This window comes from Caloenas nicobarica, chromosome 27 (genome assembly GCF_036013445.1).
Source record: "Caloenas nicobarica isolate bCalNic1 chromosome 27, bCalNic1.hap1, whole genome shotgun sequence".
NCBI lineage: Eukaryota > Metazoa > Chordata > Aves > Columbiformes > Columbidae > Caloenas > Caloenas nicobarica.
In genome coordinates this window covers 5245384-5381001 of record NC_088271.1, presented here as the reverse complement: position 1 = coordinate 5381001, position 135618 = coordinate 5245384, and the positions used below count along the sequence as shown (strand labels likewise).

The following is a 135618-nucleotide window of genomic DNA, read 5'->3' as shown; positions in this document are numbered from 1 at the left end:
CAGGATCCCTGTGCGTTCACCGGTATTAAACCCAACAAAGAGACTTCCTCACTTTTGGGACTCTGTGAGCCGCTGTCTCCTGCAGCACGTCCTGCAGAGCATGTCTAAGGTGATGTGAACTCACACTTCACTGCAAAGTGAGGAGTTGGGTCAGTAACTGTGTCAGCAGCTCCGTTCTGGGCTTTGAGGACCCTGCTGGGCTCAGCGGGGCCCATTCCCGGTGTTCCAGCGAAGCTGCCGCAAGCTCTGTGCCACAGGCCGTTGGTGCGTTCATCTGGCTCTTTGGCCAAGCGTCAGGTATTGGGATAGTCTGTGTGCTTCTGATATCAAGGACAAGAAATATGTTTGAGGCAGCTCTGACCTTGTGTGCAGCACAGCGAGTGCTCACCTGAGCATCTGCAGCGCTACAGGGCTTTCACTGCCTGGAGAACGTACGGCATTCGTATGTTCCCATTTGTACGGCACGAATGAGAACAGGTTAATTGCTGGAGTGATGAGACCTGCTGCCTGGATTTTAATGAAGGTACTAATTGCTGGCATGAAGGAGCACAGAGCTCATTGTTCCTGGAAGAATTTCCTGTCTTAAGTTCTGCAGTAGAATCACAGAATGTCCTGAGCTGGAATGACCCACCAGGATCAAGGAGTCCAACTCCTGTCCCTGCACAGGACACCCCACAGTTCACACCGTGTGTCTGAGGATGTTGTCCAGTCTCTTCTTGAACACTGTCAGGTTGGGGCCGTGACACCTCCTTGGGGAGCCTGTTCCAGTGTCCAGCACCTCTGGGTGAAGAACCTTTTCCTCATGTCCAACTGAGCCTCCCCTGGCACATCTTGCTGCCATTCCCTGGGTTCTGTCACTGTCCCAGAGAGAAGAGCTCAGCCCTGCCCCTCCTGCTCCCCTGCTGAAGCTGCAGCCCCATGAGCTCTGCCCTCAGTCTCCTCTTCTCCAGGCTGGGTCTTTTTAGCTTTGAGAAGAGGAGACTGAGGGGTGACCTCATTAATCTTTATAAATATATAAAGGGTGGGTGTCAGGAGGATGGAGCCAGGCTCTTCTCGGTGACAGCCAACAGTAAGACAAGGGGTAATGGGTTCAAGCTGGAACACAAGAGGTTCCACTTAAATTCGAGGAGAAACTTCTTCTCAGTGAGGGTGATGGGACATTGGACCAGGCTGCCCAGGGAGGTTGTGGAGTCTCCTTCTCTGCAGACATTCCAACCCGCCTGGACACCTTCCTGTGTAACCTCAGCTGGGTGTTCCTGCTCTGGCAGGGGGATTGGACTAGATGATCTTTTGAGGTCCCTTCCAATCCCTAACATTCTGTGATTCTGAACAAACCCTGGCCAGGGACTTCAGCCGCTCCTCATACAGCTTCCCCTCCAACCCCTTCACCAACTTCGTGTCCCTCCTCTGGACACTCTTCAGTAGCTTTATCTCCTTTCACCCTGTGTCCCCAGCCCTGCACACAGTGAATGCTCCAGGTGAGGCCGCCCCAGCGCAGAGCAGAGTGGGACAATCCCCTCCCTGCCCGGCTGGCCCTGCTGTGATTAGTAGCTAAAATGCTCATGTTATCTGTCATCGGTTTAGGTGTCTGCATTCAAGTTTTTGATCCCAGTAGTGCTCTAGTGCCTTTGCAGACCTGGGAACAAGGTGAAGGTATCCTGGGCCTCTTGCCCCGTCCTGAAGACACATATTCCTTGCTGATGTTCCTGTTTCAGGTTCTCCTCAGATTGGTAGAGATCTTCCTTCTTAGCAAACATCTCGCAGTGAAAGACTTAATAGCACCATGTTGTAGCATTCTGGGGCATCTTTTTTGCAATAATAATTTTTATTTTAAACCTTTTGGGATCTTGTGCACCTTTCTGAGAAGGTGATATTCATGGTCAGTGCAACATTTCTGCAAAAAGTCCTTTGGAGAGCTTTTCAGTCCAGTCCTGAGAATGCAGACCTGACTGTTGGTGAATGAACAGTCTTTGAAGCAGGTAGTAAAGTCTTGGACTATATGAATTTGAGCATCTCCAGAATTAAGGAAGATTAGGGCAAAGTACATCTGGTTTCTCTTGGTTATTTGATGCATCCTTGACCTTATAAGCTTGAGGGCCTCTTACACAAGGAAGAAGAAGGCTGCCTTTTAAAACAAACTGTTGCAGGGTTTGGTTGATTTTTAAAAAATTCTCATTTTAGGAACTGCTGTGCAATGGAACTTAGTCTTAAAATGTCTTTTTTGGAGGGGCCCACAGAGTCGAAGACCTGTTTTGGAAAGGCCGTGCGGTATGTAGCCAGTATCACTGCAGGCAGCCCTTCCCACACAGGGCTCCTGTCCGTTCCTGCTGAGAATTCAAGTGTGTTCAGACTTCTGATTTATGTCAATGTGTATTGATAAACTTCAGTTAATGAAGTGACAGATTCAAGTTAGTTTCTAGGCCTGGTTCTCATGTCTGGGATATTTACTGATACAACTTGATTGTTCCCTCTTTGGTAAAGAAAGATCCAGAGATTCCTTCAATATATTTCAGTGACAGCAGAGTGAAAAACTTGTTTCCTTATGTAGCATTTCTCATTTCATTCATACTGACTGTGTTATACCACCTTTTCTTTTTGGAGTTCTACTCAGTATGCAAAGGTTAGCAGCTCTTCAGGGGCTAGTTTGGTTTTCAGTGGCAGGAGAACTTCAGCACCAGCAGATGAAGCGGTTTCCTACTGACTTCCAGGCTGGCCAGAAGTGGTGGTGGTGCAGTAGGTCGTGTAAGTGCCTGGTGGAAGATCAGGAAGAAAGGAGCATCTTCCTTATCAGCACTCTGCTCCTTTTCCTCTCCCCCACTATGCCTTTATCGCTCTGCATGCTTTCTTCTGCTATCCTGTAACAATGTTTACCCGGCCTTTATGCCAGGGCTTCCTCTAATTTTTTTTCCTAATGGCAGAAGAAAAGCAGATGGCAGGTTTCCTTCACAGCTCTAATTGCTTCTGAATCAACAGTGCCCCAGGCACAACCTGTTTATCACGAGGAGATCGAGATGGTAAGTGTTGCAGACAGTGAGATTAGAGGCTGTGGTATGATCATTTAAAGTTCAGAGCCACTTGCCAAACTCCTGTCAATTTTGCTTAATGCCAGATCTAAGTTGGTACCTTGCCATCGTGGTGTGCGGCGGAGTTTGCTGTGCTTGCTATCCAGCTGTAGTGCCTCCTTTTTAGGCAGCAGATACACCTTGGAGGATAAAAGAAAACAGACTTCTTAATTTTAAGGCTTTGAGTTTGGAATGCATTAAAATATATAGCAACTTCTTAAACTTGGCAGGTGGAAAATCTTGGCAGCAGGAAGGTTTTGGATCATACCTTAGGCAAATTTGGTTAAAGTGAAGGAAATTTGAACTTCTGTCTTGTAAAGCTGGAAAAATCTCAATGTTTCTTCCTTTGCTGACTAAATACTCTAATTGTACTGTACAACTTCCAGCTCATCAACATATTGGTGTGTTGTGCTTGTAGGGCTTGAATTTTATACAGGATGAAGGCAAGCACGGCCACCTTCCAGTAAAACAGTTTTGAAAACGTGACTCGTGGTTTTATAGCTCAGATATGTTGAACAAAGCAGGTTCAGCTGGTTGAGTATCGTTTAGCAGAACAGGAAACTTTTCTGTGGTTGTGCTTGGGCAGTTCTGACAGGGCTGGAAGGGAACGTGTATTTAATGACATAATTTCACAGGACGACTTGAACAACCTGGCAGCTTAAAATCATCTGATGAGGGAACGTCCTCCCCGCTCCTGGCTGTGCGGTTTCTCCTCTGGTGCTTATCCTGCTGCAAGGAAAGCAGCTTAAAACTGCTGACACAACAGAAAGTGCTTCCCTCCCGGCGGTGTTTTCTGTGCTTTCCTGGTACACATGGGTTCTCCCGGGGGCAGAAGGTGCTGGGATTGCTGCTGCTGCTGCCTGAGACACAGAAATGGGGCAGAGGAGGATAATCAGTGGGTGAGGGGAGCAGGACCTCTCCTGTGAGCTGCCAGCCGCTAATGCTTCAACACGTTAAAAAAAGATTCCGTTTGAATCTCTACTGTGCTAAATCTCAACGTAAGTCTAGTCATGGTTTATTCTAAAATGGTGTAAGCTGTTATTGCCATTGAAAAAACTCTGACCTTCACAAGAAGAAAGTGGGAAATAAATGCCAAATGCGACTTAACAATCGCTCCTGTGGAGGGACTTTCCGCCCCTCCCTGCAGGCAGCATTCCCTTTGTGGACTTAGGGTTTCCAATTGCTATTGCTGACTTATTCCATTATTCCCTGGCAATGCTGATTCTTTATAGATGCTGCTCTGTAAAACAAACCCGAGTCCCATTGCTGCTCAGGCCCTGGGCCCAGAGGGGTCTGTAGTTGGATGGAAACCTGTGAGCTGATGCTACAGAGTTATCTTGTGGTGCTGTAACTTTAAGTTGTAACTTAAAATCGCCTTATTTGAGAAGCATGTGTGGTCCTGTGAATGCTTCTGACCTATCCCAGTGCAAAAATCCATTGAAATGCAGCCAGTGTGACCGTGTGGCACTGGAGGCTTGCTGGCTCGCTGCGTGGGTAGAGCTGGAAGCTTTTGCATCCTCTGAACGTCTGACCTGATGTTTTACTGGTGGCTGAGAAGCAATAATATCTTAAAATGTTCTAATTCAGCTCAGATTGATCATCCCCTCAGGCAAGACCAGCCCCGTGCCAGTGCTACCTGCTCCAGCTCATGTGCTCAGCTCTCCAGTGAACTGCAACCGCTGGAATTTCAATGGTCGTTGCTCATGTACAACATGCTGTGTTATTCTTTTGGCCAAATGAGCGCGTTGGCCAAAAGTTCTAGTGAAGTAAACACAAAGTTCATATTTGAGCCTGTGGTAATTAATTATTCTGTGGTGGCGCCGAGAGATTCGATGAGAAGTGGGTTTCATGTTGAACCTGGAAGGTTTACATGGGCTTTCAGAAGGGAGTTAGAGTTGCAAGTCTGCTGCTCAATTTCCAGTGCTTGAGTTTTTCATGAGCCTGCTCTCCTGCAGCAGGTGACACAGTCATGGACCTTTATTGGGGAAATACAGTGGGTGAATCTGAACTTACAGAGTTGGTAAACGGAGTATAGCAAGGACAGATGATTAGCTAAGCAAGCATTGCTGATTTATGCAGCCGACCTTCTGATGGTGTTCCTGTAGTGAGAACTCTGGATTAAAGAAAACACGTGATCCTCTCAGATTAGCCTTAAATTCATCCAAAAATAAGTGTTTGGTCCTATGCCCCTTCCTGGTGGAGTCTGAACTGGAGGCACATTCATGCTTAAACATGACTGCAGTTGTTGTTTTGGAGCCAGAGATGTTTCACTCTCTTGGACTGAGAGGATGAACAAATCTGCAGCAGCAAACTCGAGAATCAGAATCTGGAACCATCTGAGGAATGAGCTTCCCGATGGTGTTTCCAGCCAGAACGCCAGTCTGTGCTCCCAGAACCCCCTGGACACCATGATTCTCTTGTTGCAGGAGCAGCATTTGGATATCCTGATTTTTGACTATTTCAAAGTGGTTGTAAAAGCAATTTAAAATCTGCTATTCCGGGCACGGAGGAGGAGCAGCGGGAGCTGATGTCCCTGCGGATGGTTCACTAAGGCAAAGTATCTTCAGGGGATGCAATTTCTGGGTGTTTTCTCAAGGCTTTCTTTAAAAAGATGCAAAAATAGAAACTGTATCAAACACTCAATAAGCACCAAAGTGAGTGTTCCAGTACAGATTAATCTGTTACATATATGCAATTAAGCACTCACCCAAAGGCAACCGTGTCACAGTAACAGGGCCTTAAGGTGCAGGATAAGCTATGTGTAAAGGAGAAAACAGTTAAAAATACACAGTCCCCGGTCAAAATACTGAACTGGCTCTAGTCGATCTGGCTGCTGCTCTTCTAAGAGCTCTGGGCATGAGGTTGGAACGAAGGTTGAGGTGGCAGTTTTGGTTCTGGCTGCTCCAGTGCTTGGACATGGGGAACCTGATCTTTTATTTGGCTGCTGCGAATACCTTAGTGTTTACAGGAATGTGTACAAAACCTGTCTGATGCTTTTTATTAATGTCAAAAGAAACCCCTGAAATGTTCTTGAATGGTACATAGTTTCGTAAAATGCCGTGCTTGTTAGTTTGAAGGAATGAATTGTCCTGGATTTTCAGTAAGTAATGTTTTGGTTTGTGAGTGGAAAAAATGTGAAGTTGAAACAGTAGCTTGTTCTCAGTTTTTAAAAATAAACATTCAAACTTATTTCAGGTGGAAAAAGGTTCGCCTTGTTGAAATGCAGAGATGTAGAACTTATTTGGGATTTTTCTCTTTGCAGATATAATATAAAATGTCTAATGGTTATGAAGATCACATGGCTGAAGACTGCAGGGATGATATCGGTAGAACAAATTTAATTGTGAACTACCTCCCTCAGAACATGACGCAAGATGAGTTACGGAGTCTATTTAGCAGTATTGGCGAAGTCGAATCTGCAAAACTTATTCGGGACAAAGTTGCAGGTATATTCTAATGTATAAGAAATGTTTTGCTTTGTGGTAGACTGTTCAAGCAAATACTTAATTCAATGCAATTTAACATAGAAATATTAAGTATTTGTGCGTGTGTCATCAACCTGTTAATAAATATGCATCTAACTGTAGCAATGGTAAGACTAGATGTTGTGCATAAGGAAGATGAAATACTTAAGGCTGAATTAATGACTGATTTATATATGGTTAAGAAATCCAAGAAGTACAGTTCCTAAATGTGAACGTCAATAGACAGGTCTGAAACTGTCTTGAATTTGGTCCCCAGCTTATTTATTCTGCCTACAGTCTGAGCAGTTTTGACTCTACCAGAGCTCTGAATATGCCAACAGACCTTTTGATCTGATCTTGATCCATAAAATACGGGTGTGGCCTGTGTCTGGAACACTTGTAGGCCTTATTGCTCTGCAGGAGTTCTTTACTTAAGTTCTTTAAATAAGATTATGAATAGTAGCTTTAAAAATGAGAAGAATGAATTGTTAGAATTTGTGAATATCAATGTTTCCTTGAAAACAAACACATGCTGGTAGAGCAACTGGTTCCATAAGCCATATCTATTTAATTGCAGAAGCTTTTTATTTGCTGTGTGAAGATGTTTTAATCCTTGCAGTGTTAAAAATCTGCATTTACAAATTCTGGTGATTTTTGTTCAGAATTTGGAATGTTGGGTTTAGTGGCAAACGTGCTTGTTGCTGGTGCTGTTAACCAGTGGTGCCTGTTTGTGCTCAGCCTGCACACGATGCCTTGTGGAATTTTCTGCTGCATGTGCTCAATCTTGTATTTCAGATTCTAGCAATACTGACTTAGATCATTATCTAATCCATAACAGAACAGGTCTGAAACTACTTAACTGGATGTAAGAAACTGTATGAATGCTGATGAAACATGTGAGAATTCTTCATCTGTTGTCTTAACTGACTTTAGTATTTTATTTTATATGCTCAAGAATAGACATGAGAACTGAATAATTGAAGACTTTATAATTTACTTTCAGAATGGCTTCTGTGATTTCCACGGCTTTAGTTTTCCTGATTTCTTTCAGATGAAGCTTCATGTGATGACTGTCTACCTCAATCTGTACTTATGGAATATATATGTAAAATCATCGTGAAATAGTTCCATAAAATACTGATTCCTCTGAATATTTTGGTAGCTGAGCATTCAGCCTCGACGCTGTCATGCAGTTTGAGATGCTTAGAAGTAGAACCTTGCTCTGGAGGCCACTTGTTTAATGAGAGCAAGACATTCATCAAACGTCATGGCTGATCCACACCTTAGACCTGCAAATAAGCACCAAAAGGTCTGTGTGGGAGGGAAGAATGTTTTAAATGGGGAGCAAGACACCTCGGGACCTCGAGAGTCGACTTCACACTTCCCTGTAGCACCGAATGGTGAGGTCTGGGTAACTTGAACTTGGAACTGGACAGTGCTGGGTAGTTTAATGTCCAAAACATGTGCTTGTGTGCTTCAGGTTTTCTTAACAACCCTCCAAAGAATCTGAAGTAAAGCTCCTGTCAGTGTTGCAGAGTCCTTGAGTTCCTGTGGACAAAGCGCTTGCTTTTCTTTAGAGTGATGACAGGTGTTTAATTCTGCATGGTGGTGGTGGTCAGACCACTTCATTTTGTTACTACCTAATTTTTCATTCACTTGCATCCCCATTAGGAGCAATTTCCAGCCTTCTCCATGCTCACTAATTCAGAATACCAGTAACTAAGAATTGGCTGGTTCGGGAACCTTCTAAAAGTACTACCTTTTTTTGTTCCTTTTACTTTTCTTTCCACCCCTGAACGTTTGCATTAAGGTTCCTGTGCTGTAAAACTCCCCTCTACGCAGATCCCATGTTTGGCCACCCCTGCGGAACAGTCTTGTGGCAAAGTTCTGCTTCCCTTGTGCCACCACTTGTGTTTTTCTGACCCCATGGCAGACTGGGAGGAAACCAGAGCTGCCAAAACAACCTGTTTAGCTCCCTGACCTTGGTTTCTGTGAGCTCAGATATGTCATAATATCGGCATGTAAGATGTGGTGGAGTTGAGTGGCCTGAACCAGGTAACCTCTCCTTTTGGTGGAATTAGGCTTTTTAGATCAGTTGAGTTATTTTCAATGAAATCACAGCTTTGGTGCCCCCATGACATTCTATTAAATCCAAGCATTTTGTCTTTGGAGTGGCCTTTATTGACTGTAGTTGCAGAGTTAATATTTGATAATGCTTACTTTTCATAAAACAATGACATGGGGTTTTTTTTTTTCTCAATTAGTTCTCTATTAATGAAACATGTAGGGCAGGAATGTGCTCTGTCTGGAGTGCAGTTTTTAATGACTTATCGAACTGGCCTTCACTTGCTGGAGACTGATTACTTTGATTCAAGAATCAGTCTGGAAGCCAAAGTTTTGTGTTGTTTGAGCAAAGCATTTCATTAGGATCAAAATATACATGTTGAGTTTTCTTTCAAATACAGCATGGTACTGAACAACTTTGTGTTCCATGTACTAGATTGTGTTTATAAAATTTAGAGAAGCTCTTTGAAGCCACTAGGGCACTTATCCTTTATTCTGTTATTGATGAACACTATGGGGAGCTGAAAGTAGGAACAAACCGTAGTGTGGGTTCCTTACTGGGAATATTCTGCTTTGTGTACACATGGATTGTAGCACTTGGTAAAAGTGTGACTCTGCATTTGTTTTGCTGTCTGTGATGTGATAACTTTTTTCTGTGTTTTTTTTTGTTATTGTTGTGTTTTGTTTTGTGTTTTTTCCCCAGTAAGTGTAAAGAGAAGCTTGTGCAGGGCTCCTGCAGCTCCTGCCCACACTGCGAGGCCGTGCTGCTGCTCTCTCCATTCTCCACTTCGTGCTTTGCATTCCTAAGCACTTCCAGACTTGACTTCGCTCAACTTGTGATGAGCTCAGGGTCAGTGGGTGAATGTTGGGTTGTTGCTCTCTTGCTCACTGCACTTGTATTTATGGTGAGCATGACTTGGACATCCAGGATTTTCATAAGAGAACTGCAGAACTCATATTGGATATTGTTCTTTCTGTCTGATCTTAAAACCAACACCAATCTCACCTCGGGGCTGTGAGCTCTGGGGATACATCACAAGGTTGCTTCTCAATATCGTGTGGCACAGTGTCAAGTCTGAGATGTAACTTTTTGCTCTTGCATCTCCTGGCCTTTTGCGGTAATTGTTGAGGCTTGTGAGTAGCCACTGTCCCAGTTCAGTTGATGAAATCCTCTCTTCTGTGGCTCTGGCTGAGAGGAAGGAAAAGTCCTGGGCTTTGTGCGATGAGCCTGCACCGGTTACACCGCAGCCTGTGCCACTGACTTCAGCCATGACAGCGCCAAACTTCTGCTCTGTGCTGGTTTCCTACCCAGCAATGTGTCCAGTGTTATATGTTCTCTTTCTTGGATCTGCCACCTCCTGCCGTAGATGATTCAACAGAAGAAATATGTCCTGTACCATATTTTGCATTGGGGGTGCTTGTCTTTGCTGGGACATCCAGATTCCAGCCAATCTGCTGTGCTGGGCTCCTCTTACATGTGAATGTTTTTAAAGCGTTTTTCTTCCTTCAGTCTGTGGTACTGCAGAAATCCAGCCCTTTGTGGTACGCTGGTCTTGCCGGGTTCCTTGCAGCACAGGTGTGGGTGGCTTGTTGTGTCAGGACATCTGATGGTGCACAATGTGGATGCTTCTAATCAATAGCTGGAAGTTTTCTGAGAGAACCTGCTATCTTTAATCTGCTGTTTGTGCAGGTGTACACAGGCTTTTGGTCCTTCTGGACCAAATGTTAAAGCTGAACGTTAGTCTGCCATGAGTGGCAGTTGGATTTAGTTTCTCTGTCTTCCTCTTACTCTGCTCAAGTGTTGGTACTTCCAAACCTGACTGTTCTAGAGCTCTGAAAAGGTTGCGTTAAACTTCCCTGCATGTTTAGGGTCTCGGACTGCTGAGGGATCTGTGTATTGCTCATGATACTGACAGCCCTGCTCTGAGTACCTGCTGACAGGTTTGCTGGGTGCGTCTCTCTGTAAAAATGTTCTGTCTGATGGCGGTTGATTTTTGTTAGGGAGGCATCCAACTTCTTGATGGTTCTTGTTCCTTCCCTCACACCTTCTGTACTGCTCGAGCAGGGAATAAGGTATCCCTGCGATACTCATGGCTTTCTTCTCTAGGAAATCTAGGATATGATCCTTCAGCCTGTGCCAAAGGCTCCATCTGTCCCTGCCAGCTTCCAAAATACAACCAGCTCTGTGCATACCCTGGAGGGAGACAGTGGCTTCCTCGCCACTGTCTGCATTTGTTGAGGTGAGTCTGAGCTCTGGAGCTTGCTGTGGTTGAACTCCTTGGTCAGCAGCTGTCAGGGACAAAGATCTCGCTCTGCTGTTGCTGACTAATGTGAAGCAGAATCGACATTTTATCATAGAATCATTTTGGTTGGAAAAGACCCTTTAGATCATCAGGTCCAACCATAACCCAGCCCTGGCACTGCCCCATGTCCTGAGAACCTCATCTCCGTCTGTCCAACCCCTCCAGGGATGGTGACGCCACCACTGCCCCCACCACTGCCCTGGCAGCCTGTTCCAATGCCCGACAGCCCTTTGGGGAAGAAATTGTTCCCCAGATCCAACCTCAACCTCCCCTGGCGCAACTTGAGGCCATTTCTTCTGGTCCTGGTGCTTGTTCCTGGGGAGCAGAGCCCGACCCCCCCTGGCTCCAAGCTCCTTTCAGGCAGTTCAGAGATCAGGTCTCCCTTCAGCTCCTGTTCTCCAGGCTGAACTCCCCAGCTCCCTCAGCTGCTCCCATCACACTTGTGCTCCAGCCCCTTCCCCAGCTCTGTTCCCTTCTCTCAAGTCGCTCCAGCACCTCAAGGCCTTTCTTGGCATGAGGGGCCCAGGATTCGAGGTTTGGCCTCCCCGGTGCGCAGCACAGGACGGTCGCTGCCCTGGGCCTGCTGGCCACACCAGTGCTGGTACCAGCCAGGATGCTGGTGGCCTCTTGGCCACCCGGAGTTTTGTGGCGACTTGTAAGGTGGCGTGCAGAAATGTGAGGTCTATCTCAAAAAATACTGCTGTTATGGCTCACTCGCACTGCAAGTGTGCATGTGGCATGTCGCTTACAGGACCATAAAGAAATCACTTCTATGTACTGGGAATTCTTCAGGAACTGATCTTGTGGCAGATGTGCTTCCACTGGCCCCAGAGCACCAGAAACTTCTCAGTGATGGGCCGCTCTGGTCATATACCCACCCCTCGGCTGACAGACAGCGCCCCCGAACAATGAACCTTCCTGGACCAGTCCCAGAAATGGCCACAGCTCAGATGAACTGGGGTATAAATGGAGTCACCGAGCTCATTGCCTGTCTAATGTGACCTTTGGGTGCCTCTGTGACAGCTGCGGATCTTCACCTGTTCCCTGTCTTTTCCTTCCTGTGGTGTCTTCTCTGGAACGCTCTTTCACAGAAATTATGCAGCTGGAAAAGGAATCAATGGCTGTGTCCTTGTAAGCTTTGGAAGCAAAAAGGGGAGGAAGATTTCGTTGCACTGTTTTCAGATGCTGAAAGGTGATCAGTAGCTCTCTAGCTCACATGACAGGGTAACTCTCATTAGCGCAGTGGACTTCAGTCTAGAAACAGAATTCTTAAGTGTTCTTGTTTTGTGAAAAGTATTTAAGTATTCTCTTTAGCTGAAATTGTTTCCTTTTGCGTGGAAAACAACCATGAAATTGCTTATGCAGTTTTGCTGTTAACTGTGTAATTGGAATGCATCATTACCCCTGGATTTTTTTCCTGCCTCTTTAATCACATTTGATGGTATGCAATTTCTTTAGATGTGCATTCAAGAATGCCCAGCGACAATGGTTAACTTAATGAAAAGTGCAAATGGCTTGCAGACAAATTGGTCAAATACTGAAAATGTTAACACCCTTCTAGCTTTGCCAGCTTCACTTACTTTCCTTTATCATGGGCTTGGCCATATAAACTGCCTCAGAGGTTAAGAACTAAGCTCTAGCAAGGGAATGGGAATACAATTAATGCCAAGGTTGCTTGGATCCTTTAGGTGGGTTCAGAGCATGGCTTGCAGAAGCAGGAGCTGGTGCAGCAGTTCTGGGCTCTGCTGCTGAATGTTCTGGGAGCTCTGGGGATTGTCAACGGGCTTCTGGGAGCCTTTGGGGAATGGAGGTGTTGCTGCTGCTGGGAAAGGAGACCTGGACTTATAGCAAGGAGCTCTGAGCTCGGTCAGCTGTACTAGACCAACAAAAGGTTGGAGCTTTTGTTCCAGTTGATCCCTGGTTAGGGAACAGCAAGCACCTTTTTAACTGTTGCTTAGGACAGGCCTATGTACCAGTCAGGCCTAGAGCAGAGCTCGGAGCGCTGCAAACAGCTGTAGCAGTGCAGGTAGGGCCATGGGCTGTGTCGCCATCAGCCTGGGTGCTCTCGGAGCGGTGGTGACACGCGGCACGGTCTGCAGCTGTCCCTGTGACAGCAGGGGCCTTGACTGAAAGAGAGGGTGCAGCTGTGCAGGGCTGGGGCTGCAGGGAGGGCCTGGGCCTTTCCCTTGGGCTGGGCAGAGAGACCCGTTCCTATCGCTGCCGGAGGAGCCGGGGCACCCAGTGAAGGACCTGGTGTGGGTGGGCAGCCGGTCTCTGAGGTTGGTGAGCAGCAGCACAGAGTCCAGCTGAAGGCCAGTCACTAGTGAAGTACCCAAAGGTTTGATATCAGGGCCAGTTCTGTTTAAAATGTTTGTTAATGACCTGAATGCTGGGGTAGATGGCACCCTCAAGGCGTTTGCAGCTGATACCAGCTGGGAGGAGTGGCTGGTGCACCGGGGATTGTGCTGAGAGCAGGGCTGGTGGAAAGGAGGGTGACTGCTACTGCTTTAGGGTTGTGAGTATCCTTTTATTCTATCTGGAGACATTGAAAGGATTAAATATATTCATGGTTCATATCCTTCCTTATGATACATAGGCACATAAAGTCAAAATGGCCAACGCAGTTGGGTCAGCAATTGAATGAAGTGCTCTGCTTTACAAAAGCTGACATCTTCACTTTGTTTGCTTTTTCCCTCAGCAAGCCATAAAAATGAGCCATATAGCAAAATCTTCAGTTGTACTCTAATACTTCTGAACATGTTTTCAGTGGGAGTTATTGTTCCATGTCTTCCTAGAATACTTCCATTCTCTTCCAACAGGGAGGCAGTTTGTTTCTGCAGAATAGCAATTTGATCATAGAATGTCCTGAGTTGGAAGGACCCACCAGGATCATGGAGTCCAACTCCTGTCTCTGCACAGGACACCCCACAGGTCACACCGTGTGTCTGAGGACGTTGTCCAGTCTCTTCTTGAACACTGTCAGGTTGGGGCCGTGACACCTCCCTGGGGAGCCTGTTCCAGTGTCCAGCACCTCTGGGTGAAGAACCTTTTCCTCATGTCCAACTGAGCCTCCCCTGGCACATCTTCCTGCCATTCCCTGGGTTCTGTCACTGTCCCGGAGAGAAGAGCTCAGCCCTGCCCCTCCTGCTCCCCTGCTGAAGCTGCAGCCCCATGAGCTCTGCCCTCAGTCTCCTCTGCTCCAGCTAAACAAACCCAGGGACTTCAGCCGCTCCTCATATGGCTTCCCCTCCAACCCCTTCACCAACTTCGTGTCCCTCCTCTGGACACTCTCCAGCAGCTTTATCTCCTTTTCTCTTGTGTCCCTAGCCCTGCACACAGCGAATGCTCCAGGTGAGGCCGGCCCAGCGCAGAGCAGAGCAGGACAATCCCCTCCCTGCCCGGCTGGCCCTGCTGTGCTGGATGCACCAGGACACGGTTGTTCGTCTTAAGCTGTGATCGTGTTGACTCTCAACACTTGCGTTGTTGTGTCCGCAGCTAAAAAAGTCTCATTATTTGAAAGCCGAAGTGTCTTCCCAAGGGGATGGAGGGAGTGGATTTTTCAGCCTTCAGTATCTTGGATAGTCAGGTTTCTGTTCCAGCCATAGATCAATAAAATCTGTTTTAAAGTTTAAAGGAATGAAATTTTGCAGTATGTGGGCAAGGCATTTTCCTCCCAAAGACTTCCTCAAGGAATCAGCCTGTGGTGTTCATGCACAGTTTTGGGCCTGGCATTTTCTGTGTTCACTTCACAAATTCTTTTCACTTCACAAATCATTTTCACTTCACAGCATCTAGGATGCTGGAAATTTATCTGGAAAAAGAACTCTGAAGTGAATTAAATTTCAATAGAAAAGTGTTCTGGAAATCAGAGAAAGGAAAAAATTCAAAGAGAACATACAGAAATTGTAAGTATGCAGAAGGGCTTCATTAAATCATAGAGCATGATAGGACAGTTTGTGTTGAAGGGACCGTCCCAGCTCCCCCAGTGCCATGCCTGCCGTGAGCAGGGACATCTGCACCAGCTCAGGTTGCTCAGAGCCCCGTCCAGCCTGGCCTGGGATGTCTCCAGGGATGGTTCAGCCACCACCTCTCTGGCCAACCTGGGCCAGGCTCTCACCACCCTCAGGACCAACAATTTCTTCCTCGTGTCCAGCCTGCATCTCCTCTCCTTTAGTTTAAAACCATCACCCCTTGTCCTGTCACAACAGGCCCTGCTCAAAAGTCTGTCCCCATCTTTCTTATTGGCCTCTTTTAAGCACAAAAAGGCCGCACTAAGGTCTCTGCAGCTGAACCCCCCAGCTCTCTCAGCCTGTCCTCCCAGCAGAGCTGTTCCAGCCTCGGGTCATTTCTGGGGCTCCTCTGGCCCCTCTCCAGCAGGTCCATGTGTGTCCTGTGCTGAGGACCCAGAGCTGGACCAGCGCCACAGGGGGGTCTCACCAGAGCGGGGCAGAGGGGCAGGATCCCCCCAAACCTGCTGCCCACGGGGCTGGGGATGCAGCCCAGGGCACCATTGGCTGCTGGGCTGCAAGGGCACATGGCGGCTCACGGCCGATCTCTCACCCACCAGCACCCCCAAGTCATTTTCTGCAGGGCTGCTCTCCATCCCTCCATCCCCAGCCTGGATTGATACTGGGGGTTGTCCCAACCCAGGTGCAGGACCTTGCACTTGGCCTTGTTGAACCTCATGAGGTTCACATCGCCCCACTTCTTGAGCTTATCCAGGTCCCTCTAGATGGATCCTGTCCCTCAGATGTGTCAACTGCACCTCTCAGCTTGGTCTCATCTGCAACCTTGCTGAGGGTGCACTCAATCCCACTGTCTGTGTAATTGATGAAGATATTAAATAGTACTGGTCCCAGTGCGGATACCGCTTGTCACTGGTGTCTCTCCAGACATTGAGCCATTGACCACTACCCTGTGGATGCGACTCATCCACCAAACAGTCCACCCGTCAAATCCATCTCTCTCCAGTTTAGAGAGAAGGATGTTGTGGGGGACCCTGTCAAGGCCTTACACGATTCCAGACAGATGACATCCGTAGCCTTTCCCTTGTCATCCCGTCCCTGTCCTCCCTGTTCTCAGCACAGCTCCCAGAGGCTCTGTTCCGTTGTCTCCCCAGGCAGAGATGAGGCTGACAGGTCGGTAGTTCCTGGGCTCTTCCGTTCTACTCTTTTTTTTTTTACAAAAGGTGCGATGTTTCCCGTTTTCCTGTCACGGGGTCTGTACCTGACTGCCAGGACTTCTCAGATATCGTGGACTATGGTTGGCAACTACATCAGCCAGTTCCCTCGAGACTCTGGGATGCATCTCATCGATCCTTTTGTTTTCAGGATTCAGAGCTGTCACTCTTACTGCATGTGGTTGAATTTTTTAAATATTGTGGGGATAGTGAGCTCCCTGGAAGCTGTCTCCTTGAGCTGGGGTAAAGCACAGACTTATGTCGAGGTAGCTTTGCAGCTTTTGATTTTTTTCTGAAGAAGCGTCTGTTTAAATTACTTGTAGTCATTTTTGTTTCAAGGCAAATGTCGTTTATTTTGCAAATAGAGGAGAGGCTACTTTAATGTGTAATGGTTTCCGGAGTTGTCTGAAGGTCAGGCTTTCCAAACCTGGTAAATGTGATTTTTTGCACTTAAACTTCCATAAATGAGACCATTCATCGTTTGGCCATGGAACAGAAAGTGGCTTGTGTCCTGGTTTATAGAGCCAAATGGAGCAGTGGGGACACACTCTATTTGAAAATCATTATCAGTAAAACTAGATATCATTTTCTTTGTTTCCTTTCTACTGCCGTTCTGTTGCAATCAAACGTCTTTTCAATAAGACATTCTGGTTTTAAGTCTCAAGCAGGAATTGGCTCAGATGGCAACCTGTGCCTTGGTCATAGAAACTGTAATAAAGCTGAATTCAGTTACTATGGAAGAAAGTTCTGAGCATTGACACTGAGCACAGAGGAGTTTAAAGGACAAATATTGTGGAAATGCTTAGATATTAAGCTAGGCTTTGGGTTCTGTACTCCAAAGGCTGTACTTAAAGTGTCCGTGGAGCAGGTGTGGTGGTTCCTGGTGATGTTGATGGACTAAGCCAGCCCTACAGCCAGTGCTACAGGTGTCAGCCTGGCTTAGGCACAGAGCCAGACTATCCAGGTAGGCCAAGCTTTACCCCCAACCTGCCCAACGTGATAATGTTGGATTCCTGCAGTGCTCGCTTGGTGTTTGCATGACTCATGATAGTTTTGGGCAGTGTTTATGGCTAAACTGGAGATGAAGCAGAACTGTAAAAAGTCATTCAGAATGATTAATTGTAGCTTGAGGAAGTTATTCAGGAAAAACAAAACGAAAACAACACACCTTGCTTCCATTTTCCAAAATCCGTATAAAAGACTGTAGAGTATTTGTATTGGGCAAAGTGGTGTTGAAGATTAGTGTGCTGCTTCAGTACCTGTACTATTGCTACTGTACTTAGTCCCATCTCAAGCTGCATGTTTTCTAGTTTTCTGGGACTCGCTGTGCAAAGCAACTTGCTGTTATTTTTTTATTATTTTTTGTTTGTTCGCATTCCATTCAAGTCTCAGCTGCAGTTGAGCTCTGGCTTTCCTGAGCCCGAGTGGCCCATATTTCTGAGTTCCTCCTCCTGCAGCTGCCTGTTTGCCCTGAGCTCAGCCCAGCAGCTCCGCTGACACGGCCGCTTGTGTTCCTGGTGTCAGGATGTTCAGAAACAAAGAAGCTGGATGTATAACGTTAACTTGTCTCCGGGGGTTAGAACATCAGCTCCTCACCGCCCGCTCTGCCGGTCCCGCCTTGCTGCACCTCTGCATTGGCGTAAGCCTTTTGTTGGCCGTTTGAGCAAAACTGCAAGTTCTCTTTCATCAGAGTTCTGTGATTGTGTATCCCCAGCGATACAATAGTGTCACTAAAGAAATCCCACAGAAGGCACATCCGAGCACTTCTAATCTGTTCTTATCCCTTGGAACTACAGAGTTACTGGTTCGAATTCTGCTTTTTCAGCACATTGATGGCTGATATTTGGACATGGTACTTCTTGATGCCTTCATACGTATTGGAGCTATTTGCTTATCACTCACAGCACAATTTTTAAAGCCAAACAAACAAAGCCCAAACCCAACTATCTTTCCAAGATGCTGCATCTTCCCCCGAGTGACATTTGGGGAGATAAGTTCCATCCTTTTGTGTTATTTACATGTACTTTTAAATTTCATCTCAAAATATTGTTTCCCAGTTTGTAAAACAAATTCTAAACTAAACCACCTTTGTACTGAGGCGCTCTGACGCAACAGGAGCCAGGTTGAAATGTAGGTTTTCTTGAGAAGGAGCAGGTTGGAGAGAATCTGCATTAGCTGCTGTCCGAGGGCTCTGGAGTGAAGTGGAAAATCAGCACGAGCTCCTGTGGAGCTCCCCAGTGCAACTGGAGGTGTCTGGCGGTGCTGGGGAGGAATAAAACCGGAGCCAGGAGCCGGAGCAGCGTGTCTGAGGAGCTGGGAAAGGAAACGAGGACATGGCCAGAAACCCAAGTGATGCACAGAAAGAAAACCAGTGCCCTCTTTCCTGAATGGGCTTTTTATCACGGAAACAAAACCAGATTCTTTCTGCTGAAGGCGTGTGGCCGTTTGCTTAAAACTAGGTTTTATGGTCACTTTGTTAATTCTTCATCCAGATAAGGACCTGCTTGTTTAGGTTTTTTAATCTTTTGAATAGCTTTGTGTTTATGTATATGCAAACTTTTAAAAAGGTTTTTAATATCTAATAAAATAGTTCAAAAACTATTACAGTACTGCCTTGTCTTGCACAACAGGTTTCTAGCAGGCTCTTAATATGCTAAAGCAAATAGCTTGTCTCCCTGCCTGGGATAAACACTTGACGTAAATCACAATGCTGTGTAAGTGCTGATTCCTTATATATTTCCTGGTGTGCCCTAAAGGAAGGTAGTTTGTGGTGTTTAGGAGGAGGGAATATGGAGTAAAATTGTGCAGCAGAGGGTGTTCCTGAGGAGTGATCCTTCAGTGACAGGACTCGTGTGTTGGATATCCCAGCTGTTCAGAGATAGAACCAGTAACCGAACGGCAGGAGATGGCTGGGACTGATAGTATTAAGTATTTAGAGCAAGGTAAGTTAATACGTGTTGTCAATTTTGTGTAAGTTGCCTTTTTTCGGACACTGAAGGACTGTAAAGTCATGTTACGCTGATACAATTTGAAGGTGGTAAGTACAGCCTGAGAGGGAAGGTCTCTATTCTAGCTTTTGTAGAGAAAGAGAGGTAATTGATATTTTCTTACTTAGTGTCAGGTAAAAGTTAACAGGACTATAATTTCTGGGTTTTAGTACGAGTGTACTGTCGAATGCCTGCAGCAAATATGAGAAAATCTGCAAACTGTTGTAATCCTCCCACTGTGCAGACCCTTGTGTTTTCAGTCTGTGTTTCTTTCTGTAAACCCCATTACATCCCTGCTCGCTCTTTTCCCAGGGCATTCAAACCCTTTTTAAGGATTAGTTGTTGAGCGACCTGTATAAAATTAGCGATGGCAAAGGTGCAGAATTTTGCACAGGTTCAAACAGTGGAAAGGCCAAGGGGCCGTGGCCATTGCTGGGTGTGCTGGGAACAGCTGCTTGCAGGGACGGTATTTGCACAAGAACAGGTAGATACCAAGTATGAAGACCTGTGTTTAGAAAGGAGGGGGTTGTTAATCATGCTTTCAGTCAGAGCGCCTGGGACAAAAATCCAACTATTTTTAAGGTGAAGCTTGCTTAGCTTTTAGGGAAAGGGAATTTGGACTTACAGGGACTGGACCTGGATCATGTGGTTCCTTTTGGTCCTGCGTGTCCATGAGTGCTGTTACTTATATACAGGATAAAACCAGAACAAAGTAGTTTCATCTTCCTTGTCTCTGATCCCAAACAGTCCATCAACACGTAACCTGGGTGATGCTTTGGCTGAGCAGCGCCTGCTGTGTCCTGGGGAACTCGCTGGCGGAACGTCGAGAGGGACACTCGCTCTGGTCCCAGGCGAGCCCTGAGCTCCGTGACTCACAGCACTGACGACAGTTCAACAAATGGACGCGCTGTGGAATCGAAAACGTCGTCGTCCCCTCCTCAGCAGCGCCTGCCCTGCCCGCCGGGCTCGGCCTTCAGACTTGGAGGGTTTATCTTGTCGAAATCTGTTTCCCTGCTCTTTAAGGGCCTTTTTCCGGAAACTTTATCGGGACTTGGTTCTGTTCAGTAGTTTGCTGGAATATTCATGTTTGTGTGGCTTTTGGGACAGGCTGAAAATATCCGTAAAGCAGTGGGTACTCTGAGCCGTCGCTGCTGTTTGCTGTACCTGGGAGGGGTCGGACTCTCCCACCCCTTAGGAGGGACACAGTAATTCCCCGGCTGTGTCATATTTATTCCCTCTTAAACTTGGCTTTGTTTTCTTGGTCGGATTCTGGGGAAATAAGCCCAGGTCCAGGTGCTTAACAGTTTTCTAATTGTTAAATCGTTAATTTTCTTTATCAGGGGGAGAGAATCTCAGTGACTGTGGACTAACCAGATTTCATCTAAATGATTGACCATCTCTGACTGATACATGTTATGAATCAACAAAAACCATGCTGTAGTTACACATAAATATGTCTGCAAAATCCTGTTCCATGTTATCTGTAGATCTTTAAAGGATAAGGGCACAGAAGCTGATGTCTCAGATCTTTTGCTGCATTGATTTGTTCCTGCGCAGCATTAAATCCTGTTTGGCTGTCAAAGAGCCATTTGCCATCCAGCATCTGCTGTCCTGGGAGTTTGGTCTGTGCTCGTGGGGACGTTTTAATGCTGGGTCTGTAGAACGGTGTGTTTGTCCTGTACCAGATCCGGCTGCTTCAAGAGCTTTAGCAGACAGTGCAAATTAACTGGGGCTGTTTATACAAGGAGCGTATTAGGAAACGGGCACTGACATGATTTGGGTTCCGATGAGTTACTGCTCTCTAAGGTTTCACAACAGCGCGGGCGAAGGCGGAGGAGCCGCCAGGGGCTGGCGCTCTGCGGTTGTTCTGCAGTGACCTGTCGGGTGTGTGGTTGGCAGGAACACTCACAGGGTTGTTTGGAGCTTCTTTCCATCCTCCTGCCTTTACACTCATCTCTATTCCCTCCCTCCCTGATTCTTTTTTCAGTAGATGGGGTTAATGTACAGTGTCTCTTACAGCCCTTTTCTGCAGTTCCTTTGACATTTTGTGCTGGGATAATCCCCATCTGACTCCTTTGGGAGGGGGTGGTGGTACATTGGGTGTTCTCAAATGGCTGGAAAATGTAAAACTCCCTTGCCAGGCAGGACTATTGCGGAACCATACGGGGTTATTAGAAAAGGGAGAGACTCCTCCGCTGTAGTGATTAGCTCTGTCTTGTAGCATTCTCAAACCTAACAACGGAGCTTAATAATAACTTAAAAATACTATATTACTAAAGTACAATAGCATGTTCTCCTGTCTTTAGAAAATCCCATAGATGTGGATGAGACCAAGAGAAGCTGTGTGAAGGAGGTTTATCTTTTATTGAACGGGAGATGCTTTATTGCACTGAGTCTTGAAGGTATTTTAATTATTTTTAGGTCTACAGTGATAAGCGCCTCTAATTGTTGGGAAATTGCAACCCAAAATGATCTTAATATGCGATGTTATAAATGATAGTAGCATTTGTGGAGGTTGGAGGTAGAAGCAGAACAGATAAGTATCCAAATAAACGTATTTTGCCTTAAAGGTTTTAAAGACTTGGTATTATTCTCAAGTTCTTTTTGTAAGAGTTAACAGTAAACTTACACAAAGTAATAATACATGAATTGTCTGCACTAAAGATAATTTTTTGCTCTTTAGTGTCATCCTGTGTTTGGGAGCCTTACTGCTCGTTAGCGACATGGATGTGTGAACAACTGAAAACTTTTTTCTCCTCTTATCCCCATGAGTGATGGTTGGAGCAGCAACACAGAAATGAGTCTCCTGATTTCTTACCTCCAGTTCATTTGTTGACACTTTCTCACTTTCTGCTCTTTACCTACAAGAGTTTGTACTTAGGAACTTTGTTAAATTCTCGCCTTTCTTCCACACCCATTAAGTTCACAAGACAGTTCAGAGTTGGTATTTTAGTCTTGAATTTCTTACTGTGGAAGGAACGTCTCCGGCTGCCTAATACTCACTGGCCTTGAAGACAGAGGAATGTCCAGAGCGGCAAATAAGAGTTTGGAGTTACTTCGTACGATGTATGTCAGCCTTGAGAAACTTCTTTGGCTTATTTAAACACTTGCTGTGTGGATTATGTTTGTGTCGCGTTCACTTTTTCTTATTTGTATTTCCTTTAATTTGGATGGTGAGAACTTCCTCTTGTTAGGATTAATTTAAAAAACCTGTTTTTCCCTGTAGGACACAGCTTAGGCTACGGCTTTGTGAACTACGTTACTGCAAAAGATGCTGAAAGAGCAATAAACACACTGAACGGCCTCAGACTCCAGTCAAAAACTATCAAGGTAGGATGTTGGGATTTTTTCCATCTTCTGTGAAAAGGGCAATTCTGGTCAAGTTCATTTGGTGATAAAACTCGTGCGCTCTCCAGCTGCAAGAACAGTAGAGTCTGGGGAGGAGCAGCGAAGTGTCCTGTGTTTTGTAACAGCTTTGGATTTCAAGATGCCCTGTTTTCCATTCCCACATCGTTCCAAATTGTTGCTGGGCTTTTGAACTCACGTGCAGCTCAGACACCTGAGCTCTCGTTTAAACCATGTTAATATGCGTGCACTCCTTTTGAAAAATAACAACTAATACATGTAGGAAATCACAACTCATATTTGTAACTTTCTCTAAGAGCAGAAATTAAGATAGAAAACTGCACTTGAGCTGGTAAAATCTTTTAATGAGGCTTTAAAAGATCCAGTGACAGTGCAGGTTCTTGGTGTGCCCTGTGGTTACTGTCAGGTCCAGTGTCCGAGTCAGAACGTCAGATGCGGCTTCTCCAACGCAGCAAATCTGTTTGTTGGGAGCACTGCTATTAGTCTGCTGCCCCTATATTCTTTTTCTCTTGTGTAAGCCCCAGATGAATGGAGTTCTACGGAGGGATGACTTTTCTCTTCTTGTCCTGGCAGTTTTCCCACCTTCTCCCTGTTCCACTTCCTTGAACTCCAATTAAAAATGCCCATGTTGTTTAGTGGGCAGTAAATCCAAGTGACTCGTGACAAAAGAAATTACTCTTTCCTATTTACACTCTGAACATACCTTTTTTTTTTCTTTTCAAAGGTTTCCTATGCTCGTCCAAGTTCTGAAGTTATCAAGGATGCTAATTTATATATTAGTGGACTGCCAAGGTCAATGACACAAAAAGACGTAGAAGATATGTTTTCACGTTTTGGACGCATCATCAACTCGCGTGTGCTCGTGGATCAAACCACAGGTGAGTTCGGACACGCAAGCCTTATAAAACCGTAGTGTAGAGCATGGTCGACAGTTTTCAGAGGCTGGTAGATCCTAAACGAAATCAGACTTTCACAAACTAACCATGACATCCAGTGTCAACCACTGATAGCGTTTGAATGGGATTTTTTTCCTATTTTATTTTTAAAAGCAGAATGACTGACACTGCCTCCTTTGCTGGCTCACAGTCTAAACCTTGTATCAGATTTTATTCCCTTATTGTCAGTTTTCCTGGGCTGAGCTGTTGGTCTGCCCAGTCTGCTCTCTGTGACACCTGATAGTACCATAGCGCAGTGTTTGTAACCTGCTGACATTACCTGTACACAAATGCAGTTGTTATCCACAGGTCAATTCCAGGCCATAATTGTATATTAAAAAGCAAAACAATAATGTGTTTTGTCTTTTATACCAGCTTGGAACTCACACAATTTTCTCATCTTGTAAAACATTTGAGGTATCTTACAGTCCTCTGTGCTTGCTGCCAACCAAAAGAATGAACTTAATGCACTTAGTACTGCCCTCTTGAATGTTCTGAATGTATTTTGTTTATTTAAAAAGAAAAAGAGAAAAAAGAGAGAAAGAAAAGGGAGAAGTTGCTTAGTTAAGCACTCAGGAGAGACCAAAGTTAAGCTTTTCCTTTATAATGTTAATTCTCACTCCGCAATACAATGTGTTTTCACAGAGTTTTAATTCCGTACCTAATTATATCAAGCTGTATAACTGAGGAGTGTGGCTTATCCTCTAACCTCGGACGTTCTGTATTTCACTAGTAGCCCATCTGTCATGTATGAATTTGGAGAGAACTTTCAGAAAGACCCTTTCTCATTGATTATGCATGTGCTATATTAGCACAGAAGATAATATAATTCTAGCAGTTCCACATTTAATATTTCTATCTGGTAGCATGTACATTTCTACACAAGTAGTTAAGCAGCAACTTTCATGCTCTGAGGAATCAACTGTAATTTAGAACAGGCCATCAGCAGCTTTTGGTGGGATTAATCTGACTAAATGCTCCAGTCTCCAACATTTAGTGTCTCCATCTTCTGTAGGCAGCTGATTTTAAGTGTTTTGCTTTGGTGAAAGTGCCCTGTAAACACGATTGTGCATAAGAGAAATCAGAGGGGACTGGACGAGACCTGGACACTGAGATCTGGAGACACTGACACGTGTCCAGATCTGGACACCCTGACCCTGAGTGAGGAAAATCCTCCCTGGGGAGAAGGGGAGAGGAGCTCGACTGAGCTGTAAAATGAGATGACAGGAGCCAAGCAACTAAAATCTCTCGGAATAACTCGGTTTTCGTTGAGTGTGCTGAGCTGTGATGCTGTAATTCAGAGTCAGCTCAGAATACACTGCTCGCCTTCAAATAACCTCACTAATATATTGTTTGAAGAACGTGTTCTGTTTCCATGATAAAGTTCACTGCCGGAGGGGCTGGATTCCCTTTGCCACACACCCAGGGGTTGTCGGGCTGCGTTTCCTCCTGTGAAACACAGGAAATAACGTCCAGTTGTTATGAACAACTTGGTGATTTATGAGAAGCTTCAACAACTTTTGCAACTGTCTTTGAATCTTGGCCTAAGTGGCTGGGTCTGGAACTAGAAAGAAGAGGTGGAAATGTTGAACAGCGGTGTTATTGTTTCAGTACAGTTACTAAGAGGTAATTCTTCATCAGTTTTTAGTGAATTAGAACTAAGGTGTGTGACAGCTAGAAATAATGGCTGCGGTGCAGATGAAATTGTGATCTCTTCCTTACCAAAGGTTAAACCACTTTATTACATTAGACCTTCCTGCCCTCATCTACCAACCTGGGTGTGTTTTCACTGTGGAAAACTGAAAGCACTTGGGAAAACTGGTGTCAATTTTATGTTTGATTTTAGTGATCAAGTCATCAAAGCTAAGGGGGTTTGGTTTTTAACTGCCTGGATATTGTGTGTGTGTGTAATTAATTTAAAATGTTGGGAGGTTGTTTTTTCTTACGGAAATGTCTCTTGGTGATGGATTTCATGGGATTGTACCACACTGGATTTTTTTTTTTTTATTAAGCATTTTAGTCACCGTGGTTGTTATAGCTGAAATGAATGTGTTATTTTGTCTTTTGTTTCTTAATTTTGTACTTTATCCTCTAGCTGATGAAGAAACATTAGTAAATGTAGAAAACTTGAAAGCTGTGACCATAGAAATATTTAACTTTTTGTTTTTTGCTTTCTAAGTTATTTTAAGTTTATCCTGAACTTCAATTTTTTTTTTTTTTTTATTGGTTTGGTTAAAAGGTTTGTCCAGAGGGGTCGCATTTATCCGGTTTGACAAAAGGTCAGAAGCAGAAGAGGCAATTACAAATTTCAATGGTCACAAACCCCCAGGTTCCTCCGAACCCATTACAGTGAAGTTTGCAGCCAACCCCAACCAGAACAAAAACGTGGCCCTGTTATCGCAGCTGTGTCACTCACCCGCTAGACGGTTCGGAGGGCCCGTGCACCACCAGGCGCAGAGATTCAGGTAGGTTAGGAAGAAAAAAATGCATTTAAGGCTGTGCTGTCCCCGGGTCCCTCTGCGAAACTGTGCAGTAATATCTCCCTTGCAGCGTGTGTCCATGAACGCCCAGTGCGCTCTGTGTCCGCCAGCGTTGTGTAAATAAACTGTTGAATTAAAATGCGCTGAAAGTAAAATCTTACTTGTAAAATCGATATCGAAGTCAATGATGTGAAGGTGCATCCAGTGCGGTGTCTGTGCCGTGGAGTGTGCAGGGAGGGGATGGACAGAACCAGGTCCCGCTGCACATCGGTAGGTGCCCGTCTCAACAGATCCCCAGTCTGGAGTCCAGAGATCTGAATGCAGGTGTAATTTAGCAACTTAATTAAAGCTCTGAACCATTGGTTCCAGCAGGGAGGTGTCATAGTAAATAGAAAAGCCTTATTTCTGATTAAGAGACTCTCTGGGATTCCTGCCTGTGTCTCGAGCTGTGCAGTGTCCTGTCTTTCCAATAATCCTCACAAATTCAGATTATTGAGGTATTGCAACGTATTATCTGCTTGCAGACCTGTGGAAGATGGGAGCAATGTCTTAGTGGCTTTGAATATCAATTGCTTGAATTTGAATTGCCTTGGTTGCTTAACGGAGAGTGGTGATAGTTGGACTGTGCTCTGAAAATGCGTTATATTTACTGTCTTGCAGATAAGTAGTTGGCTTTGTGAGATGTTTTCATGGGAGTTTCTGAGAGTAGTGCTTCCCTGTTGAGAATTTACTTTTTTTTAATTTTCTTTTTCTCCTCAGAGGTATCCAATTAGCTCAGCAAAATTGGACTAAAAACTCAAATAGTTGAGCACTTTAGGAACAGCCAGGTGTAATGTGTCTCCAGTGGGAATTAGTACTTTAGAGTCTTCTGTTGGTTCATGTTGAGGGAGGTTGAACAGGTTGCCCAGACACTCAAGTGTCCACCCTTGGAGATGCTCAAACCCGGCTCTGGTGTCCCTGTGTTAAACCAGGAGGTTTTTCTGGGGGATATTTTCCAACCTCGGCCCTTCTCCGATTCTCCTCAGCTGGAGCTCAGGCCAGTTTAGTGCAGGCAGCTCCTCAGACAAGGTTTCCTTTCCCTGAAGCATCATCCGGATCTCCGTGCCCAAAGCTCCTAAGCCAACCAAGGAATGAAATTCTACATTGGCTGTTAGGTGAATGATTAAAACACTTACGCTTCATCAGCCAGGGCTGATGTGTAGAAAATCTTGAGGCTTACCTCTCATGTTTTTGTTCTTAATGTAATTGGACATTTTCATTGTCATTCTTCCCCTTAAAATTTCCAACAGAATTAAGATGCACCAGAATAAGCAGTGCAAATAATATTCACATCCGTAATTAAGATACCAAATAACTTTAATTCTGTCCTGTAAGAATCACTCAGTAATAGTAAAAATGATTGATTCATTGATGATAATAGTTGCAGGTGAAACTAAACGTTAATGACCTGTTAATTGTTCTTCTGTTGCATCATTAAGAGCAGCATTAATGTTATTTGTGTGCATTTTCTGTTTCTACAGACATGGGTTTCACAAGTGGGCATAAGATAAAAGAAAATGTTCTGTATTCCTGCCTCTGGTGACTCTGTCTGTGCCCAGCGCTCACTGATCAGCACGTTTTGGCCAAATTCTGCCCCTAGTTCTAGGCTTGGAGAAAGAGCTGAAGATTTTTAGGTGCTACAGGTTGGCAGAGGTAGTAACAGAGCAGGTCCGGGTTAAACCGTGTGGTTGGGAACATTCTATGGAGACAAGATTCACCAGCTGACTTGAAGACAAGAACTGTCCGTCTCACTTGTGCTTTGTCACAAACTTGCAAGAACTTGAACACTTATCAAACTTCATTCCATTCCCTCAGCCACAGCTGCACGTGTGCACCGCGCACACCGGCCCCCAGCCCTTCTTCATTCCCTTTGTTAATTCCCACCTTTGGTGTTCGCTGCAAGTTTTTCTAGTGAGTCTTCCTTAAATGAGTTGTCATTATTCATCCTGTGGCAAAGCCTTGGACCCTTCGCTTGGCCTGACTCTTGTTTTGCGTAGTGAACAGAATCTGATGACAGGATAAGCTGCTTCCAAAGAGCTCCCAGTCTGTATAAATTACAGCTGTGGTCACTGCTGCGCAGAAGCTGAATACTTAAACTGACATTTTGATTACACTTCATTTAATTCCATCATATCCCTGTAAATCCAGGATTAAGCCTTTAGTATCTCTAATTTGTAGTTATTATTTTCCTACCGATATTGCTCAGACCCCTTGTGTTTAATGTTCCGTTAATCCCGTGCAGTTCCTGTGGCGTCTGTGGCTCCCATCAGGACCTGGGCCCGGTGCCGTGTCCCCGGGCGCTGGGCTGATTCTGAGCTGTGGTCCCATCCAGGAGCGACCCTGCAGCAGAGGGTTGTGTTGGGAGGACACATAAAACATCTGGGGCGAGGGGTTCAGGTGTAAGGTTTGTTTACTTAGAACAGCAAATCTTTAGGCATTGAACTGATAAAATTAAGGAGTTTAGCTCCTGAAGGTTGAAGGCTGGCCAGAGTCCTGAGGAGTCCTGGGCTTTTACGGTTCACCAGAGCTTCGTGCTAGAACAGTGTTCTTTCAGACCTCAAAAGTATTCCCAGTTCAGCTGGTTTTGCTTTCAGACTTGTGCAGGGTTGGAGCCAGTTCCCACCTATTTTAATGGACATAGTTCTGTTGATATCAGAGTCCATGAGGTGGGTCCAAAATGCCTGAAGGGGAGTTGTTGTTTCTTGATAATTCTTTGATCGAGGGGAGATGCAAGACGACTCCAGAGTGCTGAACCCTGTCACTGACGTTAGTGCTCGGACAGTGTTTTGTTCCGCTCCAGTGAAGCTGTTTATCGCAGGCAGGTTCAGAGCTACCCTGACTGCTGGAACCAACAGCTGCAGTTCTGAGCTTAGTGATTTTCTGCTCCCTGTCCATGTGAGCAGGAACCCAAGACTGGTGATCTGTTGAGATGAAAACTTTCCAGTTATTAAGATAAATATATCCTACCAGATCATTACTCAAATGGAAAGAAGCTACAGAGCTGAAGGTGTCTGTCAGAAGAAGTAAGTGTGTAAAGTTTGGAAACACAGGAACATGTTTATATAAAAGCAAAATAAATAGTAGATATGTCACACAATCACCAGCTCACACAGATTAGTGTGTCTCATTCGCATTCTGATACTCCAACTGCTTTTTCAGTTTTATATAGCACAAGGATTCCCACACGCGGGTTTGCTCGGGGCTGGCCACAGCGGTAGCGAGTGTGAGCAGCAGGAGCTCGGGCTCCAGGGACAGCAGCCAGGAGGGGACGCGCTCGCTGCCACCAGGTCCCCCTGCCCTGGGCACAGGAGGCTCCCGTAGCTCAGGTGTGGCAGGCGCTGAGCTCTGAGCACCGCGCAGACGGTGACCCAGCGGTTCCCTTGCCCGAGCGCACAGACCGAGGTGCCCCGCTGAACGGGAGCTGATGTCCCCGCGTGTCCCCGTGTGCTGCTGCAGCTCCGTCCTTCCCACGCGTGTCGCCTCCAGCCGTCCCCTCTGCGCAGAGCAGCAGCAGCTCCGCTCCTCGTGCAGGGCAGGAACAGAACAGGTCGGTGGGGAAGCGTTTGGCTCTTACTGCAGCGTTCGCTGCCCAGGCGTCCGGTCCCTGTTTCCTCCAGCTCAGCAGAGAATCAGGAGCTGCCAGCGCCGTGTTCTTGGCACAGAGCAGCACGTGTGGTTTGCACGGCACCAGGGGTACCCCACAGGTTGGGAACCCCTGGAATAGTTTCCTTATATTTCTACAATCTCGTGACCTTGCATTTTTAAATAATCCGTAAGCACAAGGGATCAAATTGAGTTTTTTACCTTAACTTCCACATTTCCTCACCTTTGAGTGCTCAGCTGTGCAACCGTATTATTGCATTAAAATATTCTGAAGCTTCGGATTTCTAGGGTGGAGACCAGACATAGAACAAAGGGGGATTAGAGATGTGAGTTCTAGGAGGAAAAAAAAATAATACCAAGCAAGACATAAAAAGGAGAGGTTGTTTTGCTTTTCATTATGCATAAATACTACTGGGGTACTATGCAGGAGGTTTAAGAAGAGTGGGTAAGTGATTCAAAAAATCCAGTTCAGTAAAGTCAGATAAGTTTTCCTGGTATGAAGTTGATGTAAAACTAATAATACGAAAACCATCCACGTGTACTGGAATTGTCAACCTGTGTACTGAAATGTGGTTTGCTATTTTGATGTTTGAAAGCTACTGCAGTTAAAATATCTGCATAACTGGTATTAAGGAATAAAATCCTGAGATCTACATTCTGTAGCTGGAATGTGGAGCATCGCAGATACTGAGAACTGATTGAGAAAGTGCTAATGTTTCCTTAGCTGCTTAATTGCCACGAGCATGTGTGACGGTGGCTTGTTCAGTAGCCTGTAGGTGTTGGGAGGGTTTGCCTGCACATGCTGCCTTATCCTGGAAAAGAGATTAGGTTTTGTTCTTTTCCACAAAAAGAGAAATTGAAATGAATGGACACAATCTCTCCTCCTTAAACCAAAACACGCCCAGCAAAAACCAGAGGAACCCTTTGAGTCCCCAACTTGCTATTTTAGAGGCAAGAAAAGGTGGATGAGCAAAATGAGTGGGAGGTACCTGGGGTTGGCTCGACACAGGCTGGGTTTGGGGGGGCTGCTGTCGCCTGTCCCAGCAGCTCCGCACTGATGCCACCGAGCATCTCGACGGCCAAAGGGTTTAACGGTTCCAAAGGTCAGTCCGGGTGCCCTGCGAAGGTGATCATGGAATCTTGCCTGTTTCTAAGGAGAGCTCCCTATTGATAAAGTACTTGGAACACTTCACTTTTTTCTCCCCCCGCAGCTGTCAGTTTGATTGTCAATTTGAATGGGGAAACGTTTCTTTCTGGTGGTTTTGATGTCCATGTAGAAAATATTCATTCTCAGTTGCTTCCCATTCAAGTGAATTTGCTGAATTGAATTGAACTTTTACATGAAATATTGTGCTTTTTATTTGCTAGGTTCTCTCCTATGGGTGTAGATCACATGAGTGGGCTTTCTGGTGTAAATGTTCCAGGAAACGCATCTTCTGGCTGGTGTATCTTCATCTACAACCTTGGTCAAGATGCTGATGAGGGAATCCTCTGGCAGATGTTTGGCCCCTTTGGTGCGGTTACCAATGTGAAAGTTATTCGAGATTTCAACACCAACAAGTGCAAAGGTTTTGGTTTTGTGACCATGACAAACTATGAAGAAGCTGCAATGGCCATAGCAAGTCTTAATGGCTACCGCCTGGGGGACAAAATCTTACAGGTTTCCTTCAAAACCAACAAGTCCCACAAATAACTTGCTCGTGCTTTTTGTATGGAATAGATAATGGAGTGACAGAAGTTGAAACATTTTTGTTAGTGTAAAACTCATTTTGCGCCAATTTTCACAAGTGTTTGTCTTAGTCTAAATGAGAAGTGAAAAAGGTTTTATATTCTGGGATGCAACTGACATGTTCAAATGTTTGAAATCCCACAATGTTAGACCAATTTTAAGTTCCTTTAAGTTATTTCATTTAGAAACATGTTAAAAATCCCCTGAAATCTTAAGTAGATTGCATTAACTAGACCCTCTGGATGGTGGTAAAATTGAAGCATGCTTTCACTTATGAGACTAACATTTGCTCCATTGAATGTTGTCTGCAAAAACTGGAATTTTCTGAAAAATATCAGGCTGAATTCATTAGTTTTCTTGTTTTTTTATGTTGCTGTTTTTCCCACCTATTCCCCTGACCTTTTCTCCCCCCAACTCGGTAGTGTGGAAGAAAAGTTGAGAAATGCTCATGTTTTAGTTGACAGTAAATCGTTTGATCAATTAATATTCATTGCTACGTATGGAGTTGAGGATGAGCCTGTTGAAAGTCAAGGTCTTGTAAGTAGTAGCATGCCAGCATAACTTTAACACCATTAGGAGGTAAGTTGCACACGGAGCAGTGGCCGAGCTGTCAAATTCAAAGGTTTTAGAAACATGAGACTTTTAAAGCCCATTTTCTAATAGGAATGGACCAAAGAGTTTCAAAGAAACTCCGGGAAGATTTCAGAGTCAAAATGAAACTCCAAAAAAGAGAGTGTGAATATATGTCGCTACTTTATCAAACTGAATCTCTTCTGTCCAAATATTTAATGCATGGTGCACTACTTACTGGTACATTATAATGCAGCAAGATACTTACTCATTTTCAAAGATCATTGTAGTTTGAATTCCTTTGGTAGTTCTGTTTTGTAAAGAAAAAACAATTATAAACATTTGAGCATTGTATTTCTCGCATCCCTTCTAATGAGTGCTAGATTTTTCTATTTTAATAGGATTTTGTTTTGACAACTAGCTTTACTTATTGAACACTCAGCAGAAAAGTACTTACTACTTGCAAGTTAGGTATTAACAAAAAAACCCTTTGATTTGTAGATTTAAAGATTAATTCCCCAAGTTTTCTGCAGACTGCCTTGAAACTTTGAGTTGTTCTGTTTCTGTTAATTTTCTTTTGCTTTTTTGTGTTTTTTGTTTGTTTTTACTTTTGCATTTAAGAACATTAAATTTGATTTTGTTTTGCTCAAATTTTGTTTTGTTTTTTATTTTCTGTTATTTTTTTGCTGAGTATTGCACAACAGTGTCCAGCTTCCCAAGAGTGTTGTTTTAAAGAACTGTAGTTCGTCTTTCAGAGTTTTAAGCTACTCCCTTGACAGATGAGTGGAAGAAGGAGGGTTGTGAAACACGAGCACTGCGATGAATCTGTCACATAGAGACGAGGTGCCACAGCCCGACACCACCTGCAGCTTTTTGGTAGGAAACCTCAGGAGGGTTTACTCATCAGGTAGTGGCTTCGTAGGGACACTACAGCCTTGCCCTGGGCACCGTTCAGCTCTAGCGCTTCCCTTCGCTTGCCAGGAGGTGCAGAGCAAACGTACCAACGGGGTCAGTGGCAGTTTTGTTGCAGTGTCTCCTGTTTTGTGTGTGAACCTCTACCAGTCCCAGAGTTGATTTGCAGATTCCAGAGGCCGTTCCATGCTGCCTGCTGCTGTCGCTCCATCCCCCCGACCTTGCCTCGCGTTCCCAATTGTTTCTCCTCCCCTTGCGCTGGGATCCGACTCTTGCACAGCCCGAAGGAGTCGGCTGAACGAGCTGCCCATCTCCACTGATTACCTTCAGCACCAGCAAACGTTGTTGCTGATATTTCTGGCTAGGCCTTGGCACGGTGAGCAGCCTCCCGCTGGTTTTGAGCTTGTGTGCAGAGTTTAGCGGGATTTTTGCTATTAGTACATCCAGCCCTACCTGCCCTGCCCATCCTTTGGGATGGGCAGTAAAACGGTGCCTGTGACAAAGCAACCAACCAACTCCCACCCCACAAAGTGTCCTTTCTAGCCGTCTCGTCCAGATGTTTCCACCAATTTCTCGTCATTCATTTATCACTTCAACAAATGCTTCTTTTCTGTGTTCAGAAGCATTTGAGGGATTTCTCCCAGGTGTAGCACGGAGACTCGTCACCTCTTAACCTCAGCACTGCCTGGTCCATGGGAGCAGCTCTGCAATAGTTTCAAATTTCCTGTCATTCTCTCTGACCTTATTTCCTATAAGATTAATTTCCAAACCAAAGAGGGGTTGCTGTTTTATCACAGGATTTAGGTGGGGGTTCAGACTTCCAACAAACGACACCCCACGTAGGACTTTGCACCAGGAACGGTTACAAACGTGCTGCCCATTGTACAACACCCGCTGCTCTGAGCTCACCAGAAAATCTTCTCTTGGAGGCTTTTTGGCATCACTGTCATCTGACTGCTTCCCTATCTTTCCATTTCTCATTCTTTGCTAGCAAAGAAGGAAATGCGGGATATTGCAGCAGAAGTGGTATAAAAACATCTCTTGTAGGAATCGTCTGATCCCACCCTCCCTTGATCATTGCTCTGACAGTAGTTTCCAGGTGGTTTATCTGAGCGAAGCGCTGCTGCTTCAGTCAGGAAAAGAAATCCTGCCGGAATATCAAGAGCTGATACCAGAAGAAGTGTATGGTCAGCATCATTCTGACAGTCCAATGCTTGGCATAAATAGCTGAAGTCAGGACAAAAATGTGTGTGTGTTCTTGGTGATTTTGGTCCTAAACAATGTCCCCTGCATCCTACTGGTAAAGACCAAAAGGAAACTTATGGAAATGAAATTCTGGAAACTAAATTCTAACAACGAGTAATCTGTTTTTCTGCCTAATAGGTGTGAGCAGCTGGTTTCCCTCCCAGGTCACCCAGCACACCCTCCTTTGGAGCTCTCCCTTGAACACAGCTGTCTCAGGAGACGCTTTGGCCTCTTAATTTTCAGGGAGTTTACAAAACCTATGGATACGTTCTGCTTTCTCATCCAAAAGTGTAGGTGTTGCTTTCAAGTGACACTTCTGTCTCCGTCAGGGCTCACAAGATCTTTGAAAACCAAAGGTCTCAACCCAGAGGTCTCTTACGTGGCTCATGAGGCGCAGGAGGCTCAGTAGGGTACAGAACACGAGAAGGTCTTGGTTGCTGGATGAGCTGACGATCAGGTTTTGACGACCTGGATTTGATGGTCCGTACTGGAGATGGGAACAGCTGCGGTGGGAATGTCCTGGGGTCCTTCACAGGACACCCCAGGTACCCGTTTCTGAAGGATCAGGTATAATTCCTGATGAAAACACACAGTTTTGGCCATGCTGCCATTGCAGGGTTTGGGGCGTAGCTGGCGAAGAGAATGACGGTGTCTCGGGGGACAGCGCGTGGGTTTGGTGCCAGCAGTTCTGAAGGGATCAATCTGCCTTGCATTCCCCTTTTATGCTCACTTGATCAGACAGACAAATATGGTGCAAAATGGGTTGTTCATCTGCCCGGGTTTAAAAAGAAAAGGGGAGAGATGGCTTTTCCATTGAGGTCAGGGTAGCAAACCTCAGATCTGCCGGTTGGGAATACAAAGGGGAGGAGCAGCGATCCTATTGCCGGGCTTCAGCCGGGCTCTGTTTCCAATGGACCGGTTTACGCTGTGTCCAAAACTCACTTTTACAAAGAGAACTTGAGCGTCAGTGCTGAGCCCTTGAGCAGGAGCCCATTCCAGCCGGGAGTCGCTGGGGTTTTCCCTCTGGTGACACCGTCACCGTTGCTGCCGTGGCAATAAAACGGCTCCTTGGCGAGGGCAGGATCCGCGTCGGGACTTGATCAGCCTGCGGGGCTCGGGTTGTGAAGCCGGTCATCTTTGTTCAGGAAACTTTACCAGCTGTTGAATGTCTGGTGTTACTTCAGTCACTTTGATCTTAGTATTTCTTTTGCAAGGGAAGCTCTGCTGCCCATACCTGTCCTTTTCTCCACCTTTTTCCAATTCTTGTTGCATCTGGCACTTCAGGAAGACTCTTGGCAGGCTAAGGCATGGCTGCTAAACACGATGGTGATGGGGCTGCTTCCAAACCTGAGTCTTCATTCTTTGCAAGACCGTAGAGTTTCACTCTCAAATGAGACAATGCTACAAGTAAAACTGGCCTGAGTGTGGTTGGAGGTCACCTCCAAACCTCGCTGAAGATGTTCTGGGCTTTAGTTGTGTTGTACAGAATTAAAAAAATAAAGAAATCAGGTTTTCTTAGTATGTAAAAAACCTTGACTTTTGTCAAAATTAAAATTGTGTGAAGGCTTTATTCAGACCTGGCCTTTCCCAGTCTGTTGATTTATTTCTGAGTTTTTATTCCTGCTCAGTAACTTACAGTTGTTTCCCAGATTTCTCCTATGACCGGAATTCACCCCTGTGCAGAAAGCAAGCTAATCCCGGGTTCAAGCTGTGAACCATTTGCAGACAGGGCACTTTCCCAGGGAGCCCAGCAGAGGGAACCGCAGCGTTGCCGGGTGTGAGCGGAGGCAGGTGCAGCCTGCGGGCGAGGAGGTGGCAAAGCAAGCGATAACGGGAGCAGAACCGCAGCAGCTCGGTGTTCAGTTCTCTTGCCGTTCCATTGTAGACGTGTCCACATACTCAAGTGTTGGGTTGATTTTTTTGTTCTTCAAGCTGCATCGTCATAACGCTGGGTTCCTTGGCGATGCTCCGCGGGGCAGGGCAGCCGCTGTCACCTCCTGGTCCCCGCTTGTCCCAATCCCTTCGCTTCTGCCCCATCTGGGACTGGGAAGGAGAAGTCAGGAGCCACCAGGGGCCAGAACAGCGTCCCACACGCCTTCGGCCTCCCCTTGCCCGGTTCTGTTTGTTCAGTCCATCCCAATCACGACAGTGGGAAAACCGCTGGAAATTCAGACCCGCAAGTCACTAAAGCAGGAGAAATTTCTCCCTGCAGCTCACGGTCACTGACGTTTGTCCAGATGAGCAAAGGGTGTCAGGATGGAGAGGACACCCGTTTTTGTAGGGGTGCTAAACGTTGTTGTGATGTTGTTGACACAAGCGTTTAAAAAATCTTTAAAAAAGACAAAAACAACAAAAAAGCCAACACCAAAACGTTGCTACATTTATAGAAAGAATGTTCAGCAGTTAAAACCAAAGTGATGAAATAGCCGTAGAGGTGATCCATTTGTTTGAATGTTAAGTTTTGGAAATTAATAGTCCCAAAGGTCCCTAAGAAGGTGCTTATAATTTTATGTTGCTTTAATGTTCTGGGTAAGGTCAATAAAGTAGATTCTTCAAATATTTCAGGAGAGGTTTTTTGCAGTGTATTCCAAACTGTAGTAACTAAAGTTACTTTCTGGATAGTTTATAGTTACATATGTACTTAAAAAAACCCAACAAACTTGGAGAATGTCCCCACATGGACTTTTTTAACAAAATAAACAGGTCTTATAATAAAATTGTTTATTGAAAGTAGGTCCTCTGCAGGATGTGAGAGGCTGGGGGAGGGTTTTTAACATCCAGCTTTTTGTGAACTGCTGACAGTGACCTCATGGTTCAACCACAAGAGTTGAATACAGAGCAGTTTGTCCTCATGCTCACAAGGTTACTGTATTTTTGACATCCAGAATGAGGAAATTTGTCGCTGTCAGTGAAGCACCTTATTGTAACATTTCTACGTGTAGGCTCCTAAAAATAGCTTTAGAGTGAAGGGACCAAATTCACTTTTGGAATAAGAAAACACAGCTCCCTTAGTGGAGCTGCACTTGGTTTGCTTTATTTATTTTATTTATTTTCTTTTTTTCAAACGCGGGATTTGTCGCCCTCGGTACTTTCCTCTCTCCGCTGGGAAGCAGACGCGGCCGTGCCGCAGGGTTCCTCTCCGTGTCGGCCGCTCGGCACGCTAGAACCCATCCATCTGAAGATCCAAAGGGTAGCGCTTGTTTTCTGTGTTTCTTACACCGTGTTGGGTTCCTACTTCCTAATTTAAAACATTGTGGAGTTCCTTAAAAGGCCGCAATTCCCTCCCTCCCGCACGAGGCGGCTCCTGCGTGTCGTGCGACGGTTCCATCGCACGGAACAGAAAATTCCTGTTGATTTCTAGAGGTGTCCGCTCGTAGATCCACCAGGTACAGCCTCGTCTCTGTGGTCGCTTTTTGTAGTGACGTTACGTAGCAAAAACCACCTTTACGTGTTGCTTTCTCCTTCTGCATGATTTAAAGAGCAGTCGAAGCCGTTCTGGTCTCTAAAGCAAAACACGCAACACCCAGCGAGTGGATTGGATTTTGAAATTGTGGTTTTATTTCCTTCCGTCTTGCTGCGGTTCTTTGTTATATATTGCACTTGGTAAAACGTTTACAAAGGTTGAACTAGAAATATTTTTCTGTTGAGTGGAATTTTCAGCACGTAAATTCTTTTTGTTGGTAATGATGGAAAAATCCGTAATAGTAGAGCTGCCACCTGAAACCTTGGAAAAATTGCTACTGTGTTCATGGTTTAGCATCTTGATTTCCATACTTCATACTATTGTTCCTTATTTTTAAACATTTTTGAGCAACTTTTCAGTGGTACAGCTGAACTTTTTCACTTGGTCATTAAGAAAATGACTCGAGACATTTGAAACATAAGTTGGGATGAGCCTTTATTTGACCATTAATTTTGAATAATACTGTACTTCTAGTCTTTTTATTGATTTGATTTCCCTTATGTAATCTTTTTGTTTATAAATTAATCTGTTTGTGGGACAGAAGGTTTTATCGATTGTTTTCCATACTGTACAGTATATGGTTAAACATTTTGTATATTTAGTGTGTTTTTAAGTTATTGATTTGTTTTATATCAAATAATTTATTTTTCAGGTACCATTTTCATTTAAACTTTGTTTTTACATGGGTTTATTTTAAATAAAGTATGACACTGCTTTCCAAATGTCTAAAATGAAGTTGAATCCCATTGTGTTATTTTCAGACTACTTATGTAAATTAACGTATTTTAGAAATAACTGCAAAAATGTACCAAGTTCACACTTTGGTTGTGCTTCAATTCAAGTGCTTGGAAATTTTCTGCAATGATTTTTGAGCAATTTGAAAAATGGGAATTTTCATATTGAAACAGTTCAAAGATTTGTTGAATGAAGCAGCAGCTTTGTAGAATCCTGTGGATGGCATTACGAGCATTGTTTTCTATATGGTATTTTCAAAAGTAAATGAAGCAACGCCTAGATATTTTACTCTAGTGTTAATACTTACATGAAATTATCTGTCAATAGTGCAAAGGAGTTTTGTACTTTTGCCACATGTTCATTACTGGTTTTGTTAAGTGCTTGTTTGGAACACACTGGTGATGTTTTGAAATGATCCATGGTGAATGGTGATGTCCTTCAAAATAGAATTAGGCTTTTACTTAATTGTTCATATTTTGTCTTTTTTTTCCTCCAGGAATTGGATTATTGTTGTGCAGGTTGGAATTTGACAGTTTTTTTCAGAAGAATCTGAGCTGTGTTAATGAGTGGGCTCATCGAGCTTCCCCCGCTCAAGGTTTTGTTGCTTGTAGCTCTCTTAGAAAGATGGAATTAAAAGCAGGCGCGTGGATTCCTTTTTATTTTTCAGGAAAACAAAGTTGTTCTCTCCGTCTCACGGTGTTCATCATTAAACCAAACCCAAAGCCCAGGTTCACTGGTGCTCAGAAACGCGGGGTGAAACTTCGGAAGTTCTGGAGAGCAGAACGCGCCGGTGCAGGGAGGCGGGTGCCCGGGGTCCCCGTCCCCTCGCGTGGCCGCGTCCCCACCCTGTCACAGCACAGGGGAGGCCGTGTCACTGGCCTCGGGCGTCTCCGCGCAGTGGAAAACGAGGTTCCCAGGTATTTTTCTCTTGTCCTGGGAACTGCGCAGCCCAGCGCTGCTCACCGAGCTGGAAGTCTTCCTTGTGCTCAATTGGTAAAGAGCAGAAATGAGGGGTTTCTGTTGCTACCACTGTAACAATAGATTACTGAACGTGTAGCATCCGTTGTAATCAGGAATGCTTAATCACCAGGGCAGGAATTTAGACCTTTCCTGGGTTTTCCTGTGGATGGAGCTGGGACAATTTTTCCAATCTTCCTCCCACCAGCTGTTGGTCCTGTGTGACTCATTCACCCGGGTTCATTCTGACCACCGCTGTATTTTCCTGGTTTTTCTTCTGTGAAGTATCGTGAGGCAGAACATGTATTAACCACCACAAAAGCTTAATGACAAGGTACGGCCATGTGAAGGACGTGCCCCTCTCAGAAATGGCTGGTTTTTCAAAAGTAAAGCAAAACATTTTTAGTGTGGACCCATTAACCCCCAGGTGGAGATTCTGGTTTTGCAGAATTCCCCATGGGCTCCCCGGCTTCAGACTCTTCCCCGCTTGCTCTGCTATGGGGACTGTTGGATTTCACCCCTTCATTTCCAGAATACGAGGGCAAAAAAGAAAGAGAGGTGTTAAACTGCGCTGATTTCCATCGCACTGGTACGTTCGGAAACAAGGTGGAAAAAATGTCATCCTGTCTTTATATTTTTCTCTGTATCTCCTATATTTAAAAAAAAAAAAAAAAGCACGGGAAAACATCAGTACAAGGACCGTCCTCCTGGGTCGCGTGAATGGTGCATTGAATGAAGGGGAATAAACAGCAATGTTTCACTCTGCACTGTGACATACTTTTTTTTTTTTTTCAGTATTTCTGTACAGAAGCGGTGAATTTAGCAAAATGGGAATCTGAACCTAGTTTGTCAAAACATAACTTCTACTAACATCTTATTGGCAAATATTTTTTTCTTTGCGACAAAATTTATTAAAGAAGAAAGTTAAAATACAGATTTTATTAGTTTGGATAGTAAGTATAGCATATAACGTTTTAAATGTTGAACTTTTCAAAGTGGATTCTCTCTGTAAAGCTGTAGCTGGAGCACTTATTAAAGACCATGTTCTCAGCTTAAACTAGGACTCAAAAGGAACTTCACTGAGTTCAATAAAAATGAGTTTGGGGCTTCCTGCTGAGCAGGTACCAGCGCCCCTCTTCAACTGCCTTTAACTGAAACTCTGTTTGAATGTGTTGGAACAGATTCTGCCCCAAGCCCGGCCCGTGCAGGCTACAGAGCCAGCTCAGGAGGGAGAGCAAAGCCGCCGTGTGGTTTAGGAGCAGTGTGGGGGCAGCGCCCGCGGTGCCTCCTGCTCGTGGCTCCCCCGGTGCCGCGCTGGCGCTGCCGGACGCCAGGGCTGTGCCGCGGTGAGTAGCTCGTGCGCTCCTCCGGAGCCGTGGTACCAACGGGTTGGGTCTCCAGCAAACCAGGCTCGCGGAATTTGGGATGAAACATTTTTGTGACCGTATATCCTGCTTCGTCTTGCTGTCCCAGGTTGTTCCTTCTGCTTTGCGTCTTTGAAGAGTCACACTATACATATATATCTATATGTGCATGTACACACACATGTAATACACGTGTGTATTAAAATTATGTAGACTGTATAGTTTGTGTAGAAAACACGTATCGCTAATTGTATGTAATAGCGTTGCGTATCTGCTGTATATGCACATGTGCTATTCCACATGCCTACACAGTATAGAAGTAATTCATACAAAGATCTATCCTTAAAAATCCAAGTTTATACAAAACTTGATAGTTATAAGGTGTTGTTAACAACAGCACAGTAATATGATGAGCAAGCTATGGAAGTTTAAGAAAATGAAGCTCCAGTTGGGTAAAAATTTAACCTTCAAATTTTTCTAAAGTTTCTCTTGAAATAACTGTAGAAAATGCCCACATCTGTATATTGTATCTCACCATTCCTCAACAGTGGTCCCGTAATGCACAATATCACTGCTTTTCAGGGAGCACCTCCCGTTCCCTTCTCCCTGTGAGACAAAGCGACTTCTGAAATGATTTTCATGTTGTTTTAAGCCACCTTTACTACATTTTTCCCCCCTTCATGTTTTCACCATGTTTCACGGGCTTTAATGTTTTAATCCTTTCTTACTGCAGGGCTGGAGGAAGGACAACAGCTCAGCTCCGAGGAGGACGGGGATTGTAGCGAACCGCAGCGACTGACCCGTGTGCCGCTGCTCCCAGCCCTGGGCCCAGGACACGTCCTGGCTGCCTGTGCTGGCTCAGACAAAACAGCCCGAGGCCCGGCCCGAGCGTCTGAAGCGCTGCTTTTCTGAACCGGCAGACTGCGGTGTGACGTAGGCCACACTTGGATGTCTTTGCCTTGTTCAGTCCCTCAGCTGCTTATAAGGGCTTGCAGCAGGTGTTTGATTCCTGGGCAGCGCTGGGATAGTTCTCGGGAGCGTGCTGGCTGTGCTGATTTGTATAATATCTTATGTTACTTAAACACAGTAATTCTGGAAGGCAGCGCAAGATGGGCTCGTGCAGCTTTCCCTGGCCGTCTCGCAGGTTTGAGCCTCTCGAGCTGCTGGCCTGGCCGGCGGCCTCGCGGAAGGAGTGTTTGCCCTGAGTTTGGCCTTTGCACGTTCACTTCGCAAATACCAGCCTTACAGCTCTAAGATCCACTGTGGGGAATCCAGTTTCCCTGGCCCTTTGCTGGTACACGTTCGGGGTTTGAGTGAGGGTGTTATGCAAGCTGGTCATATTCAGAGAAGAATAAAAATGGAAAAGGACAGATTTTTTGTTGAATTGGTGAGATTAAGGCAGCCTGACATAGTTTGTGAAACACTCCTGCAAAGAATAACCCAGTGACAGTCTCGTGGGTGTGCAAGGCAGGGAGGGAAGGTGTCCGTGGGGCAGAGTTCATGGCCGGGCTCGGTGCGATCCCCTAATGTGAACAAGGATGGAATGTTTTTGCTCAGAAATGTTACAGTCCTTGGTAGTAAACGTGCTGGGCAGTGCTGCCGCTGCGGGAGCTGTGCTGTCAGCCCGCGCCTCGCCATCTGTCCTTACTGGAACCAGCTGGACGAGAAACTCCTTACAACACCTTCACTGTCATGCCGTCGGCACTCACATCTGTCTGAAAGCTTAATAGGTTATTAAAATGAAGTGATGGGACAGGGCTTCAAAAATGGTTTTGTATTACAACAGGATTTGAAGTATTCAAGTCCTAATAATAATAATAATAATATGTCATTGTAAACATAAATAAGATTCCAAAGGTGACTTCTGGATATGGTTTTAGGTGATGGCGTCACTATAAATGCTCCAATCTCCAGCATCTTATACCAACCCTCCCCCATAATCTTATTTGTGCTGGTGAAACTGTTGGTAGGATTCATGAAAGATAAGCCTCACCAGCGGTTACTTTAAACCTGGATCAGTTCTTGGATCTGTTTTCCTTGTAGTCCCGCAGGGATATAGGCACCGGCTGCGCTGACGGGGCAGTTGGACTGTATGGATGTGAGGGACAGTTGAGTTGCTTCTTAGTCAAAATTAGTACGATCATCAGTCTGTGTTCGTGGCAAAAATAGATAAAAAACTGCAGTGGAAAAATTCCAACCCAAAATATTAAAGGAAAAAGAGAGTCAATGGAGGTGAGTGAGGACCGGTTAGCACCAAAAGATACATGTGGAAGATCAGGACATGAAGGAGTTGGTCGTGGTGCTGCAACAGGGGACAGAGAAACTTGGTTTTCAGCTGAAGTGAGATCTGTGTATTTGGCAAAAGAAGGATGAGTGCCTTGGTTGCAGCGACCATGAAATGGTGGAGTTCAGGATCTTGTGTGGTGGGAGCAGAACAGCAGGCAGAATTGCAACCCTGGACTTCAGCAGGGCCAACTTTGGCCTTTTCAAACAATTGCTGGGGGAAATCCCGTGGGCAAGGCTGCTTGAAGGTAAAGGGGCCCAAGATAGTTGGTTAACGTTCAGGGACTGCTTCCACCAAGCTCAAGATCAGAGCATCCCGACACGTAGGAAGTCAAGGAAGGGAGCCAGGAGGCCTGCGTGGTTAAACAGGGAACTGCTGGGCAAGCTCAGGTGGAAGAGAAGAGTTTACAGATCATGGAAGGAGGGGCTGGCCACTTGGGAAGAATATAAGGCTGTTGTCAGAGGATGTAGGGAGGCAACTAGGAAAGCTAAGGCCTCCTTAGAATTAAACCTGGCGAGAGGGGTCAAGGACAACAGAAAGAGCTTCTTCAAATACATGGCAGATAAAACTAACACCAGAGGCAATGTAGGCCCACTGATGAACGGGGTGGGTGCCCTGGTGACAGAAGATACAGAGAAGGCAGAGCTACTGAATGACTTCTTTGTCTCTGTCTACTCTGCCGGAGGCTGTCCTGAGGAGCCCCGTACCCCTGAGGCCCCAGAGGAAGGCAGGGCAATGGAGGAGTTTGCTTTGGTTGATGAGGACTGGGTTAGGGAGCATTTAAGCAATCTGGACATCCATAAATCCACAGGTCCAGATGGGATGCACCCGCGGGTGCCGAGGGAGCTGGCTGAAGTCATTGCTGGGCCACTCTCCATCATCTTTGCCAAGTCTTGGGAAACGGGAGAGGTGCCTGAGGACTGCAGGAAAGCAAATGTCACTCTGGTCTTCAAAAAGGGCAAGAAGGAGGACCCGGGTAACCATAGACAGGTCAGCCTCACCTCCGTCCCTGGGAAGGTGATGGAACACCTTATCGTTGGTGCCATCTCAAGGCATATCAAGGATAAGAGGGTCATTAGGGGCAGTCAACATGGCTTCACCAAGGGGAAGTCGTGCCTGACCAACCTCATAGCCTTTTATGAGGACATAACAAGGTGGATAGATGATGGCAGAGCGGTGGATGTGGTCTGCCTTGACTTTTGTAAAGCATTTGACACCGTCTCCCACAGCATCCTTGCTGCTAAACTGAGGAAGAGCGGACTGGACAATCGGGTAGTGAGGTGGACCGTGAACTGGCTGAAGGAAAGAAGCCAGAGAGTCGTGGTCAATGGGGCAGAGTCCAGTTGGAGGCCTGTATCTAGTGGAGACCCTCAAGGGTCAGTACTGGGACCAGTATTATTCAATATATTCATCAATGACTTGGATGAGGGAATTGAGTGTACTATCAGCAAGTTTGCTGATGACACCAAGCTGGGAGGAGTGGCTGACACTGGAAGGCTGTGCTGCCATCCAGAGACCTGGACAGGCTGGAGAGTTGAGCAGGGAAAAATTTAATGAAATAGAACAAGGACAAGTGTGGAGTCTTGCATCTGGGTAGGAACAACCCCAGGTACCAGTATAAGTTGGGGAACGAGCTGCTGGAGAGCAGTGTAGGGGAAAGAGACCTGGGGGTCCTGGGGACAGCAGGGTGACCGTGAGCCAGCACTGTGCCCTTGTGGCCAGGAAGGGCAATGGGACCTGGGGGGGATCAGAAGGGGGGTGGTCAGTAGGTCAGAGAGGTTCTCCTGCCCCTCTGCTCTGCCCTGGGGAGACCTCATCTGGAATATTGTGTCCAGTTCTGGGCCCCTCAGTTCCAGAAGGACAGGGAACTGCTGGAGAGAGTCCAGCGCAGCCACGAAGATGCTGGAGGGAGTGGAGCATCTCCCGTGTGAGGAAAGGCTGAGGAGCTGGGGCTCTGAGCTGGAGGAGAGGAGACTGAGGGGTGACTCATTCGTGGGGATCAGTATGGAAAGGGGGAGTGTCAGGAGGATGCAGCCAGGCTCTTCTGGGTGACAGCCAGTGATAGGACAAGGGGCAATGGGTGCAAACTGGAACACAGGAGGTTCCACTTAAATATGAGAAGAAACTTCTTCCCGGTGAGGGTGCCAGAGCCTGGCCCAGGCTGCCCAGGGAGGTTGTGGAGTCTCCTTCTCTGCAGACATTCCAACCCGCCTGGACACCTTCCTGTGTAACCTCAGCTGGGTGTTCCTGCTCCGGCGGGGGGATTGGGCTGGATGAGCTTTCGAGGTCCCTTCCAACCCCTGACATTCTGGGATTCTGTGATGAGAGTAAGTGAACCTGCGAGGGGACGACGCGGATGTAAAACGAGCCTGTGTTCCTAAGTGTTAGTGTGTCATTAGCACTGGAGTTCTCATAGTCAACACATTAACTTGTCAGTCCAGGTGGTATCTTAGAATGTCCTGAGCTGGAGGGACCCACAGGATCATGGAGTCCAACTCCTGTCCCTGCACAGGACACCCCACAGGTCACACCGTGTGTCTGAGGACGTTGTCCCGTCTCTTCTTGAACACTGTCAGGTTGGGGCCGTGACACCTCCCTGGGGAGCCTGTTCCAGTGTCCAGCACCTCTGGGTGAAGAACCTTTTCTCATGTCCAACCGACCCTCCCTGGCACATCTTCTGCCATTCCCTGGGTTCTGTCACTGTCCCAGAGAGAAGAGCTCAGCCCTGCCCCTCCTGCTCCCCTGCTGAAGCTGCAGCCCCATGAGCTCTGCCCTCAGTCTCCTCTGCTCCAGCTGAACAAACCCAGGGACTTCAGCCGCTCCTCACACGGCTTCCCCTCCAACCCCTTCACCAACTTCGTGTCCCTCCTCTGGACACTCTCCAGCAGCTTTATCTCCTTTTCTCCTGTGTCCCCAGCCCTGCACACAGCGAATGCTCCAGGTGAGGCCGCCGCAGAGCAGAGCGGGACAATCCCCTCCCTTGACTGGCAAATAATGGGCAAATGTGTGTAAGGGGAATGGGGCATGGGCAGATACAACCCCATTAATCTGATCTCTGTACTACACGATGTGTTTGATAGACTGGACACTTATCCCTGCAAAGTGCTAAACCCAGGGGAGGCTGCGGCAGCTCCTTGCAAGGGGCTGTGCCCTGATCCTGCCGAGGTGTAGCCTAAAAAATTATTCTAGAGCCATATACTTGAAATTTTGAATAACAGATTTAAAGATATGGAAGTAAATGAAATGGATCAAATATATTTTGTAACAGATTGTCACAGATTTTATCACAGAATCGTTAATTTGGTGGGTTTCTTTGATAAGTTCTTTATTGATACGTTTTAGACCCATTAGATGTTCTATGATTTTTTTCCTGTCTTCCAGAGTTGGTGTATGTGTTGTTACAGCCTCTTCAGTGCTTTGATCTTCATATTTTAGTTCACAGAATGGTTGTAATTAGAATAACAAACCGTTGGAGAAAGGAAGCTTGTTCCAGGTTGTCCCCAGCCTGCTAAGCCCGTGTCTACAGCACAGCGTACCTGAGCCAGTGTCCCAGTCCCAGCCTGGGTCTTGTGTGGGCAGGAGGAGCAAATGCACCTTCGGTTTCTCCAGTAACATCACCTTTACTGGCTGTCTGCTGAGATGGACCTCGGTCGTGTTGATCTCACCGGTGCGCTGGATATTCCATGTGGGAATGTGCTGAAGAGAAACGGTCACCAGCCTGGAGCTGCTGCTGGTGTCTGGGAGGTGGGAGAAGGTCCTGGGGGAGCAGCTCTTGTGTTGGGACGTACGGGAAGAGCAGCCTTGGGCTGCTCTGGGAAAGGGATCGGGAAGGGAAGAGGGGACCCGTTTTTTTTTTTTAACTGCCTATTTATTTCTTGCATCTTTCGCTGGTTGCTTTGTATCTGCCTATTTATGGGGCTTTGCACCTTTCTCTGTCTTTTCTGGCACCACTGATGGGGAACTGGCAGCCTGAAAGTGCCGCGGTCCAGAGGTGCTGGTGATGCTCAGCGCCGACAGCGCGGCCCGGCCCGTCACCGCTGGTGTCTGCCCGGCCGCGTCCCAGCGGGGACACCGCGCGTGGCTCCTGCACACAGAGCTGCTGCTCTTGCCAGACCCGAAGAGGAGAGGAAGGGTTTATGATTGCACATTCAGAAGGTGAAATTATTCGGGTCCATAGGTGACAAACACTCTCACCGGTTCCTTGTGTGTGTTTTTTGTACCTGGATGAAAAAGTGAAGGTGTGAATGAGTACAAAGACAAATTTCTGCTGTGGTAACTATAGTTATGAGCAAGTGAGTAATTGTTACTTGCAAAGGACAAGTGTGTGTTTTATTTCCTCCTTAAGGCTTCATGTATAGGAAATGCAAATTGGTGCTCAGGTTGGAAGAAAGCATGATCTTGAAGAGCAGCTAATAACTCTGAATAATAGATGACTGGATGCAGGTATCCTCTCAGGAGCAATCACTGATATATGAGCCGCAGAAGCTAACAAATAAAGGTCAGAATTGGTGTTTTGTTGGCATTAGGAGGAGAATCGTGAGGAATTCCGCCTGGCGAGAGCAGCAGACGTCTGCCAGGCTGGAAGCGCAAAGGGCGTTTGTTCTGTTGGTCTCCGGCGATTGCAGCCTGTCAAAGCAAATAACTGGGATGTGGCTTTCAGAGGGCAGACAGACGGCAAAATGGAGTTAAGGTGTTGAAAGACAAGACGGCATTCTGTAGCTGGGGCTCACCATGCTGTTGCTGTTAATGCTTTAGCACCGGAATGTGGTTTAAGGTAACGCTTTGCAGATGATTGAAGACTTCAGGAATATGGAAAGGGAAATGAGGAGGAGAATGGCCAAAGACCCCTTTGGTTGTGGTTCAGCTCAAGGAAGGACCGAGAGGAGAAGATCTCCGCAGTGCGATGGCCTGGTGGGTGAAGTAGCAAGTTTTAGGTCGAGTGTCGTGTCTCAAGCCCGTTGTTCTTTCCTGCCTGTGTCAAGCCATGGTTTGGGTAAGTCCATGTCTCAAAATCAAAGCCAAAATCTGATCTTACAGAGTTTGAAGGCTCAGCATTCTAAAGATAAATCTCTCTGCTCAGACATGTGATTTAGAGTGGGATTCATCCTATTGACTCAAGCAATTAAAAATCTTAGTGCCCAGCCCAAGCCCATCGGTAAGAGACTTCAGAAGACAATTCATCTGCTGCTAAAATACATGAGATTTAGTGCTCGTGAAGGTGCTGGTCTCTCTGTTGAGTGCAGGGGACTTCATTTGTGTGGTTTAAATGAGATGCGTAACTTGTAGAAATCAAAGGTAAGTGTTCGGTGCGCACCTGAGCGCCAGGACGGCTGCACGGGCACGAGACTCCTGACGTGGGTTTATAAAGAGAATTTATCAAGTAGATCTGACCTTCCGTTGTGAAACAGGTTGTAGATGACACTGCAAACAGAGGCGTTGCCGTGTCCGCCTTTGCTGTCGTACCACTACGTCTGCAGTAGGATCCACCGGATTCTGTGGGGCGTAACTGGAGGGTCGTGTGGTGAGGAGCACCTGCCTGCTGGAAAGGCTGAAATTGTTTATTCGGATTTTCCAGAAAGTTTTATTATTGCATCAGACAAAATGAGAAATTCCTTAAGGAAATAAATAGGTGCAGTTGAATCAGAAGGGAAGAGGCAAAGACAGACACACTTGGGAGGCATTTACTCCTGACAAGAGCATTTAGCGTAGGTTACGTGTTGCTAATTTAAGAAAAAAAAAAAGGTATTAAGCCATGTGTAATCCCTTAGAGCTGCATTGGAAATCTGATTTCACAGAGAAACCTGGTGTTTTAATAGATTTAAATAAAGAGTTTCAAAACTTCTTGTGGAATGGAATTTTCAAAAAGTTGTTCTAGAAAACTTGCACAGGGTGATTTTGAAACGGATAGTATTTTAAATTTCAAAAATGGGAAGTTTGGGCTCTTTTTCACATCTGTTGCTTTGATTTTTATTTTGCCACATGCTACAACATTGAGTTTTGTTCTTTTTTCTTCAGTTTCAGTAAAACACAAATCAAGGTGCATTTTGATCTAAAAGACAGGCAGCAGCACTCTCTACTGACTGGATACACCATTTCAAACGCTACCACACTGCACTGCTACTATGGTCACGCTATTTATTAATCCTAAAAAGTTGTAAAAATAATATAAAAGTGAAAGTCCCTGATCAAAACTCATCGCTTTTAGAAATTCAGGTATGTAAAAATAGTTCATGCTCTGCAAGACGTACCAGGGCAGGGAGGAACGTGTGCTGTAGGATGAAGGCAGCTTAATCACGGGCTGTGGAAATGCGCTGGGATCTCTTGCGTGAAGCTCACGCTTGAGCTGAAGGGTCAGTTCGATGCAAATTCCTTTAAGCTCGGTATTTATGGTGAATCACATCCTCGGATTCACCAAAACCACTGGTGAACTGTTATTCCGTCATACAAGCTCATATGGCTGAATAGGTGGATTTTCTGCCAGCATTTGGGAGGTGCCATAAAGCCAAGGGCTGCTTCTACTTTTGTTTAACAACCACAAAACTCGTAAGTATCTTTCACAGGGATTTTAGTTTACAGAAGTATCTTTTTGAAATTTTTTTTCCCTTAGTGGAAATAATACTTGTATAACAACCAAGTTCCTTTCCCCAGGTACTTTCCAACTTTATTAGGATATTATACCCATAAGCCATAATCTGGGGAACATTTATATCACAACGCCAGCTGAGACTTTTATATTTGTAAGGAAAACAAGGATTTCCAAGGAAGAAACCTGGGTTTGTAGCTTGTGTTGTCTCTGTACACCCGATTTCGTTGTTTAGTGTGTGTGCCTTGTGCTGCCTGTACAGTCTTCAGTTGCATGGAAATACAACGGAAATGGATTTATGTTTATATCGCTAGAACGGAGACGGGCTGGAGGATGTGCTGGTTTAAGCCGTTACTGGTGGGACTGGAGGAACCCGGCTGGTGAGCTGGGTGATCACCCCGAGCCTCGTCCTGCAGCCGCACCACCGACCCAAGAAACCTCCGGCACGGACATCCTGTCCTGTCTCTCATTGCAGGGCTAAGATTCTGTGTTGTGTCCAGAGCTCATTATGAGAGGGGAATAGATGAGAAAAGCTGGATTCATCTCGGCTGCCCCTTGGTGCTGGTTCCTGTGCTGGGGGTTGGGCCCCCCCGGGGCAGCCGGTGCGGGACGTGGGGACCTGGCACCGTCACCACCCTGGAACGGAGGCGTCCAAACAGCGCGGGGAAACGACCCTTTTAATCTTGCCCGTTGTAAATAACTGCCTTGGAACAACATGCTTCAAAAGCGTCTGTTTCCCCGTCTGTAGTTTGGGGATGTGTATGGGGACAGACTTTTGAGCAGGGCCTGTTGTGACAGGACAAGGGGTGATGGTTTTAAACTAAAGGAGGGAGATTCAGGCTGGATAAAAGGAAATTGTTTCCCCTGAGGGTGGTGAGAGCCTGGCCCAGGTTGGCCAGAGAGGTGGTGGCTGAACCATCCCTGGAGACATCCCAGGCCAGGCTGGACGGGGCTCTGAGCAACCTGAGCTGGTGCAGATGTCCCTGCTCATGGCAGGGGGGGCACTGGGGGAGCTGGGAAGGGCCCTTCCACCCAAACCATCCTGCGATTCGATGATTCTATACCTGGTGCAGACGTGTAGGAGCGAGGGGTGACAGGGTGCTCGTGTCCCTGCCCCAGCGCTGAGACCTGCAGGAGCCTCCCTGAGCCGGCTTGTGTGCCCGAGCCGCTCCAGGTTCAGAAACAGCCCGCGGCTGTTGGAGCGGCCGGCGGCGCTGGACGCTGGTGTGCGGGACACGTGCAGCTGGTACCGACTGATCGGGGAGGGAGGGACGGCCGGGGCTGCTGCAGAGATCTGAAATGTGATCATTTTTCTTTTTACAAATGGCAGAGCTGCTCCTAACAGTTGGACAGGAATGTTGAAGGAGGTATAAAAACCAGCCTGGGAGGAAAGGGTAAGAAAGGCCAAAGTTAACAGCAGCACCTCAAGCTTCCCGTGACTGTGATTCTGATTCTTTGAAGGCTTTTTGAAGTTAATAGGGAGAAGACGACTAGTTTTTGTGCAAACGCTGGTTTATGATATTTAATAACTTCTGCTATTCATTTGGCAAAAGTGCAATTAATATTTTCTTCTACATTAGAAAATATTTTTAAAATACCCAACTCCAGCATGAAAGATTATACACAGGAAATTTTTTCTAAATGTGCAACTGAAGAATGGTTGAGTGATGTTAGTGGGAGTTTAAGCTGCTTCCAGGACTTAACGCTGTGGCCACAAAGACAAAGCAAGAGGGAGAAAGGGGATGAGATGGCATTTTGAGGGAGAAATGAATTCAGCGACATGAATCATTGGTATAAAAGGCTTTTGTGGAGAAGGCTGCCCTGGGAAGCCTGGATTTTAAGGCTGTAATTGGAATTTGAACTTAGGGACAGATCCTTAGCTGGGAGAATCAACGCAGTTGCGATTTGGCCTGGTCAGTTAGTTTCACCGTAGTGAAACAGCCAGTAAAAACCTGTGTACAGCTGGTCCATGTAGCCCTGCAGTTCAGATCAGTCTCGCTGTCAGCGCTGGGTGAAATACTGCAGCCAGCTGCCCTGTCCCTGTGTGGCAGCTGGAAAATCCAGTTATGTCCAACTTGGATTTCGAGCTATGGACAAAAATTCACTTAATCTCTAGTTTTTAGATGAGAACCTAGTAATTAAAAAAAAAAAATCTCTATAATAAAGAAAATAAAACCTTAATCAAGTGCAGCCTGGCCAGCGGATAAGGGCAGCCGACCTAAGGTGTCAGGTTTTTGTCTGATGTTTCTTGCTTTCTCATCTGGTACGGTTCCAGTTTTCTGACAGCTGCTCGCCTCTCTAACCTTCCAAAAGAGCTGGGCTTGGAAAGGAGCGAGATGTAAAACCTCGAGATGCCGGCGGCTGCTGCAGGCGGGCGGGGCGGCAGGTCCGGCCGTGTCCTGGAGCTGCAGATCCCGCGTCCTCAAAGGACCCAGGGGATTCTGCCACTTGCTGTGCCAGGTAAGGCCTTGATCTCGCAGAGCATCCACGTGTGACATTCCGCATGTCAGTGTTTAGCACCAGGACCCCGTTCCCAGGAGCAGGAACGCTGTGATCTACACCTGACAGATGTTGTAATGAACCCCCGTCTGATCCAACAACATTTCTTCGATCATCTCAATCACGTGGTCTTTGGGGTGCAGATGTGAGGTCTCTACAGGAGGAAACTTCTCTGTGTTGCTTACGGGGTCTTGCTGCAAAAAGAAAAAGCACAATTGTGATTTCCGAAGCGAGCACACGTGCCCGTGCAGCCGTGTCCCGCGTTCCCGTGCTCTCCCAGACACGCTTTACCTACCGTGGAGTGCTTTGGGGCGAAGTCTTTCTCGCAGACGTGTGCGATGATGCCGGCAGCCAGAGCGTCACCAAGGACGTTGGTCATGGTTCGAAATCGATCCCTAGATGAGAAAGAACCGTGAGGATGCGGTCGGTGGCCACAGTCCGCGTGCCTGGGGTCTTGTAGGGCTCTGAAAGGTGGTGGCCGCTGTCCCTCGTGTCTGTCCCTGGTTTTGCTAATGGGAAGTTGAGACAAGCGCAATATCGTTCTTATGAAGACAGAGAGAAAATGGGACAGGTGAGGTCTGGGAGCCCCTGAAGGGCTTTTGCCTCATCGTGCCTCTCTTTAGTGCACAGACCTGCCCGTGCTCCTCCCCAAACTGAGGCATCGTCAGCATTTTTGCTCCGTGTGGGGGTGAGCGGCCTCAGCAAGTCACAAACCTCCTCGGGATGCTTCTTGGGGAGGAAATCTCATTTATCCCCAGCTGCCACAGCAGCTCTCGTTTCCTCGAGCACCTCCCGCGTCAGCAGGGATTGCCGGCATGCTGGGGCAGCGACGGTGCTGGGTACCCCGGGGTGCTCAAAGACTGAACCCACATTGTGTTCTGATTTCACAGGTTTCACCTGAAAAGTTAAAATTCCTTTTACGTGAAAGAGAAAAACCGCCGGGATACCCGGTGCTGTTCCCTCTCTGTCCAGGGGGACTGTGAAGTCCAAACCAGCAACACGCGTATTCATTCCGTAGAAGTCAGCACCTACTCTGTGTGGTTTGTCACCTTGCTGATGTGCTTCATTTTTCTCTTAGTGTTTTAAAATGTCACATTTCACAAACTACGTACGTTTGCCTTCTGTCTGTGACAAATGTAACCGAGCAGCAGTTTTTGTCTGAAGATCAGTCTGATCTGATCAGGATGAACAGTCTCGCTGGCAGACAGACGCGCTTCCCCGGCGTTGGATACAGCCCTTGGAAAATGTCATCCTTACATTTAGAAACTCCAGGATGGTTTAGTTCTGGTGACATATGGGTTCGAGAGTGAACTTGCTTATTAAATGCGAGAGGGTTTTTTGCTACATCTGTTCAAGAACTGACTCATTTTCTGCTATGATTTGGTGTGCAACCATCTTTACCTTGTTACTGTTTTGATGTGACATCTGTTTTTTCTTTCTGCTTTTTAATTGTGAAAGTGCCCATGTTCTCATGTTTCAGAAGCAGAAACAGCAAACTGGTGAGCACATGTTGTAAATAATTGCCAGTGGTTTATGGTTTATTATTGGTTTCTCTTTTTTTTTTTTTTTTTGGTGGTGTTTGTTGTGGTTTTTTGTTTGTGCTTGGGTTTTTGTGTGTGTTGTGGGGTTTTTTCCTCCTGCAGACCATGCTTTTTTCCTAAACAATTGCGTATTTCCACCCCTTTCGTCCCTCTCATGTCATTGTTAGCATCTCTCTGGCTAATTTTAATTTCTCCTTGAATGAAGCCAGATACCTTTCACCCTGCCTTACCGACTTTGTTCCTCTTCCAGGGATAATATTCCACCAAACAAATCCTGCACCACCCAGCACTTCACTTTGACTCCTGTGCTGTCCATCCTGCTTTGTTCACAGAGTGGGCAGCTTGGAGAAGCCTAGAACTTGAAGTATTCCTAGGGAACGTGTTAACTGGCAGCCTTACACAGCAGCGCTTCCCGGAGACACGACTGCGCACCCACTGTCCTCTTCTGCCTCTCACTGCAGAGGAAAGGAGCATCCTTTTGATCTCTTAAAAGTATAAATGTAGATGTGTTTCAGGCAGATAGATTGTATAACTTGTTTGAGACCTCCTACAAAGATGTGTTGTGCAATTAGATAAGGATTCGGAGAAAAGATCAGGTCAAGCTGGTATTTCAGACTGAGGACCTTACATGAGAGAGTGGCCGAGCACCATCACCACGTCCCCACCTCCCAGACGGCCACCTCGGAACAGAAAGTCTTCAAGTCAAACGCTCCTTTAGAAGACTGTTTGCTGATAGTTATCGGGGCTATTTTGTGAAAATAATCGGAAAATGAAGAATCTCACGCTTGGCTCCTGGCCTTGTTCTGTGGTGCCTTAATCTCCATGTGCCTCCGTGAGAGCTGCTTCAAGTACATCACCAGGAACTAGCACCCGGCACCCACCTGTGATGCTGCATCTGGAAAATACTCACAGAGCCCAGTCGACAGCGATGATGAGTGTGATATCGTCGGTCGGCAGCCCCACAGAAGTCAGCACGATGACCATGGTCACCAGTCCGGACTGGGGGATCCCGGCCGCCCCGATGCTCGCTGCTGTTGCTGTTATGCTGCAAAGAGAAGGCAGCTGTACAACTACTGTTTGTTTGGCTTGTTGTTTGTGGGTTTTTTTACAAACAAACAAGCACATTTGCATGACAAAGTGAGTTATTTCTGTACAGAAGGATTGGATTGGATCTGGCTTCCTCCACCTTCCCGCTCCCCGTGCTCATCACAGCTGAGTGTTTGCAGCAGGTGCTCTTGGCTTCAACACCCCTCTGCCTTCCAGCGCATAAAATTGCTAAATATTTGCATCCATACTTATTTATTTTTATCTAGATAGGTGCTTTATTTCCCTGCCTATAAAATGAGGATAATCTGTTCCCGAAGGGAAGTAAATTATACCTGCACAAACCCTTCTACGCTAACGTAATGCATCTGCAGTGCAGGCGTTGACCTGCTCTGGCCATGCTGCTGGTTCACAGTCTGGCTTTTACCCACAGGCAAAGTCTTTGATTCTGCAGCAAATTCTGGGGGGCAGAGCCCAAACTCTGCCTGGCGCACGGGGCAGGGACTGCGACACGCTGCAGCTTTCCCTGTGCTCAGCTTGCCAGCAAAATTCACTCTGGTAGCAAGATAGGAAAAGTGTGAGAGATTGTTATAATGTCTATAAATATTAATACAGATAAATAATTCAGCTGCTGCAAAGACACATGTACCTTATCGTTATAATTTGTCCCAAATCCAATTCGAATTCATTGACCTGGGCAATAAAGATTGCAGCGACCGCTTCGTACAGCGCGGTGCCGTCCATGTTGATGGTGGCACCGACGGGGAGGACGAATCGCGCCACGCGCCGGTCGATGCCGTTGTTTTCCAGGAGACACTTCAGGGTGATGGGCAAGGTCGCTGAGCTGCAGAACAAGAAAGGAGCAGTAACTCTTATCATTTACCTTGAGCTTTATAAATAGGAATCAACATAGAGGTACGGAAATACAAGTCCTCCTGAGGGTAAATACAGCAGCAATATTATACAAATTGCTACAGCAATTAAAGTTTCTTCAACTTGCACTACCTGGGGAATATACACAGTTAGCTAAGTAGTCAAAATGTGAGAAGGTCATTTCAGTGGCCGCAGGCACCGCTGTATGAACGGTTCCGAGTGCCAGTTACAGTTCGTTGTACATCCCGTCCCCAGGTTAATCCTGCAGCATCAGTACAGGGCAGCACCTGCCCCGACCGGCCGTGCGGGGCTGAGCCGGACCCGCGTTCCTTGTCCGTCTCTGTGCTGCTCGCACGTGGAGCAGCTGCCTCGGCTCTTGCACCCCCCGAGATTTCTCTCCTGTTTCTGGCACGACAACAGGAGCTGTCGGGCAGGAGCTGGGATAAGGACATGGCGGAAAAAGACCAAGTGGAAGAAAGGAAACAAGCATGGAAAAGAGGTCGATGGGATTGTGATAGACTCTCATAGAACGATAGAATGTCCTGAGTTGGAAGGACCCACCAGGATCAAGGAGTCCAACTCCTGTCTCTGCACAGGACACCCCACGGGTCACCCCGTGTGTCTGAGGACGTTGTCCAGTCTCTTCTTGAACACTGTCAGGTTGGGGCCGTGACACCTCCCTGGGGAGCCTGTTCAGTGTCCAGCACCTCTGGGTGAAGAACCTTTTCTCATGTCCAACTGAGCCTCCCCTGGCACATCTTCCTGCCGTTCCCTGGGGTCCCTTGGAGGCGGGAGCTGCTGTTCTCAACAGACCTGGTGTGGGACGGGCTGCGGTGGCCCCAGCTCTGGCACGAGGAGCAGAACGGTCCCACTGCCCCCAGGGAGCAGCTCCAGCTGGCTCAGGGATGGAGACAGAGCTGGAGACCCAAGTTCAGGAGCTCAGGCAGCTGAGAGCGGCACAGAGACCTGCAGCACTGGGCACTGGCTGGGGAGGCACAGTCCTGGATGGTTATATTTGGGTTATGTGAAGGAGCAACATTAGGGAGGCCAGAAAAACCCTTTCCCCAGTCAGTTGTTTTCTAAGAAAATGTTTTAAATTGTGTGTCTTCCGGAAAGGATTGTAGTTTCTAATGTAAAGTTTCTTCTATTTCGTAAGTAATGTTTTTCGATGAAAATAAGAGAGATAAAAATAATCTAAAATTATAAAATGTTATTAAAGTAGGCAACAATTTTCTTTGGAGGAGCTTGGGATACCCAGAAGTTGATTTAAGCTTTTCAGTGAAGTGTTCAGAAGAGCTCTTGATGTTTTCAATTAAAACCCAGGATCGTAACCCCACTCTGCTTTATAAAGCGCCTACAACGGTACTATTTTGAATTCCCTGAAAGAAAACTGACTGCAGCAGTGAAAAGCAGCACACACATGTACAAACGTTGCTGCTTTGCTCTCCGAAAACCCCAGGAGAGCGGGAGCAGAAGAGGAACATGAGCTGAAGATGCTCTGGGGCTCTTCTGGCTGAGGACCAGGGCAGGGCTGAGCATCCCACCAACCAGCAAAACTAGAAGAGATCTCATTTCAAACAGTGCTGGAGCAGAATTTTTCTTTGTCTGGATGATACCTGTTCTCCCACAGCTCGCCTGGCCGGACACACAGCCGCGTCTCCCACAACTAAACTAAACCAGATGCCACCTTAGCGGTATCAGCGTATTTCAGCCGTATTTTCATACCTGGAAGACGTAGCCAAGGCGATCAGCAAGGCTTGCAGTATCCCCTGGATGAAAGCATAGGGGTTTTTCCTGGTGATGAGCGCAAAAAGCAGCGGCAAGAGAATGAGTCCGTGGATGGCAAGCCCTGACACCACTGTAATGGCATAAAGTCCCAGCTTCTGCCCTATCACCGATGGATCTTCCATCTCCAGGATCTTTCCAGCGATGAGAAAAACAATGCCGAAGGGGAAGTACCTGCAAAGAGTAAGCACAAAAGAATTGTTTATGAGGATGCAGCTATCACCAAAGCACTACACAACAGTCATTACAGTATTTGGTACCACAAGGTACAGTCATATGAAAATAAATCCAGTGCTCGCAATAGAGATTGTAGACATATGGCCAGCATTACCATTAGATAGCAGGTAAGAAAATAACTGAATCAATCAAAAACACATTTACCAAACTGCCATCGAGACAATTTTCATAACGGCTTCGTTCAGACACTGGCACACGTTAACCAGCGGGGCTCCTCGCTCGCCCATTTTTCCCAGGAGAAGTCCTGCAACCAAGCACATGGGTTTGCGTTACTGGTACCGCAGGAGCATCGGCTGAGAGTCTTGAGGCTCTGCTGGTCACAGGATGGTTTTCACAGTGCAAACTCACAGCAGGTCAGGCTTAATGCAGATTTCCACATGCTCTTATGGGTCATGGTACTTCTCTGCTCCAAGCGAACATGAGCATCTGACCTTTTCACAAAAAAACCCCACCAAACCCAAATCCAGGATTTAGACTATTTCTTGCACAGATAACTGATAAACTCAGTGGAGTTATATATAGCTGAGGATGTGATCATAGAATTGTTTAGGTTGGAAAAGACATTTGAGGTCAGCAAGTCCAACCATTAACCCACCGCTGCCAAATCCACCACTAACCCATGTCCTGAGAACCTCATGTCCGTCTGTCCAACCCCTCCAGGATGGTGACTCCACCACTGCCCTGGCAGCCTGTTCCAATGCCCCACAGCCCTTTGGGGAAGAAATTGTTCCCCAGATCCAACCTCAACCTCCCCTGGTGCAACCTGAGGCCGTTTCCTCTGGTCCTGGCGCTTGTTCCTGGGGAGCAGAGCCCGACCCCCCCTGGCTCCAAGCTCCTTTCAGGCAGGTCAGAGAGTGAGAAGGTGCCCATTGAGAACAAGAAAAATTACTCTTGGAGTATTTGCCCATCTAGTTTGCAGCCTGGTGCATGTGCTTTCTGTGTGGTGCCATTAGCTAAAATTACTTCTGAAGCACCGTACAAGTGTCTGCTTTGGCTTGGAAAAGAAAAATATAGTCAGGATCTTGTCTTGTTCCTCTCATCCCTCTTCAGTCTCCAGGGCTGAGGAATCCTGACACCCTGGGCAGGGCTGGACCTCTTGGCTTACTCAGAAGAGAGATGAGATAAGGTCACCTTTGCCAGGACTTTCAAAAATGAGACAAAGCTTGGCATATTTAAATCTCAGCTCTGTGGAGATTCATCCAGTATTTGGTGGCATAAGAGCTGGTTTGAAAGAAATACAATTAATTCTCTTCTGGTGCTACAGACAGCTGATTTGTAAAAGATTGCCCTGTAAGAATGGGCAGTTTACTTCAAGTAACTTTAAATCTCTGCCTTTTTCTGCATCTCAAAAGTAATGGGGAGGACTGGAGGTGTTTGGCGTCAGTGGGGAGATGGCTGGAGCCGCGGCAGCTCTGCGGGGTCACCATCCACAGCAAAGCCACCCTGGGCAGACAGCGGGTGCTGCATGGACGCCTTGGTCTCAGTCCCACAAACTGTCTAATTTTGGTATTGGACACAAATACGTTTTGCTGAGATCTCAACCAGGCTCCCCCAGCCTCCCCTCCTCGCCGCGGGAGGAGCTGGTCCCTGCTCCGCAGGCACAGGGCTGTGCTGCCCGGCCGTCCCCGTCCCTCTCCTGTGTTTGCCAGGCAAACCCCGTTAATTCAACCTCTCCTGGCAGGTAAAGTTTCCTGTGGATGTCCGGACGCCCCTTTCCGAGCTGCCCGGTGCAGGTGATGCTCTGCTCTAATCCACCCCGTGCACAACCTGGGGAGCGCAGCTGGTGGCCGGGGCTCACTCGAGTGGCCCCCGCGGTGTCCTGGCCCGGCGCTGATCCCACTCCCACGCGGGCAGGCGGTGGGTGTTAATCCCAGAAGAGAAAAGCAGCTTCTTGCGGCTCGTTGGGCTGGGCTGGAGGGCAGCGCGTGTCCCGTGGGCAGGAGCTCGGCAGGTTCCGTGGCCGTGGGCTGCGGAGGGGTTGGTCACTGGCAGAGGACTCGGCCTTCGACGTCTCTTATGTCCGTAGGGATCTTTATGGGAGTCTGTCCCTGCTCAGGCTCCCTGTGCCCATCTCCTCCCGGCTCTCGCTGTATCGTGGCCTTTCCCGGTCGATGGCAGCCTGGTGTGCTCAGTGCTGCCTCCACCCCTCGAATCCTCTAATAGGCTTTTTGGTTCCTTACACACTAAATTCAAGCTCCTTGCCCTCACCTCTTAATCTACACGTAATCCTGCCCCATGCTCAGCTCATCGCCTCCTACTCTTTCCCTCTGGTTCCTCCCTCTCTCACTCAGCTGTGCACCCAGCGTCCTTCTGTCTTTCTTGCCCTTTGAGTCAGCTACAAGTTCCTCATTCCCGCGACTTTCTCCCCTTTAAACCTTCTCCCTCCCTATCCCTTGCGTATTCTCTCCATCCAACCTCTGGTCCTTCCTTCCCGAAATTGCTGCCGAGCACCTTGTCCGTGTGGGATTGCAAGCTGTTCCAATGCAGGAATCTTCTCACCTTCTTCAGAAAGTCCTGTTACACATTTCCATACATTTGCGACAGGCACTACGTCTGACCAGCTGTCACTTCAGCAGAACTTGTAAAAAGGACCCTCCAGCTTATGTGACCATTTGAAAACCCTCAGGACCCGTGTTTGTGCTGTGAAGGTTCATATGGAAAATCTGGGGAGGAAATGGCCTTCTTAGTGCCCAGCACCTTTGTGAGCTCCATAGGGGTGGTACTGCCAAAGGTGTTGGGACGAGCTCCGTGCTGCACCCGCTCCCCCAGGAACCCGAGCAGGTAGAGCTAAAATAACCCTCTGAGCATCCCCACCTGGATTTACAGCAGTTCCCCAGGGTTGGAACCGCCGCTGAGCAGTGAGCTGGGCTGGGGCCCCGTTCTCTGATCTCTACTGAGCGGGTACCTATTGTTGCTGAGAAGATGACGATTCCCAAGACGTTCATCTCGTTGCTGGTCCCGGGCAGGGTCCTGTAGGTCATCTCAGGTGATGGTGTCAGCTCAAGGAACACAGGCCGATGAATTTCAGGGTTTTCATCGTCAGGTGCAAAGTAAATGAAACTGAGAGATTTCCCTGGGATCTTTGGAAAACCGGGAGACTTCACCACTGGGACAAGAACAGTTCGGTACTGGAACAAAAGCAAAGCAGTGGGGTTAGTGTCCTGTGGCAATGGGCTACATCTTGCTCTGAACACAGAGGCAAAGCTGTCACTGGGCCAGCCGGTCCCGAAGGTTCAAAGTTTGTTTTTCAGGCAGTAAAAGGCTGGTGGAATGAAGCTGGAAACAGGCGAGGGGAGCTGCGGGTGTTCGCTGCAGCCTCAGCACAGCCGTCCTGGAGCAAGGCTGCGCTGCTCCGGGCAGACGTGGTGTTTGTGACTCTGGTCCCTGCAGGACCCTGGCACCGCGCTGGGTCAGGGTTGTGGTCCCCATGGAGAGACCCCTTTGCACCCATCCGTCTCCTTCTGGGGGCTTTGCAGGTGTTTTCCCAATGCCCTGAGTTTGCTCGTTTCCCCATCTCGCCTCCACCCTCCCTGCCCCTCCTTGGCCTCTCTCCTTCATCCACCCCAACTTCTCCTCTGCCCCTGCCCCCCGCCCTCAGAACAGAGTAGACACCGAACAAGAGCAGCGTGCGGGGGAAGAGCCGTGCTGCTGGGGGGCCCCCGGGGGGGACAGGTGGGACTGTCCCTGTGAGCCCATGGCCCCACACGCCCCCTCCCACCCTGGGGTGGGCAGGGAGGCTGAGGGAAGGGAAGGGAAAGGGGAGGTGTAGGGGAAGAGGAAGGGAAAGGGAAGGGGCTCTTGTCTGGACAGTGGGTGGGGAAGAGCCCCCGGACGCGAGGAGCAGCCACGTCTGGAGCTGAGCACCAGAGTGAACTCACCTGCTGGAACGAAGCTTCGATGAGATTGGAAGGAAACATGTTTCTGTAAGAGAGCAGTTGTGGGGGGGTTAGAGCGCCTGGTGAGCACACAGGGAACAACCGGGGAAGGCCCTCCTGCCGGCACGGGGCCAGGGACACCAGTGCGGCAGCATCGGCTGCATGTCCTGTGCAAGCCGAGGGCGGAGGCTGGAAGGCGAGTGAAGAGCAGGACTGTGAGCCGCACCTAAACCGGCCCCATGGGAAGCCGGAGGCCGGGATGGACACCCGGCGTGCGCAGCCCCGCTCAGCCCGTGGAGCTGGAGCAGGATGCTCAGAGCCTTGTCCGGTTGACCAAATGCCTCCAGAAACGGAGATTCTCCCTCAGCCCCTGGGTCTGTGCTGCACCCCCCAGTTAACCCTTGTCCACTGCTTTAATCCAGCCCTGGGCCAGGTCCTGCTCGGTTTTACCTTGCAAAGCACAAGGAGCTGCAGGGTTTGGCACGGCCTGGCTGGGGCTGCAGGGCAGAACCGCTGGGTTTTGCAGGGGATTCACATTGTCCTGTTCTCTGGTGCCGCATCCCTCTTTGCTGGTGGCTCTGGGAGGACAATGGGGGTGACAGAGTGGCCAGAGGGACACACGTGGGGAGACACAAACCCCACAGGCTCGGAGGTACCAGTGCCTGGTCAGCGTGGCCAATGGTTCTGCCGTTTCCCTTGAGATCTGAATATCTCCTGCAAACTCAGTGCTTTGTGGGAGACCTCTGTGAAACACCATCATAAACCCATCTCCTCCTGAAATCCTGTGATGCACCTGATTAAATCCAGCAGCGCGTCGGCGGAGCTGAGCACCACTTTCCCCACAGAGTAGTTGTCCTTCTGGGCAGCTGCGCCGGGGTGGATGCTGACCACGAGGATGATCCCCATGGTCACTGCCATGAAGGTTGTCCAAAGGTAGTAGGTGATGGTGATCACCCCCATCTTCCCGCAGGCCTTGGAGTCCATGGTGGCCAACCCGGACATGAGGCTGCAGCAGGAAAGATTGTGGTCAGCCAAGAACTGCAGAAGATGAAGCTGATGGGCAAAATCTCCAAGAGGGGAGAAATTTCCATTGATCATTTTTTAACCAATGCTGAAGGGCATCACGGACCTCTGGCACATCCATGTGCCTGTGGCCACAGCATCTCATGCCCAGGATGGGCTGCAAAGGGCAGGAGACACCTCGCCAAGTCCGTTTTTGACATCTGGCCATGTTTTCTGTTTTCTCCAAGGGATAAGAAATAAACATTCTTAGTGTATTTTGATGGTGAATAACTAATGCTGCTCTTTTTTGTGTGTGATGCTGTTCGCTTAAATCTCCAACGCCCTGTGCTGCTGCTGCATGACACTGTGAAAGCGAAGAAAGGTATTAGCAAGGTTTATAAAATGCTGGTGGGGATGAACCCCACTCCCCCAAGGAGAAAGCTGCTCATTCAGATTTCACATACATGTAAGCTTTCCTAAGAAGTAGCCCATAAGCTACTTTCAAACGAAACTGGACTAAAAATAGAGGTGTTTTTACAGGCCGCACCATCAGGGAGAGCTGGCGGGCGGCAGTGGTGGCACTGGGGACAAACGGGAGCGTTTGGGGGCTGCAGCGTGATCCATGTGCAGGCAGACCCACACCGAGCTCCTGGCCGCGGGTTTCACGGCTCCAGCTCCCCCAGGGCCCTGCAGAGCCCCGGCCGAGCCCGACGGCCGCCGGGCGGGACGTGGTGCTGGGGGGTTAATGCCACCCTTGGGGACACACAAGGGACGGGTCCTTGCCGTGATGGGCAGCCCACGTGTCCAGAGGAGACAGACCCTGGGAAGCTCAGGAGAGGTCACAAAAGCAACACGGAGGTGGGTGACGCTTCCCAGTGTGAGGCTCGGGGAGCTCCAGAGCTGAGCCCCAACCTGGACAAATCCATCCCCGGAGCGTGCCCGCGGGCGCCCGGGGGCGCACCTCTGGGACGGTGCATAGAGGGAAAAATGCCACTTCATCATGCAGTAATGAAATAAGAAAAAAGTAAGAAAATCCTGGGAGCGCTGTGCAGACTCTGCGCCTGCAGGGACAACCCAGCGTCACGGAGCTGCGAGGACGGCTGAGAGCGCCCGAGAACGAAGGAAAACCCAGGCAGCGCATCAGGGAAGGGGCTGTGAATACCGGAGGGGAAAAGAAAGCAGCTCCACAAGGGCTGATACCGAAAAGGCTGAGTGTGGCCAGGACAGAGACCATACGGCTCCCAAAAATGAGCCAAAGGCAAATGGCACAGCAAGCGAACTGTGCAAAACAGTAGAAAAGTGACACATCCTCAAGGAAACAAAAAGCAGAGCTAATTGGGCATTTCTAATGAGCATGTGCCACCTATTGTTTGAAATATGTAAATCCATGTAAATATGTAAATCCATGTAAGCTTTTCAAGACCTTGCTTAGACCTGAGTGTGACTCTGTCAGCTGTTTCTTATTTCTAGATCTGGACAGGCTGATAAAAGTGGGATTTGCAAACACAGACCCAACACTGAGGGATACTTGTGGTTTCTACCAGAACATTCTCAAACCCTTCTAAATAAGGAAATCTGCTTTAAGCAGCTGCATGTCACCATGGATGGTCCCAGCACCCCCAGCTGACCGGGCCCAAAAAGCAGCGAAACCCCCGAGCTGGGGCAGGGGCTGCCCCGGATGCAGATGTCTGCCCAATCTACGTGAGGATTTGTCCCAGAGACTTGCTGGGAAATGATGGGGTTTGATGGACACCAAGCCAGGGGATGCTGCTTAGGGCCAGGGTTATTCTCACCCCAGGCAGTTTTGGAGTGATGTCCTCAATGTGATGGGACATGGTGCTTTAGAAGCAGAAGATGATGTCTTACCTGGAGGTGATCAAAGGCAGGATCAGCATCTTCAACATCCTCATGAGGAGCTCTCCAGGAAAGGAGAAATACTGCTTCTCCTGCACAGAGAGCAGAGCCGTTGTCAGGTGAGAGCTGAGAAGTGGACACTGATTGTGGGTTAAGGGCTCAAACCTGATGAATTTGCCTTTTGCTTGAGCAGACCCAGCTCCGAGCTTGGTTCTCAGCCGCAGCTGTTCCTTGCCGCACTCGGACACTGTTTGTCTGTCCGTCCCTTACTGGGAGCTGGGCCAGGGATGGGAAACACTGTTTACATGGGAAACTCAGAGAGAGGCATGTGGGGCTGATTCCTTCCCCAAAACACCCTTGGGTCCATTGCCCTCTAGGAAATGGTCCCCACGGCCCCACCACTGACTCCTCCTGAAGGTCTTTGCACTCGTTTTTGGGGAGCAGAGGCTGGACTGCACATGCAGATGTGCCCCAAAGCTGTTGGGTGCAGCCTGGTGCCAGCAGCAGGAGGTGGAAATACCCTGAATACCCTGCGGCTGCGGACAGCAAAGCCGAGCTCAGGCAGGGCCCGGGTGTCAGCCCAGCTGTGGTGCAGCCTCGCGCTGCATCGAAGGAGTTTTCAACCCCGTGGCATCTGTGCACCTCCTACACTCCTCACACGGGCATGTGGGGGAGACCCCCAGAGCCTGGATTCCCCAACCGTGACCCAGGGAAGAGTGAGGGGTCTGTGAGACCAGCAGCCACCTGGCCAGCATCCTAGCATCCACCAGGCATCCCTCCGTCCATCCATCACCCTCCTGGCTGCTGAGTTCCATCCATCCATCCATCCATCCATCCATCCATCCATCCGTTACTCCATCCATCTGTCCATCCACCTTCTCTCCCTCCCTCCCTGCCCCCCAGTCTCTTGCTGTGCCACTGAAGAGGTGTCAGGGGCGGATCTGCGGTGGCCCCAAGCCAAACAGGTACTTTTGGTTTCTCCAAAGTAACCAACACCACCAGGCTTTGAAGGATGCCAAGGCAAACTATTAAAATAAATGCTTCACACTGCAGTCCCTGTGCTGACCCACCCATGTGGCCTAAACCGGGCTGATTTCCCCAGGGAGCTCATGTGGAGCGGAGCTGCGATGGGTCCAGCCGGGTGCAAGGAGCAGGAACAGATGGGAACAGCATCTCTTTGTCAGCAAGTTTCTCAGCTTCGGGACACTTTCCCATCGTGGGGAGGAAAGTGGTGACCAGCTGCTCCTCCAGCCCCTCATCTTTGGCCCGGATTTCAGGACGAAATTCTCTAATGGGGAAAAGTGTCTGCTGGGGACCATGTGCAGGGCTGTGGTGACGGGGCAGGATGGAGATGGTGCAGAGGATGGACAAACTTGGTGCATGGTGGGATGGGGCAGGACGGGGATGGTGTGGAGGCTGCTGGGCTGTTGTGGGCACAGCGGGATTACACCCGCTTCAGTTGAGTAACCAGATCATCCCCGCTGCGGAGGGTGATGCTGGAGGGCGTAATTGAAATGACAAGACTTTGCTAAATCCTTGTGGGTGACACGGGGATGTTCCAGCACCAGCCGAGCCCTCCCTGAAGCAACATCCCCTGGCCGAAGGTCAGGGCTGAGCCACAACCAAGATGCTCAATGTCATTAAAACCACGTGGAATTTACTGTGGTGACATTTAACAGCGCAATGCTCCTAGAAAGCGCTGAGCAAACATGCATTTTAGGTGCATTTTCTCCCATGCCTTGCTCTCCAAGGGTCCTTGGAGGAAGGTGACCCTGGAAGCCCCCCAGGCTTTCCGCCAGCCCTGTATTAATTTCCTGAGTCTTCTCCAGTGAGTGGAAACGGGCTTTGGGTGAGTGTCCATGCAGCTGTGGAAGTCAAGGAGCCCATCAGTCCACACCTCGGCCCCCAGGGGTGGTTGCACTGGGGGGAGCCCATTACCGAGCATCTGGCTGCCAAGCATCCATTCCCCACTTTCCCATCCCCATCCCACCCAGAGGCTCCTGCAGCCCCACAGGGTCCATCCCAGAGGCCCCAGTCCCAGTGGAAGGAGGCAGGAGGGAGAAACCTGCCCTGAGAGGTCATTTTCTCGGACAGGAGCCTTTGCTTTTGGGGTCCATCTGGGCCCCTTGCCTGACATCTTGCCAGCACCCGGGCTGGTTGCCCTGACTGCCCCATCGTCCCCGCTCCCATCCCCAGCCCAGCCAGACTCACCAGCTCTGTCAGCTCCAGCGCCCGCAGCAGGAACCCCAGGAGGCAGCCGGTGGCAACCGACAGCATTGACAATGTCAAGAGGCCATTTTTCTGCCAGAAAGCCCGTACCCACTTCCAGACGTGCTGGGAGGTCGTGGACAGCGAGTTCAGCAGAGCTCTGCAGACCTGCTCCCACATGGTGGCCCCTCAGCCGCCCAGGCGATGCCCCCAGGAGCAGCTCCCGGCCCCGCGCATCGCCCCGGGCTCTGCCGCGCGGACCGACCCTGCTCTTTGCTGGGAGCCAAGCACGCTGGCGGCTAATCCCTGGGACCAAGAGCTTCAGGGCTATTCAGGAGCCTTTCCCATAATGGAAAGTGACATCTTCAACTGGTTAATCTGGGCTTGGCATCCCACTGGTGCCGGTGCCGAACCCGCCCAGGTTAACCCTCTCGGCCCCAGGTCAGGGCCACGTGCTGTGGGCTGAGAGCGGAAATTCAGCCACAGAACCCCCTTCGTCACAGGTCCTGACCCAAACGGATCTGGGTCCTGCCATAGGATTTGTGCTCCCACCGGCCGCGAGCGCAGCCCATTCCCACCCCACATCTCTAAGGGCTTAGTGACGGCAGAGCTTGCAAAGGAAAACTGTTTCCCTGTTGATCAAAGAATTTCCCCTGGTGACCTGCACAGACCGCCAGCCCAAGGCAACGAGGGATGATGCTGAATATACCCCCAGGAAGATCTGCCCCAGCAGATCCACCCCCCACCAGCTCTGCAGGGAAGCAGCCCCTGGGGCCACAGGGTGCTGCCGGGGTGCCTGGTCAATAATCGTTTCTGCCCACAATATTTGCGAGTATTTCTGTGTCCAGCTTGACTCTGGCTCAGGCCAGGAGTCTGACTGGGGCAGGAGAGCGGTGCAGGAGGCAGCAGAGGGATGGAGTGAGTGGGTTTAGGGATCCAGTGCTGTTCCCAGGCTGAGGATGCTCTGGAAATGGGGAAATATTAAAACTTCTCTGAATTAAAACCTCTCTGACCCAGATTTCCGCCCTCCTCCCTGCCCCCCAAATAAGACCAAGCAACCCTCTCAAACCATTGCCATCTTTTACACAGACAAAACAAAGCCACAGGGGAGGCTCTGACTCCCTGCGGGACAGGATGCTTGCAGCCCCGCAGTGTGCTGCTCGGCCTCACCACTGTTTTGGCAGGGACATGGTGGCTTTCGCAGGCTATCTCTGTTTCTTTTGCAGGCAATCTCAGAGGACGCAGAGCTCCTTCCAAAGCAGGAGTGTGACATATAGTTCTTTTCATGTTTTGGCCCTCGGGGAGGTCTCTGTTGATGCTGTCTTGTGCCTTTGGATTTAGCATGGATTACTCAGCCTGCCAAGGCAGAACGAGATAAAATGTTTGCTCATCGGCACAGTTAAACTACAGTTGTTTCTATTCAGCTCCATCTTCCATCCATCACGTCTGTGAGCCAGGGGATGGAGTTTGCATGCTGGGAGTGAGCAACTGCTTGGGAAAGGGCATCCTGAGCTGTCTGGGCGACCAGGGACATCTCAAAGGACATCCAAGGGTCCCCGGGGCTGGCAGCAAGTGGAGGAGCAAGTTGAGAAAGGAAAGAGTGTGGGGAAGTCCAAATAATTGGGAATGGAGAAACATGAGGACCTGTGGGGAACTGAGAGAAAGGAAGGGATGTCCCAGAGAGAGGGGGAGGAATCAGAGAGAGGGAAAGAGGGGACACGGCAAGGGGGCAGGAGGGGAAGCCCCGGTGCTGGATGCTTATGTGGAGTCACTGCTGCCTGCCCAGGCCAGGGAGCAGCGCCCGGCACTTGGTGAAGGGGCTACGGCAGCGGGCCCCTCTGTACTTACCGTAAATCTCAACGTCATCATAGATGTCAGTGTCCCTGCGAGGAAAAAGACAGGGTGCTGTGAGCAGTCTGGTCTCCCATGTCCCCACCGCCTCCTGATGCTGAGGCAAGGCCCAGCTCCTGCTGCCACCTCTGTCCCATCCCTCCTAACGTGTCTCCAGGCTCTGCTGTCATTGTGCAGCCCCGTTCGCCTCCTCACAGCCTCGTGCTCTCCCCACAGAGAAGGGATCCTCTAGCGTGGGGTGTGCTCGACTCCAGCCCCTCTCATGTTGCACGTGGTCGGTGGCCCCGTCCTGGGCTGCCGGGAGCCACAGACCCGGCTACGCAGACGGCCAGCACTGGCCCGTCGTGCTGTGCCACCGGCAGCAGCTGAGCAGTGTCTGGGCAGGTCCCACGTGAGGTCCCACAGCTTGGGGAGGGCTCATGGCACCCCAGGAAGTTGCTCCCAGCGCCAGAACCTCTCCTGACACCAGAAATGGCAGATTCCACCCCCAGGGTAATGAGCCGCTGTTACGCTCATGGTCACCACCTGGGTTGGATGGGTTTGAGTCTGCACTCAATGGCTGGGGCTGGTTCGGTGCTGGGCAGTCGCTGGGCAATTGCTACAGGTTGTGGAGTGGGGAGGAAGGGGCTGAGGAAGAGGTACTCACAGGTGTAGCATCACAGCCCGGGGCACGTAGCCATCTGCAACAGAGCAAGGAAGAGCATGTCAGGTTGTGCCAGGAGCCGGGATGTGAGCGAGGTCTCACCCCAGCACCTGCCCCTGCCCAGGGCAGGAGGTTTTAGCAACATCTCACTTCCCTGGGGAGCACTGGGGACAAGGAGGAGCCCGGGTGTGGGAAGCTGAGCTGGACTCTCAGCAGGGAATAAGCCCACCAGGCTGGGAAGGGCCTCATCCCAATCCCTCTGCCTGCGGAACCTGCAGCCCATTTCACCTGAGCGTCCATCACTGCAAACCTGGCTTGTGGAGTCTGACGTGCGAGGCTGGTGGCCAGGAGGCTCCAGGAACTGCGAAGGCTTCTAGCAGAGGGACGTGACAGCCCAGCAAACAGCAGAAATGCTGGTGCCGAGCAGGAGAAAGAGCAGGATGTTTGTGCAAAGAGAAGTGGGAACATTTAAGACCTGAGGTAGGTGTCAGGTCTGTCTAACGGCAATGGGATGTCTCCTGCTGTCTCCTGGGTGTGTGTGCACAAAGAAGCTTGTTCCCAAAACTGTGTGTGCTGTGATCCCCACTGCAGACAAAGCCTCAGACCCCACAGACTTACATCTCCTCTGGCTGTTTCGGCAGAGGATTTGCTCCTGATTTGTAAACTGAATGACATCAAGAATTTCTCCTCGTCTCAGTGGCAGGTTCTTCCCTCCACCCCTCTTCTCCGTTGCTGCAGGGTCAACCATCATCTGAGTCAGGACGTTGATGCTTCCTTCGAACTGAAACACAAACAGCAGCGCTGCAGCTCAGCAGCCACCCCAGGGGAGCATGAACCGAGCAGCATCAACCGCCCTCCCTTCTTGGAAAAAGCAGATCCCTCTTTATCCAAATGGTCTGTGGGACTGGTCTGATCTGGGGATGTTTCAGTGGGGAACAGGGCAGGTGTGACCTGGGCAAGGGCTGGTCGCTGCGGAGCACAGCTCCTCTCCGCCGTTGCATTGCATCCTTCCTGGGAGGTGAAGGGGAGCTCAGAGGGATAAGCAATCACTCGTTGCTGCATACCTTGAATTTCTTCTGAAACTCTCTGTCTGCCTTCTCTTCTTTCTTGCATTCCTTGAGTGTCATTGGCTTCGTCTTCTGGGGGACCTGGGCTTGTCTGCAGAGTCATTGTGAGTCACAGGAAAGCTCAGGGGCCACCACCCTCTGCTCTCTCCCTTCTTCTCCCTTCTCCTTCCTCTTCCCTTTCCTCTTCCTCTTCCTCTTCCCCTTCCCCTTCCCCCCCGGCTGCTGCCCCATCGCATTTCCCTGCCCAGCTCTCCCCATTGCCCCGAGGTCCCTCCCTCCAGAGCTGCTGGGACTCTCAGGCAGGGTTCAAACCTGCTGCTTGTGTTCTTCACTGTGGACATTTCTATCGCGAGCCCAGCAGAGACCATTAAACCACCAGCTTTGTCAAAGCAGCAAGGAGCCCTGACCATTTTGGGACCCCTAGAGTAAAAACCTCTGTTACCTCTGTGCAGCACCCAGCAAGGCAACCCTGTTAGAGGCTCGACCAGCATCTCCACCTGCAAAACCAAACCCCGGGAGAGCTGCTGCCGTGAGGCTGCTGTGGGGTGTACACACCCACTGAGACAGGACACAAGTCTGAAACAGCAGCGAGAGCTTTTTGCTCCTGGGACCAAACCCTGAGTTTGTGTCCTGAGCATGGAGGAGATCAGGGTTTCCCATTTACAAGGCAGCACAGAAACATCACCCTCCCATGCATGGGAGCAGTGGGCTCAGCACGGGCTCCACTGCCCATGGCTCGGGGGGGCCCTGGGGCTCCCTGAGCTGCCGCGCTCACCCCAAGCAGCGTCCCAGCCCCTCCTGTACCCACCTCCTCCGGGGCGGGGATGTGCTGGTGGCCGGGACACGGGGGGCAGCAGAAAGCCTTGGCCTCGCCTGAGCAGCCCAATGGGCTCCACATCGTCATAGATCTCCTCTTCATCCCTGCGATGAGGCAGACAGCGATTAGGACGCCCTGTTGCAGCGACAGCACTGGGGACCAGGAAGCGAGTGGGCAACGGGTGGCTGTGCTGAGCGTGACAGCAACTCCGTGCCACACGCCAGCAGCTCTTTGCAAGGCTTGGTGACACGGCACCACAGCCCGAGGTGCAGGAGATGGGCAGCAGGGTGCGACAGCAGCGGCTGGACCTGCGCGGTAACGCAGCCCATGGAGGACGGTGCTTTGCACAAGGTGCCGTCCCATGCTGGGCTCCAGGAGCGGGCAGGAAAACACACGGACGCTCTTACTGTTTCATCTCGTGCCCTTCCCACTGGGCCGGGAAACCCTGAAAACCACCTTGAATAAAAATGCTGCCTCGGTCCTTACCCCGTTACACTGGGAGCACCCTGTGGTGGGAGCCGTGCCGGGGCTGACGCAACATGGCCTGGTTTCAGGTAACCTGTGGTAAAAACAGGAATGGGAGGGAGCAGCAAGGGATTATTTCACATTTTCTCCTCGAATCTGTCACCCACCCAGAGGGTCAGAGCTGCCCTGGGCTAGATTTAGTGCAGAGGGTTCTGGGGACATAAAACTGACTGCACATTTAGATCCAGTGAGGAGTTTTTGCTTCATGGCCCATCTGGAGATTTTCTTTCCTTCCAGCATGCTGGGGCATAGCTCATCGGGGGGCTCACCAGAGAGCTCTAATACAGATTTTCCCATCTTATGTCCCTAATGTCACTTCCTCCCTGGATCAGTGACAAAAGGAGAGGGGAAGAGGCCAAAATGGGTATTTTGTGTGTGGTAAAAACCCTGAACTCCAGATCTGTACCAGAGTCAGGGCAAATCCTGGATATCTCCATGTGCTCAGGAGCATCGTCAGCCAGAACGTGCTGCTGCAGCCGGTACGATCGCCAGCACACCCACATCCCTGATAGGATCCCGTTGTTCTTGTCACCAGCCTGGTCAACCACACCAACCAAAAACCACCACAAAGATCTGTGGTACAACACCACAGCTCTGATGGGTTATTGTACCAAGTAATGTGCAATCATATACCAGGCTGTAAAAATTCTAAGATTGCCCTAAAAATTAACAAAAATAACCAAATCAGGGTGGGGGTGTAATTCCAGGTGTTCGAACTTGCCTCAGTACCTGTGAGACAAATAAATACTTGAAAACTACTGGTTTGCAGGACATGTGGAGAGCAGATCACTCCCTCCTCTGCCAGGGCGGGGGCCACTCTCGGTGGGTGAGCATCTCCCCGCACAATGGCACGGCCGGGCCTGAGAGTGGCCTCTGAGTGCTAATACAATAATTACATCTTATAATACTACCCTAAACCAGCTAGGCTTTGCAGTTCTCATAAGGAAGGGAAGAGAAGCTCTACTCCCACAGTTGCCTTCTACCCCACAGCTGTGGCATGAGCTGGTTAATAAAGAACTGTCCTTTAAATGGGCTGGTGAACAAGAACTTAAGGAGTTGAGGAAGAAACAGGATTTGAAATTAGTTTCATCACCCAGAGTATGGAAGAGCAGAATGGCAGCTTTTAGAAACCAACAAATCCACATAGATCTGGTGGGTCACTGCGGAGCGTGCAGGGCTCACGCTGAATGGAGAACCACCATGTCCAAGAGGCACCGAGCCCTGTGTCCCATGGTGAGGAGGGACACCGAGCCAGCGCTCTGGTCCTGTGGCCATAGCTCTGGTTGTGCCTGGGGAGTCTCGGTGGCTCCCTCAGGCTCGGAGGAAGATGGTGTTGCAGGCAACATGCTGCAGCTTCAGAGAGTCTCTGCCTCTCGGCCAAAGTGCTTCTTGCCCGCGAGATGGAGATCAGCTCTGCTTCCCACCAGCCAGGCTTAGAATCATCAAATAGCTTGGGTGGAAGGGCCCTCCCCAGCTCCCCCAGTGCCCCCCCTGCCATGAGCAGGGACATCTGCACCAGCTCAGGTTGCTCAGAGCCCCGTCCAGCCTGGCCTGGGATGTCTCCAGGGATGGTTCATCCACCACCTCTCTGGCCAACCTGGGCCAGGCTCTCACCACCCTCAGGGGCAACAATTTCTTCCTCATGTCCAGCCTGAATCTCCCTCCTTTAGTTTAAACCATCACCCCTTGTCCTATTGCAACAGGCCCTGCTCAAAAGTCTGGCCCCATTTTTCTTATCAGCCCCTTTTAAGTCCGGAAAGGCCGCAACCAGGTCTCCCTGGAGCTTCTCTTCTCCAGCTGAACACCCCAACTCTCTCAGCTTGTCTGCTCTTACAGCCACACAAGGGTGGGCTGGTTGGAAGGGACATCTGGAGTGTCACCCAACATCCTGCTCAGAGCAGGGTTGGCCTCAGAGCTACAGCAGGTTGTTCAGGGCCTCATCCACGTGACAACTGAATATCTCCAAGGACGGAGACACCCATCTCCCCGGTGCCTGCTGCAGGGCTGCACCACCCGCACAGGAAAGAAATTTCCCCTCGTGCAGCTCGCACCCGTCACCTCCAGTCCTGATCCCAGGCACCTCTAGGAAGAGTCTGGCTCCATCTTCTCCTCCTGTTAGGTGGCTGTGGGCAGTGAGTGGATCTCACCTTCGCCTGCTCTCCTCCCGGACAAACCAGCCTGGGTCTCAGCCTCTTTCCCCACGTGCTCCAGCCCCCAGCCACCTCAGTGCCCTCCCTGGGCTCACTCCAGTTTGTCAGCGTCCCTCACGGCATTGGCTCCGACCCTGCGCCCTGCAAGCACCCCAGAGCCTGGTGCCTGTCCCCAGCCAGGGACAGCGCACTTAGTGCCCTTCATCTCTTCACCTGCTGTCCTTCTTTCTCTTTCCTTTCCAACGCCTCTTTGGCATTACCAGCCCCCACCTCTTCATCAGCCCCCCCGATATTTCCATCTCCCAGGAGCTCTAGACTCTGACTAAGGAGATTTTCCTTCCTGAATGAGCGGCTGCCTTCGCTGGGGGACTTGCAGGCGCCTGGCCATACCTGGTTGAGCGCTCTTCGGGGGCTCCATGGCAGGATGGACGGGCTTCCCAGCACGTGCAGTCGCACCAAACTTCTCCAGATCCACAACAGGCGGGCGCCTGGGCTTGGCCGGCCTCGCTCCCAGCACCTTGACGTGTGGCAAAGGCTTCCTGCGAGGCAGAAATGGGTGTCCTGTCCTGTGGGAGCTCCCCGCTGCATCCAGGGAGGCTGTGACAGTTGTGCCTTTGGCAGGAACTGCTGGAGCACCCTTCTCTTTGGCAAGTGGCCATGGCTGCTGGGCTGGGTTTCTCTGGAGACGGTTGGAGGTGACTCTCACCTCCTTGTTCAATGTGTCTCCACCTCCTGGCTTTGCAGGGGCTGGGTGGCAGCTGGTGTCTTGAGGAATTCCCTTCTTCAGTCGCACCGTCCAGCCTGGGGTCTCACAGGCGGAATGAGGAGGCGAATTCTGTCCCACACTCAGACCTTTGCTGTGAGATGGAGAAGCTCTGCTGAAGTCCACCCTCCTGCTCCGGGGGTGCTCAGGAGGAGGTTCGCCCTTGGAGCCTGGCGCAGGGGTCTGTCCCGGCTCTGTCGCAGGGGATGCTGCAGAGTGACTCTCCGGCCAGCCACCCACTTCGGGAGGGTCTTTCCTCTTCCCCTGAAGCTTTGCCTGTAGGTGCCTCACCATGGCCTCTTTCCCCTCCAGATGCGTCTGTGACCATTAAGAAAAGCTCCAGTTAAAACACCATGGAGGACAACAAGTCAAAGCATCCCCTGGGGAATGCTGTATTCCTTCACCATGGCCTGACACTAAGCCTCCTCCACAAAGTGTGGTCTTCGCTCGAAGTGGTCCTAGAATGTGTCTGAGAAAACAATACCAGGCTGTACCACGTTGGGAACAGGTCCCACCACCATGAGGGCACCTAGGAGCCATTTCATAGAGTATTTTGGTCTGATCCACCCTTTTTCCACTGCCAGGGACCATCAAAACAGAGGGATGGGATGGGGGATTATACCCTACCAGCAGCAAAGCTCCTGAGGGCAGAATTTGAGATCTAGAGACTACCCAGGGCTCAGACGGGAGCAACCTGCCTTGCCCTGGTCCTGGTTCCTGTGAAGTCCATGGTGAACGTAGGGCACGCATGGAATCATGGAATCATTTAGGTTGGAAAAGACCTTTAAGATCATCCAGACGGGCCAGAGTTGGTGGGCAAGACCACACAGAGCTGTCAGCATCCCTCCCCGGAGAAAAACCCCAGACAGTGCTGCTGAACACCATCCTGCCAAAGCCTGCGTGCAAAAAAAAGAAAAGGCCAAGAAGCAGCAGATCTGCCCCACTTTTCTGACCAGTGTGTTTCCTGTGCAGCTCACACCGTGCACATGTGAACTGGGACACGCCGGCCCCAGCGCGGAGCTGGGCTTCTTGAATGACCAAAGAGCACCTTTTTCTGAAGCCTCCAGAGAAAAGCTGCCAGGAGGAGTCTGGGTGACTTTGGGAAGAATGCCAGGTGTGAGGTACGGCACCAAAGTCAGGTGGGATGGCATTAGGCTTTTCCTAAGCTTCTCGGATGGACCCTCAGGGAGGGCTCTTGCCTTCCTCCATTTTCACCCCACTCCCTTGTTCCCAGACCACAGTGCCTGTTTGCACCGGAGCTGGCTGCTCCACTTGCCCTTAGCAAGCCACAGGCTTTGATTTTGAAGTTCTCCTCCCTCTGGGATTTCAGTTTGGGTTTGTGCTTGCGTAATTTTTTTCTTTCACAACAAAAGGGCTAGTATGCAAAGAAGCTAGCGCAATACTTTTTTACGTAAGTGCTCAAATGTATATATACTGAAATAAGCGCAAGTTCCCCACACATCCCCATGCAGTCACCCCAGTTTCCCCCACAAATACTCCAAATACGGCACTCTGACTGGAGCCTGCAGCATAAATTCGCAGTTTCCTGCAGACCAGGCAGTGGGGCTTTTACCCAAACTAGTGAAAAAAGCAACTTTTTCCAGATTCCCAAACACGTCACTAGGATTTTGGCATCTGAATTATTCAGAGGTTTGGAGCCATTCCACGAGCTGGGACTCACACAGAGCTCCCAGGTCCCCCTGTGGGATGCAGCACCACTGTCACCATGATCAGTTCCAGCTTTTTCATTACATTTTGCACTGGTGGGTGCTCTCCTGGACTCAGTGGCAGAGTGTGGCCTCTGCCCTTCACAGATTTTACATGCAGCCCAACGTCACCCAGTAAATCTTGCGTTTACCCCAGGAACTGGTCAGAGACCTTCAAAGCTCCTGCCAACTCAGATGTACAGGAGGACTTTGTCTTCCAGGAGGAGCGAGGGTCTCTGCAGGATCCAGCCCCTTGCAAGGACACCACTAAAGTCTTCCCAAGCAGGAGACACAGCTCCGCTCCCCGTGCCCCATCCCCAGGTCCAGCACAGCCCGGGTCTGGTTCTTACTCACCATTTTCCACCAGCAGACGCTTTCCTGCGCGCTCACCTCCTGTCGGGAGGCATCCGAGCAGAAGGACTTGTGCAAGGCGAAGCGCTTTGAAGTTGCCCTCCCTTGAAACCAGAAGCTCTTTCCTAATGGTTGGCAAGAAGCTGTGTGCAATGCCAGGAAGTCGCTGTAGCCTCAGCATGAAACAGCACGAGGAGGAGGAGGAGGCGAAGGAGGAGGAGGAAGAGGAGGAGGAGCAGCTCTTGTGCACCGCTAGCTTGGGCTCTGCTGCTGGTGGGAAGCTTGAAGCGCATCAAGCCCTGCTGCCCACAGGACAGGCTCATCCAGAAAAAAGCCTGGAGCTCATGGAGCAACTTCGGGATGCGAGGGACAGGCTGCCGTGAGGACCAGAAGTGCGGGTTACATCCTTGTCTGATGGTGGCCAACGTGAACCCGCTGCAGGTCACGTCTTCAGAGCCCCGCGGGATCTGCAGAGGGTGGAGGCGATTCGCAGGGGTCACCCAGCAAAACCAGCTCTGCGGGCGCAAAGGAGAGTTGAGGGGCCACGGCTTTCCAGTGTGTCCAAAAGCTGGGAGGTTTGCCCCACTGAAGAGCCGAGCTCCACCGGGAAGCAGGGGAAGTGCTCTGCATGGCGTGGTGCCCAGCTGGGCCATCTCAGTGTTGAAACGTCCGGGTTTCACCGCTTATTGCCTCAGAGGCAGGAAAGTCCTCAGAGGCTGAGTCAAGTCCTGTGGCTGGGATGCTCTGGCCGGCCCCGGGGCAGCACTGATGTCCCTGCCCAGGGGTGGCACAGTCCTCCGGTCCTTTGGGAAGGTGTCCCACCTGCAGTGCCCGCAGCGGCTCCTGCCCGTGGGTGGTGTTAAGGGTAAGACGGCGTGTTGAGGGTGTGGGGAAGGCTGGGAGGGGCCCGTGGTGGCCAAGGGTGGCGGCCCCGGGGGACCTGTGGAGGGTGGTGGGTGACCAAAGGGGACACTGGAGGGTTTGATCCCACCAGCTGGGGGTGGGACAGAGAGGGGGTGTCAGGCTGCACACTGGGCCAAGGGGAGCTGATGCGGGGCACCGGGCAGGTGACAGACAAGTCCCCAGAGCTTGGTTCCCAGCAGCCTGCCCCGCTGCTCCAGAGCCGCCGCCTCGGGCCGGCAGGGCCGGGCTGGGGGGAGGCTGAGGAGCCGTGTCCGGGGCAGCAGGGGTGGCGGGGAGGCCCCGGGAGGGGCCCGAGGACGGGGTGACGGGGAGCCCAAGGCCCGTGTTGAGGGGAATGGGGGCCACAGGGAGGCAGAGCGGCCGTGTTGGGGGGGATGCGGGTGCCGGGAAGCTCAAGGGCCACGTTCGGGGTGACAAACAGCTCAAAGCCCGTGTGGGCGGCCAGAGGCGGCTGAGCCCCCGCTCCGGCCCCGCCGGGCGGAGCCTCCGCAGCTGCCGGGCCCGCCCCGGCCCTCCCGCTCCCTCCCCGCGGCGGCCCCGCGCAGGCGCGGCCCTGGGCGCGGGATGGCGGCGGCCGTGCCGGGGCCGGGGCCGGGGCCGGAGGCGGCGGGGCCGGGGCCGGGGGACGAGGCGGCGGGCGCGGGGCCGCCGTGCTCGGGGCCGGCCCGCCTGGCCCGGCTGCCGCTGGCGCGGGTGAAGGCGCTGGTGAAGGCGGACCCGGACGTCAGCCTGGCCAGCCAGGAGGCCGTGTTCGTGCTGGCGCGGGCCACGGTGAGCGGCGGCGCCCGGTGGGCGCGGAGGCCCGGGCGGCTGCGGGGGCTGAGCGGCCGCGGGCTGAGGAGCCGCTGGGGCTCGGGGAGCTGCGCTCGGGGTCTGTGGGGCTGCTCGCTTGGCTTTTCCCAAGGGGCTGGTTTTCTGGTTTGGGGTTTGAGGGGTTTCCTCTCCCAGCTCCCGCGGGCAGCGCCGTGGCCGCAGCGGGCAGAGCTGCCGGGGGCGGCTGGGCAGCCGAGCCCCGCCGCAGGGAAGCGGGACGGTCACCCCTGGCCTCACCCCTTGATCCGCCTGGAGACATCCCGGCGGTGGGGCCGGGTCTGCCTCGTTTGGTGCCGCGGGAAGAGCTGCCGCACATCGGCCTTCAGCAGAGACCCGCCGAGCCTGCCCGGGACCGGGCGCCCGAGGTACCTGCCGGCTCCGCGCCCGCTCGGCTGGATTTCCAGCTCGCCCTGATGCGCGTCGAGGGTTCGCAGTGTGCAAATGAGAGCAAAGCGTGGCAGGGGTTTCTCCTCCTTTGGAAAGTGTCTCGTGTTACACAGCTGAGGTGTGTTTGGAATGTCTGTGGCACTGCGTGAGAGCATCCGTGGGCAGCCGCTGCTCTCTCCCTTTTGGCATCTCCTGGGCCCACGGCAGCCGAGGTACCTGCCGGGTGGCGCGAGACACAGGTGGGCTCAGTCCTCTTCATTCACTGAGCACAGGACACGTTTCCTCCTTCCGGAGCTGCCCGGGAGCAGCTGGTGTGTAGCTGGTCTTCCAGACGTGTTCAGAGGAACCGTCTCTGTCCAGTACACTCAGCCTTCTCTCTTCCCTTGTTACTTCTCATGTGCATCACTGCCCAACAATTTCATTTGTTATTTTCAGAGCTATTTATTGGGAAGGGGATATTTTCAGGTGGAGATTCTGGTCTCTTCCTGAAGGGTCATAGGACCTTTCCTTTCGTCAGGATATTCTCTATTCCATCTCTCATCCCTTATGTGAAACTGTCTTGTTTTTGCTTTGCAGGAGTTGTTTGTTGAAACCATAGCCAAAGATGCCTATGCGTATGCTCAGCAAGGAAAAAGGAAAACCCTGCAGAGAAAAGACCTGGGTACGAGAGCGTGTTCTGTGCTATCCTTAGCTGACAGTTCCTAGGGTGGAGGATTTTTCTGCCCATCCTGGTGCGATCAATCAGTCATAGGTGCTTCTCTTTCTTTCTCTGGAGATAAGAGAAAAAACTTCTACTAAATATTAGGCTAATAATTTCACACACCAGCTCTAAAACAAGTAAACCTCTTTGAAACTGGCGACTGTACCATGATATCAATTCAAATACAGCTGTTTGAAGCAGATGCAAATATGGAGTGTGTTTATCTGTGTTATCTTCAATTTGCTTTGCAGATAATGCCATTGAAGCTATTGATGAATTCGCTTTTTTGGAAGGTGAGTTTCTACCTGGTTTCACTTGGTTTCAATATTTTGTGTAATCTCCTTCTTGGGAGAGAAAGAACGTAATCGTTTGCAGAGCCCTCTGTTTCCACATCTCTAATAATTCATAGCGTAACTTGTTACGTGCCTCTCTGAGAGGTAAAACACAAATCAAGTGGAACCTGACACATACAATGCTTTTTAGCTAGATTTGGTTTTGCTTGTGTGTGATTTCACAGAATCACAGAATCACAGAATGTTAGGGATTGGAAGGGACCTCGAAAGATCATCTAGTCCAATCCCCCTGCCAGAGCAGGAACACCCAGATGAGGTTACACAGGAAGGTGTCCAGGCGGGTTTTGAATGTCTCCAGAGAAGGAGAATCCACAACCTCCCTGGGCAGCCTGGTCCAGTGTTCCGTCACCCTCACTGAGAAGAAGTTTCTTCTCAAATTTAAGTGGAACCTCTTGTGTTCCAGCTTGAACCCATTACCCCTTGTCTTACTGTTGGTTGTCACCGAGAAGAGCCTGGCTCCATCCTCCTGACACCCACCCTTTATATATTTATAAACATTGATGAGGTCACCCCTCAGTCTCCTCTTCTCCAAGCTAAAGAGCCCCAGCTCCCTCAGCCTTTCCTCATAAGGGAGATGCTCCACTCCCTTCAGCATCTTTGTGGCCCTGCGCTGGACTCTCTCCAGCAGTTCCCTGTCCTTCTTGAACTGAGGGGCCCAGAACTGGACACAATATTCCAGACGAGGTCTCACCAGGGTAGAGTAGAGGGGAAGGAGAACCTCTCTCGACCTACTGACCACCCCCCTTCTTATACACCCCAGGATGCCATTGGCCTTCTTGGCCACAAGGGCCACAGGGGCACAAGGGCATTTGTGTAAACTTTAAAAAGTTACTGCATATTCCTTTGGCAAATTGTAAACAAGTTTCATTTATTCACATAATTGTATTTCTGATTCCTGGGACTATATTTTTTTCTTTTCATTTTTAGGTACTTTGGACTGAGCTGGACAGAGTCGGAGAAAGAGACTGCAGAGATGGACGCGGGCTGGAAAATAGGATGTTGAGAGTTCAAAAATAGTTCCTAGAATTGTGACACTGAAATGGCAACCGTAATATTTTGTATAAAGTTTAAGTTGTTGTAAGTTCATTATTTAAAATGCATATTTTTTCATAAAGTTTTGTATGTCCGCGGCGCAGGCCGCTCTCCGTCGCGGGCCGGGTGACGCGGGGTCGCTCAGCGGAGCCGTCCCTGCCCCTCCTGGCATCCCACAAAGCCGGGAGCGGCTCGGCTCACATGGGGAATTTTTTTTAGTGGAAATGTATGTGTCTTTGTACGTGTTTGTTTCTTGGGCAAACACAATTAAATTTATTTTTATTTCTTTTGTCGAACGGCTGTCCTGATTTCTGCTCTGTGCTGCTGGCATGGAGGGGATGGAGTCCCTGCAGCACGGTGGTGAATGGCGCAGTTTGCACAGGGTGCCTTCTGACAGCATTGTGCTTTTGCTAATTGTTTCCTCAAGGCACCTACCCCAGTGAAGCCCAGCTGTCCTCCGGGAACTGTGTATGAGCTCCAGGGGGACTTGGCTTGTTCCTAGGGGTGTACGGCTTCCCTAAATTTCTGTGATTGCTGCACCTGTAAGTAGTTGTAGCCAAAAAAACCAAAACAACCCAGCAACCTCTCCAAACCTTATTTTGAATGCCAGCATGGTGTCAGATGCATTATGCTGCCATCATGGTTCTTTTGTGCGCTCTCATCCCCAAATCTGGCAAAGAAAATGTCCCTTGGAGCTGGATCTGTTCCCTGCCATGTGCGCTGGGCCAGGGCGGTGCAGGGATCCTGATGTCTGTACTGAACAACTACATGCAGGGAGCGGTCAGGACAGGTCTGAGAGCCCCTTGCAGCACACGTGCACTGTCTAGCCTCTGCTGTTCCCAGCGCCTGTGACACCAGAGCTTTGCTATGTGTATTTAACAAGCTGGAAAGGGAGATGCCTCCTCTTGGCTCCGGGGCTCAGTCACACTGAAGAGGTGACGCCAGAGCTGCCCATGGGGACACGCTGGCGTGGCCGAGTCCCACTGTGTCACCGTCACTATCAAAGAGCCAGCTTTGTCTCTGCTTTGGTGGTGTGGAGGGACAAAAAGAGGGTTGTCCCTAGATAAAAACTGCGGAGTGAGGGTGAAGGATGAACGTTCCTTTCAAATGAGGAGGCTTGAAAGTGACTCTGAGTCACCACAAACTTAATTAGTTTGACAGTGGTGGTAAGAACAGACCCCTCCAGGGAGCTTCCCCAGGCTGGGAGCAAAACCAGTTGCTCTCCAGAAACACTCTGAAGTTTGCTGGAAGCGCAATCCCGTAGCCACGTTGTGGGAGAGATGCCGTCACTGCCCAGGTCGCTTAGGTGTTTGTGCAGATCACAATCTGGAGACATTTGCCGTGATATGCAAACCCGTCTGTCTTGGAGCTGTTCACCTTCTCACCTGCCAAGGGAGGTGACTCCTCCACTTCCCTGGGCAGCCTGTTCCAATGCCTGACAACCCTTTTGGTGAAGAATTTTTTCCTAATATGCAATCTAAACCTCCTCTGGTGCAACTTGAGGCCATTTCCTCTTGTCCTATTGCTTGCTACTCAGGAGAAGAGACCAACCCCCTCCATGCTACGACCTGCTTTCAGGTAGTTGTAGATAGCGATAAGGTCTCCCCTCAGCCTCCTTCTCTCCAGGCTGAACAGCCCAAGCTCCCTCAACCGCTCCTCATAAGACTTTAGAGAGTTATCGCTGCAAGCTGGGCAGCAGACATGAATTTTCATCCGTGGATTTGGCCCCTCGGTTTCCAAGGATCAGGACAGGATCTTCCATCAGGCATCAACAGGCGAGCGCCAGCACCCACGGCGCTCGCACGGCTGGGGGCTTATCACAGTTCTCATTTCCTCATCGTCCTCGAAGGCACAGCTGCACGGGCTGCGAAGAAGCAACCTGAGCCCACAGGCAACGCTTTGGGCCCAGAAGCAAAGGGTTTTGGCCAAGCCGCCTGCACAGGGGGAGGGCAGCGTGGAAGCCAAGGGGCGATGCCGGGTCTGAGGCCTTGGTCGGGTCCAGGCTGTGTCTGGAGGGCTTGGAGGCCTTTTTCTGCCTCGTTGAGAAAATCGGGTAGGAGCCGTGATTTTGTGATAAAGATCTGGCCTTGGAGGTGCTTGTCATTCCCATGTCCCATGTGTCACTCATCGGAGGGACTAGAAGGAGCCCGTGCCTTTGGGGACACAGCGCGCACAGGTCGCGATGCTCCACGTTGCCTGAAGTCCCGTCTCCACCAGGATGACAAACCCTGGCGGGGGAACGGGAAGCAGCTCTGCAGGGTGCTGCGGTGTGTGTCCCGGGGGCTGGAACTGGGAACGACCTTCCTGTCCCTTGTCCCACCATTGTCACCGCTGTGGCACTGCTGGTGCGGCATCTCCCAGGCGGGCAGGTCCACAGTCGTCCCCCAGAGCTGTCATCGGGTGAAACGAGGGCTCTTTAGCCAGTGCAGTCCAGCTGATCGCAGCAGGTTTGGGGGAATAAACAGTTTTGGTGTCAGTTTGTCACTGGGAAGAGCAGCACCACAATGCCCCTGTGCACGACGTGAGGATGGAAATAGAGGCACCTCGTGTGATGGGAAAGTGTCCTCTAAGCAGAGACCGTGGGATCAGACCAGCCCAGGCTGGGAGGGACCTCGGGGGTCTCCAATCCCAGCCCCCCCAGTCAGAGCAAGAAAAGCAACCTGCCGATAAAAGCTCTACTGAAAACAGACCCCACTGAGTAACCACTAAATGGAGTTTTCATTCTGATGCCCTTTTCATGTTAGCGTCAGAGAACGACATTGATGTTTCAAAAATCACTTGGAAATGGAAAGTCCAAACTAAATTGTTCCAGACAGGTCAAAATCTTCCGCTGGTTTGTCCTGAACCTGGTGAATTCACACATAAAATAAACCGAGAGTCACGCCAGTGAAGATGAACTGATCTGTTTTTACCAGAACGGAGAGTCGTGTTGAAATGATTTTCCACGACTGCCTGATAAAGTCAGTTCTACTGGAATTTGTTGATGTCATTTTATTGGTATTTCTGCATCTAAACCCATGCCGTTAAAACCTTCCCGGCAGCTCCTGCGACACAGCAGCCACTAGAGAGGGACAGAGACCAGCGCGAGTCCCGACGTGGGACTGAAAAGCAGCCAAGGGGCCTGAGCTGGAGGGGCTGGGGAGCCAGATGGATGACAGAGAAACCAGAACTGCCAGGGCTCTGCCGTGTCCGCACAGGGCACCGCGCAGCCCTGCGGCTTGTGTACCGCACCACCCGGCCGGTGGAAAAGCAAATTAGGCAGCGTGAAGTGCTTTTTTCCAGAGCTGGCAGAATCAGCATTTACTTCCCAGACGTGTGACTGGCAGGTGCTGGACGAGTTTGTCCCCAGGGTGGTTAATGGACTGGGGCTCATTCAGTGATAATGGCCCAGGGCTGGGAAATGTGGACTCGCCCCAGGCTTTGCCTCCGCCCCGGGGCAGCTCTTGGCACTTTCCTTCTGGCTTTTCCCCTGTAAAGTCAGGCTGACACCTCCAGTGTCATGTTAAAGACTGGAAACGTCAGAGCAGGGGGGGCTGGAGAAGGATGTTCAAATCTCACCCAGCAATACTGGCTTGCAGAAATGGGCTGTCATCTGGTGTCCCCCTCTTAAGGCAGCCCAGGGAAATTTGCTCTCAGAAAACACTTCTCCCTCCCCTGAAAACACAGCTGCATCTTGGAAAAAAGAAACCTCCTCCAGGAGCTGCTGAGGGAGCTGGGAGGGGGCGGGAAGCTCTCAGAACCATTTTAAAGCCTGGAACCAAACCCAAACCACGAAGGAGCCGCACCAAGGGCTGGATCAGGGCAAGACTAGGTCCTATTTAGAGCCCAAACCCAAGACTGACTTACTATCAACTTAGCCATCCTCCTACCCCTCTTCTAGCTCATGCAACCAAGATTTTAATCCTAATTTTCTCGGTGAGGGAGAGAAAAACCGGCAGGTTTAGCAGATAAACCGTTTCTCCCTACGCAGAACAGACGCTCAGACAGAGCCAGGCCGGTCTGTGCGTGTTTCCTTCCCGCGGGACGTGAGTTGTTGCTGGAGGAGCCCGTGAGCGCCGGCCCGGGCCAGCGGGGCCTGCTGGTGCCCACGGGCCCGGGGGCGACACGGCGGCGAGGACGTGGCCTTTCGGTGTCCAGCCAACGCTCCCTGCTCTCTGCCGGGCCTTCCCAACAGTCAGGCTGCCTGTCTCAAATCTGAATGTAACGTGTGCGTTGGTTCGGTTGTTTACCCCGGGAATTTTTCGTTGAATTAAAGCTCGAACAGGGCGAGAAAAGGCAAAGCAAGACCGTGGCCATCGCCCGCCTCCCCTTTCCTCCCCACTCGTCCCGGCCTCCGCTGCCCCGTGACGCAGGTGGGCAGATGCGGTACCTCCTGCTGGGGTGGGGAGATGCTGCCCCATCGCCCCAGCCCCGAACGGCTTCTCTGCTGGCACGGGGGGCTGAGAGCCCGGCCCGCAGCGAATCCTCGGGGGGACACGTCTCCGGGAGAGCCGGTGACACCGGCTCCAGCGCCCTGGCAAATCCAGACAGAAATCTGAATGAGCGAACGTTAAATGATGCTCCCCAGCTCCGTGGTGTGAGAGCATGTCACTGCAAAAAGCGCTGCCGTGAGTATTTTATGTTCCAAGACCTTTTATTCTCAAAGATAAGTGTAATAGCTCGGGCTGTCTCCCCAGAGATGGGGAGATAGGGGAACAAAACCTGCTGCTGAGGCCCTGAGCTGGTGAAGGAGCGAGCCCCAAACGCTGCGCTGGGGACCTTCACGCCAGCACTTCCCATGCTGGGTGCTGGAGGTGACACCGCGTCCGTGCCACGCGGCACGCCCGTGCTCGGACGCTTCGGTGGCCTCAGACGCAGCCCCACACTAAATTTCCTTCTTGTTTCCTTGCAGATGAACTTTTCTGCGTGCCCACAAAGTTCAGCACTGCTCTGGTCAAAACCCCACAAGGTGGGGAGGTTGTTTGGATGCCGGAGAGCTGTGAAATGAAGGAAAAGTGCTATCACATTTGCCAGGTGGAATATTATTATGAAATAGCGCGCAGCTCTGCGGGACACAGGGAGGAACGGCTCCAGGTTGGTTCTCCTCGGCTTGGCCTCCCCTGTGGTGGGCTCAGCTGTGCTGCTGGGGGCTGGACGGGTGGGTGAGATGCTCTGACTTGGGCAGCTTCACCCTGGTAGAGCTAAGCACACCCTGGCCGCAAAAAAATCTCACATTTGTATTATCTCATGCTATGAAATGCATTTTACTGCCACTAATTTGTGTATGCATCAGTGCCATAAAGTAACAAATGGCCTTTTCTTTGGGGTAAGGATTTATTTTAGAAATACTTACAGGAGCAGTGAGATATTAATTTAAAAAAATATTTAATCATCGAGTGTGTCTTAAGCTCAGTTCAATGGAGACTCTACTGTCTACTTCACCATAGGTTTTGTGCACAGAGACCTCTGACTCAAAAAACGCCTGTGTGCCACCCAAAATACTTCTTACAGGCTTTGCCTCGCTGCCACCCTTTCTCAAGGGTTCAGCCTGAGGATGGAGGGTGGACAGAGGGCACAGTAATGAGGGGCTGGTCCCCTGGAGTGTCCCCAGCAAGGTGCTGCAGGGGATTCTCCTGCCTTTGTTTTGCAAATCCTTGCAGGAAATTGATGTGGGAAGGTGCTTGGGCAGCTGCTCCTCAGGGGATCCCTGCCCCTTAGGTAAGCACAGCTGCGGGGATCCGCACAGCTGCACACCCAGAGGCAGCGCTGAGCTGTCCCCACTCCCGGGGCAGGACCTGGGAGGTGACCCAGGAGCAGATTTTGGGTGGCACCCTCCGCTGTGTCTCACCACGCAGGGACACAGCTGAAGCCCTCGCTTCAAGGGATAACGATCACCTGCCGACGATGATGCCCAATTCGGCCTGCTGGGCAGCTGCTTATAGAGCTTGTGGTCCCTGTGACAGCAGACACGGGTGGGAAGAGGGTCCCGGAAAGTGCCGTTCCTGCTCCCTGCCTGCGATGGGGTGGGACGAGGAGGAGGTGGATGCTCAGGGACAGGGTTGATCCAGACAGTTGTTTCAGGGCAGAGGGACAGCACTTTGTGTCATTTGCAGACACAATAACATGGCAAACGCAAAGGGAAGCAAATCAAACCACAAGGACAGAACTAATCCCTGCTTTGTGCAGGCAGAGGGGAGGCAGAGAGTTCACCCCGTTACACAGGAGCAAGGAATCGATGCTGCTGGGACAAAGCTGCATCTCCCACACCTGCTCCGGGGCAGCCGCCTTTTCCAGGTGATGGACCGTGGGGCCCAGGGGACGGACGGACGGACTTTGTGTCTGACTGCAGGGAGTCACCAGGAGGAGAGAAATGTCTGGTTTGGGCAGCAGGTGCCTTCAGCCGCTGCATCCACCGCTGGTGCGGTGTTCAGGAGCTGCCGAGAGCGCGTCCGCACCGTCATGTCCATCTGGCAGCGCAAGTGCCAGGGGCAGCGGGGCCGGGAGCTGCAGGTGGGCTCCTGCGAGACCCCCGCCAGACTGTCTGTACTATGTGTAAATGAGAGAAGGCTATTTTTTTGAATAAAAGCTGTTTTACACAGTGCTTGTATAAATGAACCCTCTACAAAATATTTTGCGGCTTGTAAAATAAACATCGCGGGCAATTTGCAGCTCCTTGGGATTTCGGCACAGCGCCCCAGCCCCTCGCTCTGGAGCATCCTGAAGGATGCGACCGTCTGGCAGGAGCTGGGGCTGCGGACCCGGCTGCTCCCGTTTACAAAACGTGGAGCAGGAGTCGGAGAGGAGAGGGAAGCAGGTATGTCGGCATGTGAGGACAGAGATGTCCCCTCTGCTACAGCCCCGGGCTGCCCGGCCTTGTCCCGCAGGATGTTTTGCTGTGGTTTGAGAGCCGGGAATGGCAAGGGAAGGAGCCAGAGGATGCGAACAGTTTCCTCTATCAATTAACTCAAGCCCGTCATTGCCTCCCTGCCTGTTCTGGAAAATCAACAGCCCTTTTGCCCACCACGTGTTGGGTTAGAATAAATTATAGACGCCAGCTGGGTGAGCAGCTTTTGGCCAGGCTGGGGCTGCTGCTTGGTCCCTGCCAGCAGACGGACGGACGGACAGTGCTGGTTCCTGTCCTGCACCTTTCCTGCCCTGTGCCAAGCTGCTTGTGGAGCCCATACCCGCAGGGCTCATTCCCAGAGGTTTCCCCTGTTCTCCGTAAGATCTAAAGGCTTTTCTAACCCTGATCTTTTTGTCTGATGCACTGGCAGGTATCGTATAATTTTTTTTCCTGTTCAGTCACATGACATTAAAATAAATGGTAAATGTATAGAGTCCAAGCATACTGTGTCACCCTGTCCACCTTCAGCAACCCAGTTTCTCTGGGACTTGGCAGTAAGAGCAAAAGAATTGGCCTTCGTCACATCATCCAGAGTCCATAGGTTTCTCACGCTGTTTCATTAATATTGAGCATTCAGGAATTAGCAGCAAATGCCTTTTAATCCCCAGGATGCCAGTTTCTGTGGTTGTTGCACGGGGGACACGCAGCCTGGGCTGTCCCTGCATGAAGGGTCCCTGGGCACCCACCATGCATGCTCGACAGGGACATGGGATGGGGACACCGGTGTGACACTGAGTCTCCCAACGCTATGGACAGTGGCTGTGGTGCGGGACGGCGTGAGCTGCAGGACAGGGATGGGACGGGGATGGGATGGGGATGGGACAGGGACAGGATGGGGATGGGATGGGGATGGGATGGGGATGGGATGGGGATGTGACAGAGACAGGATGGGGATGGGATGGGGATGGGACGGGGATGGGAAGGGGATGGGGATGGGATGGGGATGGGATGGCGATGGGACGAGGATGGGACGGGGATGGGATGGGGATGGGATGGGGATGGGATGGGGATGAGACAGGGACAGGATGGGGATGGGATGGGGATGGGATGGCAATGGGACGAGGATGGGACGAGGATGGGACGGGGATGGGATGGGGATGGGATGGGGACGGGATGGGATGGGGATGGGATGGGGATGGGATGGGGATGGGATGGGAATGGGACAGAGCCAGGATGGGGATGGGATGGGAACAGGACGGGAACAGGATGGGGATGGGACGGGGATGCTCGTCCAGCCCGCTTGGCTCTGGAGCAGCTGCATTCCTCCACACAAAGGTCCTTCTGTTTGTCCCATTAGTGCCATCATTAAAAACCAGTTAGTCTCCTACGGAGAGCAAACGAGCAAACGCAGCCCAGACAGGGCCCTGCCAGGGACTGCGCAGCCCCAGACCCCGAGTCCCCCCAGCCCGGGGAGCGCTGGGCTGAGCGGCCTCCCCCCAGTTGTGTACTGGGGCTAATTGGTGCAGGGTGCCCAGGAGCTCAGCTTCACACCTTGTTAACATGGCAATTAGCTCTCTTTACCCTCCTGATTGCTCATGTGCATATTTGACTCCAATCCAGCTTTGCAGTGAGTTATAAATGCAGCGCTGGGGAGGCAGGAGGAGTGGAGCTGGAGCAGGGACATCAGAGCCATGCTGGGGACCATCCTGCTGCTGCTGGCTCTGGCCAAGCCAGCGAGCCCCAGCCCGGCCGGTGCGGCGAGCCGGCGGGCTGAGGCGCTGAAGAAGCTCCTGGAAGTTTTTGGCATGGAGGACCCTCCACCCGCCCCCACTCACTCCAAGCAGCCGCCCCAGTACATGGTGGATCTGTTCAACACCGTCGCCAATGCAGACGGTGTCACCAAGAACCCCGACATCCTGGAGGGCAACACGGTCCGCAGCTTCTTGGATAAAAGTAAGGGCGGGGGGTCCCTGTGGTGCTGGGGATGGGGCTGTGGGCAGGGGACGAGTGCGGCTGACGGAGGTGCCACCCCCTGTTTGGCTCCGCTTCCCAACCCGTCCTTCCCTGCAGCTCACGGGGAGAAGATGCGGTTCCTCTTCGTCCTCTCCAGCGTGGGCAAGAACGAGAAGATCCTGACGGCAGAGCTGCACCTCTTCCGTCTCTGGCCCAGGGCCACAGAGGGCCCCAAAAGGCACCACTTGTGCCAGGTGAGGAGGAGGACGGAGAGGGGATGGGAACAGGGACAGGGCTGGGAAGGGGGGTGTCCGCAGCCTGTGCCTGGGGGTGCCGCTGGCACGCTGGGGTCACTTGCCTGCAGCAGGAGCACAGCACAGCTCCGTGAATTCATGCACCCAAAGTGTCACTGTGCTGCACGACGACTCATGATGATTTAACCATGGCAGTTTCTTAAATATCATTCTGGTTCGTGCGCACACTGGCCAAGGCACCCACAGGCTGTGGCAAATCCAAGCTGACAACTCCCCCACCTCCCACCTTTTTTCCCCCAGTCCCTGTGCCCTGGGTCTGTCCCTGTGGGCAGGACCCACGATGTGACCCCCCTGTGCTGCCCTCCCCAGGTCAGCGTCTACCAAGTGCTGGAGCAGAGCGAGCCGGACGCGCCGGGAGGGAAGAAGCTGCTGGCGGCCCGGCTGGTCCCGCTGCAGGGCTCGGGCTGGGAGGTCTTTGCCATCACACAGGCTGTGAGTGCTGTTCCTTGCTCCAGTGACAGGGGAACCTCAGCCTTTGGGAGTGGGGTCAGAGTCCTGACAAGAGCCCCAGGGGGCTGCTCCATCCTCCTCCAGTCTCACTGCTCTGCAGGTAACGCTGGTGCCAGCTCCTGCCGCCGTGTCCCGTGTGTCACAGCCCCGGAGCAGCTCAGGCCCTTCCTGTGCTGCTGGGGCAGCTCTGGGGCTGGGGGACAGAGTGTGGCCATGGGGGGGTCCTGGTTGGTGCCACCCCACTGCTGACAGGGCCCCGGGTCTGCTGGCCTGGCATGTGCCATGGAGACCCCATCGCAGTGCCTGTCCTGGCCTGCGGCACCGTGGTGACACCGGTTTGGTTCCCCAGGTTCGTGACTGGACTGAAGATGAAAGCAGCAACCAGGGTTTGCTGGTGACGGTCCAGGGCCTGGGCGGGAGCCCGCTCGACCCCTCCCCGCTGCAGTTTGCATCCAGCAAGGACCACCACGAGAGCAAGAAGCCCATGTTGGTGCTGTTCACCGATGACGGGCGCCGGGGAGCGTCCCAGCCCGCGGTCAGCTTCCCAGGTGGGTCCCGTGCACCTCGGCACGGCTCAGTGCCGCCGTCCCCTTGTCCGTGGGGTGCTCCCCACATGTGGGCTCCTTCAAACCCAAAGCTCCTTCTCCGGCACGGGGAGAGGCCGTCTGCTTTCTGGTTTGGTCTGTGCTGGGCTGCAGGTTCGCAGATGTAAATTTGGATTTTGCAGCCGTGGGGCTGTGGGGTTGTCGCCTCCCGTGGCTCTGCCTGGGCTGTGACCGAAGGGCTCGCTGCACCAAATGGCTGCCGACAAAACCTGTGGGGACGGGTGGCTGGGGGGGGCTGCCCCACGTTCTCCCTCCTCCCATGCTCACGCAATAGCTGATGGCACTGGGTCCTCATTTCTGGCAGATCTACAGCCCCAGGCTCCTGCTCTCCCCACCAAGATGCCGGTGCCCAGGGTGGCTGGGTCGCGCCGCACACGCTCGCTGGACCGGCTGCAGCCCTGCCAGAGGCATCCCCTGTCTGTGGACTTCGAGGAGATCGGCTGGTCCGGCTGGATCATCTCTCCGCGGGGGTACAACGCCTACCACTGCAAGGGCTCCTGCCCCTTCCCGCTGGGCGAGAACATGCGGCCGACGAACCACGCCACCGTGCAGTCCATCATCAACGCCCTCAAGCTGAGCGAGGGCGTCAGCAGCCCCTGCTGCGTGCCCGACAAGCTCTACTCCATCAACCTCCTCTACTTCGATGATGACGAGAATGTGGTCCTCAAGCAGTACGACGACATGGTGGCCGGGAGCTGTGGCTGCCACTGAGGCAGGAGGAGCAGGAAGGTGGAAACGCTGTGGCGGAGGCTCCTGCTCCTTCTTGAGCACCTCTGGGGGGTGTCTGTCCTGCAAACCCCCCCAAAAGAGACCAGGGTGTGCAAACAGCGCTGCCCTGGGTGGCATCACCCCCTGGCAGTGCCCAGGAGGCCCAGGGCTGAGCGCTGGTTAAATTGACCTGAATGAGCCTGTGTGACGCGGCAGCCCCGGAGCAGCAGCTCCGTTTTGGGGTGCCCCGCACAGGGGTGCAGGTTTCCTGGCCCAGGCAGAGGCTTCCTGCAGGCTGTACTATATGTATATAGCGAGAGCACTAATATATGACAGAAAGCACCTGTACAGTGTCCTGTAAATGTCTGTACATTTCTGCTTTGTTGGGACTTGTAAAATGAACTCAGAAGAACTATTAAAAGCGCTGTTCTCCAAGGGGCTGCTTGTGGGACCGCTGGTTGGCCGGGGGTGAGCAAACACGCTGCGGGCAGTTTCGGGGGGGTGCAAGCAGAGGGATGAAGATCCAGTCACGGCGCAGTCTCCGGCGGGGCAGGAGGTTCAGTCGCTGAGCCCCATTCTTTGGAAGTCAAACGATCTCAGATCCATCAGTCAGGCTGCGATGCCAGGGGGGATCTCTGAGCAGGCGATGGGGGCAGATGGGGGGATGCAGTGACGGGGTCTGGGGGCGAGGGGAGATGCGGAGGTGTCTGGAGGTGATGCTGCTGGGGGAAGGACAGCTCTGGGGGAAGGTGGCCAGAGGAGGCTGCACTGTGGCAAGGGAAGGTTCCTCATGGAAGAGAAATGGGATGGAAACCAGAGCTGACCAAAGCTGGGGGTGGTCAGTGCTGGGGAGGGTACAGAGGGCGGGTGTCCATGTGGGTACTAGGGAGCGGGTGCAGGTGCTGGGGGTCAGGACAGGGGTCCCTGTCTTGCACCTGCTGGCTCAGACCCCGTCCCTTGCAGCCCAGGACAGCGGGAGTGGAGCTGTCCCTGCCAGGGGGCTCGGCTCCTCCAAGCCTCTTTCCAACCGTTCCCAACAGCAGCTGTTTGACGGTGGCCCCAGGATGACAGCAGGACCCCCCAGCTGCTCTTCATCTCCCAGCCCAGTTTGCAGGTGACCAAATCCCATCCCGGCCTGGCTCGGGCTGAACATCTGCGTGGCTGGGACAGTCACAGGGGAGCCTGTCTGTGTCCCCTCAACCCGGGAGCAGAGCGGCGCCTGCGCAGCGTCACGCTGGGCTTTGTCGCATCACAGGTGTCCACATGGACCATCCTCAGAAAGGTGGCAGAGTTCAGCGCCACTCATCCCCCCTGCTCGCTTCCCGTGTCCCCGGGGTGTCCCATGCCCCTGACCGTGACAAACAGACAGACACCCTGCCTTGGCTGTACAGCATCAGCTGGTCCTTCACTGACCACGCTGCGGGACAGCAGCCTCCAGCACGCGATATTGAGGAAAGTCACAACACCGTCGGGGCACATTTCATCCCATCCGAACAGCCCGAGCTGGCAGTGGCACCTGCACAACAGCAGCCGTGCTGCCTGAGCAGTGGAGCCTCCCCAGGGGCCAGGACCTGCTGGGGACAGCCAGGCTGGAGGGCGGGACACGTCAGGGCAGGGGGGTGTCCGGGGCTGGAGGTCAGTGGTGACAGGGGGGGTCGGCTCTGCAGCACTCCGACAGCTTCCGCAGGACTCGCTCCTTCAGGCGGAACCTCCTGGAGAGCTTGAGCGAGTGGCTGGTCTCGTTCTCGTGGGCCTTCAGCTTGGCGTAGTAGTCAGAGAACTTGTTGTAGAGGATGGAGATGGGCATGCCGTTGAGGATGATGCCAAAGGAGATGCAGCCAAACGCCACTATCCTGCCAAGCACTGTGTCGGGCACCGTGTCTCCGTAGCCCACTGTGGAGAGGCTGACCTGGGAGAGGAGGGAGAAGGATGAAACCCGATGTGAGCAAACCCCGCAGACCCGGCCTGCAGTGCTGGGACCACCTCCCTGCCCGGTGTGGGAGCCGGGTGTCACCTGGTGTAAGAGTCGGTCCGAAGAACAGTATTTGCCTCAACATCGCTATCAGGAACTTGGAGAGACACCAAGAAACAAATGGCCTGAGAGAAAGGACTGTGTGCTACAGGGACTCTCTGACCTGGGGACCGAACGTCGGAGAGATCTCCCCACCAAAAGATCACGGCTCACGACGGAGGACCGGCAGGATGCTGTTCGGGACCTGGGACCATAGGGACACTTTTGGACCCGTGGTGGTAGCTATAATCCTCCTCCTTTCCTTTCCCTTTTTCTTCACTTTCTCTATCACGTGCCACTTTATGGGCAAAATAATAAAGTTACATTGTTTCATTGAATTACAACCCCTTGGCATTTTGGTCGCCTTAATTTTGCACTTCGAAATCAAGATAAACGAACCATCATGAGTCCGTCACCAAATGGACCGTGACACCTGGGAATGGCACCACGGCTGCAAGCAGTGGGGCTGTCCCTGCTCTGGCAGCCGGCGCAGCCAGGGCTCAGCTCCCCGGGCAGCACCGGCAGGCGGGGAGAGCCCCAGGACAGGGCTGGGTGAGCCCCAGCAGCCGCGACCAGAGGCAAACCCCCCTGCTCCCTCCTCCCCTTCACGTGTGCCGCTTCCAGAGCAGCTGGACATCGTGGAGCTGAACTTTCCCCGCAGCCAGACTGTCTGCTGGAGCTTCCTGCCCCGCGGAGCTGTGGCCCCGGTGCTTCCTGGCCGAAAGCTGCGCGGTCCCACGGGAATGGTGCTTCCCGGAGCCTCTGCCAAGGGAAATGGAGCACAGCCCAGGAATGCAGCCGGAGGAGCCGTGTTGGAGTGACGGGGGAGCAAAACCACGGGGACAGGGTGAGAGCTGAGGCAGAGAGGTTTGGGCTTTGCATGGAGCCACTCTGACCAGGGGCAGGATCAGCCTGTGACATTGAAATACTCAAATCTGGTGATTTTACTGAGCGATTTTGCACTTCCTCGAGGAGGGATGAACCTGAAGGAGGCAGCTGGTGGTGGCCAAAGGGGATTATAAGAGCAGAAGTGACCTGTGGGATCATTTCATCAGTAGATCAAAATGCCCTTGTAACCCCCGGCTCTCAAGTGCTTTAGCTGCTCCTCAGCTCAGAGTTAATCCCAGGTTTATTATAGTGCTTGGCTCGGCAGAGCTGCTGGCTCCTGGCACGAGCAGGGCAGCAAATGAGGCTCCTGTCCCTGCTGCAGCACGGCCCATGCTGCGGCCCCTCTCGGGTCAGGGGCTGAGGCACCGGGTGACCACGTTTCCTTGGTTCTCCGGCTCAGCCCTGTGAGCTCTGAGCCCCTCGTGCCCTGCGAGCCCAGCCGGGCAGCGATGCTGCACAAGCCTCGGGCTGCCCCAAGCAGCTGTCCATGGAGCTGAGCCACATCCACCCAACACTTGAGGCCCACAACAGATAAAGCCCGGGCTGAGTCATGTCCCCCTTGTCACTAACCCAGCCCTGGAGGCTCCCAGGTCACCACCTCTGTCCCGCCATCCCACCCCAGCGCCAACTTTTGAGCCTCTGAGCTCAGTCTAAATCTCTGATTTCTTTTCTCAGAGTGTGCAGAGCTCTCAGGTTCCCACCATTACTGAGGTGGTGGGAAGTCTGGGCCCTTTTCTGCCTCCTGGCCAGCAGCAGCGGGGAACGCCTCGTGCCCCAGGGCAGCCCCAGCACAGCCCCCTCTGGAAGCAGCACCCCCACCTTACCGCTGCCCACCACCACGCGTAGGGGATGCTGGTGAAGTTGGTGCCTGGGACATCATGTTCCACGGAGTGCATGAGAGCGGAGAAGGTGAAGACCCCCATGGCGATGAAGAGGAAGAGGCAGCAAACCTGCTGGTAGCACTGGCGGAGGGTGAAGCCGAAGGCCCGCAGGCCGGTGGAGTGGCGCGCCAGCTTGAGGATGCGGAAGATCCTCATGAGCTTGATGATCTTGAGGATTTTGCCCAGCTTGCTGACATTCTCCACCCGGTGCAGCTCCTCATGGTAAAGCGTGTCTGCTTCGTCCAGGTTTTCAAAGAGGATCTGGATGTAGAAGGGCAGGATGGCCACCAGGTCTACAGCGTTAAATGCTGCTCGCAAAAAGTTCTTGAAGCTGGAGGAGGATATGAGCCGCATGAGGTATTCGGAAGTGAAGAAGATGGCACAGATCATCTCCAGCTGCTCCATCCACATCTTCCCTGTCTTGTGTTTCATCTCCTCCACGGTGCTAAGCGTCATGCCCACAATGGAGATAAGCACAAAGAAGCTGGACATGACAGCGATGATCTTGGCTGGGACAGAAGAGTATGGGTTCTCAGTGAGGTTCCAGATCATCTTCCGAAACCGTCCCAGAAATTTGCCCTCAAACTGCCCTGTTGAGTCCAGGGGCTCCAGTTCTGCCTCCAGCTCCTTCTGTATTTTCAGGTACTCACTGAGTTCATCTTGTTTTTCCTCAAACAGGATCCGGCAGCAGCGCTGGGAGTATTTCAGATGGATTCCCCAGTACTCGATTTCCTCCACAAAGTTACTGGGGCACATCTCATCCATGATCCACAGGACCCCGCTGCGGTAGAAGTGGAAGATGTAGTGGAAAATGGAAGGATCTCTGTCAAAGAAGTACTCGTTCTTCTGCACGGAGTAGTCATCACAGAGCTGCAGCTTCTTCATGGGGTCTGTGTGAAGGGCCAGCTTCCCCAGCCTGGTGACGGGATACCGGGCCGCCACCTTGCAAGCGATGTGGAACAATTTGCCGCCCACATTAATGTTGAGCAGGCACTTGTTCCTTTGGATGGGAGTCTTGCTTTTCTCCTGGTTTCCAACTGTCACGTTCTGCATGGAGCTCCATGGCTTCACCAAGCTGTCCTGCGCAAAGGGGATGTGGACCTCCTCTTCCTCGGGTGTCCGGCAGCCCCGGCGAGCCCCGATCTTCAGGCTGGCAGCCAGACTCGCGCGTCTCGGCCCCGGCTGCCTCATCGTGCCCGATCCTCCAACGCGGTGAGTCCTGTTAGGGGCTGCAGGACGGCAGCTCTGGCTCCATGGGGTCACCCCTGCCCGGCGCAGGGACAGGGGTGGGAGCTCGGAGGAGCCGCTGCCCGAGGACACTGCCCGTGTCACGCTGCCGCGTGGCACTTGCCCGGCTCCCAAAGCCGATTGTGGTTTGCGTCGTAGGAGTTGGAGGCAGCTAAGTGCCCGCTCCTTAAGACAATAATGAGCTTGAAGCACTAGTCCTCCTTTATGTAAGGAACTATTTCCAGCTCTGCACTTCTTTTTCCTTATTCTGTTCTTATTAGCTGTTTCCATTTGTTGCACGCTAGTCTGTTTCCAAGGAGGGCATCCACTGTAGCGAGCTGAACAGAGAGCATGAACTTACCTTGATTTAACCTGGAAAGGCCCAGAGAGGTGCAGACACGCGGGATTTGTATCAGCTCTGTACCCCCACAACAGCTGCTGCTCTTGGCACCAGCCGTTCGTTAAGCACACGGGTGCAGCTCTGAGAAAGGAAACCGTTGGCACCTCCCAGCTCATCCTTCAAAGCCCCACAGCACTTATTTACAGGGGAAGAGGTGAAGGAACCATCTCATCCTCCAGGCAGTGGAGCTGTCAGCCCCATCACTGCCACCGGCAGGAGAGGGGACATGGAAGGGGACAACAGAGATGCAGGTGTGCACTAAAAGTTTCCCCGGACTATGGGAACTGAAGAGAAGGAAATAATCCTTCGGATTTGCAAGTGAAAGGGGAATCAAAATTAAATGGGCTGATCTTTGATGTTTCACCCTGGGACACAACCCTACCCCAGCATGTGAACCATCACATTGATTTCCATGAGCTGATCTAATTAAATACAGAGACCTGGAGCACAAAGCTGCCCCCAGGCTGAAAAGTAGCTCAGGCTCCACAATTGAAGTCTCTGAGCCTGGGGATTAGGACAACAAAAATGCTTCTGGCACCAGATAGAGGAAGGTAAATTGCTGTCACAAACATGGCCACAAGTTTTGGCACAAGATCCATAAAAAACATTATTTCTTTCAACTCTGAAACGCTCAGCTCACAGATCAGGAAGCAGAACCTGGATGCTCTTGCAGTGGGAAGAGGCTGCGACTGCTGCGTTTACCCCCTGGCTGTGCTTCCCACCGCACAGAGCAGGCGGCTCTGCCCCATCAACAGTCTCAGCTCCGCAGCTCGAGCTCAGAGGGCGACCCACGACAGGCTGGTGACAGCTGGTGACACAGCCGAGGCAGCACTTCCAGCAGCCCCAGCTTGGCCCTGGCCCGCTGGGATCACCGAGGCCCCGTCCCGCACTGCAGGGCATCCCACTCCTTTCATCTGCGCTAATGAAGAAGAAAAAAGCTCAGGCACCCTTAAGTTTTTCACCTAATTCTTGGCCAAGCTTCCCACTTGTCCTCTGTTCTGCAGCAGCACCTCTGGTGCCTGTACAAGCAGTTTCTCTTCTCCTTCTCCCTCCCCATTCACTCTGCTCCCTGTATTTCATTTTCCTGTGGCAGTCAACATGTGCTGGAGTCACTTCGGTCCCCGGCAGCACTCGCTTTCCCTGTCTGCCCGCCCTCCATGAGTCACGACAATCCAAAGGTGATGCAGTTCCCAACTACAGAATTCAAGCTAAAGCATAAACCCAAGAAAAACAAAAAAATCCATAACTCACTAGTTTCAAATTCTTTATTCTCCTGTGCCATTCACCAACAGCTATTGCATCTCTATTTGTCCCTATGGAAACAGAAGGAAGGTTGTGCACACCCTTGCAAAGGACCCTTGGTACTAAAACCAGCAGCACTGGAATAACTAACACTCCAGACCACAAGAGAAGTTTCTCCCCGTGGGTGCAGCAGCACACTTGCACACTCCCCAGGAGAGGAAGACTCCTGCCCTGAGGCTGCTGACCGGTGTCTGCTTGGCAAAGCGAGTTCTCACCTCTAAGGCACAGAGATCAGCAGCTGAGGCAACCGCTTTCGGTCCTTTGTGCACCCAGTGAACGCTTGTGCACGGAACACGTGGTCAACACTGAACTAGAGGCACTGGTCAGGAATCTCCTCCCCCCGCTGTCAGTTCTTCTGAAAGCAAACAGCACTGAGCTGTGCAGAAAGAGCTACACGTGCCATGACATGCAGTGTTTGATTCAAGACACGAGTTATTTCAAGCTAAAAAAAGCCCCCGCCAAATGCTCAAAGCCTCATAGAAATAAAGACTGGTTTGGGTTGGAGGGGACCTTAAAGATCACCTAGTCCAAGCCCCTGCCATGGGCAGGGACACCTTCCACTAAACCAGCTTGCTCACCACCCTCATTGAACATTTCTTCCTTATGTCCAATCGAAATCTCTGCTCTTTCAGTGTATAACCATTGCCCCTTGTCCTGTCACTTGGTAGGCCTTGGTAAAAAACCTCTCTCTATCCTTCTTACAAGTCCCTTTACACATAGAAATGACACAAAGTCTCCCCAGAGTTTTCTCTTCTCCAGCGATGGCCCTGACTGAGGTGCAGGACCTTGCACTTGACCTTACTGAACTTCACGATGTTCACACGGGCACACTGAAAGTCCCTCTGGATGGGGGGGTGTCCCCTCCCTCAGTGAATCGACTGCACCGCTCAGCTCAGTGTCTGTCACCCATAAACTTGCTGAGGGTGCGCTCGACCCTACTATGCACGCCACTGGTGAGGATATTAAATAGCGTTGGTCCCAGTATGGATCCTTGAGGGACACCACTCATGTCAGAACAGTTTTAAGGAAGAAACCTTTAAGAGAGTTAGAGAAGCAACACACTGGCAGGGAGCGAGCCCAGGAGCTGCTCGCTCTGCCCTGACAGGGGTGGCAGTGCAGCAAAAGCCAGAGCAGAGAGAGAGATTTTCAACTTTCACCCTTGTGCTGACCTGTCAGTAAAAAGCTGCCTGTACACGGGACCGAACAGCATCAAAACACCAGCACAAACATGGACTACACATTTGATCTGTGCGGAGTCAGCAAGCTCCTGCTGGAACGGATGAAAAGCCTCTGTTGCCTGACAAAACCCAGGGGGAAGAATGGGGCAGGTGAAAAATGTCTCTTGGCTGGAAGAAAACAGCTGAATAGCACCCAGCACCTGTCATCTCATGGAGAATAAAATCTTTGGGTCCAAGGCTGCACTGGTGAGAATCAGTATTAACAACCGCTGGAGGCAAGAACCGTAAAGGAATTTCTACCACCTCTGTGATGGTGATTTCACAGCACCAGGGAAGGTCCCGTGCTATTTCCGGTGCCAAAGTTGTCTCACAATCCAAGACTAATTTCCAAGGGGAGCATCCTCTTGTTTTTCCAGTGTAACAACACAGATTTGAGAGTTTATGTCCAATTCAGTCAGTCTCTGCGGTAAGCAGGAAGGAGAGAGCAGGCTAGTCCCATCTCATCACCTCACGGTAAAGATCCCTGTCACAAGAACAGAAAATCACTTGGTTATTGACAGTCCTTCGGGCAGAAACCTGGTTTGAGTTGAGTTTGTGCAACACGGAGAAAAACAACCCACAGCAGATTAGTATCTGAGCGCAAGCGCTCAGTGTCCCTGGCAGCAGAGGAGGGACAGTGACCAGCACATCACTGCCAAAAGAAGTCAGCGTCTCAGATTAGGCCATGCAATTATCCCTGCAGCCAAGCAAGAGCCTTCATGCCTGACTGCAAGGAAGGAAGGAGAGAGTTCTGCTGCTTCAGGGCAGAGTGAAACCCCAAGCATGTGGCTGACCAGCAGCAGGAACCGCTGGGAAAAGCTGTGCCCAGAGGGGAAAGCTCTAGAGTAGAAACAGGGCAAGAAGGCATTTCTCCCTCATGCACAGCGAGCGCATGTGGCACAAGACACTTACCCTTCAGGGAAATGAGCCTGTCTGGCTCTTGTCAAGCATCAGCTGTTCCCTGGATGCTTTTTCAGGACTGAAGATGTCAGATCTGCTTTTTGCTTTGGACAGGCCCCACACAGCAACAGAACCCACAGCAACCAGGATGCTCAGGAGAGCTAGAGAGGAGAGGAGAGGAGAGGAGAGTGCACAAACAGAGATCCGCTCACCACGCCTGGTCCTGACATCAGCACTGGGCTCTGCTGCCCAACAGCTTCAGCCAACGGCTGGAGAGCAGCAGCTTCCCTCGGGAACAAGGGACAGAGGGAGGCGAGTTAGTGCCAGATCTCATGGAACAGCCTTCCCAAGGACATAGTGCGTCCAAGTCAGAGGAATGATTAAGCTGTGGTGTAAGCTGCGCCTAGCCCTCTCCAGCCCAGCTACTGATACAGGTCTGGAATTAACTCCAGCAGGATACTCGATATATAGCCTAAGCCAGAACCAAGACCACGTGCAGCACCCTGACTCTCACATACTTGCAATAATCAAGGTCCATGTGTGGCTTTGACTCCTCGGTGGCACAGAGCACCCAGGCACAGGCGTGGCTGAAGCCTCTGCGATGAAAGAGCAAGAAATCCACCAGGCTCACAGCTCAGCATTCAGAGCAGTCTCCAGTCCAGACTTGGCTGAGTTCCCAACTCACCTCAAGAGTGCCAACAGGCCTTTTTTAATGTAAGCAAAACCTTATCTGCTGTTACTGTGATTAACCCACAGCAATGGAAAAAAACGTCCTACTGGAAACACATAATAGGGAAAGCTGGGGAATTTCCCAGCTGTAGCTGCAGCACCTTTTCTCCTTATGGCACAGGGAAGCCCCAGGTACAACCAAAATGCAGCTCATCTCCCAGCTGAAGTGGTGTGGGCATCAAATGCAGATCCAGCCCCTCATGCCCAGTGATCCCCATCCTCCCCACACCCACGGGGCTCCAGCTCCAGACACCATGCAACCCCCGGGGTGAGGAAAGTGGAACGGCACCTCCAGGCACCTCAGACAACCAAGAGGTCTGTGAGAAAGGAACTCCAGAGCGTCTTGGAGCAGCACTAGAGACACGAACAGCATCTGGGATGCAGAGACAGCCCTGAGCTGGACAGACACCAGTGTGTGCTGCCTGATCCCGCCTGCACAGCTCCCAGTGCTTCCCCATCCCGTTCCCTCTGGAGATCAGAGGAGCTCAGCAGGTGGACACAGACTCCAGCGGCACCGGCTCGTTGGAAGAAGCCGCCAGAATTGCACGTTCTGGAAGAAGGTTCTTCAAAGGCCGTTCCCGAGGGAGCGCTGGCGGGTTCAAACACGACTCAGCGGGAGGAAGCTGAAGGTGGGGCTGTCCCCACAGTGCTTCCTCTGCTGAAAGCAAGCGGGGATGGACGCCGCTGTCTAAGGGACCGGGATCAAAGGCTCAGTCCGGTTTATCGCCCGGAGCAGGCCAGGCCAGCGGGGCTCCGGCGCGGCCTCCCGCGGGCTCAGCCCGGCCCGGCCCATCGCAGCCCCGTTACCTGCACTGCCGGCGGGCGGCACCGCCGAGACCTGCCGCGGGGTCACCCGGACGCCGTCAGGACTCGGCTCGGCCGGGGTCGCCGTCCCGCAGCCCTGCTCGTCCCCGTCGTCCATGCAGTCGGGGTGTCCATCGCAGAGCCACTCCCGGGGGAGGCAGACGGTGCCGGGCTCGCACTGGAACTGGTCCGGGGAGCAGCCGGACAGGGTCGCTGCGGGGGTGACGGGGTGACGGGGTGACGGGGGTGACGGGGTGGCGGGGGTGACGGGGGTGACGGGGTGACGGGGGTGACGGGGTGGCGGGGGTGACGGGGTGGCGGGGGTGACGGGGGTGAGGGGGTGACGGAGTGGCGGGGGTGACGGGGTGACGGGGTGGCGGGGTGACGGGGGTGACGGGGTGGCGGGATGACGGGGTGACGGGGTGGCGGGGGTGACGGGGTGACGGGGTGGCGGGGTGACGGGGGTGACGGGGTGGCGGGATGACGGGGTGACGGGGTGGCGGGATGACGGGGTGACGGGGTGGCGGGGGTGACGGGGTGGCGGGGGTGACGGGGTGGCGGGGTGACGGGGGTGACGGGGTGGCGGGGTGACGGGGTGGCGGGGGTGACGGGGTGACGGGGTGACGGGGTGGCGGGGTGACGGGGGTGACGGGGTGGCGGGGTGGCGGGGTGGCGGGGGTGACGGGGTGACGGGGTGACGGGGGTGACGGGGTGGCGGGGGTGACGGGGTGACGGGGTGGCGGGGTGATGGGGGTGACGGGGTGGCGGGATGACGGGGTGACGGGGTGGCGGGGGTGACGGGGTGAGGTGGAGCCGGGACCCCCGGGACCCCCCGCGCCCCTCGCTGACACGCGCGCAGGGCGCACGAGGCCACCAGCCAATGAGAGCGAAGGGCGTGTGCGGGGAGCCAATAGGCACAACCGAGACACGGTGTGGCTGCCCGCGCGCGCGGCCGGCCCCGCCCCCCCCGCTCACCGTTCTCTGGCGGAGGCGCTGGGAGCGGCAGCACCGGCAGCAGCAGCAGCAGCACCGGGAGCCGCGCCATGCCACCGGCTCCACCGGCGGGACCCGCCGCCGCGACTCTACACCGCCGGCCGCGCGCTGGTAGGGCACATGCGCACGGGCAGGCTCTCCACCAATGGGGTGCGTGGGCGGGGCGCAGCCGCGTGCCCTTGAGGAGGCCCCGCCCCCCGCTCTCCTCAGCGCCCCGGGGGGCGGCGGCTCCACGGGCTGAGCGGGGCTGCGCACGGCGGGTGTCCATCCCGGCCTCCGGCTTCCCATGGGGCCGGTTTAGGTGCGGTTCACAGTCCTGCTCTTCACTCGCCTTCCAGCCTCCGCCCTCGGCTTGCACAGGACATGCAGCCGATGCTGCCGCACTGGTGTCCCTGGCCCCGTGCCGGCAGGAGGGCCTTCCCCGGTTGTTCCCTGTGTGCTCACCAGGCGCTCTAACCCCCCCACAACTGCTCTCTTACAGAAACATGTTTCCTTCCAATCTCATCGAAGCTTCGTTCCAGCAGGTGAGTTCACTCTGGTGCTCAGCTCCAGACGTGGCTGCTCCTCGCGTCCGGGGGCTCTTCCCCACCCACTGTCCAGACAAGAGCCCCTTCCCTTTCCCTTCCTCTTCCCCTACACCTCCCCTTTCCCTTCCCTTCCCTCAGCCTCCCTGCCCACCCCAGGGTGGGAGGGGGCGTGTGGGGCCATGGGCTCACAGGGACAGTCCCACCTGTCCCCCCCGGGGGCCCCCCAGCAGCACGGCTCTTCCCCCGCACGCTGCTCTTGTTCAGTGTCTACTCTGTCCCACAGAGGCAGGGCCCTGCTCGCGTGGTTTGATCACAACAAGACAGCCTTCCCTGGCCACCGCGGAGCTGAGCTGTGCCCGCATTCACCTCTGCCTCTCCCTGGGACTTCTTAAACCTTCCCCTCGAGGCAGCCGGATAAACCTGCTGCCAAAGCTCAGCCTAACTATGGTCGGCACTGCTCCAGCCTCCTCCCACAGCCCCGGGGAACAGGCACACGCTCCAGCACATCACCGGAAAATCCTCAGCGTAGCTCACCACAGTTACCAGGTCACCTCACCGCAATCACCGCGTCAGCACAGGGAGAGCCTGGGGGACCCACTGTCACCGGGGATGGGCTGGAGCACAGCGCTCAGCAGCTGAAAAGTGCGTAGCTGCAGCAGGACAGGCTCACTGGGATGTCGGGCACTTACGGTAAAAGTGCCACAAGCAACTTAACCCACGTCTTACTGCAAAACCAGCATCATGTCCTTTGTGGCTGGAGTGTGTTTTATTCACCTCTGTCTCAGCTGTATTGTTGGGTCTCGTCTTGAAGTACGATCACAGTTAGGTTACAAATCCACTGAGCGTAGCTCAAATGCACCTACTTGTTGATTTTCCCCTCAAGAAAACCTTGCACCCAAAACAATATTAAAGAGTAGTAATTTGGGTACCTCAAATATAACAGACAAAATGCAGGGGGGAAAGATAATCACAGCTTTAAATACATTTATTAGCCAGGCACCAGCAGCACGAGGACAAGTTCCATGCAGCATCACTGTAGCAAAATCCACCGCAGGCCTCCCCGTTAAAGTGCTGCTTTGTAACAAACCGTGACCTGCGCATCCCACCTCATCATGTTTACTTCTCACAAATAGGGCTGGTCTTTCGAAAGTTCCCACTTCCTAAGTGGTGGTCCTGGTGTCACGGGTTTTTTCTCAACTGTTGTCACTGCAGAGCCCGAACTGGGGTAGAGGAAGGAAAAGAGAGAAGAGGCTTTAGTGACACTATGGAAAAGCAGACCCACACTAATCAGGAGTACAGGTTTTATTAGTGCTAAAGGGTTTTTTTAAGTCAGCTTCCAGCTATTTAATGAAATATAACAAGGGCAAGTGTAGAGTCTTGCATTTGGGCAGGAACCACCCCAGGTTCCACTGTAAGTTGGGGAACGACCTGTTGGAGAGCAGTGTGGGGGTCCTGGTGACAGCAGGGTGACCGTGAGCCAGCACTGGGCCCTTGTGGCCAGGAAGGCCAATGGGACCTGGTGGGGGAGTAGAAGGGGTCTCCTGCCCCTCGACTCTGCCCTGATGAGACCTCATCTGGAATATTGTGTCCAGTTCTGGGCCCCTCAGTTCCAGAAGGACGGGGAACTGCTGGAGAGAGTCCAGCGCAGCCACGAAGATGCTGAAGGGAGTGGAGCATCTCCCGTGTGAGGAAAGGCTGAGGGAGCTGGGGGTCTAGAGCTGGAGGAGACTGAGGGGTGACTCATTCATGGGGATCAATATGGAAAGGGGGAGTGTCAGGAGGATGGAGCCAGGCTCTTCTGGGTGACAACCAGTGATAGGACAAGGGGCAATGGGTACAAACTGGAACACAGGAGGTTCCACTTAAATTTGAGAAGAAACTTCTTCCCAGTGAGGGTGCCAGAGCCTGGCCCAGGCTGCCCAGGGAGGTTGTGGAGTCTCCTTCTCTGCAGACATTCCAACCCGCCTGGACACCTTCCTGTGTAACCTCATCTGGGTGTTCCTGCTCCGGCGGGGGGATTGGACTGGATGAGCTTTCGAGGTCCCTTCCAACCCCTGACATTCTGTGATATGTCACTGATTCAAGAGGCAATACGGACACAAAGAATTATTTCAGTGTTCCCCTACCAACCTGTGCAATCCCGCACTGCTTACGAGAACAGTTCTGCGTTTCTGGCCTAAGCCCAACCTGGCTCAGACCCGCTCAGGACAGCCCAGCAGGACCCACCTGCCCGCCGGCGCCCCCGCCGCCAGGTGTTTCCGTCCCGCCGCCACCACCACGGGCGGCAGCGCCTCCCGCCGTCCGTCCCGCCCGCAGTAATAGTTATTGGCGAATTTGTGGCTGGGGCCCACCGGGAGCCGGGGCGGCGGCTGCGTCCTGCACAGAGAACAGGTGCACAGGGTCAGCCGCGGCCGTTCCGCGCCGGGCCCCGCCCGCCCCGCCGGTACCTCTTGGAGATCTCGGTGTAGCGCAGCGCCAGCTTGGCCTGGAGATTCCGCTGCAAGGCAAGGCCAGAGCGTCTCAGCCCCGCGGGCCGCTGAGCCGCGGTGACGGCTCTATAGAGCTCAGCGGCCCGCGGGGGTCGCGGCGCCCGGTGCCGCTCTTACCCCCGCCAGGAAGTTGCGGAAGCGCTGGATGAGGCGAGTGGCCGTCGCCATCTTGGCCGCTCTGAAGGACGGCGAGCGAGCGCGCGGGGGACGCCGGGAGCGCGCGGGGTCTCGCGAGACTTGGCGGCGCTACATAAAGCGGCGCGGGGGTCGGGCGGCCCCTTTTTGCGCCGCGGAGCCGCCATGGACACGAGCCGCGTGCAGCCCATCAAGCTGGCCAGGGTGAGCGGAGCGGGTCCCCTGTCCCTCCGCGTCCCCCTGTCCCTCCGTGTGCTGACCCCCGCTCTGTCCCCGCAGGTGACCAAGGTGCTGGGCCGGACCGGCTCCCAGGGGCAGTGCACGCAGGTGAGTGGCCGGGCCGGGCCGGGCCTGGGCCGGGGCGGGGCGGCCGGGCCGGGCCGGGCTGACGCGCTCTGGGCCCGCAGGTGCGTGTGGAGTTCATGGACGACACCAGCCGCTCCATCATCCGCAACGTGAAGGGGCCGGTGCGGGAAGGCGACGTCCTCACCCTGCTGGAGTCGGAGCGGGAGGCCCGGCGGCTGCGCTGAGCGGTGAGCCCGGGGCTCGGCCGGGGCCTCCCGGGGAGACGGGCCCTCGGCTCAGCCAGCGCGGCCTCCCCTGTTCTGTTGCAGGTGATGAAGTTTTACAGCGTTTACTTGGAGCGGCTGGTTGGCCTCTGCGCGAGGTCACTGATGGAGAGGAGTGTGGTGCTTGTGTTACTGCAATAAAGACTTTTCCCAGTAGTCCCATGCCTGGGTCTGACTTACTGAATGCGAGTGCTCCGGTCTGCCTTAGTGCTTATGTACATGCCTTTTGTTGTTGGGTTCAGCAGAGGGACAAATGCACGCTCTGCTTATTAGTGGGACTACACATAATGGCTTCATCGTAATATTACTGTGTTCTTGCATTTTTATTAACCTGTCACAGCAAAAATAACTCTGTTTTGATTACAGTAACCTTAATCCTGGCCTTCCTGGTATGTGTTTTTCTGTATGTAACTGGTAAAGTGGCACCGTTAAACTTCTAGGACTATATGGAAGAGGACTTAAATTACTTCAATTACAAGTTGAAAGTCAAGCTTTGGAACAGCTTGCAAAGAAGCAACCTGCTACTTGTGTTTTTCTGTCCTGAGCAAGCTGTTCTATAAATGCTGCTATAAATACACCTGCTCACTGCCTTTCCTGGCAGTTGCTCACAGAGGTTGTGTGCTTGTCCCTCTCACTTTAGAGGAGTTAGTAAATCAATCTCACTTATTTTCTTCCTCAGCTTTCCCTTCCAGCACATGATCGGCTAGAAAGATTTATTCCTTTAGGCTATTACACAAAGTAAAAGTAAGGCTGAAAGGATTAGGAATGAGCCTGAAAACTTATCGTTCAAAGGCTGTTTTAAAAAACAAAAATAGTGGTGTTTTCCATCTGGTAACGGAGTGATGCTGGTTTGTGGTGTTTGAACAGAGTCGGGTCTGCAGCTCTGGGTCCTGTGGTCTCTGGTATGAGTGTTCTTCATTCTTCAGTGCCCTGAACTTGATTAAGGCACTTCAGTGGCAGTTGGGATTGAGAGTTTGAGTATCCCAAAGCTGAGGAGGAATAGATGTTCAAACCGCTGAACTTGCAGACAGGGAGGGCTGCTGTTAGGCCTGGCTTTTCTCCCTGCTGTGGGCGTTGTGGCCTGGTCAGCTTATGGGTCGCCTGAGGTGGGTTTTGTGACTGGAGGAAGCTCTTGTCAAAATGTGCTCGTGCTGTTTGATCTAATTCTTGATTCCTCTTCAGTGGTGTTTCAGTTTCAGAGCACTGGGTGAGTCTGTGCTCCCCTGATTCGTGTGACACAGCAGAACTCTGGGGAATGAGCTCTGCGAGTGAGAAGACTTGGAGTTAACTTCTCTGGCTGCTGGTTGTTTCCCACACAGCTTTGGCAATGGCCGGAGAGCGTTTGCTGCGTTTGCTGCGGTGGTGCTAGCCCTGACTGAGCTGAGTGACCGAGACAGGAGGCATCAGCTGCGAGTCGGTCACCAGCCGGGGGTGGCTCAGCAGCTGCAGCCCTTCCCCAGTGTCCCCGTGGGGTCAGCGTGGCCCGTGGCCGTGTGAGGGAGGTGACTTTGCATCCCCCCTCCCCATCTGATGGTTGTTCTTTAACAATGCAGCTTAATATCAGAGCAGCAGCTGAACCAGGGGGAGTGAAGGGCTGCGTCTGGTCCCAGCGTCCTGCTCAGTCCTATGAAGTGAAACAGGCCAGAAAACGCCACAGTTCCTGACTGGGACGGTTCAGCTGGAGGAAAACCAGACTGAGGGATGGAGCCAGTTCATAAACATGCAGGGAATGAACCGAAATGTGTGGCATCTGCTGCGGGTGAGGGCTGGGCCAGGCTGTCCTGCGGTTGAAGCTGTTCTGGGGGCTTGAGCTGCACAAGGAGGCAGGAGACTGCTGATGGGCACTGTAACGTTTCAAAATAATTTTACTTAACATTTTATTTATATCTTAAAAATAAACATTGGTATTAAAATATCAGTAAACAAACCTGTGAGACCCAAGCAGTGAGCACGGCATACATACAGAGCGGTGAACTAGAGCAGTGTGAGTGTCGTGTGTTAACTTCAGTGCAAAGCTGGAACAGGCCCGTGGCCAGGACAGCAGCGCAGTGCCCAGGACGTGTTTCTGGGGAGTGTTTCCCCACAGAACAGCTCAGAGCAGGCTGGGGGATGGCGGGGGAGGCCAAGGAGCAGACATGGGGCTGCCACACATGTCACCTTTGTGAAGGATTCAGAGCGGAGCTGGCTGCACATGCAAAAGCCTCCTCTTCTTCCCGGTCCTCAGTCCTTACCTCATCTGTTCCCACCCGCCTGGCGCACACACGCTCGCACAGACACACACACGTCCTCCAACATACACGTCCATTTCCCTGGGCTCGCTCTCGGCTCTTCTGGTTCAGCTTTTTTCTGTGGAGCCACCCTCAGATGCTCTCCCCTGCTTTCAGATTCAGGTTAGACATTCTATGATTCTATAAGGAAGAAATTGTTGCCCCTGAGGGTGGTGAGAGCCTGGCCCAGGTTGGCCAGAGAGGTGGTGGATGAACCATCCCTGGAGACATCCCAGGCCAGGCTGGACGGGGCTCTGAGCAACCTGAGCTGGTGCAGATGTCCCTGCTCATGGCAGGGGTGGCACTGGGGGAGCTGGGAAGGGCCCTTCAACCCAAACCATTCCATGATTCTCCCAGCCTGGCTGCAGCCCCAAGCACCCAGAAGTTCTGCTCCTGTCGAGCAATTCAAATCACTGAGTGATTTCATGTTGAATTCCATCCTTTGACTAAGCAATATAATTTTTTTCCTTTGTGTGCATATGCTAGAAAAAAAATTCAGATTTCAGTCAGGAAAGGAAATGCCAGCAAAGGGCAAATATTTCCATCTGGAAGTGCTCCCAGCCCGTGTCCGAGGCAGCGTTAACCAGCTGGTTTGTGTCCCCTTGCCTGCTGAGCGCTGCATCCCTGCCAGCACGGAGCTGATGCTCGCCCTCCCGCAGCCCTGTCCATGTCCCAGCTCCACTGCCTTCCCAGAGCTGCCAGGAGCAGAAACCAGGTGCTATTTCTGCAGGTTTGTTTTCTGCTGTCTGTGACTCGCAGGGGGCTCTGAGGTGGCGCAGCTCCAGCGGCCACGGTGGGGAGTGGGGGAGTGGGGCCAGCATTTCCCACCCTGCTGTCACTTGGTGCTTGGCTCCCATCACTCGGAGCGAGGTGGCTTCATGTGGGCTGCGCTTCCAGAGCAGGAAGATTAAAGCATCTGCAGCTGTGGGGAGCAACTTGGCAAAGGAGTGGCAGGAGAGGGGATGTAAGGTACAGCCCTGTGCTGATGGGGGCCGGCTGGCATGGGGCTGGCCCCAGCTGGATCCCAAGGTCTAATTTGGTTTCTTTTGGCTCCCAGGGCTCTTTGTGGCTGTCGGTGGCGTCCCCTGCTGCAGAGAGAGCAGAGTCACAAAACGTCACCAGAGACCCCTCCAACAAATCCTGGTCGGGGCCACCAGGCTGGTTCCCTGCTACCAAGCACATGGCACCTGGGACTCTGTTCTCGCCCCTGCAGCCCCTTCCTGGGGAGCATCATCTGTGTCATGGCCCTGTCCCCTCCCATGGTGCCACCTCTGTGGCCCTTGTGTGGGACAGAGCACGTGGCAAGTGCCGGGGGGCTGCGGTACTCACGGGCAGCTGTGCCTTCGTGCCGTTGAGGTGGGCGTAGAGGAGCACAGCGATGTTGCTGTGGCCGGCCTCCAGTGCAATGGCGACAGCATTGTTCCCATCCTGGAAAGGAAGGGAGAACCCTTGGGAAGAGGTTTGGGGACAGGACACGGGGTGGATGAGTGTGCCCAGGCCCCAGTGGCTTACGCTGTCCACGATGGAGATGTTGCAGGTGGGCTGAGCCAGCAGCAGCTTCACGGTCTCCACACGGCCGTGCTCGCAGGCACACATCAGTGCGGTCGAGCCCTCCTCGTCCTGGAGGTTCACGTCGGCTCCGCAGGCGAGCAGGGCTTCCACCATCTCCTGCCGGCCGTGGCTGACGGCCAGCATCAGCGCTGTCTGGCCAGCCTGTGACACAAGGGACACTGCCAGGCTGCTCCTGCCCCAGCTATGCCACCCGCTGGGTCCCACGGAGGGAGCACCGCTGTCCCCAGTGCCCACGCGGTCTCTGAGCAGGTCCCGGCTGGAGATGAGGCGTGGGTGAGACCCAAGAGCCCTGATGCCAGGCAGAAGCTCCTGTTGTGATGCCCTCCCCATGTACTGGCCCCTCCAGGTTTGGAGCCACAGTCCTGCCCTTGGAGGAGCCGAGTGTGGCCCCAGCAGCTGCTTGGTGGTGGAAGGACAGGGTCAGGGTGGCCCCCAGCCCACACCAACCTGGCTGGCCTTGGCGTTGACGTTGCCCATGCTGAAGAGCCTCCTGACCACGCTCATGTCGTCCTCCTGCTCAACAGCCGCCAGCGCTGCCAGCATGAGCGCGGTGTAGCCGGCTTTGTTCTGGTGGTCCACGTTACAGACCCCTGTGGGGAGGGTGGAGTGGGGGGCTCAGGGTGCTGTGGGGGGCACAGACCGAGCCCTGTGCCCGGCTGCGACCCTGCCCAGGGTGCTGTGAGCCATCCCACGGGCACACAGCTGCTGATGGGCTCCCTCCATCAAAGCTGGGTTCCCAAAGGGCTGAGGTGGCTGCCCAACTCCCTCCCCACTCTCTGTGCACAGATAGATGTGACCCGGGATGGTAGCGGGGGGACGTTTCTGGGGGAGGCGACCACTGACCCGTGTCCAGCAGCAGCCGCACGATGCGGAAGTTGGAGTGGGAGACGCTGTAGTGCAGGGCCGTGTTGCCGTTCCCGTCTGCCAGGTTCACCACGTGGGCCAGGAGAGCCGGCGAGACCTCGGCAAAGGCCAGGAGGTGGTTGGCAACTGTGTCAGGGACAGACGACTTCTGGCTGGACAGACGGAACCACTCCTGCAGGACCAGGCTGTTGCTGGCGAGCTGCGGGCGGTGAGCGGGGGCTGAGGTTCCCTCTCAGCCTCTGCACAGCCCGAACCCCACCTCGCCCCGCCGCAGGGAGCAGAAATCCTGCTCCAGAGGGGCCAGGATGAAGGTAGGACCCTGAAACCCCCAAAGCCTGGAGCAAAGGGCTGTTTCGGGGGGGCTGCTGAGCCAGGTTTTACTGGCCCATCTTTGGGGAGGGCCAGCCCCGGGGGGGGCCCAGCAGGAGCCGGGCGAGCCCTCCCACCCGCACCCCCACTCACCACCTCCTTGTTCTTGGTGGCACCGGGGTGGCCCAGGTGGGTCTTGACGATGAGACAGGCCTCCCGCATCCTTGGGCTCAGCTCGAACCTGGGGAGCGCAGGAGGGGTCTGCGGTGTGGGGCTGCGTCACCTCCCCAAAACCGCACTGGCAGGGACACCCCGAGGCCCCCCACTGAGGTTTTGCTCCTCTCCCCGATGCCCAGGGGCCTCCCGGAGCTCCCTGTGGTGCCATATCCAGCTTCTGACAGCTTCAGCCTCTGCAAACCCCTGCTGAATCCGGCCTTATATGGATGTGCTCAGGCACAATTCACCCACTTTTAGGCCAATTTTTTTCCTTTTGTTGAAAAATGCCATTAAGGGCTGCTGTTGTTTTGTTTTGTTTCTCCTCCAAACTATCTTCTCCACCAAAGAGGCATCTGGGCCCTGGGTCTCATCCTTTCCTTAGCAGACCCAAGAAAGTGGAAGGATTTTTTGCTGCTGAATGGTTTCTGCAGGAGCTAAATTTGTTTTTCCCATGGGCTGCACTGAAGCTGGGGGAGATGCCCCGAGGCGGCAGGGCCGGTGCCAGCCCCGTGGGGAGGGACCCTTCCCCAGCAGCACTTACTTCTCCTTCACCTCGGGGGGCTCTGGCAGGGTCACACTGGCCCCCTCGTGCTCCTGTTCTGCCTTGCACTCGTCTTCCCCGGCCTCCTCGTCCGAGGTTTCGCTGTCCCCTTGCTCCTCGCTGTCAGAGCTGTCGGCTGAAGCCTTCTCGGAGGAGCTGTCTCCTTCCTCCTCCTCCTCCTCGCTGGATGTGCTCTCGTACCTGCACAGAGGGAGGATGCTCGGTGACAATGTGGCACCTGGCTGGTCCTCTCCAGGCCCCCCTGTTGTGCTTCCAGCCTGGGGGGGATCACAGAATGTTAGGGATTGGAAGGGACCTCGAAAGATCATCTAGTCCAATCCCCGATGGATGTCAGGGCTGGCGCAGAGGGGTGGCAGGAGCCCCCCGACACGTACTCCCCGTTCAGCACGCCCACAAACTGCAGGCTCTTCTTGCTGCCTTCGGCCTCGCTTCGGGGGGGACCGTCCCGCTTCTTCATGATGGACTTGAGAGCTCCTGGGGGAAGAGAGATGGTGTCAGGGGCCAGGGAGCAGGAACCTCCCCGCAGGGCACCCCAAACCCGCCAGACCCCCGAGGGACATGGGCGGAGAACAGGCAGCTGCTCTGACACACACAGCGCTGGCCCTGCAAGCGCTGTCCCCAACAGGGCCACCCTCTCCCTTCCTCCTTCCCCACCCAGGCCCTGGTGTCACCCCCAGCACTGACTCACCGGCCGCAGGGCTTGGGGCAGCTCCACCATCCCGCACCGGTGACGGGTCCTGGTCACTGTGTGTCATCTCTGGCACTGCTGCCGCGGGGCCTGGGCTGCCCTGCCACGTCCCCACCGTCACTCTGGTGCTCTGAGCCGCGGGGCTGCCGGGAGCATCGCCCGCCCCGGGCTCCGTCTGCTCACCCACCGGGACAGCGCTGCCCATGTTGCTCTGGCTGCCCTTGTCTTCACACCTGGCAGCCGAATCGGGGCCGACCGCCACGTCCCGCCCGTCGGGGCGGCAGCTCACCCCCACGCAGGTGGTTGGGGGGCAGCACCCCACACCCGCCTCTGCCGTCTGCAGGGGGTCACCGGCCGCCCGGCTCTGCATCGCCACCGCCGCCTCCACCAGCGCCTCGGCCACCTGCGGCTTGGCCATCACCTCCTTGTCCGCGCGGCCCTGGGGCCGGCGCGCACACACCTCCAGCCGCAGCTCCTCCAGCTCCCGCGTGGCCTCCCGCAGGTGTCCCTCCATCATGGCGATCACGTCCTTCTGGTGCCCCACTGTCTGCTGCAGCAGCTCCAGCTCCCGCTCCGCCTCGCTGGCCACCCCCAGTGAGGACTCCAGCACCCAGACGGCCACGTCCCTGCACTCCCTCGCCCCGCCGTCCGGCACGTCGCTGCCCTGCTGCTGCGACCGGTAGTAGAAGACGGCGTCGGTCATGGCCCGGTCCTCGCCCACCGCCACGGAGCGGCACAGCCTCTCAGCGGCCCTGGGGCTCCTGCCCGGCCAAGCCCGGCCACCTCGTTCCGGCACGGCCAGCTTCTCCGTCAGCTTCCTCAGCTCCGCGATCTTGCTCGCTCGCCCCTTTGCCGGCTCCACTTCGCTCTCCGGCCCCTCTCGGGGAGGCTCCTCGCTCAGCACTGCAGCCTCAGAGCCAGCGGGGCGGCCGAAAGCCTCGCTGGGCTCCGCCGACAGCTTCTCCAGCAGCTTCGCCTTCTCCCTCTTCAGCTCGCAGATCTGCGTCTCCAGGAGGGGGATGGTTTTCACCTGCTCCTCCAGGTCCCGCAGCTGCCGCAGGGCCGCAGCCATCTGCTCCCGCACGAGCTGCAGCGGGGCAGCGCTGAGCCCCGCGGCCGGCGTGCTGCGCCCCGAGCTGCCGGGACTCCCCCGGCCCCAGCCCCCCTGGCCCTCGGCGCCCACCGGCACCCAGGGGGGTGGCTGGCTCGGGCCACCCGGTGGGCCCCCGCGGGAGGAACCAGCGACATCCTGCAAACGGCCTTGCTCCTGCTCCAGCCTCCTGCTCGTCTCCAGCAAGGTCTTCTCCACCCGCGGATTTTGCACCGGGCACTTGCGGGTGGGAGGTTGGAGCAGCCGCACGGGCGCCGGTGGTGACACGGGGTGGGAGGTTGGTTTGCTCAGGGACTCCAGGGGTGCGCGGCCGTGTGGGGACAGCAGCAGCGCGGTCCTGCCGTCCTCGCTGGCCGTGGAGGCGAGGGACTCGGTGGAGGTCCAAGCGCTGGCGTGGCTGCTGGGGCTGCGCAGGGCGCTGGGCGGCTGCCGGGCCCCTTTCGCCCTGTGAGGTAGCGGCACTTTCTTGAGTGTTTGGCCACTTTCGATGTCATCAACGTATTTCAGGAAATCCAGGTCCAGGAGGAAGCCGTAGGGGGTTTCCACTGAATATGAGCTCTTCTCCCCATCGTCCTGGTCCCGGTACAAGAATGGGCCCCCGAGATCTGCAAGAGGAGCAAGGATGGTCAGGCTGGGATCTGGTGGAGCCAGAAAGGCTTTTCCAAGTGGGTTATAGTGGGATTTGCAGCCTGCAGACCCCACCCCGCCATGATGCTGCTGCCAGTGGGCACAGTGGATGGCTTGTCCCCAGCACCCTTGGTGACATCGAGTGTCACAGGGTACATACTCTGTGCTGGGGTCAGGAAACCCGTCGTGATGGGACAGCTCAGCTGTGCCACTGCCCTCATGCTCCGTCTGCTGTTCCTGCCCAGTGACAACCCCAGTCGTGTTACCTGGGAGGTTCTGGTTCAGGGGTGCAGGCTGAGCCATCTTCTCCCCGGGATGCTGCCGGCCAGGGGACCATCAACCTGCAACAACAACGGGGCCATGTCCGGTGAAACCCTGCAGAGCAGCTGAGCCCCATGCGGCCACCAACCACCGTCCCCTGCCCAGGGCCACCCTGTGGCCACCCCCGCCTCCCTCCAGCCCTGGTGCTGCGGGGCTGGAGCCTGAGCCACGGCCGGGCGCTGCGGCGCTGCTGCGGCGCTGCTGCGGGGCTGGGGAGTGTTTGTACATTTAAGGAATATTTCACAGCCGCGCCGCCAGCTCCAAGGGTGCAGAGTCATGAGTCAGAGCTCGGCCACACCAGGGGAGCGGGCTGGAAAATTTAAAAAAAGAGGCTGCAGCCTTTATGGGTGCGATTCTCAGCTGAGAAGTTTGCTTTGGATCAAGGGAATCGATGGTTTTGCAAAGCCACGTGCCTGCAGACAGCTGCCAGCACCCACCGGTCGCTGGGTGTGATGTCTGTCCTTGTCACTCGGGCTGACCAGGGCTGGGGTGTCCTGTGCTGCCTACCCCTATCTCAGGGGTGTCTCAAGAGCTGGTGACCCTCAGGAGGGACCCGGCTGCTTTCCCCCATCCATGATGTGGGACAAGGCACGGTGGGAGGCGGGGAATGAAACGTGAGCCTGGTTTTCCCAGGAGCCAGGCACGGGCGTGCTGGGTGAGAGCTGGCAGGAGGCAGCTGTGGTCCAGGGGTAAGCTGGGGGGGCACCAGCTGTGAGCGCTCACCTGGGACCTGCCACATCTGGCAGCACCTGGGGGCTGGGGCTCAGGTTCCTGGTGGGAGCGGGACGGGGACAAACAGCACAGGGAGCACCCGCGGCAGCTGCACACGGCGTCACCTCCCGGGACCGTGGAGTGCGGTGGCCCTGCCCGCGGGGCACAGGTGGCCCTGGGGCTGTGCAGCTGTTGGTGGGCAAAGCATTTGGCACAGGGCTATTTTCAGCAGAAAGCAGGGGAGGAGGCAAGCCGCAGAGCAAAGGCAGCTCAGGCGCTAAGGGAAGCCAGGGCCCAGGGCTGCCCAGCAACAGGTGCCAGATCTGGCCTTGGTGGCAGAGAAACACCCACATCCATCCCCAAATCCTCCGCCCGTGACAACCGGAGGATCCACACTTTTCTAGCAGACATGCTGTGGCTGCCCCTGTCACACAGACCAGCTTAGGGATGAAGTGACAGCCCCGGCTCGCATCGCTGCCCACCACGGCCATGGCGCTGTGGTTGCCAGCCCGTGGCTGCCCTGGCCACGCGACTGCCAGAAGCCAGAGGAGCAGCTGTGGTGGCAGCGCCGCGCCGGATGTAGGCTGGGCACCCCGGCGATGTGGCAGCCGCCAGCGCACGGGGTTGAGGGGCTGAGTCCACCGGGCGCGGACGGGACGCTGCCCATCGGTCACGGGCCAGATCCTGGGGCTCTCCCCCTCCTCTACCAACCCACCTGCAGCCAGTGCACATCCCAGCTTCCACCTTTCCTTGGGGTCACCCCGGCTCCATGCTGGCACCCAGCGTTCACGTGCCACCAGCTCCATTCCCAAAGGGTCTGCTCATCCCCTGCTTTGTCTAATCCCTCCCGCGCTGGGCAGCATCCAGGTTCCTCCTCCACACGGCCTGTGCCCTCACCACAGGTAATTAAACAGCGTCCGGGCCAGGACAAACTTCCCGCCGGGCTCCGTGCACGCCGTAAATCAAACGGGAGGAAGAGGGAGAGCAACAGGAGCTGGAGCCAGCGGGTGCGGAAACGGCCGGCAGCTCCCTTCCGCCGCCCGGCCGGGAATTGTCCTGCCTGGGGCCGTGCCAGGAAAAGCCGCCCCCACCGGGACCCTCACCGGGATGTGTCCCGCTCTGCTGCTCCCGCTTGCAGCAACGGTGCCCTTTGCTCCAGCACTGCCTCGCTGTCCCCTGCGCTGAGCAGGGACACGCTGCTTGTCCCCCTGCCACCTCGTCCTGCCCCTGCAGCTGCTGTCAACCGTGTGGCTGCACTGCCCGTCCCCAAAGCTGGCAAGAGCCTCCTGCAGCTCCCCCACAGCACTCAGCCCCCATTACTTCTGGTCCGATGGGATGTGCTGGACGCAGGGCAGCAGCTTCTGCCTTCACCCAGCTCTGAAACAAAGGGTGAGGCCAGACGACAGGTCCTGCAGGCTCCCAACCACGTGCAAATCACCCCAAGGATCCCATGATCTGCAAACCTCAATGGGGTCCCTGTGATGTGAAAACTCTCCTGGGGACCCTGTGATGTGCAGACCTCAACAGGGTCCCTGTGATGTGCAAATGCTGATGGGGACCCTGCAATGTGCAAACCATCCTGGGGACCCTGCGATGTGGCAACCTCCCTGGGCTCCCCACCTCATGCAAACTGGGTTGCCAGCGGGCCAGCCTGGGTGCGGAGGCAAGCGGGAGGCTGGAATTGAGCTGGTCAGGGTGGGCAATGGAGGCAGCCAGCCCCGGCACGCAGCAGCGAGAGGGTTAAGTCCCCATACCTGTGGCCCAGGCACCGCCAGCACCTGCCGGCCCGGCCGCACAAAGCCACCCTTGTCCCCCACCAGCCGCCATCGCCGCGGCACCGGTTCAAAGAGAAGCCGCTCTCCACCTGGGCTGAACCCCTGACGGGGAAGACCGTGTCGGCCACTTCGGTGCCAAAGGCTGATTTTTGTCAGCTTTGGCTGGTCCCCTGGGCGCTGGGGCTCGGTGCTGCCCCGGGGGGGCACAGCCCAACCCAGCAGCACCCCTGGGTGCTAGAGATGGGGGACCCTGTACGACCCACCTTCCTTCAGAAGAAATGCAGGTGTTGTTTCTAGCCTGTGTTTCCACAGAAAAGCGAGATGGTACAAAGCAAAGCGCTGCTGGGGAGGCTCAGCAGCAAGAGGAGGAGGAGGAAGAGGAAGATGTGCAGGGACCCAATCGTCCTACACTTCACTCTGAGCTCACATCTATTTCCCCCTCTTGCCGTCGTACCTTTGCTGACACAGGAAACTTGGGGCCAAAGCTGGAGCTGCTCTGCTCAATGACAATAAAAAGCCACATCAGGGATGGGACAGACTGGGCACAGCTCACGTGCCACCTGGTACCCACAGCCCAGCCCCTGGGACCCCCGGCCTGTGGGGGGCAACCTGCACTCTGGGTCCCCAGACCCTGGGCTGGCAGGGGACAGGCCTGGGGGAGCTATTTTTAAAGCTCTGGGCTCCTTTGGGCTCTTTTCCTCGCCGGGGGCAGAAGTGGGGCAGCCCCCGCCCCGGCTTGGCCACGTGCTGCCGTGCAGCCGGAGCCGCTCCACCGGCGTGGCCGGGGCCGGACACAGGGAGGGCTCTCCCCGGCTCTCCTCCTGAGCCAAAATACTGAGGTCATGAGGAATGTGAGAAGAACAGAGTCCAGAGCAGCCCTGGCCAGAGCGACTTGATTTATCTCGGCCAGGCACGCTTCCCTCGGAGCTGCGCGCAGGCGATAAGTGCTGAAGCTCGGGGCCGAGGCTGTTCCAAAGTTAAAGGGAAACCACTGCGCAGGCACACGGCTTCCTCTGCTGCCAGCGACCTGCCGGGATTCGGGCTCCTCGCACGGAACCGGCCGTCGCACGTGCCTGTCACCTGCAGTGTCACCTGCTGGCGCTGCAGGCTGGGTGCGGGTGGGAGGTGTCCGGGGTTCATCACACCTTCCCAGCCGCCTGTCCCCCTCCCCTGCCTTGGGCTGTGCGGGACGCCCTGTGCTCTGCGCCACCGCTGTCCCCACAGCCGCTCGCCCGGGGGCCACCTTGGCCACGCCGTCCAGGCTGGGGCTGCTCCCGGAGGGGGCGACCCGTGTGGGTGGGTGTGCTGGGGTTGACCCAGGGAGGGAAAAGGAAGCACTTCGATCCCAACAGCCTAATTTCAGGGTTGGGCTGTTATTTCTGGAGTCGTCGTCATCATCGGCCCGGTTGGCTGGGAGGATGCGGGGGCTGGTCAGGCTCTGCACCCGCTCCAGCGCCTCGGGGACTTCCCTGAGCTCACACAACACCTGGACAACAGGCACACGGTCCATACGCAGATGTACTCACACAGGGATGATGTCTACGTGCCCTGTCACACCTATAGCTCTATAGGATTCCTATATCTCCACTAGAAAACATCTACCACTTGTCCTGCGCCCTCACCACAGCCGCCCACCAGCACTTTCCACCAACACCTCCCCAGTTCCTCGGGGCCGGTGACAACACGGGTTGGCAACGAGCACCAGCAGCTTGGGATCGCCCTGCTGCGAGGAGGTGCCGGGGGACGAAGTGAATAAATTTACACCCAGGGTGCACAGGCACAGTTGGTTACGCACACAGCCCCACGGCAGGTTCCTCGTGTGCACGCAGGGAGCACCCCAGTCCCTGCAGCACCCCAATCCCTGCAGCACCCGTGTGTCCTCCAGCACCCCGGGATGTCCACAGCGCCCCAGCCCCGTGAGCCCCCCGTGCTCCACAGCACCCCCAGTCCTAGCGGGTCCCCAGCACCCAGGGGAGCCCGTCAGCACCGCCAACCTTGCGGGTCACCAGCGGCCCCGGGAGCCCCGCAGCACCCCGGGGTGCCCCAGCACCCTGCACACCCCCCACGTCGGGGCTCCCGCCCCCAGCCCAACACACCCGCCGGGGCCTCCCCGCCCTCGCCAGCCGGGGTGGGCGGCCCAGCCCGGCCCCGAGGGCCCGGAGCCGCCGGCAGCGGCGCCGGCACCGCCGGGGCGCGGGCACAAGCCCGGCTGCCGCTGCCGCCCGGGCGGAGCCCCCGAGCGGGGGATGCCGGGGCCGCCCAACCCCGCCGCGGGCCCGGGGGCTCCGCAGCAGCCCCTCGGCGGGCCCCGGCGGCTCCGGGGGCCCTGCGGGGAGCAGCCGCCGGGACCAGCCCCCGCCCCGCCGCCGGAGCCGCGCCTGGAGCCGGTCCCGCCGCCCCGTCCCGTCCCGTCCCGTCCCCGCCGCCCCTCACCGTCCCGGCCGGGCCTCTGCGCTGCAGCCGGGCCCCAGCGCGGGGCCGCCGTCCCGGGCCCGGCGGCTCTGGGCTGCTCCGCGGCGCCGGGCAGCGCTGCCCGCCGCGGGCCGAGGGCGGGCCGGCAGCGGGGCCGGGCGGGAGCGCCGGGGCGGGGCGGGGGGGGCCCCCGGGCTCCGGTCGGGACGGGCCCCGGCCCCGCCCCCGGGTCGCTCACCCCCGGGGGGGTCCCCGCTCAGCACAGCCACGGGGGTCCCGCCGGCTCCCGAGTTGGGACATCTCCCGTCGCGGCCACCCGGGGGGAAGGGGTGTCCGGGTGAACCCGGGAACGGGGGTGTCCCCTGCCTGGTCACCCCGGGCGTCCCCCGTCCTGGTTACCCTGGGGAAGGGGTGTCCCTGGCCCCAGTGAGCCCAGGAAGGGAGGTGTCCCCTGCCCCCATCACCCCAGGGATGGGGGATCCCCTGCCCTGGTTACCCCTGGAGATGGGGTGCCCCTACCTGCTCACCTCTGGGATGGTGACTCTGGGGAAAGGGGGACTCCCTGCCCATGTCCCCCGCCCTGGGCTCAACGCCGCTGCCGGCCGGGGGCCCGCGGGTGGCTGGGGGCCCAGCTCTTGCCCCACTGTCCTGCCCCAGCCCAGCCACCCCCAGCCTGCCTGGTCCCCCCGGCCTCGCACACGCGTCGCCTCGTCCCCCCCATGGCTGGAGCCCTGTGCCACTCGCCCTGGCTGGGCTCCCCCCGGCCTGGCCCCGCTGGGTTTTGGCAGCTCTCCCTTCTCCCAGCAGCAGGCTCTGTTTGTCTCCTTTTCTCGCCAGCTTTCTTCCCTGCCTGCTTCGCGCACCGGTCGCTCAGCCAGCGCGGTCTGGGCCGTCCTCCATCCCGCAGGGACCCCAGCAGTTTCACACCTTAAAGCTCAGCCTCAATAACTGCTTCAACCCCTTTTAACACTGAAACCCTCAGCAAGGATTTTTGCATTTTTTCCTTTCCTTTTCAGTTGCTCACCCGCCTGGGTATTTTTCCACGGCCGGCTCTTCTGTAACACTACTCATGGGAAGAGCAGGAGAAACAAGATGTGCTTCCCGCGTCCCTCCCAGCCGCTGGCTGGCAGCTCGGGGACTTCCTGAGAAAGGGTTTGCATCCGGACGGAGGTACCTTAATAGCCCTGATGGATCTACCTCCACCGACAGGCCTTGTTGCTCTCCGACCCATTTACATACTTGGCCTCTCCAGCATCCTGTGGTAATGAACTTGGTGATTTCATGCCCTCGTTCTGTCTCCGAAGCAGGTCTAGAATAGCACTGCTCTTGTCGATTCACTGACTGCTTGGCAAAGAATTCGGTTGGGTCCTCTGTAGCTGTGTGACTTGTCTTCTCCCTCTAGACATGGAATGGTAAAGTCTGGTGTGACGAGTGAATTCCCACTGGTGTCCACTCAGCGGCTGCACTGCAGAGCTCGCGCCCTGTGTCCCGGCTCAGAGCTCCATGAAGGGCTCACGTCAGGTCCCTCACTCCTGTTCTTGGACATCCGACAGAAACGTCACCCATCACCACACGGCGTTTCTTGTTTCCTCCTTGAGAAGGTGGGGAAAAATCCTGCAAAGGAGGAGCTGGGGGAAAATCCCATAAAGGAGGAACTGGGAAAAATGAGCTTAGGAAAGAGGCATCACCCCAGCTTTGGACCTTGCCCACACAACTGCTGCCACCCCAGCACCAGGGCAGAGCTGCGAAAAGGTCAGTGAAAAGGTGGGGGGGCCTCCAACCACCCAGCACCCCTGAGGAAATACAGACCTGGGGCTGCCTAAATTTCTGTGCTGGAGCACAGAACCGTGGCAGCTCAGAGATATTTCCAGGCTAAAACTCCACAGCAGCCTTTAAACAAGAGGTGTTGAGTTGTTCCCAATGTTGATCAGACTCCACTGGTGACCAAGAACAATTAAACCCAAGGGAACAGACCTCGTTTCTAATATTCACTGTTTTCTGTGGAAATTCTGCAAAGCTCGAATCTGAAGACATGGCCAGAGAATTCAGAAGGGCTGGTTGGTGTTTTTAGCTCGTGTAAATCACAGCTGCGCAGAGAAAGGCGCTTCCCAAGTCTGGGCTGTCGGCTGGTGCGGTGGCTTCACCCCGGGCCAGGGACAGCCCCCCAGGACCGGTCTGAGCTGTGGCACCCGCCTGCCCAGGCCAGCGGCCCCGGCAGCCACAGCCAAACCCAGGCTGGGAGGCAAATGGCAGCGCCTGCGGCTTTCCTGCTGCTCCCGCCTACGTGCCGAGCTCTGAGGTGGTGGTTGGAGATATTCAGGTGGGTGCTGCATGGGTTAAAGATGACCAGATGCTCAGCCCCTGTAAGGTTACAGGTAATGATCAGGTCCCACAGCCTGGGTCCGAGCTTTTCATTCGGCATCTCTCATCACCCTATGTGGAGTGGGGAGGAGGGCTGGCCAGGCTTTCGTTCCTGCTCTAGGAGCAGTTTTGCCAAACCCCGGTGTTTTTCTGGTGCTGTAGTGCTGTAGTTCAGCTGTTGGGTTCTGCAGACTTTCGTGGCATCGTGGCAGGGTCCCGGTCCTGGACCTCACGCTGCCCGGGTAAACCAGCCCTGACTCTCCCAAGAGCATCTGTCTGAACAAAAAACTCCAGGACCTAGTGAGTTTCCAATTAATCAGAAACATTAAAAAGCTTTTTTTGGTTGACAAGAGGGTCTCGAAAAATGGCTTTCCATGTGAAGCCAAATCCTTTGTCTGCTGCCAGTCCAGACTGGGACTGTGCATGTGATCGTGCCTCAGTTTCCCCATCAGGGCAGCTGGAAAGGGAGTGTGTGTGTGTATGTGCACGTGTTGTGACGTGCACCGGCGTGGCAGGGTGCTTCTCTGCAGCGTGCTGGGGAACAGAGCCCTGGGAGCTGGAAGTGGCTGCAGACTGACACAACAGGCTGGGTCCACGTCCCTCCGCATGCAGCACAGAAACCAAGTGGTGTCAGCACATGAGAAAACACACAAAGCTTGGCCAGGCTTTCGGCTGGCTGTGAGCAAGCTTTCGCTGTCATTCTGCCTCATTCAGGTGGCCCTTGGATGGAGAGAGCCTGAGAAAGGCTGCTGCAGGTGCCGGCGGGGAAGGGCTGCGCCCTGTGTGCTGCAACGTGAGCTGTCCTGCTCCTGCAGCTCTGGACAACTCCGTTTGCTCCCTGGGTGGTGGGATCCCAAGCCCTTGGGCATCTGGTCACCTCCATGGGCATCAAGCTCCCAAAGCCCTGAGCATCACGGCCCTCTCTAGGCGGGTGTCCAGGGCTGGCTGGTGGTGTCCCATGGCCGGGACAAGCTGCGTGTGATCAGGGCACACCTGGAAAAGCAGCCGGTGGGGTGTGTTCCAGCTGTTTCCTGGCTGGCTGAGTTCATCTCCGCTCGCTCCAGCTCCACCAAACCAGTCCGAGCCCGGCTCCATCGCCCCTTCCATGGCCCTGTGAACGGGCTGGCCCGGCCGGGCATGGCACGGGACCCACGGGCAAAGCCTGGCTGGGACTTCGCCTGGCACAGTCCCAGAGGAAAGCAGTGCGAACGCCTCTGCGCTGCAAAAATAAACCAGCCCAGGCACTTCCCTCCCGCAGGCCGGCTGTCCCTACCCAGCCCGGCCGCGCAGGATGTCGCCGTTTGCTGCGTGCACTTTCAGAGCAGGCAGGAAGCTCGTTTCCTCTCGCTGCTTCTGTTCGGATCCTTCCTCCCTGGGATGCTACAGCAAAACAAAGGAGCTGAGAGCAGAGCAGGAGCAGCTGCCCCAGCTCTCCAGCTGTGCAAAGGCCAGGGGACCTGGGGAAGGGTCCTTGAGGGGCTGCTGGACACGGACACCTGCACTGGGCTCAGACCTGGCCGGGCTGGTGGAGGCTGAAGCCATTGGGGAAGCTGCACCCCGACAGTGGGACAGCCACCCCACAGCCCCCCACCAACAGCCTCCCCCCTCACCATCTCCCACCACCCATCACCCCCTTGAACCGGATTTAGGGCTGTGCTGTGGCAACTGCAGCAAATAGAGAACACCTGCAATGTCACCCGCTCCCTGGGGACCTCCAGCCATGCCACCCTCTCCTACATCCCCCTGATGTGTGTGACCCTGTGAGCCCTCTCACCCCCAGTGTGGCCCTGCAAGACCAGCCCTCCCCAAAGTGCAAGATGCTCTTGTCCCCCATCCCCTCTCCTGTGTTCTCTCTGATCTAGCCGGCCGCAGGTGACATTTCGTGCCTGTGCAGCACAGCGGCACAGGCTTTTATCTCAGGCAATATTTCATGTGCTTGGCACAGCACCCAACCAGTCCTGGCGAGGCTGGGGTGGTGCTTTTTTTTGTGGCTACGTTTGCAGCTCAGCCTTATCAGGGCTGAGGAAAATGCCGTCCGGGTTTTCCGCAGGCAGGATTTGCTTTGGCTGGGGGCCAGCAGCACCGGGGGGACCTGCCCCACCAGCCAGTGGCTTTCTGCTGTGGCATGGCCGTAAACACTCCCCAACGGCTGGCGGGATGCTGCTGGGCCTGGGACTTGCCAGGTACCCAGGTCATCCTGCACACGGAGACTTCGCAGCCTGGGGCGCCTTGAAAAGTTGTGAGCTTGGCTTAAACTCAGCGCTCCTTAAAAATGGACATTTTTCTTTTGGAGCTTCTGGGCTGTCTCCTTATGTTCATCTGTAGCCGGTGAGCTGCAAAATGTGTTTTGAAAACAAGTGCCCACACTGATTCTCCCCAGATGGGGTCACTCTTGCAAGGGGGCAGCTAGGGGTGACATCTGCTCATGTGAATTCATGCGACCTTGGGGTCGGTCCCACCTTAGGGTGGGCTCCAGGCTGCCGCCCATCCCAATGGAAATGCTCTTGTGCAGGAGCAGCAGCCCTGGCACAGCTCTGAGATCCCGGCTTTCGGTGACAGGGGAGGACACTGTCCTGCGTGAGGACGCGAGTGTCCCCATCACCTGGAGAGTGACATGGGCTTGGCTTTACCCACTGATTTCCAGCTCATCCCTTCACCCTACGGATCAGGATGGAGATGGGTGTGCACCAGGGAAACAAACCAGCCCCAAAATACTCTCTCTGAGGGCTCCCTGCCCTCTAGCACCCAGCAAAGGTGCCAACTGCGTCCTTAGGAAAGTCCTGCCCAGCGGATGCCCTTCTGCCACAGCCACCAGCAAACCAACCCCTCAGTCTTTCCACAGGGAGTTATTTCCAGCCTGTTCCATCTCTCCACTCCCCTTCACTCCAGCTGTGCTCCCCCCTGCTGCAGAGCCCCTGGGCTCACGGCATCCGACTCCGCTTTGACATTTCCAGCGAAGCCGAGAAAGGCCGCGTGTGTCTGGGCACACAGAGCGCCCTTCTCCGCCCGGCGCCCCGCAGCCGGCAGGTTCCCAGCCGCTGGGGATCTGGCAAGAGCTGGGGCAGTGCAGCAGGACCTCCCTGGCAGAACGGCATAGATCTGCCATTGAACAGCAGCAGAAAAGCCTTTCTGTGCCGTCGCCTGGAGCGGAGCAGCTGGTCCCGGCATACAATCAAGCCATTGAGTCGGCGACAGTGGAGCGGGACCAAGGAGATGAGCTTTCCCGCTCCCTCCCTTCCACGGGCTGGTTTGGAGACTGAATCCTCCCCACGGCAGCACCTCGGCTGCTGCGTTCTGCTCTTGGATCTCCACTGGGAACCTCCCACCCCACCGCGGACAGAAGCAGGTTGCCCAAGCATCGCACCATCGCCACCACCTGCAAGAGCTCCCTCCTGGCCACCCCCCGTCCAGGGGGCCCAGGAGTCCTGGCGGCCACTGCGGGGAGGGAAATGGCCCCTGTGTTGGCACCCAGCTGATTTTTTCTTTGCCAGCAAGCGCAGAGGAGCTGGAAGGTGGCTGATCTACAGGACTTCTTCCTGCAGATGATGCACAGTGAAGCTGGGGCCTCCTAACTTGCTGGCCCAAGCCCACCTGCACCGCAGGGACAGGGACAGCCCTGTGGGGACACCGGGAGCAGCCGGGTGTGCAGGACCTGTGTCCCTCCTCCCTCAAGGAGCAGGACAAGAGGGACAGCGTGTCCCAGCCCCACAGACACAGGACATGGGGCAGGGGAGCACCCGCAGCACTAACAGCACCCAAGGGCTTCTGAGCCCAGTGCAGCACCCATGGGTGCCCTCCAGACATGTCTCCCCCTGAGCACGGGACACCCAGCAGTGCTGGCACTGAGCAAGGACAAATACCCAAAACGAGGGACATTTGTTAACAACTAATGTATGTTTGGGGGAGGCAACACAGGCTCTGGGCATCAAAGCCAAGCAAGTTGGGGTAGGAGTGTGAAGCTGAGAAAGTGTGTCCCCCAGATTGATGTGGCTTCCAGGAGACGGGGAGCAAAAGCCTTCCTGAGCGCTGGGGTGGTGGCTGGTGCAGACCGTCCCCCCCGCTCTGAGCAGGACGGTGATACCCGCGGCAGCCGAAGGGCCCCGAGCCCCACATTTCAGCGGCCCTGGGCTGGGGGCGGAGGGCAGCGGAGGCAGCGGCAGGCAGCGGGAGCGGGGAGCAGGGCCCGTGGCGGGGCTGGGGCTGCGGGAGCAGTGCTGGGCTCACATCAGCGTCCTGCCCAGTGTGACCCCCGGGACCGGGCCAGGGGGGCTTTGGGAGGAGATTGTGGCAGCCATTGGGAGCAGCTGTGATGGGAGACAGGGTGATGGGATGATGAGGTGACAGGGTGAGGGGGTGACAGGGTGAGGGGGTGACAGGGGTGATAGGGTGAAGGGTGACAGGGGTGATAGGGTGAAGGGTGACAGGGTGGCGGTGACCCCACACTCACAGCTCCAACAGTTCAATTTAGCTGGCAAGGACCTCTGGAGGTCATCTAGTGCAGACCTCTGCTCAAAGCAGGTGCAACTGGGTGGGATTGTTCTGTGTTTTCTCTGTTGGAGTTCTGAATACCCCTGAAGACGAAGATCCCACAACTCCTCAAACCATCTTGGTGACCCTGGAGAAGAGAAGCTCCAGAGAGATCTGATTGCAGCCTTTCCACACTTAGAAAGGGCCCATAAGAAAGATGGGGAGAGACTTTTGAGCAGGGCCTGTTGTGACAGGACACGGGGTGATGGTTTAAACTAAAGGAGGGAGATTCAGGCTGGACACGAGGAAGAAATTGTTGGCCCTGAGGGTGGTGAGAGCCTGGCCCAGGTTGGCCAGAGAGGTGGTGGCTGAACCATCCCTGGAGACATCCCAGGCCAGGCTGGACGGGGCTCTGAGCAACCTGAGCTGGTGCAGATGTCCCTGCTCATGGCAGGGGGGCACTGGGGGAGCTGGGAAGGGCCCTTCAACCCAAACCATTCTGCGATTCGATGGATCCCGAAGCCGCGTCCCCAGCCGTGTCCCCTCGCCCTGTCCCCCCCCCGGGCCGCTCCCCATGTCCCCGCAGGTCCCCGGGTCCCCCCGCGGGCGGCGGCTCCGGCGGCACCGGGCTGGGCCGGCAGGGGGCGCTGCCGCCCCGGGAACCGCGCACCGGGGGGGGGCGGGGGGGGCGGGGTTGGGGTGCAGGGGGGGCCGGGGCGGGGGGGGTGCGGGGGGGGGCCGGGGCGGGGGAGGGGGCGCACGCTTAGGGCTGAGCCTGAGCGGGGCGCTGGGGCGGGTGCTGGGGGGGGCAGGGGGGGCAGGACCTCTTGACGGCTGGCGGGACAGTGGCAGAGGGACATGCGGCCACACAGCCCAGGTCAGTGCAGAGCAGCTTTCTGTCCGCCGCCCTGCTCTACCGAAAAAAGAAAACGCAAAAAATTTAAAACCCGACCAAACCCCCCCGAAACAAACAAACAAACCCACACAAAAAAACCACAAAGAACCCAACAAAAAACCCAACAACAACAAACCCAAAATCAAACACAAAACCAAACCAAAAAAGAAACAAGCAAAAATACCACAACCCCCCTCCTCCCCAGCTTAATCCCTGGATCAGTATTGTACTGTTAGCGTAAAGTCCCGATTAGTCTCCTTTCTTTTACTAATTTAATTCCCACCTGAATGTGGATAAATTCAGTAGCTTCACCTCACAGAATTTCATATTAATGAATATACTCACTTCTAAATGTTCTCGGCATCATGAAGTTAAAAGCAATTTAAACATTCTGTGTAATAGGGGCTCTAAAATTTCCTCCTAGTGGACATGCCAGCATTGAACGTGAATTTCTGTGGAATGTTATTAAAAGCTTTCCAGACAAAAGCCACCATTTTCTGTTGAGATCAGGCGCCAGGTGGATATCAAGATGGTTAATGGTTAGACTCGAAGATCTTAAAGGTCTTTTCCAACCAAAATGATTCTTTGGTTCTGTGGGTCCGTGGTACAAAGTCCCTCAACGGGGGCTCTCAAGCGCCTGTCCCCAGCATGGGGTGACATGGGGGTGACACACAGAGGTGGATCCCTGGCGGAGAGGGGGCAGAAGATCCCAAGTTGCGTCTTCCCCTCGGCTGCACCACGCGTTTCCGTGCGTCCCTCCCCGCGTGTGACCGACACGACGGGCTCATCCCAGCGCCCTGAGGAGGCTCCACCGCCTAAAACACCTTCAGCAGAACAACGGCAACTCTGTGGAGCTAACGGGTGTTTTGGGGGGGTCACTGCCATGCTGGTGTTCTCCCCCTGGTGGTGCCCAAAGCAGCGGAGGGGATGGCAGGGGACAAGGACGTGGCAAAGCTGGAGCGGTCTGAGCTCTGCGGCAGAGCGCGGGGGTGCCCGGCCATCAATCATTTAGCGCTGTTAATTTTTAATGTGTAAAAATCTCTTTAAGTGAGGAGCCTGACGCAGAGCGAGGCTGATGATTAATTCAGGGAATGACGCACGGAGGCGAGTGCTGGGCCCAGCCGCAGCGCACGGGGTCCCACTGCTGGGGACCGGCCACGAGGCAAGTGAGGGGGGTGGGAAGGGGCAGATGGCCCACGGGGCTGGTGTCACAGCGCCCCCGATCAGCGATGCGGCCGTGGCACCTACCAGTGTCCACCCCAGGACTGGTGGATGTTCCCACTGTATCTCATGTGCCCCTGTTGGAGTATTTTGGGGGGGTTATGAAGCCAGGAGCTGCCCCGAGTGGGGTGTCCCTGCTCCGGTGACACTGTGTTGGTATTGGGGGCTGGGGGCTCTGTCAGCCCCTCCACGCTGGGGTCCCCTCGGAGCCCCCACCCCATTTCCAGTCTGCAGCTGTGTGCCGGTAAGTGCACAAATGAATAATATCAGGAATAACGCGGTGCTGGTGGAGATGGGCAGTCTGTGGGGCTCACACTGCACCTCCCCGCATCCCTCGTCCCAACCCATGTGGCAAGAAGACCCCAGCCCTCCCATGGTGGCCTTGGAGAGGACGAGCCAAATCAAGAGATCATTACCAGGGTAATGTCTAGTAAAGTGAACTAGAAAATAACCCATAAACAGCAGGAGGATGGGGAGAAGAAGCATTGCCTGAGGTTGTCCTGCTCCAGCAAAGGGCCCGGCCGTGCCGCTCACACCCGGCCACGGCGCAGCACAAGGGCCGGGATGATGCAGCTGTGGGAATCCAGCTGCAAAGCCCCGTCTTGAGCAGCCGACAGCTCCAGGCATGGAGGGAGAAGATTGAAATGCGTCAAACCTGGCTGAGTCACCTCCTCCCACAGCTCTGATGACCCGCGAGCATCCCCTGGAGCTCCACCAGAACCCTCATTTCTCAGCTGTGGCCAGTCCCGGTGACACAGGGTGTCCCCAGGTGGAAGGGCACATATCGTGATGCTCGAACACAGCTCCTGCCTTGCAGAAGCAGGCAGAGAAAGTATTATTATTTATCTATGTTACTGAAAACTGCATTTCTCCAACAGCTTTTTGAGCCTCCAGGCTTTAACTTCTATTATTTGGGGAGCTGGGCTCAGCAAACCTTCTAGATTAAAGGTAATTAGTTGGGGATGTCTCACTTGAGGGGCAAGGATGGGATCGACCCCGCAGGGAGCCCTTGTGGGTATTTTTAGCTTCGATGAGCACTGGCAATGGAGCAGCGAGGGATTCTTCTGATGTCTGATGGGCAGCTTGTGAACCACGTTGGTACAACCAGCCCCCCATGTGGCTTTGGGGGAAAACCGGCAGCAAGAAAAGCAATGGCAATAATCAAAGTCACGCTGCGAAGTGCTGCGGCATCACGGACCTCAGCAAAAGGCATCGATGCTCTGCTTTGACCGGGGCAGGCTGGAGGCGAGCAGGGGGAGGAACCCGCAGAAACCTGCTGCTCGGCACGAATGCGAAGAAATCAAGTGGATTTGCAAGTCCCCAAATTCCACGTGCGCCACAGAGGAAGGACTGATAATGGAAGGGCTCTGCTTTCGGGAAGGCGAGTTTAAATAATTAAGAGGAATAGTGAGGTGGAAACGAATGTGCAGAAGGTTTGGGGCTCCCTGGAAGGAAGCGGATGGGAAAGGAATGGCCTTGCTACAATATTCATAAAGCTCTGAAGGCAACTGCATGAGTGCCTGGCAGAAGGGTTATTGCGTGATCTCGTGTCCTCCAGAGACCCCAGCGGGAGGACATGGTGGCCCCGGGGTGCTCAAGGTGCTCAGGGGGTGCTGGTTCTTGTGGCTCTTTGCTGACAGTGCCACATGCGGGATGATGCCTCAGCCCAGCACAGGTGGTCGGGGGGCTCCTGCCCACTCCCAGCCCCTTTCCCTGCATTATGGATTTTATTTATTCCTTTTCTTTCGCCAGAGCTGAGAAGCTGGGAAAGTCCGTGCAGGAATGGATCAAACCATAAAGTTTTTCGGTGGATTGACAAGTGGGACACTGGTGCCTCGTGCACTGGTACTGGTATTTGTGCTGCAGATGGTGTTGGGCACCAGTGCTTCGACGCTGGGGATCAGCATTGGGTACTGGTACTGGGAATGGTTCTGGGTCCTGATCACAAGTCTCGGTCCCAGTACTGGGGAGCAGCATTTGTTGTTGGCTGCTGGTCCTGGTACTGGGTGTAGGGTGCTGGTACTGGGTGTTGATAGTGGGACTGGCCTTGGTTTGTCAGGTTTGTACATCCAGCATCGCTCCAGTGTCTTTTGCTTGCAAAAACCTCGGCAATGTCCTGCTCTCCCCCCAGCCAGATGTGTTTGTGCTGTGCGGGGAGCACCGTCCCACTGCAGCCCCCAGGGGCAGATGCAGCTCCTGGGCAGTGGGGGCTGTTTCTCGGGACATCATTCTTCATTTTAACATTGTGCACCGTTAATTTCATCAACGTACTGCCAAGAACTGGGTGTATTTTCCATCTCCGGTGCATCCCTGGTGTCCTGGTGTGAGCTGCTCGTCCCATCCCAGGTGGGAAGGGGGGTCCCCCCGCCAAGGTCCAGGACTTGTCCAAGTGCCACCTAACGAACCAGCAGTGATTCACCAGCAAATGGCATGGGAAGGAGCGTGAGCCATGCTGAGCCTGCACTGGGGCTGGGACGGGAGGTGGGGATGCTGCCTGGGGGGTATCGGGAAGCTCAAGGATGCTCTTTGAGCGCAGCCTGTTGCTGCCACCCCAGCTGCAGACAGCTGAGAATTTTCACCGCCCCCAAAGATACAGAGAATTTCTCTGGGCAGTGATGACAAAACTCCCCAAATTTGCTGTTTCCTTGCTCAGAAACAGGGGTAGCAAAGCACAAAGAGTTGATCTCACTTGCATTTCTTCTTTCTGTGCATTCCCTGTGTTTGGGGGTCAATGGCTGGCCCAGCACAAAGCAGAGCCATGAACATCTGGAACATCTGGAACATTTTTGAGACAGAAAACCTAATGTCCCTGGCCTTATTCGGCTGCTAACTCACTGCGGACCCCAGGATTTGGGTCCCGAGGAATTTCCATTCCCAGCATTGCCATGGGACGCTGTGCCAGCAAACAGCCCGTGCAGTTGCCTCTGGTCTCTGCTGATTATCTCCAGCATGCAGCTCTGGAGCTTGGCAGACGCTGCTCCAGGTGTGACATGGCTGGTCCCAGTCTTGCAGTGCATTTACACACGTGCTTGATGCGAAGTCAGTAATAGATGTTCTCCAAAGTGCTGGTGCCCGTGCATGGCTTTAACGGTGCTGTCTTGGGCCCTAAAGTGCTCAATAAATGCTGTTGGGAAATGCACGCTTTTCAGATGTGTGCTTGTCTGGAGCTGCATTTCTCTAGAAGAAATCCAGGTAAGCTGCTGCTTTTTCTTCCCAGTGGGCAGAGGAGGGTTTTTGCCTGGCTTGAGGTGCCTGCAGACATTTATTGCTGTGTTAATGTGAAGTCTGGCACGTTTCACTGTGGCCACTGGCACAGAAAATCCCCCTCCCTGGCGGGTGCAGACTTGCTCTCCGCTTGCTGGGCTCTTGCTCGGTCGCTGGCCGCCCCACACCATGCACAAGACCTGTCAAATCATTTTGCTGCTGCTACGGTTACAAAATCCCATGGAGTTTCTGCAGGAGAGGCATGGCAGTGCCTGCAGACGGGCTGTCGGTGGCGATGCGGGATGCAGATACAGCAAAGAGCAGCCCGACAGCACAGCGTGCAGCATGTTCCTCTCCCTCCCCACACCAGGCTTGCGGCTGTGGGAAACTCGTTGATGCCATGGGGAGCGATGAGGTGCTGTGGGACGGGAGGGCAGCCGGGTGCGACGGGAGCTGCTGGCCCGGGGTGGTGCAAGGGTGAGTAGGACCAAGCTGCCGGGGTCTTGCAGGATTTTTTGGGGACCAGCAGCAAACTCTGGGCTAAAGGGGATCTCTGCTGAGACTGGGAGTGCAAGGAGGAGGAAGTGAGAGCAAAGCAGCCGCTGCCCTGGGAGCCAGCAGCAGGGTTAGTGATGCTGGAAAGGCAAGGGCTGTGGCACGGACACATCCCTGGTTTTCCCCAACCCCTGTGGTTCCCGTGGCGTTACCGGGAGCTCTGCCAGACCCTGCACCCCGAGGAGCAGAGCTGAACCTCGTGGCCCCGGCGTGCCCGAGCCCGGCTGCGGGGGCTGCTCAGGCGGGAGCTGCTCTGCGACGTGGCCGTCTGAGCTCCATCACCATGGAGATGGTTACTGATGGGGCTGGGCCGCTAACGAGGTTCCCGTGCACTTGCTCACCCTCCTCCCGCCGTGACTCTGTGGAGAGGCCGCGGTGCAGCCAGCAGCGGGCTCGGGGCTGCCCCTGCCCCTCGCCGTGTCCCAAACCCTTGGGGACAGGAGCCCCCAGTGTCCCAGGACACGCTGACAGGGTGAGGGCAGGCTGGGTTTGCACGAGCCAGGGCCACCCTCCTCCTCCCTGCCCTCAGTGGCGGAGCTGCCGGGGTGACGCTGATGGCACGGGGAGTGTTGTCACACCAGGGGACAAAGGGGCACTGCACACACCCCCGCTGCACCTGACCTGCCACATTACCGGGGCACGGCCAAGGGTGAGCTCCCCAAATTCACACCCTTCTCCCTCAAGTCTCGTGGCTGGAGGGAGGACCTGGGTGGAAGGATCCCGGAGCGGCTCCACGTGCACCCATGGTGCAGAGCCCTGTGCCAGGGCAGGGGCTGAGGGACCCCACTGACCCAAATCCCCTTGCCGTGGCGTTCCAGGGAGCCGCAAAGCACCCTGTGTGCTGCCGGGAGCCTCCAGGTGGAAAGAGCACACCCAAGGCTTCCCCTCCACCCGAACCAGGAGGGCCAACCTTTCTTCTTGGGTTTATTGCTGCAGAAGTTGGGCCCTTGAAGCTGTCCCTTACCTTCCAGTGAGCTCCACTCATACTAAACCGTGACACTGAGCTGTGTGCACAGTTGGAAGGAAAGCAACGCGCAGAACCTGAAATAGAGTGGGAAACAGCCTAAAAGTCCCTGGTAATTAAGCAAGGAAATGGTGTCAGCCTATTTATAGGAGCTTCTTGCAGCAAAGACATTGCACTTGCTCCTCAGCCCTTCAGGGAGTGTCTGATGCTGGGGGAACAGCCTCAAACCTCCGTTTCTGAACGGCCTCCTACACTGAGCAGAGGCTGAGCCCCGCGGTTCGGGGAAGGGTGACTGCAGGGACGCAGCCCAACCCAAGACTTCTGAGGGGGTATCAGGGCTTTTACCAAAGCCTGTGTTGGTCTTGGATAGTGAAAGCCCTTCTCGCTGCTCTGGCCACAGCTCCACTGCTTTGGCGCAAGGACGGAGTTGGGCAGTGAGACCAGGCCAGGCTGCCGCTGGTCTCTGTCCCCACCACCCCAGGGCACGCGGGTCCCGGGTGGTGTGGTGGCGATGCCACCGTGCCCAGGGCCGCGTTGGCTGGGGGGTTTCACTGACACCGTCCGCACTGGAGTGGGGCCGGCCGGGGGTCTCCGCGGTGAGAGGAGAGAAGGATGGGGCTGCAAAAGCTGCTTAAGGGATTTGAATCCTTAATCCCCATTAGAAATTGATGTCCAAATCCCTGGAGTGGTGGCAAATCTCACCCCAGAATTTCATTTTTCTTCAAAACAAAAAGAAACACAAGCCGCAGCGTGCAGGACCAGCAGCGCAGGAATGGGGCTGCCCAGGGTCACTGTGGGGCACCCATGGACGCTGTTTAGGGACAGACACCTGCATTCTCCACAGACATTAGGACCTTTTCTCCCAAACTGGCTGAGGTTTTCAAAGCTCGGGGACACCGGTGGGATCTCATCCCGGTGACCGCTCTCCTCTCACTGACCCAGCTGTTAGTGAGTCCCCACCACCCTCCTCCCGTATTTCCAGAAAATATTTTCCTCCTCTGCAAAGCAGTAGCTGGTGTGGAAAATGGCCGAGCTCTTGGGAATCCGGGTGGGTTGTATTGCTTTGAAAGCAATTCCCATCTGACTTAGCAAAGGGCTAAGCTAATTTTACACATGACTTACTTTCACACCTTTAACAAGAAGCAGTTTCTTTCTCGATGAGCAGTACATATGGCAGTTAAATTGATTATTCGTTGAACGAGTGAGAACACGCAGCACAGAAACTATATTGGATACCTAAGGCGTTGGGAAAGGGCTACAGAAGTACATAGAAAAATGAGTTTTCTCCCCATGCAAATATGATTTAATATATCCAGACACACTGAATCTCCTTGACAAGGATCACAGCTTGTGCTAAAGCCGGTGAAAAAGACAAGGTTTAAATTAGTTTTAAATCTGGCTCTAGCATTTCTACCCCTTGAAAGCTTCAGCAGACGCGTTTCATCCATCTGTACGTCTGCAGCCACAGCGATGTGCCGCACGGGTGCTGAGCGGTGCTGGGACAAACCCTGGGCAGATGGGGCCGGGTTCGTGCTCTGCTTTGCATTTCGCTCCTTTTGCCTCTAATGGAAACTCCTGACATGGGGCACAGGGACTCACATTAACACCTCCTGGGCTGGAGGGGTTGCAGGAGCTCTTGCGTGAAGGAGGATGGAGCTGCCTGGCCTTTGCATGACACAGGACACTCCACAATTTGGTCACTGATAGGGGCAAAAAGCTCAAAGCAATGGTCCTTGACCCTGCCGTGCTCATTGTCTCCCTTCCTATGATAAGGATTTCTGTGCGTTTCCACTCACCTCTTAAGAACAGCCACATCCTGAGCAGGGGACAGTGGGTGCTGAGACAGGGCAGGGTTTGTCACAGCCCCAGGAGCCCGATGGCCGTGGGATGTCAGGGTGTTGGTCTCTTCTCCCAGGTAACAAGTCATAGGATGAAACAGCCTCAGGATGTGCCAGTGGAGGTTGAGGTTGGATCTGGGGAACAATTTCTTCCCCAAAGGGCTGTGGGGCATTGGAACAGGCTGCCCAGGGCAGTGCTGGAGTCACCATCCCTGGAGGGGTTGGACAGACGGACATGAGGTTCTCAGGACATGGGGCAGTGCCAGGGGTGGGGGAACGGGTGGACTGGATAATCTTGAGGGTGACTTCCAATCAAAATGATTTTATGATTCTGTGATTCTATGTCCTTGACCATCAGAGCGGCCCCAGCAGCGGGTCGGGATGGCCACAGCGTTGTGCAACAAGGTTTGGAAACCCCAGGCAAGAGAC

General features: G+C 53.3%; 9 protein-coding genes, 1 long non-coding RNA gene and 1 pseudogene across 16 annotated transcripts in view; 5 read left to right on the top strand and 6 right to left on the bottom strand.

Moving 5' to 3' along the window:
* The window catches only part of ELAVL1 (ELAV like RNA binding protein 1), a 38390-nt gene extending 5958 nt beyond the window's left edge, over nucleotides 1–32432 (top strand). Inside the window, exons 2-6 of the mRNA XM_065652313.1 lie at nucleotides 6325–6508; nucleotides 22286–22389; nucleotides 23150–23303; nucleotides 25600–25825; nucleotides 30851–32432. Of these exons, the coding sequence (XP_065508385.1) occupies nucleotides 6337–6508; nucleotides 22286–22389; nucleotides 23150–23303; nucleotides 25600–25825; nucleotides 30851–31175 (981 nt within the window). The 5' untranslated portion in view covers nucleotides 6325–6336 and the 3' untranslated portion in view covers nucleotides 31176–32432. The remainder of the gene's footprint in view (nucleotides 1–6324; nucleotides 6509–22285; nucleotides 22390–23149; nucleotides 23304–25599; nucleotides 25826–30850) is intronic.
* A 19447-nt stretch (nucleotides 32433–51879) lies between these two features.
* LOC135998976 (excitatory amino acid transporter 5-like) lies at nucleotides 51880–66422 on the bottom strand. 2 transcript variants are annotated; one of them, XM_065652323.1, is made up of 11 exons: nucleotides 66246–66422; nucleotides 64047–64126; nucleotides 61972–62184; nucleotides 61182–61224; nucleotides 60209–60431; nucleotides 57448–57547; nucleotides 57007–57240; nucleotides 55058–55252; nucleotides 54275–54409; nucleotides 52106–52218; nucleotides 51880–52013 (listed from the first exon to the last, which is right to left on the bottom strand). In XM_065652323.1, the coding sequence occupies exons 1-11, from the start codon at nucleotides 66420–66422 to the stop codon at nucleotides 51880–51882; spliced, it is 1647 nt and encodes a 548-aa protein (XP_065508395.1). The 2 variants fall into 2 exon arrangements, with proteins under 2 accessions (XP_065508395.1, XP_065508396.1); XM_065652324.1 differs by having other exon boundaries at nucleotides 51880–52017; nucleotides 52119–52218.
* A 914-nt stretch (nucleotides 66423–67336) lies between these two features.
* Nucleotides 67337–74352, bottom strand: PRAM1 (PML-RARA regulated adaptor molecule 1). The gene is made up of 9 exons (XM_065652337.1): nucleotides 73686–74352; nucleotides 71107–71179; nucleotides 70612–70724; nucleotides 70246–70300; nucleotides 69801–69894; nucleotides 69355–69517; nucleotides 68740–68773; nucleotides 68091–68125; nucleotides 67337–67598 (listed from the first exon to the last, which is right to left on the bottom strand). The coding sequence occupies exons 1-9, from the start codon at nucleotides 74350–74352 to the stop codon at nucleotides 67594–67596; spliced, it is 1239 nt and encodes a 412-aa protein (XP_065508409.1). The 3' UTR covers nucleotides 67337–67593.
* Nucleotides 74353–77603: 3251 nt separating this feature from the next.
* POLE4 (DNA polymerase epsilon 4, accessory subunit) lies at nucleotides 77604–80620 on the top strand. The gene is made up of 4 exons (XM_065652725.1): nucleotides 77604–77810; nucleotides 78816–78900; nucleotides 79191–79232; nucleotides 80220–80620. The coding sequence occupies exons 1-4, from the start codon at nucleotides 77604–77606 to the stop codon at nucleotides 80231–80233; spliced, it is 348 nt and encodes a 115-aa protein (XP_065508797.1). The 3' UTR covers nucleotides 80234–80620.
* A 4730-nt stretch (nucleotides 80621–85350) lies between these two features.
* LOC135999209 (bone morphogenetic protein 2-like) lies at nucleotides 85351–91180 on the top strand (annotated as a pseudogene).
* Nucleotides 91181–92813: 1633 nt separating this feature from the next.
* On the bottom strand, nucleotides 92814–96148 carry LOC135999218 (potassium voltage-gated channel subfamily V member 2-like). Its single transcript, XM_065652775.1, has 2 exons — nucleotides 94901–96148; nucleotides 92814–93086 (listed from the first exon to the last, which is right to left on the bottom strand). Exons 1-2 carry the CDS (start codon nucleotides 96146–96148, stop codon nucleotides 92814–92816), a joined length of 1521 nt encoding a protein of 506 aa, XP_065508847.1.
* Nucleotides 96149–97843: 1695 nt separating this feature from the next.
* On the bottom strand, nucleotides 97844–102661 carry CD320 (CD320 molecule). Of its 2 annotated transcripts, XM_065652314.1 has the most exons (5): nucleotides 102512–102661; nucleotides 101540–101749; nucleotides 100522–100599; nucleotides 100016–100164; nucleotides 97844–99587 (listed from the first exon to the last, which is right to left on the bottom strand). In XM_065652314.1, the coding sequence occupies exons 1-4, from the start codon at nucleotides 102579–102581 to the stop codon at nucleotides 100019–100021; spliced, it is 504 nt and encodes a 167-aa protein (XP_065508386.1). In that variant the 5' UTR covers nucleotides 102582–102661; the 3' UTR covers nucleotides 97844–99587; nucleotides 100016–100018. The 2 variants fall into 2 exon arrangements, with proteins under 2 accessions (XP_065508386.1, XP_065508387.1); XM_065652315.1 differs by lacking the exon at nucleotides 100522–100599.
* A 15-nt stretch (nucleotides 102662–102676) lies between these two features.
* On the top strand, nucleotides 102677–104054 carry LOC135998971 (uncharacterized). The gene is made up of 3 exons (XR_010607666.1): nucleotides 102677–102830; nucleotides 103011–103053; nucleotides 103340–104054. It is a non-coding gene; the product is annotated as an uncharacterized LOC135998971 (long non-coding RNA).
* Nucleotides 104024–105744, bottom strand: NDUFA7 (NADH:ubiquinone oxidoreductase subunit A7). The gene is made up of 4 exons (XM_065652316.1): nucleotides 105663–105744; nucleotides 105504–105553; nucleotides 105283–105432; nucleotides 104024–104276 (listed from the first exon to the last, which is right to left on the bottom strand). Exons 1-4 carry the CDS (start codon nucleotides 105711–105713, stop codon nucleotides 104180–104182), a joined length of 348 nt encoding a protein of 115 aa, XP_065508388.1. The 5' UTR covers nucleotides 105714–105744; the 3' UTR covers nucleotides 104024–104179.
* A 38-nt stretch (nucleotides 105745–105782) lies between these two features.
* On the top strand, nucleotides 105783–106405 carry RPS28 (ribosomal protein S28). The gene is made up of 4 exons (XM_065652317.1): nucleotides 105783–105884; nucleotides 105960–106007; nucleotides 106088–106213; nucleotides 106295–106405. Exons 1-3 carry the CDS (start codon nucleotides 105846–105848, stop codon nucleotides 106208–106210), a joined length of 210 nt encoding a protein of 69 aa, XP_065508389.1. The 5' UTR covers nucleotides 105783–105845; the 3' UTR covers nucleotides 106211–106213; nucleotides 106295–106405.
* A 542-nt stretch (nucleotides 106406–106947) lies between these two features.
* On the bottom strand, nucleotides 106948–120727 carry KANK3 (KN motif and ankyrin repeat domains 3). Of its 5 annotated transcripts, none has more exons than XM_065652310.1 (11): nucleotides 120709–120727; nucleotides 114732–114806; nucleotides 112728–114443; nucleotides 112414–112513; nucleotides 112019–112219; nucleotides 111415–111502; nucleotides 110932–111151; nucleotides 110536–110678; nucleotides 110029–110229; nucleotides 109846–109944; nucleotides 106948–109604 (listed from the first exon to the last, which is right to left on the bottom strand). In XM_065652310.1, the coding sequence occupies exons 2-11, from the start codon at nucleotides 114766–114768 to the stop codon at nucleotides 109548–109550; spliced, it is 2862 nt and encodes a 953-aa protein (XP_065508382.1). In that variant the 5' UTR covers nucleotides 114769–114806; nucleotides 120709–120727; the 3' UTR covers nucleotides 106948–109547. The 5 variants fall into 5 exon arrangements, with proteins under 5 accessions (XP_065508382.1, XP_065508379.1, XP_065508383.1 ...); XM_065652307.1 differs by lacking the exon at nucleotides 120709–120727 and adding an exon at nucleotides 119706–119793; XM_065652311.1 differs by lacking the exon at nucleotides 120709–120727 and adding an exon at nucleotides 119706–119793 and having other exon boundaries at nucleotides 106948–109601.
* Between the last annotated feature and the right edge of the window lie 14891 nt (nucleotides 120728–135618).

What these genes read in the sequence shown, in the direction of transcription:
- RPS28 (XM_065652317.1), top strand. Translation starts at nt 105,846, where the DNA reads ATGGACACGAGCCGCGTGCAGCCCATCAAGCTGGCCAGG. An exon ending in AGCCCATCAAGCTGGCCAGG is followed by an intron (nt 105,885 to 105,959) that starts GTGAGCGGAGCG and finishes CTGTCCCCGCAG; the next exon opens with GTGACCAAGGTGCTGGGCCG. An exon ending in CCCAGGGGCAGTGCACGCAG is followed by an intron (nt 106,008 to 106,087) that starts GTGAGTGGCCGG and finishes CTGGGCCCGCAG; the next exon opens with GTGCGTGTGGAGTTCATGGA.
- PRAM1 (XM_065652337.1), bottom strand. Translation starts at nt 74,352, where the DNA reads ATGGTGAGGCACCTACAGGCAAAGCTTCAGGGGAAGAGGAAAGACCCT. An exon ending in TTGCTGGGTGCTGCACAGAG is followed by an intron (nt 69,895 to 70,245) that starts GTAACAGAGGTT and finishes ATGACTCTGCAG; the next exon opens with ACAAGCCCAGGTCCCCCAGA. An exon ending in CGGGCTGTGATGCTACACCT is followed by an intron (nt 68,126 to 68,739) that starts GTGAGTACCTCT and finishes TTTTCCTCGCAG; the next exon opens with GGACACTGACATCTATGATG.
- NDUFA7 (XM_065652316.1), bottom strand. Translation starts at nt 105,713, where the DNA reads ATGGCGACGGCCACTCGCCTCATCCAGCGCTTCCGCAACTTCCTGGCG. An exon ending in TCCGCAACTTCCTGGCGGGG is followed by an intron (nt 105,554 to 105,662) that starts GTAAGAGCGGCA and finishes CTTGCCTTGCAG; the next exon opens with CGGAATCTCCAGGCCAAGCT. An exon ending in GCGGGGGCGCCGGCGGGCAG is followed by an intron (nt 104,277 to 105,282) that starts GTGGGTCCTGCT and finishes CCTCTACCCCAG; the next exon opens with TTCGGGCTCTGCAGTGACAA.
- KANK3 (XM_065652310.1), bottom strand. Translation starts at nt 114,768, where the DNA reads ATGGCTCAGCCTGCACCCCTGAACCAGAACCTCCCAG. An exon ending in TGCCCCAAGCCCTGCGGCCG is followed by an intron (nt 112,514 to 112,727) that starts GTGAGTCAGTGC and finishes CTCTTCCCCCAG; the next exon opens with GAGCTCTCAAGTCCATCATG. An exon ending in ACATCTCCATCGTGGACAGC is followed by an intron (nt 109,945 to 110,028) that starts GTAAGCCACTGG and finishes CTTCCTTTCCAG; the next exon opens with GATGGGAACAATGCTGTCGC.
- LOC135998976 (XM_065652323.1), bottom strand. Translation starts at nt 66,422, where the DNA reads ATGTGGGAGCAGGTCTGCAGAGCTCTGCTGAACTCGCTGTCCACGACC. An exon ending in GCCTTGGCTACGTCTTCCAG is followed by an intron (nt 55,253 to 57,006) that starts GTATGAAAATAC and finishes CTTGTTCTGCAG; the next exon opens with CTCAGCGACCTTGCCCATCA. An exon ending in CTCCACGGTAGGTAAAGCGT is followed by an intron (nt 52,014 to 52,105) that starts GTCTGGGAGAGC and finishes TTTTGCAGCAAG; the next exon opens with ACCCCGTAAGCAACACAGAG.
- CD320 (XM_065652314.1), bottom strand. Translation starts at nt 102,581, where the DNA reads ATGGCGCGGCTCCCGGTGCTGCTGCTGCTGCTGCCGGTGCTGCCGCTC. An exon ending in AGCGCCTCCGCCAGAGAACG is followed by an intron (nt 101,750 to 102,511) that starts GTGAGCGGGGGG and finishes TCACCCCCGCAG; the next exon opens with CGACCCTGTCCGGCTGCTCC. An exon ending in ATGGACCTTGATTATTGCAA is followed by an intron (nt 100,165 to 100,521) that starts GTATGTGAGAGT and finishes TCTCCTCTCTAG; the next exon opens with CTCTCCTGAGCATCCTGGTT.
- POLE4 (XM_065652725.1), top strand. Translation starts at nt 77,604, where the DNA reads ATGGCGGCGGCCGTGCCGGGGCCGGGGCCGGGGCCGGAGGCGGCGGGG. An exon ending in TCGTGCTGGCGCGGGCCACG is followed by an intron (nt 77,811 to 78,815) that starts GTGAGCGGCGGC and finishes TTTGCTTTGCAG; the next exon opens with GAGTTGTTTGTTGAAACCAT. An exon ending in CCTGCAGAGAAAAGACCTGG is followed by an intron (nt 78,901 to 79,190) that starts GTACGAGAGCGT and finishes TTTGCTTTGCAG; the next exon opens with ATAATGCCATTGAAGCTATT.
- LOC135999218 (XM_065652775.1), bottom strand. Translation starts at nt 96,148, where the DNA reads ATGAGGCAGCCGGGGCCGAGACGCGCGAGTCTGGCTGCCAGCCTGAAG. An exon ending in ACGCGTGGTGGTGGGCAGCG is followed by an intron (nt 93,087 to 94,900) that starts GTAAGGTGGGGG and finishes CTCCTCTCCCAG; the next exon opens with GTCAGCCTCTCCACAGTGGG.